Raw genomic sequence first — 126,310 nt, forward strand, 5'->3', positions numbered from 1 at the left:
CCGTGTCTGGCTCCCTGTAAAGGGATGAAGCGGTTCCGATAATGAATGAATGAATGAATGATTTAGAGCCCCCTTCAGTTCCTGTTTGGTAACAACAACAATGCTTGATCCTTAGTACCGTACTAAAGCTGGGGACCAGCTAGTCTCCAACTTTGTTCCACTTGTTTTTTCGATGCAATTGGTACTAACTTAGTACACAGCTGGGGATGATCCTGAGATAGCACCGTACTAGCTTGTACTGCTGGTGTACCCTTGAGCAAGGTATTTTACATAGATTCATTATAAACAACTGGATAAATGGGTAATTGTATGTAAACATAATGTGATATAATTGTAACAATTGTAACTTGCCCTGGATAAGGGTGTCTGCTAAAAAATAAATAATAATAATTTAAATGCAATCTGCTGAACTATTTGCATTTGACTTGGTATTAGTATATTCTGAAATATAAGAATTTGCATTTTTCAATAATAATGCTCATAATAAAGTAGAGAGACTGGTAAAGTTGCTGGTAAAGTTGATCAACCTGAAAGATGCAAACTAAGGGGGTATTCACACTGGGTTCATTTCAAACGTCCTCAGTTCGGTTTGTTTGCTTTGAAACAATGTATCACCGTGCTAGCTGTTCACACTTGCCTTGTATATAAACGTACCGAGTTCATTTGGGGCTCGTTTTCGTGGTTCACTTCCGTGTTTTCCCAGGACTCAGTTCACTTGTGTTCATATTGAAATAAAACGGTCTCTTCTAGTGGTCTCAGTTCGGTTTGGTTCAGTTTGTTTGCCAATCGAACTTTGATGTTCACACTGCTCTCCAAACGAACCGAACCGTACTGAGTATGAAAATAAACTCCAGTGTGAACAGGCCCTAAAGGACACTTTTGAGAACTTCATGTTTATTAAACATAACAATCAAAACAAGTAAAAAGAATAATTGTGCAATGCACACATATAGAAATATATACATAGATCTCATCATTTATGTCAGTTTTTCACAAACCTGCTCCTGTGGACCCACTGTGTCTGCTGTTTGTGTTCCAACTGAGTTCTCAATTATTAAATTGATCCCCCAGTTGAACTAACAATTAGTGACTTAATACAGTGTTAGAAATAACTTGAAATATCCAACTCTTTTGGCTGCTTTCACAAACCCTGATCACCACTAATCTTGGACTACCTTACCTGAGTTAACATTAGGTAGTCCTAGATTAGTGCTAATTGAGGCCTGTGCAGCCAACCATTTCTACAAATAATTCAAATGCTCTGATTAGACATTTTATTCATTCAATTGAGGGTTCAATTTGTAATATAAAGCTGAGTTGGAACACAAATCAGCAAACACTGGGTCCTCAGGACCAAGATTGGGAAACACTGTTTTATGTAACTTGCTTCCTATACTGGTACATACCTGTTAATTATTATGAACTACGTGATTACTGTGTTTATGTTGTTATTATATAAACTGCCTTCCTTGTATGTCACCTTGGATAAAGGCCTCTGCCAAATTCATGTTAATAAATTAACATTTGTTGTATGGGAAAGTATTAGAAGTCCATTTAGCATTTGTCACATATTTGCATTTGTATTTAGTTTGGTAGGAAATGTATCACATTTGCATTTGTATTAAGCAAATTCGCAAGAACATTGACATTGCCACTGGTCTCATCAATTTCCTACTATCTGGAAAACACAAGTATGCTCAAAACCATAACCATCAAACTTAACAATGGAGTCACCCATACCTTTCAACGTTTACGCTCAAAGTTTGAAATCATGGATAGAGTCTACATTGTTCGAGAGCAGTTCCCAGTCATTGGTGCTCATGCAATCACCATTCACAAATGCCAGGGGATGACTCTAAAAAGTTATGATGGATCTTGGTAACTCCATTTTCTCCTATGGACAAAGTTTCGTTGCACTTTCCACAGTTACTTCCTTAATCGGTATCCACATTATCAACTTTGACCCCACCTGCATCTACGCATGTCAAACTGCAGTTGAAGAGTACCATCGGCTCAGACGGATTTATTGTCCTAAGTTGATAAGCTTGAAGGAGACTAACACCCACAAGGGACACAAGGTAAAAGATCATGCGCATTTCATTCACCGAGCCATCAGTAATGTTCAGGAACAGCAAAAGCCCCAGTCTTCTAAGAGAACATTGCACTTACACATCCATTCAGAGGTTTGAGCAACGCCAATTTCACCTCATGCTATGCAAATGCAACATTGCAGTGCCTTCTTCACTTGCAGCCTCTGAAGGATTCATTAAAACACATAGAGGTGAGCAGCAAGATGTTGCAGAGTTTCTCACCAATTTGTCCTGAAGTATCTCGCATGGTTTCAGTCACAATAAGTCATGACATTCTATTTACTAGATGTAACTACTGCTCATCAAACCGAGAGGTGTTGCATATTTATCCTCTACATGTACCTGCTGGTACAGATTCCATGTGTTTGAAAGAATTCATTTATAGAAATGACAAATGGGCAATGATTCCTGGTAGCAAATGCAGGCAAAGCAAAACTTCTCCAATCATGAAATGTGAACTTATTCAGTCAGCAGGAAGAATGATTGCAGTCCAACTTATGCTTTGGGAAACCAAACCAGACAGGACTGTTACAAAGTGACACAATGCTAAGATTACTGCTGTGCAGAAGACCACAATTACTGTGGACAACAGGAATTATCACTTAGATTCCATTATCATACACCAAGGACAGGGTGTTACTTCAGGACACTATGTGTCTGTTCTTGCTGTGGGTGCTACTGGAAAATGGGTGCATGCAAATGATGCACTTATTGAAGTCAAACCATGGTCAAGAAATGCAAATGAAATGTATATGGGCTTTTATGAAGCTATCTAATACTTTACAAATGGCTTTGCCTAAGTTCATAACACCACTATATCAAGGAGAATAATGTTTTTTCCAGCATTAAAATGTGTTAGTATACTACCCTTTAGCACGGACATGCATATGTACCTTTTGAACCATTTATAACATTGAAGTTTTTTACCTACGTAAATATCAATATATCAATACCTACCAAAATAGACATGTTGTTTTCACCACTCATGCAACTATAAGAATACAATGTTTACACTTTCAATACTGTCCAAAAGTCCCTTCTACCATTATTTTACTTTCAAATCTTTTCTCATTTCTCTTATATTATTCTACTTATTACTCTCTTGTAATGTCTGTCTGTCTATTTACCATACACATTCTCGAATATCTTTCCCTTGCTTTATTCATTATTTGATGAAGTAAAAAAAGAAGTGATATCTATAACAAAAACATTGTCAATGTAAAAAAACAGCCATTTAAAGGGTCGATATCAAAAACAAAAGCCCAAGTTAGGAGAAGCAATTAGGCCAATCTTGTCAAGCATCAAGCAAATAGGCACAATTGGAAAGGTGCTGGGGCCCAAGATTCACACAATTGTTGCTTCTAACTTGGCTTCTTTTTTTAATCGCTCCACTTTACATTGAAATGCTCTTTGTACAACTTCAATGGCATTGTGACCATTCCCTGCTCAAAAGTCACATCTGCAACAAAAAACATTGACAATGCACAACCAAAAAAAGGCTCCAACACTCCAGCCCTGGATCTGCAATGCCTGCCTCATCAACTGTCACTTCCCACTTCCCAAGACTGCCATTATTGGTCTTGTTCATCATCTTCATTGTTGGAAATATACTGCTTTGTACTCTTTGAGGTATTCTTGTATGTATGGGCTAAATGTCTGTCCATGTGTGCCCTGATCTATCGGTGCCTTACCTGCATGTTGTCTGTGTGTCTTCTCAAAGCATACTTGTCTGCACCTGTGATGATGCCTCTCCCATTCCGTCTGTCTTTCTCTCTGTAGTAGTGCTTGTAAGGATAACCAAGAACACTTCAGTCTGTGTTGAGCACTTCCTTGGCACATGTGTCTCAGAATCTCTATTCTGGTTATACCCCAGCTGATAAGGGAATGAGCATTTCAATGTAAAGTGGAGCGATCAAAAAATAAGCCAAGTTAGAAGCAACAATTATGTGAATGTTGGGCCCCAGCACCTTTCCAATTGTGCCTATTTGCTTGATGCTTGACAAGGTTGCCCCAATTGCTTCTCCTAACTTGGGCTTTTGTGTTTGATATCACCACTTTAAAAGGCTGTTGCGTTTTTTTTTCTAAACTTGTTTTTTTACATTGACAATGTTTTTTGTTATACACACACACACACACCACAGCAAGCTGTGTGGGTAAAAAATATCAGTCAACACGGCAACACGGGTAACTGATTTTGTTTTGTTTTTCCAGCGCACCTAGTAGGCGGGCTGAAACAAGCCGGTATATGCAACTCAACAGCGGGGCGCAGCAGAGTTGGGTCCCGGTGGATATCATACTACATTTTATTTATAAACTGCAAGGCAGTAAAGAAAAAACACACACACACAGCGGGGCCAGCAGAGCTGGGTCCCGGTGGAAGTCACGCTTGTATTATTTTTTTATTTCTGAACTGCAAGGCAGTAAAGAAACGAATACATACACACCACAGCAAGCTGTGTGGGTAAAAATAAGAGTTACCACGGCAACGCAGGTAACTGAATTTTTAAGCGTACCGAGAGGGTGGGCTGAGGCAGTCCAGTAGAGTCAACTCCACAGCGTGGCACGACAGAGCCGGAGTCCGGTGGAGGATCACACGTCTCTTTTTCTTTTTAAACTGCAATAGCAGAGGAAAACACAAAACAGTGAGTGCTGTAAGGTTTTAAGCAGACTGCAATCACAAAGCGATGTAGGCTGTTACACAGAAAGAGTCACAGCGTAGTAACTGGACAGGGGTGTCTAGCCTGGACTACGTGCAGCCACACGACCAGGGCAGCGCGTAGCTTACCGCGGAGTGGAGCACCGTCTACAGGCAGAGGGCAAAGGCACCTCATGCACCGAGCACCCGAGGGTGCTATGCGCACTAACGTACTAGACACCTGCCTACCGAGCACTGTGCGCACAGAGTACCATAAGCACTACGTGCACCGTGTACTGTGCAGCACCGTGCATTCTTGCGCTAGCTCTGTAGCAGTGGGTAACACCGTGCCCACCAGTTACTGTGCACTGCGTGCACCGTGCGTGCTGAGCCCTGTGCGCACCGAGTACGTGACACTATGTGCAACGTGTACCGTGCAGCACTGTGCGTTCGCACTAGCGTTGTACCAAGCACCGCACGCAGAGGGTATGCTTGTCCTCCTGCGGGATGATGGTGTTGGCAGGCCGTATAGGGATGGGACCCCGACATGGGCCTGACTTTGTGCATTAGCACTGAGGCACTGCTCGCACTGTGTTGAACACTGGTAAGTGTTAACGTAGTGTGTCCACTCAGTAGCGTTACAGCAGAGGTATTAACACTGCGCACCGTGCGCCGAGTACCGTGGACACGTAGTGCACCGTGTACCATGCGGCCCTATTGTGCACTACCGCTGAGACGCTGGGCACCGTATGCTGCTTACACTAAGCACCTGTGCACCGAGATAATATATCACGGGCTATGCGTGCGCTGCGGTACCGCGGAAAAATAGTAAAATGGAGAGAGAGTACACCATTTTTTTACAAGGCCCGACTCACCGAGGTGGGCGAGCGCGGCCGGCAGGGTCTACTCGACAGCGGGCTTTCAGCTTGAATGCAGGGGAAATACAACCGACTTGAGAAGCTATTTCTTATCAACACGCTCAGCTCTACACAGAGGTCTTACCATACCGTCTTGAGAGGGAAAAAGAGGAAGATCTTCCTGCGAGTGACGGTTTTATCCCCTCGGTGTGCGGGACCGAGTGCATCATCCCAGGAAGGGGTCTTCAGCAGCTCTGGTATAGAGAGAGCTCAGCAATACCTACCCGAAGGGCAGGAATATCCCATACCTAATGTAGTGGTGGTTGTCTTCAAATTGAAAGGGAACCCGAGACAGCACTTCACTTGTATCATGTAAACTGTATTGTACCACAATCACTAATTCACGCACTAAACGGACTTGTGCATGCGTTTTGTGTTTAATGTGGGGATACAATAACGGAACTATTATTTTGGGACCAGCCCAGGGATTATAAATGTAAGTAATACACGCCGCTGGATTAATTACCAGCATTATTATTTACTGTTTGCTTCGCCGTCAGGCACTGGACTTAAGGAATAAAAATAAACAAACCTTTTTCACCTGGATTACAATTGTCTGTCTGCTCTTTGATCACCTGCACCTGCACACTATTAACCGGAACTTCTAATGAGCCCCCTTCTTCTGCAATAAGGATCTCACGCAATTCAGCCTCCATGTTTCCTGTCTGTTTAGCAAACGACGTCCCAAAGCCGTTCACGCTCGGTCTGCAAAACGGACATGACGTCAGCCGCAGACTGTTTAAAATAAAAATCATTCAAAAATAGGGAAATATAAACATACGGGGGAGGGAAAACAGGGAGGAAGAAACTAATATCAATAGAATAAGAACAGGACAAATAGCATTGAATTGTCATTTGTTTAGGACTGGCAGTCATGACGATGGGTTGAGTAATAGTTGTGGGGATGAAGAAGCAGCGGTATAGCATGTATCATGAAGTACAGGGCATATGACCAGCAAAGAAACAAGTTGTTTAGGAAGGTAAGAGATCTGGAAATTGAGATAACAGCAGTGTATGTTGTTTCGGGGGTAGAATAGAGAAAGATAAATAGATATGCAATTTTTTTTAAATGGGAGAGTATATGAGGAAAGGGGAAAACACTTTTTTTTAAAGGAACGTTATACATACTGTAAAAAGGTAGAGGCGCTCATCACCTCCGTTTAGATGACATGCGCCAACAACCTTTAAGAAAAGTGGCTGCGTTCACAATACGCAGACTTTGCTAAGTCTGCGCAGATTCTGCGGAAAACCTGTCCAAATTCATCGTCTGCGTGAACTCAGCTGGAAAAGACGTCATCAGGTCACACATCCACGGGTTTAAAAGTCTGCACAGCCACGCAGCTTCTCAAGAGTTACTGCGCTAGAGCAGCCACGGCGCAAAACAATAGACGAGCGCTGGCTGACAAAGAAGCGTGTAGCAACCAGATCCAATCCTCACTCTATATGCTACTGCCACCTAGTCAGGGGGTGTGAATCGCCTTTGAATCATGCCATTAATTATCTTAGTTATGAATGATTTATAATACAAAATAAAATGATTGGACTCTTTTTCCAGTGTTATTATACTTTTCAAATATTCGGATATTTATTCTAAAGGTTTAAACATGTAACAAAGGCAGCAGTGTAGAGTAGTGGTTAGGGCTCTGGACTCTTGACCGGAGGGTTGTGGGTTCAATCCCCAGTGGGGGACACTGCTGTTGTACTCTTGAGCAAGGTACTTTACCTAGATTGCTCCAGTAAAAACCCAACTGTATAAATGGGTAATTGTATGTAAAATAATGCGATATCTGTATAATGTGAAATAATGTATAATGTGATATCTTGTAACAATTGTAAGTCGCCCTGGATAAGGGTGTCTGCTAAGAAATAAATAATAATAATAACAAAATTAAATAATGCTAAACGTTTGAAATGAACCTAAAACCGCTCTGTTATTTTCAGCAGGTGTAATTGGTTATTGATGAAAGGCTATCAGGGACAGGGAATAACCTACTTTGAATTAAGGAGAATAAATCAGCTTTAATAATAGGTAGTTGAAGTGAGATATGTGGCCATATGTGCAAATATTTGAACTATTTTTGTCCCAGATCAAAATACAGTACTGTCTAACAACTTTCTAATATAAACATACGTTTATATTATCTCTTTATAGCAGGGACTGTTTCTGCTATACTTTTTCTGATCATGCTGTAAATTATGAAGCTGGTAGAGCACAAAGTGAACTTCGATTGCATCCACTTCTTCTGCGATTAGAATTTCTGTCGACACCACCTCCATTTCGGTTCTGCTCTGAACTGTTCATCTTCCAAAGCTGTCCACGCTGCGTCTGCACAGACCGTGACGTCACGCGCAGACTCCCGTCAGGACGCACCCAGTATTCCAACGTGGAAGCAGGACAGGAAGGAAAGTTAACAGCTCCACGGAACAGTTTGGAATTTTTATTTTGTGAATATAACTGGATCACTCTTGTGGATTTAACATTGCAAGGTAGGAATCGAGAGTTTTAAACAAACCTTTAAACAAATCAATTTGTTTCTTTTTGTTTTTGTGTTAGTACTGTTGGTATCAAAACTTGTCTGCTGAGGATTTCACTGAAACCTGCTTCCACAGTTCAAGACAAAGGCCCTGTCCACACTATGCCTTTAAACCGTATTAGTTGCATTTAAGCCGATTTAAAAGTGCTAAATAAGGTTTGCGTCCACACTACGCAGCATTTAATGCATTTAATACCAGACTCGAGACCCCCTCAGGAGGTAGTCTGGAGTCCGGTCCTAATTAGATCGCATCAGGTAGTGCGGTTTATCAGAAGTGTGGACGCTGTAATACCAAACTACATTTTATTGTGTGTCCTCCAATATCCCAAAATGCTTTGTGGTATGTTTGGCGAAATCCTCAGAGCAGGCGCCGGAAGGACTTGATATCAGTGTACACTCCGCAAATAACAAAAACATAACGTCAAATTAGACGACTGCAAAAATGAAATGCGAGTTAAAAGTATGATCGGCGATGAACAAATTACGTAATTTGTCAGCTCTGTTTGAAATAAAATTAAGGGGGCCAGAATTAGACTCAGGCAAGATATGAAGGTAAAAACAAAGATTGTTTTGTAATTAACAGCTTTTTCTGAGTTTAATTATAAAACAGAATCAACTCAATTTGTTTAAAAGGATTTAATTTGATTAAAAATAAAACTTGAAAACTTCAAGCCCTACTTGTGTGTGTTTGGATTTACTTTTTCCGCAATACTTGTTATATTTCATTTATGCAATATGTACCTCTGTGTTAATATGGGGCATGACACATTATTTTAAAATAAAATACAGTGCATGGTGGGATACTCTCGTATTCATTTCCACGGTTCGTTGCGCTGCTGGGAATTGTAACTGAACTGTTCTAATGGTGTGTGGACGCATTAAGCCTGATTAAACATGAAACGGTACTTCAGTGTGGACGCTTTGAGCTGGATTAATTAGAGCGGTTTCGAGTACGGTTCTCGAGATCGGTTATGTAGTGTGGACAGGGCCAAAATTAGCTACAAATCCGAGTTTCAATACAGATGTATGTTTTTATATTTTTCTGTCACAGTGGAGGAAGATCTTGGCTGGGTGCTCTTTATATTTCATACGGGAACAAAGTGAGCACCTGCCTGGCCTAAAGACAGCAGTCGCTTTGTGAGTGCGGGCTTTTATTGGAAGTAGTCTTTGAGTCTCAAAAGTACATTAATAACTTAAACATCGATCAATCTTTATTTTTGTAAAAAGCCTTTCTCAAATAGATTGCCTCAAATATAACACGCTTTAATAAAGTATTCATGTGATTAATGTACAGCCATTCTAACTGCAATAAATTAGAACTGCTTTTTTTGTAGCAGCGTCACTGTCAGACAATGAAACCTGTTACTCGCTGCTGAGCTTGTGAATTCGTAATTGATGTGATCTGTAAATAACTGCCACCAGTATTACAAAAAAACAAACTTAAAATTGACTATAATGTTTATTTCAATTTTTTCGTTTGTGTAGCTTCCTTTGAAATGGTCTCCCATGCTTTATTTGTCTGGATATGTATGTATGTATTTAATTGTGAAATGAGCTGCACTTTGAGGAAAGCCCAATTATTACAGATACTTTTTCAAAGGGTTCAGTTAGTAGAATCATTCAGCTAAATTATACATTGTGTAGAAAACTGGGTTGTTAATAAAGTCATTATTAAAATAAGGGGTTCCTAGTAGTGAGTGAGAATATAACAATATTCTACATTAAAATTAATATTCAAATTCTTTGATATAGGTTTGAATACTCCAAAAATGTTCATACAGTAATTGTTTTTAAATTAATCCATTATATTTTAAACAAATGGAAAAATGTGCCAACTACACCCGGAAAACAGTTTTTGTGATGAGGAAGTTATGAGTGATCAGCCAGTAAAACTCATCTCACTGGCCACTGCAGATATAATTGACAGGTGGGCGGGCACACTTCATTGTGTAGCTCTGCTATTGGCCAAGGGAGTACAGGCCAGTGAAGCAGTTGTTTCCGTCCTGCTTCCGCTACAATGGCAGCTTCGAAGAAGAGGAGCGCCTGGAATTATTTTGAGAAATTAAATGACACCACTAGTGGTGGGAAAAGTGAAGCCTCTTGAACTACTGAACCCCCCTGTGACAGGGTGACCGATGGTCTGATGTCAGGCAGAAGCAGGAAGGGAAAATAAAACTGACACCAGAGAGTACTGCAGGTAAAAGAAAGAATCGGCTGGCTGCCGTTTTTATTATTAACAAAAATAAAATAAATATTTAAACAAAAAGAACACTTGCGCTCACAGAGCAAAATAAAAGGGTTAACAAAAACAAATCTCGAACACAAAATAATACGATCCCAGGTCAGGCTGGGCAGTTGCTGTCACTGTTCTTGGAATCTTTCTTTAATTTTTAAGTTTCGTTTCTGTCCTCGCTCTCTCCACTCTCGCTCCTAATACACCCACCCCGAGTTGGAGAGCTGCAGGCTTTTTATAACAGGTGACCATCTCCCGATTAGCAACAAATTAAATCACCTAATTAATTCGGGAGATGACCGCCTTCTGCACGAGTTTAATTATTCCTGGCAGAGGACGAGCACCAATCTCGCCTCTGCCAGAACACATTTTAAAAAGTAAACTAAACAATAAGAAACCCGCGGCGCTTCGCCGTCATACATTTAAATACTAAATCATAATAAACAAAACACAAAACAATAATCTGCACAGGGGCGGAGGGGGAGACCCCGATCTAAAAATAAATAAACAAAACAATGTACAGGGCACCTCGCCCTGTTACACCCCCTCTGAACCATCTGCTTCATAAAAGATTCACTGAGCCGAATCACTTGAAGCGCTTCGTGCTCCATAGTGACATCTATTGGTAGAGTCGCGTCATTGAACATACCTGAACATACGAGTTACACACAGGCTGCTATTGCCTGGAACTTGGCATTTAGCAGGGACGTCGCTAGGCCTATTTTAGGGGGCTTTAGCCCCCCTAAAATATTCATTAGCCCCCCCTAAATAAATCAATATATCAGTATATATATTTTCTCTGTGATTTCTTTTTTTTTCGTCAGCCGTTCCATCGCATCTTAAACTTCTTACCGGGCGGGCACTAGGACCTGGGGGAGGCTGCTGCACGCGCTAGTGACTGTTAGGCCTACTTGTGTAGCTAACATTTTGGTTAACGTTAGCTACTTCTGTGGCTTGAGACTGCTAGCTAACAGTAAACGGACAGGAAAAGGCTCTGACAGGACGGATTCATGCAGATAGGCTACGATGTGAATTTGTGGTAAGTTAGAACAGAGGGAGAGAGAGTATTCACTACTATAGACTTTGGTCATAATCAAAGCTTTGTTAACCAATACGTTTTTATGTGAGGCTGCCTGTAAGTTACAGTGTAACAGACGTTGCGAGCTAGCTAACGGTAATGTTAACGGTGTCTTTTAAATCCGACATAAGTTACGTGGCGATGATATCTAATTAACGTTGTATTTAATGTAGTTTTGCTATTTGTGCCAGGCTATAAATGAGACAGATGACGTAACATCATGCACATATCTTTTCATACTCAATAGCTTTCATTCAGTAGGCCATTGCAAAACAATTATCAGTAGGTCATGTGTAGAAAAGGTGACATAGTGTTGATCACAATGTCATTGTATTATCCTCAATTTCTCAACTGTAGGCTAGCTAACGACTAACGTTAGATGGATATACGGAAATTCTTCAAGAGAGGCAGTGCCAGCAGCTCTGCCGAAGGCCAATCCGGTGAGAAATGAAGATTCTACCAGTTCAAACAAACAAATTAAAACTGATTAATCACCTATCAAGCCTTGAGTTATTGTAAATATGAGTTTAATAACAATACATGTCAAAACACAGCAGACAAGAATGAGGTAAAGAAGCTGGAGGCTGACAGGGCTGAGGGAGCATGTCATATTAAGTAAGTCATATTAGATCAGTGTCTAACACAAAGTATGAGACAGGTATACTTTTAGCCAACCTTGACCAAAAATAACCTTATTTTGATAGATTTTACGCCCGTTGTTACTCTAAAAATACATGATGAAAAGACATTTTGGGGGCTTTTAAAAAAATCCTGGGGGAGTATGCCCAGACCCCCCTAAAAGAGGCTTAGCCCCCCTATCCATGAATCTCTAGTGACGTCCCTGGCATTTAGAAATTATGATCTACAGCCTAATGTACACGAAAGACACCGTAAAGCACGTTTTTTACAGGCTCTGTCAGTGTCATTTGTGACTTACAAAATGAAGTTACATTTTATAATTTCTGTTATCTGGTTATATATCAACCACACATGTGATTACCCAACAAGAAAGCCAGTCACGCATACGCACTATCATACTTGAAATGTAAAATTGTTGTACAGTCAAACACGATAATGTTGCTTTAGAAAGGTAGGCATATGTGACCTCACATGTAGTCGGCTGGGAAATTAGTGATGAAACAAGTAAGATTTGATATTTCATTTGTTACCTAGTTTCCCAGTGGCTCAACCAGTTAGTAACTCATGTAATTAAAAACGTTTGTCAAGCCCAGGATCGAATCCCTGCTCTTGTGAGGAAGTGTGCGAGTAGAGAACTTGTTTTAGATTTTAAATAATAATAATAATTACATTTTCCAAAATGCAAAACTAAAAGAATCATATTTGCTGATATTTTTTTTTTAAATAAACGAATTGAAAAAAAGAGAGAGAGATAATAAATGCTTCCTTCCAGGAGTAATCTAGGCTGTATTTAAACGAAGCATTGTATTGATTCTGGTTCAGTCAGGTCACGTGATGCGTTGCTTCATGCGGAACACTGGGTGCGTCCACGACATACAGACTTTCATCATTCTTTGCAGAATCTGCACAGAATCGGAGCAAGTAGCCAATTAATTTTCAGAATCTGCACAGACTTAGCAAAGTCTGCCTCTCGTGAACGCACCCACTGTTTGCTTCAGATGGTTCGAGGCGGGTTACTTCATTTGTTTGCTTCACATGAAGCAGTGGTCATTTGAATCACCTGAAGTAGTGAATCACTGAATCATGTGACTGATCCGAAGCTACCACCCCCGCGTTGACTCGGGAGGGGCGAAGACAAACACACACTGTCCTCCGAAGTGTGTGCCGTCAGCCGCCTGCTTCTTACACACTGCAGAACCCACCATGCAGCCACCTCAGAGCTACAGCATCTGAGGACAGCGCAGCTCTGGGCAATTTACAGGCAAGCCCGCAGGTGCCCGGCCAGACTACAGGGGTCGCTGGTGCGCGGTGAGCCGAGGACACCCTGGGTGACCTAAACCCCCCCCCCCCCCCTTTTTTTCAGGTCGAAAAAGTCCCCTGGGTCGACATTGTCAATACCTTTTAGAATTTTGAATGCTTGAATCAGATCACTGAGTAGTCTTCATTGTTCAAGACTGAATAGATTCAATTCTTTGATCCTGTCTGCATATGACATGCCTTTTAAACCCGGGATAATTCTGGTTGCTCTTCTTTGCAATCTTTCTAGAGCAGCAATATCCTTTTTGTAGCGAGGTGACCAGAACTGAACACAATATTCTAGATGAGGTCTTACTAACGCATTGTAAAGTTTTAACATTACTTCCCTTGATTTAAATTCAACACTTTCACTATATCTCTGAGCATCTTGTTGGCCTTTTTTTATAACTTCCACACATTGCCTAGATCAGTGCTTCTTAACCTTTACTGCAGCCTGCACCCCTTTGATTCTCAAAATATGTTCTTGCACCTCATATCAAAAATCAGTTGAAGTAGGTCAGTTCTTTAAAGCTAAGATATATCATAACTATAGAATGAAACAGATAGAATTATATATTTATTTTAATTTCGCAGTAAAATTAAGAATACATGAAAAATGACACACTTTTTTTAAGTTTACCGGCTCAGTGACTCTTCTGCTGTTGGGGGGCCTATACACTTTTATATACACTTTTATAGGCAGCAGTGTGGAGTAGTGGTTAGGGCTCTGGACTCTTGACCGGAGGGTCGTGGGTTCAATCCCTGGTAGGGGACACTGTTGCTGTACCCTTGAGCAAGGTACTTTACCTAGATTGCTCCAGTAAAAACCCAACTGTATAAATGGGTAATTGTATGTAAAAAATAATGTGATATCTTGTAACAATTGTAAGTCACCCTGGATAAGGGCGTCTGCTAAGAAATAAATAATAATAATAATAATATTAAATATATGTTAAATAGATTTATGTTATTACCACAAATAATAGTACAATAGGCACAAAACAATACACAAGTACTACCCAGAGATGTTGCAGAGTTTTGCTGTGGAAGTAAACTGTAACTGACGCGCTAACAGTTAGCGGCTCACTGAATTCAAACAAAGCCGCGGCGCTGCCACATCATCATCTGCGTACGCGTCACGAAATGCCCCGCAACGTGACACTACACTGTATTTTGTAGCGAGATAATTTCACTACAATTAGCTTAAAAACTTGAAAATAATTTTTTTGTTTGTATATTACAGTAATTGTTAAAAAATGTATAATGTTAATAAATATGAAACAAACTAGTTGTACTTACATGCCTGTGCTTAATTTGTGTTTTCGATGATTTACCTTCTAAAAAAATCTGGCATGTCTCGTACCCCCAGAAAGGGCATCTCGCACCCCAGGTTAAGAACCACTGGTCTAGATGAAGACCTTTCTGAGTCAACATAAACTCCTAGGTCGTTTTCATAGATTCCTTCTTCAATTTCAGTATCTCCCATATGATATTTATAATGCACATTTTTATTGCCTGCGTGCAGTACCTTACACTTTTCTCTATTAAATGTCATTTGCCAATTATGCTCTTTCAGTTTTGTATTAATATATAATTTTTTCTCAATAAAAACTTTTTTCCCCTTAACAGTGTGGAGTATGGTGTGTAGATAAGTGGAAAAAAATCCTCATTTAAATGCATGAAACTCTGAGGCACTGACACAACAAAATGTGAAAAAAGTTCAAGGGGGTGTAGACTTTCTATAGGCACTGTATATTACTGGAAAAATCTTAAAGGCACAAAGCAGTCAGAATTATGTTGTCAGAGAGCTCAAGTTTAAAAAGTAGCAGTCGTCTAAGGCCCTGTCCACATCAGAGCAAAAAAATCAACAAATTAGTTCAAAACCAATTTACCTGAACCCCAGCCCAACAGTGTTAGAGCGTCCAGATTGCTGTAATGAAACGGAGTTAGTTTAAACCCGCTGTTTAAAAAGCACCACACTGGATGACTATATCCCAGAAACCACTTGTCATGTCTACACGCTCTTCTTTCATTTTCCCCCCTCGTACATGCTGTTGTTTATTTTCATTGAACACGGGAGCAGAACGCAGGAGCTACAAGACAGTGTCTAAGTAATCAAAAGGGGAATAATTCGTATGGGGGGAGAAATGCCCACGCCATAATAAATAAATTAGATGGCATTTGGACAATATGTGATGTGATTTAAGATCATTTAAAGTGTTTTGGACACTTTTTAAGTTTTGTGTACTACAGTAGATTAGCATGTCTGACTGTACCAATGGAATACGACAAGTATAAACCCTCCTGTATTTTAGTTTGGGCTTGTCTTTTCTTTATTCTCATCTCCTGTAACCAGGGGGATTATGGCAGCGTACTACCTGAAAGCAGGAGGAGATATCGGAGGATACTGTGTAACCAGACTGGAACACGCTTCACGTGCAGATTACACTTAAACCAGTTCATCTAACCCAGTCATGCCAACAACCGAGTTCGAGACTACCTCCCGAGTAGGTTTCAAACTCTGTTGTTGAACTCAGTTATGGCAACATAGAATTACTGTATTAAATAATTAAAATACAGACAGTTACATACTGTATAGTAATGTACAGTGCTAGTTACATGTTGCATTGTTTATATTGTTTTTCTGTAATAAACCTTACATTGTATATGCACATTAATCAATTAGTACTAGGTTTAGATTTTTGTGCTGATTTGGCAGGTATGTGCATGTATCTGGTTATTACATACTGTTTATACAGCCCCAAGGCAGTACGTTGTATCAGAGTTTCACTGTAATTGTTTTGCGCCTCTAGTACTACATATAAAAAAAAAAAAAAAAAAAGTTCCATCCTTTCCATGGATGTTTTCACTATTTTTTTCATCCAATTTATTTATTCCAATCTACTTCTTTTAGTCTCTGTTTCAAACCTTCATAGTTTGCCTTTCTAAATTTGTAAACCTTAGCTTCAGTCATTACTTTTTCAGTTTTAAAAAGCACTTCAAATGAGACCATGTTGTGGTCTGAGTTTGCCAATGGTTCTCTGACCTCTGTTTTAGTTATTCTGTCTTTGTTATTTGAAAAGACTAGTCGGTGCCTTGACAAATTGCGTTAGGAAGCAGTCATTTGTCATTTCCACCATTTCAATTTCGTCTGTTGTGCTCCCCATCGGGTTTTCCCATTTTATATGGGGGAAGATGAAATCCCCTCTTAATATGGCTTCTCCTTTGCTGCATGCATTTCTAATGTCATTGTGTAACAGATTATTTAGCTCGGTGTCTGAATTTGGCGGTCTATAGCATGCCCCTGTTATTATGGGTCTATAGCATGCCCCTGTTATTATGGGTCTATAGCATGCCCCTGTTATTATGCCCTTTGAATTTTTGTCCATTTATTTTGACCCATATTGATTCTGTGTTGTTTTTTTTTTCTTCCATATTTAACAACTTGACAGTTTATACCCACTAATATTATATTCGTCTCCATCACTCTCAGATAGCCAAGTTTCTGTAACACTTATCACATCGTAGTTACTTGTTAGTGCAGTAGCTTCAAGTTCTAACATTTTGTTTTTGAGACTTAGAGCATTTAAATAAATACATTTAATGGCTATCTCACCTGTTGTTGCCCTTGTTTTGATGTGGTCTCCCTTCTGTTTTTTTGTTTTTCTCCCCCCTTCCTTTCTAGTTTAAATGCTTCTGAACCTCCTCGCTGTCGCTGTGAAGACTGCCTGGCTTTTGTCTATATCTGTTGTGCTGTTAACTCTGCCCCTCCTTGTCTCAGAACGGTGCCGAATTGGAATCAGCTGCTCTGAGTTCAGCTTGTTAGCAGAAAAAGACACGCAGCTGTTAGAATTTAAGCTGCAGTGATTTCCCAATTTCCTGTGTTTTCTGACTAAAGCAATTAGATGTAATTTCTCCTTACTGCTTCTAACTGCTTTGTACTTTTCCACGACTACTTCTCCATGCTGTCGGTATTAAGAATATTGTGTAATATCCTGTATTTTGTTCAAATAAAAAGCAAATGCCTTTTTTTATGCAAACTAAAAGTTTAAATCAGTTTTTAGTTAAAGGTGTAATGCCCCATAAAGTGTTTAGCGTTTAAGCTCATGTTGAAATTAGTCCTGGGAAACTGGGTTAGGACGGGTATTTTAGTTGCCCCCGAGTTAAAGTAATATAACGTGTTTTGAGCGGAAATCCTTTGTTAAATTGATATTTTTGTTTTCGCGAAGCAGATTTACAATAGTATATTGCTATTGTAGAGGCCTGGATAATAACCTTACAATATGGACAGACATACTGTTAGAATAGCTGTATTTATTTTTTGTTAGTTCTATATGTGAACTAATGTAATTGTTCACAATAATATTCTACTCACAGTTCATCGTTCGATTTTATTGTAGCATCAAGTCTGTTCTGCACACAACTTGCTAACCTATTGCTGTCTTCAGAAAAAAAAAACGAAACACTGCTATTTTGAGACGTATTTACTGCATTTTGATTTTGGTTGCACATTACACAACTCTGGGAAAATAAGTGTCTCAGTGTTTTTTTTTTTTATTTTTGTTTTTTTATTGGTCGTTGCCAATTTATTTTTTATTATTTTCTCCCAATTTGGAATGGCCAATTTATTTTTATGCTCAGCTCACCGCTACCACCCCTGCGCTGACTCGGTAGGGTGAAGACGAACACACACACTGTCCTCCGAAGCGTGTGCCGTCAGCCGACCGCTTTTTTTCACACTGCGGACTCACCATGCAGCCACCCAAGAGCTACAGCGTCGGAGGACAACACAGCTGTCGTGCAGCTTACAGGCAAGCCTGCAGGCGCCTGGCCAGACTACAGGGGTCGCTGGTGCATGGTGAGCCGAGGACACCCTGGCCGACCTAACCCTCCCTCCCCCCGGGCGGCACTCGGCCAATTGCACGCCGCCCCCTGGAAGCTCCCGTCCTCGGTCGGCAAAGGAATAGCCTGGACTTGAACTCGCGACGTCCAGACTATAGGACATATCCTGCACTCCATGTGGAGCGCCTTTACTGGATGCGCCACTCGGGAGCCCCACAGTGTTCTTGTGTCATTAAAGTGTGCCTGACCAAACATGACATTCTGTGCTGGAAGAAATTCAAGCATGAGAATCGGTGTATATTATCGGCTAAAATAACACAAACTGCTGATGGCCGATGGCATATCGGTGCCATGCCGATAGGCGACCGATTACACCGTGTAACATTTTTTTTTTTTTTGGGTTCCTGGGTAGTAAGTGTTATTTTCTAATTGCTTATGCCTCAAAAGTATAGAAAATGGCTATTATTCCCCACAAACTTTGCTTTTGTGACCAGGACAGTGATATTTTGAAATTTACCTATTTTCCAGAACATTCCAGATAGATTCAGTGCTGGGTGAAATAAATGTATTTTTGTAGGATGGTACAGAGGGGAAAAGAGAGCCATGAAGTTCGCTATCCCAAGAATTTGGCGGGAACCGACTGACCACTCAAGCAACTGCTACTTCTGCATGGTGGACCCTTCCAAACGTCGGACTGGCAAGAATGCACCTGCTATCATGTATCCGGACCTTCATTCATCCATCGCCCCGGTGCCACACTGCCATGAGCTCCCCGTACCCACTCCTCCGGAGAGAGAGCATCCGTCTTTAGAAGAGAGCAGCAAGTCAGAGAGCGAGGAAGACGTTGTAGATCCAGATGACAATTTCAGAGGTGGAGCTGAGGAGAGAAACCCATACTACCCCAACCAAAAAGACCTCAACGACTTGATTAGAGATCTTGGTCTCACCAAGTCCAATGCCGAGCTTTTGACGTCTAGGCTCAAGCAGTGGAACTTGTTGGATGAAAGTATGCAAGTCGCAGATCAGAGGAAGCGTCACCAACCTTTTTCCAGCTTCTTCACCCGTCAAGATGGGCTCTGCTTCTGCCACAATGTGACCAGTCTGTTCGAGGCAATCGGAATCGCCTGTAACCAGAATGAGTGGCGCCTCTTCATTGACAGCTCATCCAGGAGCCTCAAAGCTGTGCTGCTCCATAATGGTAACAAGTACCCGTCTCTTCCCCTGGCTCACTCGGTGCACCTCAAAGAGGATTACAACAGCATCAAGACCTTGCTGGACGCCTTGAAGTATGATGAGTACGGCTGGGAGGTCATAGGAGACTTCAAAATGGTGGCATTCCTGATGGGTCTCCAAGGTGGTTTTACCAAGTTTCCCTGCTATCTGCCTTTGGGACAGCAGGGACACCAAGGCGCACTACCACAGGCGGGACTGGCCACAGCGGACCGAGTTCTCTGTGGGGAGGAACAACGTCAAGTGGGAGCCACTGGTGGACCCCCGGAAGGTGCTGATGCCACCACTGCACATCAAATTGGGCCTTATGAAACAATTTGTCAGAGCTCTAGATAAGGAGTCGGCAGCCTTCAAGTACCTTCAAGACTTCTTCCCTAAGCTGTCTGAGGCAAAGGCCAAAGCCGGTGTCTTCGTCGGACCACAGATAAAGAAGATCCTGGAGTGCAATGAATTCCCCAAGAAGCTCACTAGTAAGGAGAAAGCGGCTTGGAACAGCTTTGTCGCAGTGGTTCGGGGCTTCCTGGGCAATCACAAGGCCGAAAACTATGTGGAGCTGGTTGAGACTCTGGTGAAGAACTACGGCACAATGGGCTGTAGGATGTCCCTCAAAGTCCATATCCTTGATGCTCATCTTGATAAATTCAAGGAGAACATGGGAGCGTATTCGGAGGAGCAAGGCGAGCGCTTCCACCAGGATATACTGGACTTTGAACGCCGCTACCAAGGACAGTATAACGAGAACATGATGGGAGACTACATTTGGGGGCTGATTCGTGAAGGTGATTTACAGTATAATCGTAAATCTCGAAAAACTACTCACTTCTAAATCTTTTGTAGTCATTTTTGTATTACTTTAGTATAAATACATGTTAATTTGGATTCATATGTTGTTTTTTTCTGACTTTATGTGAACGAAAAGACACACATTCGCCCGTTTTCTCATTGGAAATAGGTAAATTTGTCCTGGTCACAAAAGCAAAGTTTGTGGGGAATAATAGCCATTTTCTATACTTTTGAGGCATAAGCAATTAGGAAATAACACTTACTACCCAGGAACAAAAATTGTGTTACATAGTGTTATCAGTGCACCCCTAATATATACATGCATACATACATACATACATACATACATACATACATACATACATACACACATACATACATACATACATACATACAGTGCTCACCCTTTATAACACTATAGTGGGGAGCCATAGTTACAAGACCATGCTGTTTGTGTTCCGCCTTATAACGAGTATAAAAGGGTTACTGTAATGGCATTATGGAGCAAATGGGAGCCACGACCCTACCGTGTTATAACCGATTCTGCACTATAACGAGGCGCATCATAAAGGGTGAGCTCTCTCTCTCTCTCTCTCTCTCTCTCTCTCTCTCTCTCTCTCTCTCGCTCGCTCGCTCGCTCTCTCTCTCATTTTCAACCAGCTGTGTTTAAGAACGAATGACTTATTCAGTTGGTCCAAAGCACATTGGGAGTTATAACATGATGCAATCTTACATTTTTTGTGCACTCCTTAAAAAGAATCCTAAAATCCGAGTCCCTCATTGCTGCTTCTTAATTTGGTTATTGTTCTTCCTTCCAGGGGGTTGATGCATCTAATGCTTCGTGGAAATGGAAGACAAAGAAGAGAACGAGGACATTAATGTGGCAAAAGATGCCTTTGATGGTATTGGGAAGAAAGATGCCGCTGAACGTCTTCTGGAGAAAGCTGAGCCAGGTATATTTGAGGTGGAAATATGCAAAATGGTAGAGAGTTTGAATCCGTGAACCCAGATGTGCAGATAGCACTTTTATCCTACAGTGTTTCTGTACGATGTCCATGTCGTGTGCTTTATATGTATGGCCCTATGAAATTCACGGGAGAATTAGAATGACGTGACTAACCTGCAATTCAGTCCTAAACCTCCAGACTCTAACTAAACTGATCTGAAGAATAATGAAGTAATCAACACATTAAATTCTGGATCATTAAAAAAGGGACAATTATCAATCAATCAATCAATCAATCAATCAAACAATCAATCTTTATTTTATATCGCTCCTTTCATAGTGGACCACCATCACAAAGCGCTTTACAAGTGAAAAACAGTGCATAATACATTAAATACAGAGTAAGGATGTGAAAATTCAAAACGCTGTGGATGCGTATGTCATAAAGAATCATAGGAATAAGATACAGTGAAAAATCTGAAGTAGCGGAAACACAACAGCTGATAACAGAGATCAGGCTAAATGAGCAGGGAAAGCAAGAGGAAACAAGTGAGTCTTGAGAGTTGATTTGAAGCGAGTGACGGTGGGAGCTTCACGCACCAAAGCTGGGAGAGAGTTCCAGAGAGTCGGAGCCATGAAGCTAAAAGAGCGCTCTCCAAGTGTGGTGCACTTTTGCTTGGGGATGACAGAACAGTGCAGTTGGGCAAGTCGGGGAGTGATGTGTTCACGTTTTTTACATCTGGTAAGGATCCTGGCGGCGGCATTCTGAACTAGCGGTTTATGGTGCGTGCCGGGATACCACCATAGAGAGAGTTGCAGGAGTCAAGAGGAGACAAATGCATGACAAAGTATCTCCACATCCAGGAGGGAAAGATAGGGACGGACTTCTGAGATGTTTCGAAGGTGATAGAAGGAAGATTTAACCACAGAGGTGATGTAGGCATCAAAGGAGAGGTTGCTGTCCAGTACACCAAGGCTTCGTACAGTGGGGGAAGGCAGCAGCAGACAGTTTCCGAGGTTCAGGGCAGCTATATCAAGATTCTTAAGTTGAGCTTTAGATCCTACTACAAGGAGTTTGGATTTGTTAATTATGGCCATTTTAGAAATGATGCGTTTAAAGAAAAAGCTTACCTCGAGACTTGCTGTTTTAGAACACATAGAGGCACCAACAAACTCAAAAAGCATTTCTCTGAGAGATCGCACACAGCAATATCCACCTGCTGTGCTGCACACTGATAGATAGAATGAGTACAACTTGCAATTTATCTTTGGGCCACCCTCGAAAGGCAACATTAGACCGACCATTTATTATCTCAAAAACACCGAAAACGAAAGGCTCGGCTTGATAGCGGTGCAATGGAGGGGACAGAAAATCATGAGCGTTGGAATACTGTCATTTTCTATTTGACAGAGGCATTTATCTGTGCTAATATTCCCCTGGAAAAGCTAGATAACCCCAAGCTCTGTGAATTGCTTAATAAATAGAGGAAGTGTCTGGTATGATAATGCCAGTTACGTGATCAAGGCATACAATGACATTCTTTGAAGTTTGCTGCCAAATTCAGTGCATTTGACTTGTTCAAAGAACAAAACAAAAACAATAAAAAATACAATTTGCACACATTCCAGAATCTATCAAATGCTAAGATTCCATTCAATTGTTATGTTAACTATATACTGTTCAGGGATCGGTGCCAGAAACGGGAAATCCTTTAAAAAAAATCAATAAAAGAAAATTCCCCTTCTGTTGATGAATTGCGTATGTGTGCCCAGCGAGATCCAGATATCAAGGAAATGTGACAAATGATTTGCGTAGAAGTGTACTCATAAATTAAAACCTTTGAATAATGTATTTAGACTTCTCTGAGTTCTCTGAAATAATATTGAAAACTCTTCTTTTTCCAATCCTGTTCTGTGTATTCACAGGGATGTAAGGGTTAAATAAATGTCAGGAGCGATCTACAGTGTTCTGTTTATTAATCTGCTAATACGTGCTTTCTAGAAATGGGATGATCAATTCAAATGGCTCAAGGAACGTAATGGGATAATTGTTTAATTGCTCATTACGTGGTTTACTGTGGAGGCTATAGCGACATCTTGTGGCGGGAGAACTAAATTACAGTTTAAACAAGTCCTGAAAAAGTCCCTATTTGTGTCACTGATCCTGTGTTGTCTGTATCGCATCGTTATATGTTTCAGCATTTTGATGACTTTTTATGAATTTTAAATCGCACATCGTGGGTCATAAATACAAATACAGGAGCACACGCCAGGAGAAAAACATGACTTCAAAGGATGGCAGTGTATCCAGATCACACTCCCTCCTGCAACAATGCTGGTTTTCTGTTCCCACAATAAACCATTGATTTCAATAGGAGCACCCGCAGAGTTGCAGGAGGAACCATGATCTGGACACAATGTTTAGCAGAAAAAATCTCAAGTCAAAGTTGATGTATTGATTTGTATCTGCGATGTGGACAACATGGCTACAGCAAAGGTAAAGTAATGTGTTTCTTATATTCCTGATTCTGCTGTAGACTAATTAAAATATTAAAAAGTGCCTTGCAAAAGTTTCCACACCCTTGAACGTTTTTCACATTCTACTGCCTAAAATATACAATTCAAAATGCATTAAAGTAGGAGTTTGTTTCACTGATCTACACAACATCATCTACACTTTCAACGTGAAAGAACAATTATAGAAATATTCAAAAAGTAATTAAAAAAACAAAAAGTCTTGATTGCATAAGTCTTCACACCCCTTGAGTCAATACTTGGTGCAAGCCCCGTTTGCAGCAATAACAGCCATGAGTCGTTTTGGATAAGTGTCTACCAACTTAGCACAGCAGGATGGAGCAGTTTTTGCCCATTCTTCTTGGCAGAATAGCTCAAGCTCTTTCAAGTTGGCTGGGGATCGTCTGTGGACTGCTGTCTTCAAGTCTTGCCACAGATCTTCTATAGGATTCAGGTCTGGGCTTTGACTAGGCCACTCGAGGACATTCACTTTCTTCTTGCTGAGCCACTCCATTGTTGCTTTTGCTTTGTGCTTAGGATCATTGTCCTGCTGAAAGGTGAATCTTCTCCCCAGTCCCAGGTCTCTGGCAGACTGGAACAGGTTTTCCTCCAGGATCTGCCTGTACTTTGCACCATCCGTCTTTCCCTCGATCTTCACAAGCCTCCCTGTCCCCGCTGCTGCAAAGCATCCCCAAAACATAATGCTGCCACCACCATGCTTTAATGTAGGGATGGTGTTAGCAGGGTGATGTGCCGTGTTTGGTTTACGCCACACATATCGCTTAGCATTGAGACCAAAAAGTTCCACTTTGGTCTCATCAGACCACAAAACCTTCTCCCACATGCGTGCAGTGTCTAAGTGTTTCTTTGCAAAAGCTATGCGGCACATTGTATGGCTTTTTTTCAGCAGTGGCTTCCTTCTTGCCACCCTCCCATACAGGCCATGTTTGTGGAGTACTCTTGAAATTGGGGAAAATGTTGACTGTTCAACAATCTCAGCCAGAGACCTCTAGTTCTTTTAAAGTAATCTTAGGCCTCACAGTGACCTCCCTCAGCAGTTTCCTTAAGCCACGGCGACTGACTTTGGAGGGACGGCCTGATCGAGGCAGTGTCTTGGTGGTGCCAAACTGTTTCCACTTTACAATGATGGACCTGACAGTGCCCCAAGGGATATTGAAAGACATTGAAAGTTTCTTATAGCCTTCCCCCAATCTGTACCTTTCAATAACTTTATCCCGGAGTTCTTTTGGCAGCTCCTTGTTCGGCATGTTTTGCCATTTGTTTCAAATTCACTTCATACAACAGAAACAGCTTGATTCTTCATCCAGGAGTATTCGAATCAGTTGAACTACTGTGATTGGACACAGGTGGGCTCTATTTAACTTATGTGCCTTGTTACAGCAATTTGTTGTACCTGAGCTAATTTGGGTTTGTTATGACAAAGGGTGTGAATGCTTATGCAATCAAGACTTTTTTTGTTTTTTTATTTTTAATTACTTTTTGAATATTTCTATAATTGTTCTTTCACGTTGAAAGTGTAGATGATGTTGTGTAGATCAGTGAAACAAACTTCTACTTTAATGCATTTTGAATTGTATTTTTTAGGCAGCAGAATGTGAAAAATGTTCAAGGGTGTGAAGACTTCTGCACACACACCAAGCGTACAAAACATTAGGAACACCTTCCTAATATTGAGTTGCACCCCCTTTTGCCCTCAGAACAGCCTCAATTCGTCGGGGCATGGACTCTACAAGGTGTCGAAAGCTTTCCACAGGGATGCTGGCCCATGTTGACTCCAATGCTTCCCACAGTTGTGTCAAGTTGGCTGGTAGTGGATCTCTACTCCGAATAGCTTGTTCCATCTCATCCCACAGATGCTCAATTGGATTGAGACCTGGTGACTGGGCAGGCCACTGCAGTAAGCTGAATTCACTGTCATGTTCGTGGAACCATTCCTGGACAATCCGAGCCTTGTGGCATGGGGCATTATCCTACTGCAAAAATCCATTAGCAGATGGATACACTGCTGCCATGAAGGGATGCACCTGATTGGCAATGATGTTCAGATATCCTGTGGCATTCAAACGTTGCTCCACTTTTATCAAGGGGCCCAATGTGTGCCATGAAAACACACCCCACACCATCACACCACCACCACCAGCCTGCAATGTTGACACGCGGCCTGATGGATGCATGTACTCGTGTGGTTTTCTCCATACCCTAGTCCTCCCATCAGCGTGAAACAGCAGGAACCGGGATTCATCAGACCAGGCCATGTTTTTCCAATCCTCCAGTGTTTTCGTTACTTAGCCCACTGCAACTGCAGTTTCTTGTGTTTTGCTGAAAGAAGTGGAACTCTGTTAGGTCGTCGGCTGCCATACCCCATTCGTGTCAAGGTACGACGAGTTGTGCATTCTTTTATGGGTCTTTCAGCACCAATGTTGTACTGGACTGTCAGTTGACTAACTGTAGCCCGTCTGTTGCTCTGCACAATTCGTGTCAGCCTCTTTTGGCCTCTTTCATCAATGAGCCGTTTTCGACCACTAGCCTGCCATTGGCTGGATGTCCCTTGATACACACGGGAAACTGTTGAGCATGAAAAACCCAGCAGCGTTGCAGTTCTTGACACACTCAAACCGGCACGCCTGGCACCTACTACCATACCCCGTTCAAAGGCACTTAAATCTTTTGTCTTGCCCATTTACTCTCTGAATGGCACACATACACAATCCATGTCTCAATTATGTCAAGGCTTAAAAATCCTTCTTTAACCTGTCTCCCCTTCATCTACACAGATTGAAGTGGATTTAACAGGTTACATCAATAAGGGGTCATAGCTTTCACCTGGATTCACCTCGTCAGTCTATTTCATGGAAAGAGCAGGTGTTCCTAATGATTTGTACACTCAGTGAGTACAAAACATTAGGAACATCGTATCTCAGCTTCTGGTCACATGTATAAATGTCTTGCCACCAGAAGCCTCGATTACAGGCTGATTAGGCACACTTTCGTGTAGTTTATTCCTTATATTATTATTCAACAAAGTGCTCTAATGTCTCGTTTGTATGAGAATCCGTTTTTCTCAGGGTTTTTAATGCTGCACCATGTAAGAAAAAAAGTTTAAAAAAAGCTAGTCCAGCCGTTTTGGTTTTAGAATTTTAGGATGTGTTGCGCAGGTGAAATTTATAAGGTAAGTTATAAATTTTAAATTTGAATTTATGATGTAATATTCTGTTCTAACCAGGGTAATACCAATTCAATAGCAGTTACAGTGGTTTGCAGAAGTATTCACCCCCCTGCAAAGTTTTCACATTTTGTTGGCACCTGAGCATACTCCACGACGCTTTCAAATTAGACTTTACATGTAGAATCTACACAAACTACTCCGCATTGGTAAAGTAAAAAATGCATATAGAATATAAATAAGTATGATTTACAGAGAAAAACAGATTAATCTAGTTGCATAAGTATTCAACTCCTTTGCTACTGCAGCCCTAGATCAGCTCAGGTGCAAATGTTTTGTTTGAAAGGTCACAAAATGAAATGGTTTCAGTCTGTGTGTACTCAAAGTGGTTTAACTTGAAGACAATTTCCCTCAGGTATATAAAGACTTTCAAGCTGCACCTCACATAGTGTTCCAACAAAGCAACCATGAAGACCAAGGAGCTTTCGAAACAAGTCAGGGATGAAGTGGTAGAGAGGCACCGAGCAGGAGAAGGGTACAAGAACATTTGAAAAGCAGGCATTAAGAAGTGGAAGATGCATCATACCACCCAGACACTACCCAGATCAGATCGCCCTCCCAAACTGAGCAGCCGGGGGAGGGGGAGGGGGAGAGGGAGAGGGGGGAATGGGAAACCACGTCCCCCAAGAGGACTGTGCACAGGGGGCTGCTTATTCAGGCTGTAGAGACAGACCGTTTACTGTCAAACAGTGGGGGGGTGTAAGCTTTTTATCTTGTTTCCAGTATGATTGTAGTAAAATGTTTGTTCACTCTCTCCTTCCAGCAAGAGACAAGAGAAAGAAAAGTGATCATGACGACGAACCAGGTAGGAGGGGAAGGGGAGAGGGAGGAGGATGGGGGAGAGAGGGAGGAGAAGGGAGGTGGGAACAGGGAACAGGAACCCGCTTCCTCCAAGGGGACTGTGCACAGGAGGCTGCTTATTCAAGATGAAAAAAAAGAGAGGAGGAGAGAGGAGGGGGAGGGGGAAGTGAGAGGGGGGAGGGGGAACAGGAACCCGCTTCCCCTCCGAGGGGACTGTGCACAGGGGGCTGCTTATTCAAGATGAAAAAAGCAGGTGACTGAAGATTCCAGGAGGCTGTAGAGACGGACAGTTTATTGTCAAACAGTAGGGGGAAAAAAACTTTTAATCTTGTTTCCAGTACGATTGTAGTAAAATGTTTGTTCACTCTCTCCTTCCAGCAAGAAACAAGAGAAAGAAAAGTGGTCATGAAGACGAACCAGGTGAGAGAGATAGGAGGGAGGGGAGGGATTTATTTGAACTGGTTTTTACCTTTTCATGGGCCTTCAAAGAAGTGCTGCTTTAAATACCTGCTGAATTTTGTAAAAAAAATAAATGCCAGAAGCCCTAATTATAATTGTATATGTCTCTATTGATACAGTAGGTGAGCAGCACACAGCTCTGCATTATAATTTTTCAACTACTCTGTAAATATGTCAGTTAAAAACCTATCAAGTGATTTATTCACAAGATAAAATATGAGTGAATGGGATCAGCCCTGGGGGTCAATTACAGCAGAATTGTTTGCTGAAATTACAATTCCAATGCTATTTGGTTCAATTAAAATGACACTTTCACTTAAGCTGCAGTAATTACACTAAAAAGTAACCCAAACCACATTAACATGTTTATTGTAAATAAGCAAGCAGTAAAGCACAGGTACAAATAGACAAACACACTAGAGAACTTTTAAAAAACAAAACGAATGGGGTCACCAGAAGAGGATGAAACACCAGAATAATGATAGAATGACAAATACATACATAATTGAACTGTATAATCAATCGATTATATGGTACAGTTACTATTGCAATTATCCAGGTGTGCCAAGGTTTAATTACAATTACAGTGATTTCAAAACAGTATTATTATTATTATTATTATTATTATTATTATTATTATTTTTATTTATTTCTTAGCAGACGCCCTTATCCAGGGCGACTTACAATCGTAAGCAAATACATTTCAAGTGTTACAATACAAGTAATACAATAAGAGCAAGAAATACAATAACTTTTGTTCAAGTGTGACAAACCACAATTCAATAATACAGCAGATAATAGTGATAGTTACATAAGGATATGATTAAATAGTGATAGTTACATAAGGATATGATTAAATACAAAATACTACAGATTAAACACTTGGCAGATTACAGTATCCTGTTCCCAGACACAAAACAATAACCTCACCAGGCCCGCGCACATATACACAGAAAAAAACAAGCAAATGTGGAAGCTTCACCAAACGAGTGGTGACCTGGGGCCTGTTGCACAAAAAAACTCTTACGTCTAAGACTTAGTTTAAGTCCAGTAAAATTGGTCTAATGTAAGACCTTGAAGTCTGTTGCACAAAGCAAAACTTCATAGGTCTAACGCAAGACTGGTCTTAAGCTACTGTTGCTAAGCAATGAAGACCGGTCTGTTTGGGTCTGTTTGGGGGAAAAAAATGGCTGAGTGCAAAGTGAAGAAAACAAATTTTAGCTAGAAAAATTGTACTAGAAGTAATTATTCAAAAAAGAAATAATACTGGGGAGGTTAGGGGTGTCATTACAAAATTCTGACAAAAATAAAGCCTGGCAAAGAAGAAATGACTGAACGGGTAAATGCCATCAACACAGCTGTAAATCGTACCGGAAATGACATTTAAAAAAAATGAAAAATCTGCTGGCTGAGGCCAAAAAAAATATACAAAAAAGAAACCAGAAACTGGAGGCGGCCCTTTTGAAAAACCTTCCCAGTTGTCTTCTTTAATACTTGATATTTATGGGATTTATTATGACAGTGATAGTACAGCAGGTACATTAAAAATAAGTATATATTTTCAAATGTCATTTAATACAAAATGTATTCAATCGGTAGTATTCTTATATTCAAAGATCCACTGTTCTGGTGGAGGTCTTATGGGGGGAAAAGAAAAAATTCTGGTAATCCACACAATTAAGAATATTAACATTGTTTAGGTAAATACATACAATAAATACATAAATAAACTTCAACTTTTTTTTTTTATTATGGAACCGTGCAGTGAAATTGTATACACGATCGTGTCTAAAGCCCGCTGCACACAGCCCGACTCAAGCCATCCCAACTCATCTCATCTGAGTTTGCACAGATTCTGCGATCAGTTGTGCTCAGTTTTGGTTTGACGTCACAGTTGAGTTTTTCCCAACTGGGTGTCACACACTGCTAAGACTGAATTAGACGGACCACAACTGGATCCTGGCGATTACTATGTATGCAGATTTAATTAATACTGCCCTGTACACATTTTTGTATTAACTTAGCCCAACATAGCGACCCTCATATTATGCATGGCATCATATGCTGATTAGATGGCGGAGACAGCGCTGCGAGGCAAGCAGAAGCGCTTAGCCTATTAATTAATTGACCATTTACACCGTGCAAATGTTTCAGGCAGTGTTTGACTTTTTGTATAGCTTGTCTACTACACTTTAGCCTGTGGTAAATAAAATCCAACCTGTTGATTTTTTTATTTGACTTTGGTGGGGGTTTTTTTTCTCAGCGTGTGGATCTAGGGGCTTGTGATTTGTGACCTATTGGAGATAGACACACCGGTTACTTCTGTTTTAGCGCAGTAAGAAAATATAGGCTGCCAGTAGATTGATAATAAAAAGGTAAATTGATCATTTACCTTTGATTAGTAAACGCCTAAAAAAACCTATTCAAATGTGCACATATCTGATATTTCTGAATTCAGGACACTCAGAGCAATTCAAGACTAATGTATTTTTACCTGTGGAACTAAAGCTGGCAATATTCCGCCATCTTGTGACAAGTTACATGACAAGCTACGTCACTTACACCTGCCTTACCATTGGTTGACACCCTTATGACTAATCAGTCTCAGTCAGTCTTGGTCGGCAACCGCTGCACACAGACAGACTGATCACATCCGAACAAAACTGCGTCTGAAAAAGATTCAACATGTTGAATCTTCAAATCTGAAGACATCCCGACTGAAATCTGCATAATCTTGGTTTTAAGGGCACGCACTGATACGATCATCCAGATTCTGTACGGCCAGTTGAGATGAGATGAGTCGGGGCGGCTTGAGTCGGGCTGTGTGCGACGGGCTTAACCTGCTTAATTTTTTTGGAGGATGCAACATCGACAATGGATAATTACAAAACATATGACATGGTTTATTTAGATTTCCACAAACCTTTTGACAAAGTCCCACATAAAAGATTAGTTCTCAAACTGAACGCAGTAGGGATTCAAGGAAATGCATGCACATGGATTAGGGAGTGGTTAACATGTAGAAAACAGAAAGTACTGATTAGAGGAGAAACCTCAAAATGGAGCGAGGTAACCAGTGGTGTACCACGGGGATCAGTTTTAGGTCCTCTGCTATTCCTAATCTACATTTAATGACTTAGATTCTGGTATAGTAAGCAAACTTGTTAAATTTGCAAACAACACAAAAATAGGGGGAGTGGCAAACACTGTTGCAGCAGCAAAGGTCATTCAAAATGATCTAGACAGCATTCAGAACTGGGCAGACACATGGCAAATGACATTTAATAGAGAAGTGTAAAGTACTGCACGCAGGCAATAAAAATGTGCATTATAAATATCATATGGGAGATACTGAAATTGAAGAAGGGAACTATGAAAAAGACCTAGAAGTTTATGTTGACTCGGAAATGTCTTCATCTAGACAATGTGGGGAAGCTATAAAAAAGGCCAACAAGATGCTCGGATATATTGTGAGAAGTGTTGAATTTAAATCAAGGGAAGTAATGTTAAAACTTTACAATGCATTAGTAAGACCTCACCTTGAATATTGTGTTCAGGTCACCTCACTACAAAAAGGATGTTGCTGCCCTAGAAAGAGTGCAAAGAACAGCGACCAGAATTATTCTGGGTTTAAAAGGCATGTCATATGCAGACAGGCTAAAAGAATTTAATCTATTCAGTCTTGAACAAAGAAGACTACGCGGTGATCTGATTCAAGCATTCAAAATCCTAAAAGGTATAGACAATGTCGACCCAGGGGACTTTTTTGACCTGAAAAAAGAAACAAGGACCAGGGGTCACAAATGGAGATTAGATAAAGGGTCATTCAGAACAGAAAATAGGAGGCACTTTTTTACACAGAGAATTGTGAGGGTCTGGAACCAACTCCCCAGTAATGTTGTTGAAGCTGACACCCTGGGATCCTTCAAGAAGCTGCTTGATGAGATTCTGGGATCAATAAGCTACTAACAACCAAACAAGCAAGATGGGCCGAATGGCCTCCTCTTGTTTGTAAACTTCCTTATGTTCTTAACTCTTTCAGTTCTTTCAAATAAGACAAGACCTCAAAATTACCACAATATAGCATACACTCTAATAGCATACACTCTAATAGCGTACACTCTAATAGCGTACACACTAATAGCGTACACTCTAATAGCGTACACTCTAATAGCCTACATACTAATAGCCTACACACTAATAGCATACACTCTAATAGCATACACACTAATAGCATACACACTAATAGCATACACTCTAATAGCCTACATACTAATAGCATACACACTAATAGCATACACACTAATAGCATACATCCAATTGAATAAATGTGATTGCTGCATGCTAACCGTAAAAAAAAAGAGCATGAAACTGCAGTGCGCAAATAAAAACAAAAGCATAGAAAACGTGTGCCCTTTTTACACACAATATAGTATCCCAAAGCTCTACAATAAAACATATAGAGACCATACAGACATCACAGATCACAGCAGTAAAAACAAGCAATACAATGCATACAATTAAAAAAGAAAGAAATCCATTAATCAGACAGAATAGCAGGTCACAAATAAAAAATGAACACAGCAAAATGAATGTATTTTGTCAGCCAATTGCCGCCCCCTTCAGGCCAGCACCCTGTGTGGCCGCACTGCTTGCACCCCCAGAACAAAATAGAACAGAATAGAATCAAACCATTTGAAATGGTCACAGTATGTCAATATAAATGTCACATCTTAATCTCTTTTGTCTTGTTTATATGAACAGACTCCCCTGGTCAGTCGTCCATTTCATACTCTGCTGAGAATAGGTCCATCATAGTGGCTCCACATTTGCAAGGACACAGCATTGACAATGTCCTTATTAACGTCAACGTCGGTAATGGTAAATGCATGTCAACATGGAGGAGGGGGGAAGGGGTGGGGGAAAAGGAAGGAGGTGGAGAAGGGGGAAGGGGGGAAAAAGGGGAAGGGGGGAGGAGGAGGAGGGAAGGGTGGAGGAGGAGGGAAGGGACAGGGAAAAGGGGGGGAGAAGGAGGGTGAATGGGGGAAGGGAAGGGGGAGAAGGAGGGTGAATGGGGAAGGGGAAGGGGGGAGAAGAGAACGGGGTGGGGAAGGGGAGGAGAGGGGAGGGGAGGAGAAGAAAGGAGAGGGGGGAGAAGGAAGGGGGGAGGAGGGAAGGGGTGGAGGAGAAGAAAGGGGAGGGGAGGAGAAGAAAGGGGAGGGGGGAGAAGGAACAGGGAGGAGGGAAGGGGGTGGAGGAGAAGAAAGGGGAGGGGGGAGAAGGAACGGGGGAGGAGGGTAGGGGGTGGAGGAGAAGAGGGGGAAAAAGGGGGGAAGGGGGAGAGGTGCTTATTCAAGATGAGAAAAAGCAGGCTTCTAAAAGCAGGCTGTAGAGACAGACAGTTTATTGTCAAACAGTGGGGGGGAAAAAATAAAAAAAGCTTTTTATCTTGTTTCCAGTACGATTGTAGTAAAATGTTTGTTCACTCTCTCCTTCCAGAAAGAGACGAGAGAAAGAAAAGTGATCATGACAACAAACCAGGTGAGAGAGAGGAGAGGGAGGAGGGGAGGGATTTATTTGAACCGCTTTTTACCTGTTTCATGGGCCTTCAAATAAGTACAGATAAATACCTGCCGAATTTTGTAAAAAAGTAAATGCCGGAAACCCTAATTATAATTGTATAAGTATCTCCATTGATACAGTAAGAGAGCAGCACACAGCTCTGCATTAGAACTCCATTGATACAGTAGGAGAGCAGCACACAGCCCTGCATTAGAACTCCATTGATACAGTAGGAGAGCAGCACACAGCTCTGCATTAGAACTCCATTGATACAGTAGGAGAGCAGCACACAGCTCTGCATTAGAACTCCATTGATACAGTAGGTGAGCAGCACACAGCTCTGTATTAGAACTCCATTGATACAGTAGGAGAGCAGCACACAGCTCTGCATTAGAACTCCATTGATACAGTAGGTGAGCAGCACACAGCCCTGCATTAGAACTCCATTGATACAGTAGGAGAGCAGCACACAGCTCTGCATTAGAACTCCATTGATACAGTAGGTGAGCAGCACACAGCTCTGCATTAGAGCTCCATTGATACAGTAGGAGAGCAGCACACAGCCCTGCATTAGAACTCCATTGATTACAGTAGGTGAGCAGCACACAGCTCTGCATTATAATTTCCCTATCAAGTGATTTATTTACATGATAAAATATGAGTGAATGGGATCAGACCTGGGGGTCAATTACAGCAGAATTGTTTGCTGAATTTACAATTCCAATGCTATTTGGTTCAGTTAAAATGACACTTTCACTTAAGCTGCAGTAATTACACTAATCAGTAACATAAACAACCACACACACGGTGAATAAACAAATACAATTAGTTTTTGCATGTTATTTTTCATTTTGTGCATGTTATGTAATAATGTGGTGTTTTATTATAAAGCTGAATCTCTACTTTATATAGTTGAATAGAACAATTAGAAATTTAGAAACTTTTTGCCCAAATACTTTCGTGTGCATGCGTGTGTGTCTGTGTGTCAGTGTGTGTGTCTGACAGTGTGTGCACGTGTGTGCGTGCGTGCGTGTGTATATCTATATAACATTGTTTTGCTGGAACGGTCTACACCACACAATTATTCATTCTGACATTTCTGTTTATCTTTCAGCACTGGAAGAGCCAGACTCGAACAAAAGAAAGATAAGTAGGTATTATACCATGTTATTGTTACATATATTTAAAAGCACTGTAATTCTGCAAAATCATTAGACTTGCATTCATGTAAGTGGATTGAATGTTTTTCATAATTATAATGAAAACTTCACATTTGAATGCAGACCGCAGAATTATATAGAAGAATATAAATGAAACTGGAGAAACTACAAAAAGAACTCCCCTGAATCAGTAACAATGTCACACTTGTATTATAGTCTAGAAATCCATCCCTCTCACACCTACCACACTCTTGTACTTTTTGGAAATGGTGGTATCCGGAATATAGTATCTGTACCTACTAATAAAATAATACCCTAATGCATATTGTAAAAACTCAAAACATAATTAACAATTCCATTTAATGAGCTGAGATGCCAATTCATTCCATTAAACATGCATTTACCATGGTTCTCCATATATTAAAATAATGCTTTACCATACCTCTCTGGAATTTACAATGCTTTAATGTCTTACCAGGCATTCACTAGGCTTTGATACTTTGCTACTCTTTTACTGTGGTAGAAATGTGATTCTTCAGATTAGTTGCAGTTAGATTTTGGGGTGGGAATACCCATTCATCAGTAAGTGGTATTGATGTTTTTTATGCTGAAAGAGTTTGTTTTGTAACAATATGAAAGATTTAATAAAACTTTTACAATTTTGCAGTTTGTCAACAAAATTACAAAAAAGAAGTAGAAAAAAAATATGGAAAAATGAAAGACTACAATTCCCTAACAGGGGAATGGGTGGATTTTAATAAAAGATACACAAAGCTGCTCATCCTCAGAAGACACCCGAAGTTAAAGGAAAGGGAAGATGAGCTGAAATCAAGAGGACATCTGGAGTGGAGAAAGAAATATAAAAGCGATGAAGCCATGTGCATTCAAGTGAAAGATGTATTTGCTCCAGATGAAAATGGAGAAATACCAACAACTGTTGTACTCCAAGGACCAGCAGGAATTGGAAAAACATTCACAGTTAACAAAATCATGTTTGACTGGGCATCAAAGAACATCTTCCAGGACACGTTTGATTATGTTTTTCATTTTGACTTTAGAAAGCTCAATACAAAAGGTGACGTTAGCTTGATCGAATTGCTCTCCGACCAGTACAGTGATTTAAATCTTAAGGAAATACTAGCTTGTCCAGAAAAACTCCTTTTCTTGATGGATGGTTTTGATGAATGGAAGTTTCCTTTGGATCAAGATGAGGGTGGAGATGAGCGTACAAAACAGCCAGTTGCAATCACAGTCAATCGGCTTCTTAAAAGGAAAATTCTTTCCAAATCTACCCTGTTAATCACAACAAGGCCTTCCTCTTTAGAAACTCTTGAAACAAGTGTGACTCTGCAACGCTTTGCAGATCTTCTTGGGTTTTCAGAGCATGAAATACAGGAATATGTGTCTAAGTATTTTCAAACCAAGGAGCAAGCTGAACAAGCCCTAAACTACATCAAAGAAAATGAATCTGTGTCGACTCTGTGTTTTGTTCCAGTTGTCTGTTGGATTGTTTGTGAAGTAATAAAACAGAGCATTGCTTGTGGAGAAGAACTTAACAGGAACTTGAAAACAGCCACCCAAGTTTTTGTTCACTTTGTAATTACCCTATGCAGACACCATGGTAACAATTCACCATCGGATATCATTCACAAGCTTGGCCCACTGGCTTTGGGAGGAGTCAGGAAACAGCAATTTTTATTTCAGAAAGAAGAACTGGAAAAGCTTATTTCCAGTCCAGTTCAAGGTGTATCTGCATTTCTCAGCAAAATACAGTTTAAGCAGGGCCTTAGCTGTGGATCTGCATACCATTTTCTGCATTTAAGTATCCAAGAGCTATTTGCTGCCATGTTTTGTGTTTCAGGCATGTCTGATGAAGAAATAAATACCTTGCTCAATGACTCCCTTCATAACAGATGTCTCTTAAATGTAGTTCAATTCATGTTTGGGCTTGCAAACAAGAACATACAAGCGTTGATCCCAGGCAGTAATCTACTACCTTTTTGTACATAAACAATAATAAGCACATTTGCACAACTGCATAAAATGTACACAGTTCTATCTCAGCCAGATTTCAGTGTTTTAAGATTCCAAGCACAAGCTTTTGTCAGACAGCAGCCACCTTGAGCTTACCAAGCATACACATTGGCTACGTTTACAAAGACTGTTGGCATCCAGAATGGATGTCATCTTACCATAATCATTCCGGAATGGATGTGCTGTGGGTCAGAATGCATCAAATTCATGGAACAAATTGAAGAAGCATCATCTTACTGACTCCCTTATCTCATGTAATCCCATTGCAAGTTCATCTATATACACTGTACATTTTGTACATATAAATTATAAATGCAATATACAAATTGATATACATACCTTCAGTGTGGCTGATACATCACTGATATCTCAGCAACAAACTGAGCTCTCTGTTTAGATCAATCCCCTGTTGAAAAATATTTAAAGAAAAATACTTCTTATAATAGTCATTTTATCTTTTCTTTAAAAAATAATTGATTGAAGTGAATTGAATCGTACATCTTTGAGCAGACACAATTTTATGAAGTTCATATTCCAACGATGGTGGAGATGTGTGATGGACCAAAGGAAAAGAATGTTAGAGAAAGCAAAGGCCAGTGGATTACAGCTGCTCAGTCATTATGGATTCAAACAAAACAAAAAACAATCTTAACCGATAAGAAATCTATAAGCTGCTTTTTTCAGTTACATTGATTGAAGAATGATAGCATGGTAACAGGCAAGTGTCACTGAATCCCTTTGTTGAAAATTTTAATGAAAATACTTTTCTTATAGTAATTCTAGTAGTATATCCTTTTATTCTTACTTTTAAAATGAATTGATTTGAAGTTAAGATTTGTACATCTTTTATCAAACACATTTTTCATGAAGTTCATATTAGTGTAGTAATGATGATGGTCACATTGCTGAATAACCAAATAAAAAAAAAAAAAAAAAACAAAGCACACCTTAACTTACATAGTTAAAAAAATATGCTATGAGGGAATCTTAATAGAAACATTTAACAAATAAATAAATGTAACCATCCTTGAAGATGTAAAATACAGAGATGATCAGTAGAGCTCTGCAGTTACTTCTGCTGCAAACCCAGATGCCCTCCGATTAGGTAATCAGAATTGGAAAGTGTCTGTAATATCATTCTAAAATCTTAAATTCCATTGTGAATACCCTTTTTAATGCAATGCACTTTTAATTATTGATACATGCTTAAGATGCGTGATATCAAATATTACCACAGCCCCTCCTAATTACCATGAAATGACACTCACTGGGATGACACTTAGAGGTTTCTTGTAAACCTGTGTCAAAATAAAAAAGGACAGGGTCAAGGAATCTTTTTTCATGAATTCTATAATCATAGCGTGCTCCCTTTTATTTTCATTGTAAATCTAGCCATTGTTAACCACACTCTATTTCATTATAGAATTAACTCCAGTCACCTCACCAAAGACACAGTAATGGACTTCTGTCAGATGCTTTCTACACACCCCTGCCGGGTATCCTTGGGTCTGGATATAAAGATGACAAAAGAAGGGCTGACATTGTCCTGTTTCACATGTGTTGAAATGGTTGGCGAGGAAGGGTAAGAACATTCATTGAAATTGTTATTATCTTTTAATCATTTAGCAGATGTTTTTATCCAAAGTGACTTACAGAAATTAAACAAATATGAAATACAAAAAAGTTAGTCAATAAAAAAATGCAAACACATGTATACAATATATACAAAATAACAAACAATAAAGGAAAATATAAAAAGATAAGTAAATAGGAGTTTACAAATAAAGGTTGAATAAGTGAGTTTTGAGAAGACGGTGGAAAGCAGTAAAAGATTGAACAGTCCTGAGGTTCACCGGGAGCTGGTTCCACCACTGGGGGATAAGGGAAGAGAAGGAGCGGCACAAGAGGAAGGAGAGCAAAGAGATACAGAGAGAAATAACAGATGAAAAGACATAGTAAACAAAAAAACAAATGAAGAATTATAAACATTAAACACACGACAAACTAACTAATAAAATAAAGAACACCTGAGAACAGCCAGGGTCCTTCTTCGAAGTCTTTACTCGAATGCCGCACTCGCTGCCTCTCACACCGGCAGGGGAGATGAAACAGTAACAATCCTTGATGGGAGGCTGCAGAAACAGGTGTGTGATGAACGCAGGTGAAAGCAACAGAGTCCAGCAATGCGCTGTGACGTGCAGAGAATGTTTACAAAGTTGTTATTGTTTGAAGGAGAGTTGAAAAAGAAACAAAACAATAATAAATAAACAAAAAAAAATAAAAGCACTCTTTTTATAAAGTTGTGTGTAAAATATCCTTATGTCTATTTTAAGCCAAGTAGGACACAGGATGTGCAGTAACAGTGATATTGATGCCAGTATCCAGTATTGTAATATTGATGCCGTTTCCACACTGGCACTTGAGAGAGGTGTTGAGTGCCTTCTGAACACAAGCTGATTTGTTCACACTAATCTTAATGCCCCTTTGAGTGCGACTGACTACTGGACTAACTAATCCACCTCCTGGGGTAGTTTTGAGTTCCCATTCATTACTACCAGAGTAATTTTACCCCACATTAGTGTGTGTAAACAAAGTAAGCCATAATTAAAAAAACAATGTGAGTTATGTTTTTGATTGCCCATGTGTCATGCACTTAACAATGTGCTTTACACATTCACAGATCAAGCACTGCCCTGGTCAGCTCCAGGTTGTGTTCATTAGTGTAAATGCAGTTGTTATGTAAGCAGTAAGGCAGGACAGGGTGTGTGATATGCTCTAATATCAGCACACATCGGGTGCGTTGCAACCGCCCGGGGTGTGGTGATGTTAGAGTGTATCACACACCCTAAAGTGCCTTATTGCGCTTATAAAATGGGTCAACTAACTAAATAGAAAAAAAAAAAGTCATTTTATTAAATATCCTTCTGCCTCTGCCTGACCTAAGAAAACATAGTCCCTTAAAAAAAAAAAGAAAGAACCCAAAAATGAATTAATTAAAAAATAAACATTTTACTGATTAAAAACAAGAAGCACTTTTTTTAGATGTTAAATTGAACATTGCGATTGAATTTGCAGTTTTGAAGATTCACAGATATCTGGTGTTTCTAATTATTTTTTTCAAATTTAGTACGGGCAGAGAGGATTGCCGGGGATGGAGTAAATGAAACCTCAGTTTTTCTTTATTTGATTCATTATAATTCTTGTGATTCTTGGTTTGTTCATTAAAATTTAAAGTGAAATATTCCTGGCCGTTTTCATCATAGTGAAGCACAAACGAGTCTGCTTTTAAATCACGCAGACTTTCTTTGCCACGTCTGGTCATATTTAGTTGCACATCAAACCAAACCTTTCTCACAAGACCTGCGTTTGTTTAAACCACCAAAAAAAATAATAATAGTACTTCCCCAGCAGTGTCAGGTGACAGTGCTGGTTTTTTTTTTAATCGTCCTTGTGATCCGGGGGTAGTGACAGGATGTATCCATGCCAGATTTGCAGTACCGCTTCACAGTGGCAACAAACATGTGTGTTTGCATTTTACTCGGTCGCTTCTCAAATTCACTTTACAGTTTATGACTGGACTGTTTGAAAAACGGTTAAGACCGGCTCGCAGGGTCACACAGCTTGAGATTGAATACTCCTGTCCATCTGAGCTACGGGCAGTGGCATAAAGCTCCCATAGCAAATTATTTAGATCAGACAGAGGAATTACTTTTGTAAGTCTCAATATTTCAGACTCCTCCAAAATCTCATCTAGAGTTCGGTTTCTCAAAACATCAAAATTGACACATCTCGTCAGTCATCTTTATTACGATTTTAAATATGGTTACAGTTTTTTTTAATTTCTTTTTTAATTCTAGTGGCGTATGGATATCTACCAGTGATTTGCCCCTTTTTGAAAATAAGTGCGGACCCATGGCGATATGCTGTAATCATCAGCACCCCCGTGTGACCTGTTTGACCAATCAGGATAGAGTATTTAATGACCCATTTTATAATTCGTAAACAGTTTACATACTTATATTCAACAGGTTTTTCTGCAGGTTTAGTTATTTTATTGGGTGAGGTTTTTTCACACTAATGAAGGGTAAACAGCTGTAATGTATTACAGTTAAATTGTCCATTGCGCAGTAGAATCAGCTTGAAGCAGGCAGTCTTATGCAGACGAATTCAGTTTTTAAAAATGAATAGTGGATTTATTAATGTGTTCCAGTGGTGGTTTGAGATTGTTTGTTATTAGAGTCAATTTCACACAGATCAAGACTTTCAGCCACTGTCTTCCAACAGCAATTTACCATATTTCATTTATAGTAAATGTTGGCGGCTGTATCAGACTACAAACGCAGTAACAATGTATCCATTTATCAAATGTGATTAGATCACAAATGGATGTACGGGGAAATTGTGTGATTATGTTGATTATCTCAATGAACAATGTGCAGTGAACAGAATGAGTTTATGAAATTTGACAACTTTTTCTTTCAGGTTATCAATTGACGGTGATCTCCCCGAAGATTTCATTTTGAACATCTGCACTTTGATTATTCCAAAATATATCTGTCCAAGTATTTCCGTCTGCAATTCTCATCTTACCAGCAACTTCATAGAAAAACTGTGTGGTGTTTTGAAAATGTCAACCATTGATCGCCAGTCTCCTAGGTAAATTGATTTTACTTAATTATTTTGAATCTAAATATACTGAATATGTGTCATGAATTTACAAACCAATTGGTGACAGAGACAACCAATATCATGCCTTTTGATGCCAGACTTAGGGGATACACTCTAGGTCAATTGCAATAAATTTGTGGATTTAGTACGCAGCTCCCTACTAAGTTGTGAAATGGCTAGTACGGTACAATCTCAGGATCATCCCCAGCTCTGTACTAAGTTAGTACCAATTGCAGTGAAAAAAGACGTGGAACAAAGTTCGGGCTCATCTGATTCCCAGCTTTATTATGGAGCACAGGACTAAGCTCTTTGTACAAAACATTAGGAACACCTTCCTAATATTGAGTTGCACCCCCTTTTGCCCTCAGAACAGCCTCAATTCGTCGGGGCATGGACTCTACAAGGTGTCGAAAGCATTCCACAGGGATGCTGGCCCATGTTGACTCCAATGCTTCCCACAGTTGTGTCAAGTTGGCTGGTAGTGGATCTCTACTCCGAATAGCTCGTTCCATCTCATCCCACAGATGCTCAATTGGATTGAGATCTGGTGACTGGGCAGGCCACTGCAGTAAGCTGAATTCACGGTCATGTTCGTGGAACCATTCCTGGACAATCCATTAGCAGATGGATACACTGCTGCCATGAAGGGATGCACCTGATTGGCAATGATGTTCAGATATCCTGTGGCATTCAAACATTGCTCCACTTTTATCAAGGGGCCCAGTGTGTGTCATGAAAACACACCCCACACCATCACACCACCACCACCAGCCTGCAATGTTGACACGCGGCATGATGGATCCATGTACTCATGTTGTTTTCTCCATACCCTAGTCCTCCCATCAGTGTGAAACAGCAGGAACCGAGATTCATCAGACCAGGCAATGTTTTTCCAATCCTCCAGTGTCCAGTGTTTTCGTTTTTTAGCCCACTGCAACCGCAGTTTCTTGTGTTTTGCTGAAAGAAGTGGAACTCTGTTAGGTCGTCGGCTGCCATACCCCATTCGTGTCAAGGTACGACAAGTTGTGCATTCTTTTGTGGTCTTTCGGCACCTATGTTGTACTGGACTGTCAGTTGACTAACTGTGTCCCGTCTGTTGCTCTGCACAATTCGTGTCAGCCTCCTTTGGCCTCTTTCATCTGGATGTTGGCTGGATGTCCTTTGGGTGGTGGACCATCCTTGATACACACGGGAAACTGGTGAGCGTGAAAAACCCAGCAGCGTTGCAGTTCTTGACATTCAAACCAGCACGCCTGGCACCTACTACCATACCCTGTTCAAAGGCACTTAAATCTTTTGTCTTGCCCATTTACCCTCTGAATGGCTGTGACAGGATGGCTGGGCTGTGACGTCAGGACAGATGCAGGAAGTAAAAATACTGACACCAAATACTGCAGTTTAAAATAAAGAGACACAGCAGCGCCGTTTTATTTAAATAATACAAACATAAAATAAAAGGTTTTAACAAAAAGACTTGCTCACAGAGCGAAAATAAAAGGTTTAAACAGAAACAAAATCACGAACACAAAATACACGATCAGGCTGGGCAATAGCCTTCACTGATCCTTTACGTTTTTTCTTTTAGTTTCGTTTTTCGCTCGCTCTCTCCGCTCTAACACCCACCCAGAGCGCAGAGAGCTGCAAGCTCATATGCAGGTGACCATCTCCCGATTTAGCAACACATTAATCACTTAATTCTGGAGATGGCCACCTTCTGCACGAGGTTTTTAATTTAATTATTCCTGGCAGAGGACGAGTACCCACTCTCGCCTCTGCCAGAACACACTTTAAATAAAACAATAAACAAACCCTTTGGCGCTTCGCTGACACAAATACATAATAAATAAATCATAACGATAATAATACTACAACAAAAATAATACCACACGGCTCCTCGCCGTCATAAATAATAAATACATAAATCACAAAAAAATACAAAGTAACACAGGGGCGGAGGGGGAAACCCCGTTCTAAAATAAACAAACCCTGTACAGGGCTGCTTGCCCTGTTACAGGCACACATACACAATCCATGTCTCAATTGTGTCAAGGCTTAAAAATTCTTCTTTTTGGGGCTCCCGAGTTGCGCATCCAGTAAAGGCGCTCCACGTGGAGTGCAGGATGCGCTCTATAGTCTGGACGTCACGAGTTTGAGTCCAGGCTATTCCACAGCCGACCATGGACGGGAGCTCCCAGGGGGCGGCGCACAATTGGCCGAGCGTCGCCCGGAGGGAGGGAGGGTTAGGTCAGCCAGGGTGTCCTCGGCTCACCGTGCACCAGCGACCCCTGTAGTCTGGCGGGGCGCCTGCGGGCTTGCCTGTAAGCTGCCCGAGAGCTGCGTTGTCCTCCAACGCTGTAGCTCTTGGGTGGCTGCATGGTGTGTCCGCAGTGTGCAGTGTTCGTCTTCGCCCTCCCGAGTCAGCGCAGTGGTGGTTGCGGTGAGCTGAGCTTAAAAAAATAATTGGCCATTTCAAATTGGGGAGAAAATAATAAAAAATAATTGGCAACGACTAAATTTATAAAAAAAAATAAAAAAAATAAAAAAATTCTTCTTTAACCTGTCTCCCCTTCATCTACACTGATTTTAGTGGATTTAACAGGTTACATCAATAAGGGATCATAGCTTTCACCTGGATTCACCTCGTCAGTCTATTTTCTTGAAAGAGCAGGTGTTCCTAATGTTTTGTACACTCAGTCTGTGTGTATATACACTACCAGTCAAAAGTTTTAGAACACCCCCATTTTTCCAGTTTTTATTGAAATTTAAGCAGTTCAAGTCCAGTGAATAACCTGAAATGGTACAAAGGTAAGCGGTAAACTGCCAGAGGTTAAAAAAAAAAAGTTTAGGTTACCAAAAACTGAAAAATAATGTACATTTCAGAGTTATACAAAAAGGCCTTTTTCAGGGAACAAGTAATGGGTTAACAACTTACAGCTGTTCTGCAGCAATGGAAGTAAATTAAGCCTTGAAAGTTGATGCTAACAATTCCTAGAGGTGTCCCAACTTTTGTTGATTACTTACAAACCCTCTGTCGGTATAAAAGCAGTGTTGGAACAGACTGTGTTACTACACCCTCTTAAGCATTATTTGGACAGTATTGTACTGCAGGAAGTAGTATATTGCTCTCATAATGGCGAGAAAAAGGCAATTAACAAAGGAAGACAGACAGACCATTATAACCCTTAAAAGTGTAGGTCTTTCCTTTAGAGAAATTGCAAAGAAAGCCAAGGTGTCAGTGAGTACGGTTTCCTACACCATCAAAAGGCACTTGGAAACTGGAGGAAACTCTGACAGGAAGAGGTCTGGCAGACCCAAAGCCACAACAGAATCAGAAGACAAGTTTCTGAGAGTCAACAGCTTGCTTGATAGGCGGCTGACAGGACAACAGCTTCAAGCACAGCTTAACACTGGTCGAAGTAAGCAAGTCTCAGTTTCAACTGTGAAGAGAAGACTTCGAGCTGCAGGTTTGACAGGTCGAGTGCCAGTAAGAAAGCCATTGCTAAGATGGCAAAATAAGAAAAAGAGGCTTGCCTGGGCCATGAAGCACCGCCAGTGGACTACTGAAGACTGGAAGAAGGTCTTATGGACTGATGAATCAAAATTTGAAATCTTCGGTTCATCACGCAGGGTTTTTGTATGCCGTCGAGTAGGCGAAAGGATGGTTCCTCGGTGTGTGACCAAACTGTCAAACATGGAGGAGAAAGCGTGATGGTCTGGGGCTCTTTTGCTGGATCCAGTGTCGGCGACTTGCACAGAGTGAGTGGCATCCTGAACCAGAACTGCTACCACAGCATTTTGCAGCGCCATGCAATACCCTCTAGTATACACCTAGTTGGTCAGGGGTTCATCCTACAGTAAGATAATGACCCAAAACATACCTCCAGGCTATGTCAGAACTACCTTAGAAGAAAAGAACAAGACGGTAGGCTTCAAATCATGGAATGGCCAGCACAGTCTCCAGACTTAAACCCCATCGAGCTGGTTTGGGATGAACTGGACAGAAGGGTGAAAGCAAAGCAACCTACAAGTGCAACACATTTGTGGGAACTTCTGCAACAGTGTTGGGAAGAACTTTCCGAACAATATTTGATGTCCATTGTAGAAAGAATGCCACGAGTGTGTTCGGCTGTTATATCTGCAAAAGGTGGCTACTTTGATGAGTCAAAAATTTAGATTAAATTTTGTTAAACAAAACGATTCCATGATTTCTTTTTTATCTCCAATTGTTTATTTGTTCTATGCTTTAATTTCAGAGTATATTGAGACATTAAACTGCGTAAATTTCAATAAAAACTGGAAAAATGGAGGTGTTCTAAAACTTTTGACCGGTAGTGTGTGTGTGTGTATGTGTATATATATATATATATATATATATATATATATATATATATATATATATATTCTCAGAAACCTAACAACCTAATAAAAAAAAAAGTAAGTTTGTGTATAAATACATTAACGTACGAAATTAAATGCCAAAACTGAACTGCATACAAATATTTTGACGTCTTCTTAAACCCAATTCATAGGTTTAATCCTAAAACACAACTAAAATAATTGAAGCGGTGTTAAGTCAAGACTTTTATTAGTGCTCATTATTTAATTCAGGTGTACAAACAGCGATAACGTCTGGATATTAATCGAGAAGACCGTACTCAGTGAGCGTACAAAACTCTCTCGTAGTCGGTAAACATCCTTACAAATGTCTACTGAGGATGTAGATGAAGGCAATGAACCTCTATAAAGAGGAGCAGCTTGTTAAAGGCCATTAAATACATGATAATTAATAATTACATGATACGGTGTTGTGATGAAGGCAGGCAGGCAGGTGTCAAGCAGGTAGGGAGATGGTAGGTAGGCAGCTAGCGAACATCGATCTCCAAGAAACACAGGTTCTTATTTATTTAAAAAGTGGGATTGTCTCACAGTTCCACCAATTTTTGAAGCCATATTCAAATGAGCTAATCATCTTGTTCGATAGGTCAATTCTCCACAATAGACTCACTCAAAATCACCTAGGTAAATGATTGGCAGGTTAGAAGTAGGGCGTTCCTACCTCCTTGAAGTCATAAATCTATCAATTAATACTTCCAAGTGAAGTTGAAACTTGACAAAATACATACAGTGCCTTGAAAAAGTCTTCACACCCTTGAACATTGTTCACATTCTGCTGCCTAAAAAATACAATTCAAAATGCATTAAAGTAGGAGTTTGTTTCACTGATCTGCACAACATCATCTACACTTTCAATGTGAAAGAACAATTATAGAAATATTCACAAAGTAATTAAAAATAAAAAAATAAAAAGTCTTGATTGCATAAGTCTTCACACCCCTTGAGTCAATACTTGGTGCAAGCCCCTTTTGCAGCAATAACAGCCATGAGTCGTTTTGGGTAAGTGTCTACCAACTTAGCACAGTGGGATAGAGCAGTTTTTGCCCATTCTTCTTGGCAGAATAACTCAAGCTCTTTCAAGTTAGCTGGGGATCGTCTGTGGACTGCAGTCTTCAAGTCTTGCCACAGACCTTCTATAGGATTCAGGTCTGGGCTTTGACTAGGCCACTCGAGGACATTCACTTTCTTCTTGCTGAGCCACTCCATTGTTGCTTTTGCTTTGTGCTTAGGATCATTGTCCAGCTGAAAGGTGAATCTTCTCCCCAGTCCCAGGTCTCTGGCAGACTGGAACAGGTTTTCCTCCAGGATCTGCCTGTACTTTGCACCATCCGTCTTTCCCTCGATCTTCACAAGCCTCCCTGTCCCCGCTGCTGCAAAGCATCCCCAAAACATAATGCTGCCACCACCATGCTTTACTGTAGGGATGGTGTTAGCAGGGTGATGTGCCGTGTTTGGTTTACGCCACACATATTGCTTAGCATTGAGACCAAAAAGTTCCACTTTGGTCTCATCAGACCACAAAACCTTCTCCCACATGCGTGCAGTGTCTTAAGTGTTTCTTTGCAAAAGCTATGCGGCACATTGTATGGCTTTTTTTCAGCAGTGGCTTCCTTCTTGCCACCCTCCCTTACAGACCATGTGGAGTACTCTTGAAATTGTTGAACAGTCAACATTTTCCCCAATCTCAGCCAGAGACCTCTGTAGTTCTTTTAAAGTAATCTTAGGCCTCACAGTGACCTCCCTCAGCAGTTTCCTTAAGCCACGGCTACTGACTTTGGAGGGACGGCCTGATCGAGGCAGTGTCTTGGTGGTGCCAAACTGTTTCCACTTTACAATGATGGACCTGACAGTGCCCCAAGGGATATTCAAAGACATTGAAAGTTTCTTATAGCCTTCCCACAATCTGTACCTTTCAATAACTTTATCCCGGAGTTCTTTTGGCAGCTCCTTGTTTGGCATGTTTTGCCATTTGCTTCAAATTCACTTCATACAACAGAAACAGCTTGATTCTTCATCCAGGAGTATTCAAATCAGTTGAACTACTGTGATCGGACACAGGTGGGCTGTATTTAACTTATGTGCCTTGTTACAACAATTTGTTGTACCTGAGCTAATTTGGGTTTGTTATGACAAAGGGTGTGAATGCTTATGCAATCAAGACTTTTTGGTTTTTTATTTAATTACTTTTTGAATATTTCTATAATTGTTCTTTCACATTGAAAGTGTAGATGATGTTGTGTAGATCAGTGAAACAAACTCCTATTTTAATGCATTTTGAATTGTATTTTTTAGGCAGCAGAATGTGAAAAATGTTCAAGGGTGTGAAGACTTTTTCAAGGCACTGTAACTCTGTTTGTGTTCGTCGTAGCTTCCTACAAGTTTCAATTTCAATTTCCCCATGAAATTCCCGTCTCACGCATGTGAAAATTGTTCATATTAGCTGGAGGAAAAGTAATCAAATACTTCCTATAAGTTTTATTGTTTTCAATATTGTGATTTCCGAGTTTAAACTAAATAATCCATCCATTTTTATACTTACAAACACTCGTGATAATTTTCAACTAGAACCATTCACGGATAATATCATTTTTAATGACATCATCTTTCACATAGTTAATCTCCATAGGAACAAATGGGTCGTGTGTCCTTACATCCAAGTCCACCAGGGGTCACGCTTCATTATTTTCAATATTCTAGTTCTGATCTGGCTCCTGGCCGTCTATCATAGTATTTGAACCACGATCAGAAGTGTGACCTAGCAGGCTTGTTAGTGGATAACAATCTAGTTTTTTTCACATAAAGTTTTTCCTGTTTACGTTAAATAGCTTGTCTGTTTTAGCAAGCCAGTTTAATTGTCCTTTTAGTGAAAAAAAACCTTTTGATGTAGAAATATCTGGACCAAAGTGTTACAAACCCCAATTATATCCCAAGGAATGTCTCTATACAATTGTCCTTACACAGAGAAGAGAGTCCATCTTTTAAACCTATTCATAAAATATATGGGATTTATATCACAATGTGCGAGACGTCTGCAGTTTAGAGTTTTCAGGAACTTGCGTGACTCCCTAGAAAAATCTATGGGAGTTTTTCAAAACAACAGAACGTTGTGACACAAGAAGAAAAAAAAATACTTCTGTGACAGGCAGAGTAACGGTAAAACTAGTTGTCCCTCACACAGATCTTGTTCCGGGCGTCGGGCAATATGAATTGCACACCCCTGATACAGTATCAATACACTTGCAATACGAAGTATGTATTGTTAGTGGAATTTTACATTTGTGCCAAAAATGTTTGTGTTTATTTTTTCATTTTCGAAAAATGTATAATAAAAGGCTTGCAAATATTTATGGATTTACAGTAAACCTGTTTTGTTTTCAAAGCTTAATCTCCACATTTACTCTCTCTCTGCTTAAATAAACCGTCCGTCCGTGTGTGTGTGTGTGTGTGTGTGTGTGTGTGTGTGTATCGGGGCTCGGGGCTCACATCACTGCTGCTTCTGCGTTCTCTCACTGTTTGTTTGCATCGCGGCTGCGTGAACAAGGCTTAAGCAGGCTCTACCGGTGACGAGGGGGGGTTTGATGAATCGATGATAAAAACTTTAATTGATGACTGCAAAATTCGCAATTAATCATTGAATTTGAATAATCGTTGCAGCACTGCTTAATAGAAACATTTAACAAATAATTAAATGTAACCGTTCTTGAATATGTAAAAAAACAGAGCTGACCAGTAGAACACTGCAGTTACTTCTGCTGCAAACCCAGATGGTCTCGATTTAGGTGGTTAAAAATTTGAATGTTTCTGTAATATCATTCTAAAATCTACAAAGCTGTTGTAAACACCCTTTTTAAGGCAATGCACATTTAATTATTGAGATGTTCTTATGATGTGTGATATCCCAAATATTACCACAGCCCCTCCTAATTACCATGAAATGACACTCACTGGGGTGACACTTAGAGGTTTCTTGTAAACCCTTGTCAAAATAAAAAAGACAGGGTCAAGGAATCTTTTTTCAGGAATATTAGCTCTACAGTCATAGTGTCTATTTTCATTGTAAATGTAGCCATTGTTAACCACACTCTGTTTCACTACAGATTGGAATTCAGTTACCTCACCGAAGACAGAGTAATGAACTTCTGTCAAATGCTTTCTACACAACCCAGCTGGAAATACTTGTCTCTGTTTATAACGATGACAAAAGATGGTCTGAGGTTAGATTGTATCACAGGTGATAGTCAGGATTGCGAGGAAGGGTAAGAACATTCATTTAAATTGTTATTATAATTTAATCATTTAGCAGACGTTTGTATCGAAAGTGACTTACAGAACTTAAACAAAAATATGAAATACAAGTGTCAATAAAAAAATGCAAAGCAAACATATGTATACAATATATACAAAATAACAAAATAAAGGAAAATCTAAAAAGATAAGTAAATAGGAGTTTACAAATAAAGGTTGAATCAGTGAGTTTTGAGAAGACGGTGGAAAGCAGTAAAAGATTGAACAGTCCTGAGGTTCACCGGGAGCTGGTTCCACCACTGGGGGATAAGGGAAGAGAAGGAGCGGCACAAGAGGAAGGAGAGCAAAGAGATACGGAGAGAAATAGCAGATGAAAAGACATAGTAAACAAAAGCAAATGAAGAATTATAAACATTAAATACACAACAAACTAACTAATAAAATAAAGAACACCTGAGAAAGCCAGGGTCCTTCTTCGAAGTCCTTACTCGAGTGCCGCACTCGCTGCCTCTCACACCGGCAGGGGAGATGAAACAGTAACAATCCTTGATGGGAGGCTGCAGAAACAGGTGTGTGATGAACGCAGGTGAAAGCAACAGAGTCCAGCAATGCGCTGAGACGCGCAGAGAATGTTTACAAAGTTATTTTTGAAGGAGAGTTGAAAAAGAAACCAAAACAATAATAAATAAACAAAAAATAAAAGCACTCTTTTTATAAAGTTGTGTGTAAAATATCCCTATATCTAATATTTTAAGCCAAGTAGGACACAGGATGTGCAGTAACAGTAATATTGATGCCAGTATCCAGTATTGTAATATTGATGCCGTTTCCACACTGGCACTTGAGAGTGGTGTTGAGTGCCTTCTGAACACAAGCTGATTTGTTCACACTAACCTTAATGCCCCTTCGAGTGCGACTGACTGCTGGACTAACTAATCCACCTCCTGGGGTAGTTTTGAGTTCCCATTCATTACTACCAGAGTAATTTTACCTCACATTAGTGTGTGTAAACAAAGTAAGCCATAATTAAAAAAACAATGTGAGTTATGTTTTTGATTGCCCATGTGTCATGCACTTAACAATGTGCTTTACACATTCACAGATCAAAGCACTGCCCTGGTCAGCTCCAGGTTGTGTTCATTAGTGTAAATGCAGTTTAATTAGAAAACAGTTTACATACTGTGATAGGATGGCCAAAGCGAGTGGGTTGTGTCAGGATAGTTAATGGAGACTCTGCCACGAAACTGCACTGAAACACACCAAGGCACAAATGTATTAACACAGACATAAATAAACGACACGTGGGCCAAAGCAAAGGTGCAAACAAACAAAGAAACAATAAATCAAACAGACATCAAAACAATGCAAGGTTTCAAAATAAATGTAAACAAACAACACTTTCACTTTCTCCCTCTCCCTCTCCTCTTCCATTCAGCACACAAACACACAGGCTTATATACACAAACAGCGTGGGACTAGTTGCACACAGCTGAACGGAATTTACAAATTGGTGGGCAAACTTTGCTCAAAATGGCAGCCCGCATTGCCTTCTGGGGGATGTAGTCCACTTTGCCTGCTGGGATATGTGGTCTGTTTCTCGGCACCCTGTCACAATATTTATATTCAACAGATTTTTCTGCAGGTTTAGTTATTTTATTGGGTGAGGTTTTTTAACACTAATGAAGGGTAAACAGCTGTAACGTATTACAGTTAAATTGTCCATTGCGCAGTAGAATCAGCTTAAAGCAGGCAGTCTTATGCAGATGAATTCAGTTTTTTAAAATGAATAGTGGATTTATTAATGTGTTCCAGTGGTGGTTTGAGATTGTTATTACGGGGAAATTGATTATGTTGATTATCTCAATGAACAATGTGCATTGAACAGAATGAGTTTATGAAATTGAACAACTGTCTTTTTCTTTCAGGTTATTATTTCACGGTGATCTCCCTGAAGATTTCATTTGGAACGTCTGCACTTTGATTATTCCAAAATATTACTGTGAAAGATTAACCGTCTGCAAGTCTCATCTTACCAGCAACTTCATAGAAAAACTGTGTGGTGTTTTGAAAATGTCAACCACTGATCTCCGGTTTCTTGTGTAAATTGATTTTACTTAATGCTTTTGAATCTAAATATATTGAATATGTGTCATGAATTTACAAACCAATTGGTATGAAAGTCCAATTAAATAACAATAAAAAAGCTATGCATTGATAATGAATATACAGTGTCCCACAGGTCAGGTATCATTGACAATATCATGTATTATGCTGATTAGGATGTCCTCTGTTAAATCGGGCGGACACACCCTGTTGACTATTGTTACCACACATCAAACTGAATTCTTCTTTGCATAAAGACATTTCATTCCTGACAGAGAGCGAGAGAGAGAACCAATATCATGCCTTTGATGCCAGACTTATGGGACAAACTGTATGTCTATAACAATGATCATTCATTTTTAGCACAGTGGCACAGTTAAGCACAATGTTATATTACTGGACAAGCATGCCAGTATTTATGCCTAAGACATGGGACTGTTTGTATGACAAATGGAGTGTTAAGAAATGTTGTGAATTGTGTTATAAATTACAAGTCAAAAGACATCAAAAGTGAAGCATTTGGAGGCATGCTTTAGTGATAACAATTTAAATGCTGGGTCTGTGGTCATACTTCCAGTCAGAAGAACAGCTTCTTATAGAGCCAGATATTCCACTTCAAGCAGCCATCTATTTGCATGTTTTTAATTAAGCAATGTCACAGGAAATGTTTGGCACAGCTGATTCTCTCTCTATCTTCTTCATAGGCTGACTGACACACACCTCACAGACAGCTGTGCTGAGTCTCTCTCCTCTGGTCTTGATGCTTTCAGCTCATTGCAATATCTAGACCTGAGCAAAAACTCCTTCACAGACAGCTCAGTCCCCAGCCTGATAAACATCATTCTGAAGTGTACCAGCCTGATGGATTTCAAGTGAGTATTTGTACTACTGTTTATCATTCAGAGCTTTACTTGTAGAACAAGGTGTGCCAGTAACACAGACAATGAAATATGAACCCCCTGTGATATCCTTTTAAAAGTTTAACCCGGTAATGTTGCAGTTTCCGCATTACCATAGTTATGCATTTCCCAGAGTTTGTTATAGTCTGACATGTTTTTCAGTATGATTTACCATACCTGGGATTTACATCACTTTCCTAAGCTCTACATTATTTTCACTATACCTTTATAACAACCAGCTTTAACAGAAACGCCAACCTCTTGGAAAGGTTACCTCCCTGAACCAAGTGCATCAAAACATTTCATAAAGGAGGAAAGGCAGGTCAATAGCACGAAAGCACGCAGGTTACCTCCCTGAACCAAGTGCATCAAAACATTTCATAAAGGAGGAAAGGCAGGTCAATAGCACGAAAGCACGCAGGTTACCTCCCTGAACCAAGTGCATCAAAACATTTCATAATGGAGGAAAGGCAGGCCAATAGCACGAAAGCACACAGGTTACCTCCCTGAACCAAGTGCATCAAAACATTTCATAAAGGAAGAAAGGCAGGTCAATAGCACGAAATGACGCGGGATCCGTTTCAGTTGTAATTACTGAAAAAATAATAAATGGAGATACATCAGTCATTTAAACCAGACAATACATTTACTGATTCTTCACATGCAAACAAACAAACACAAAAAGTCTGTCCAAACAGACAAGGAGCGCTTCAGTCCCGATCAAAATAAACAAAGAAATTCAGCCAGTAAGGCCAAGTCCTGAACAGATTGAAAACACAGAAAAACAAAACCTCTGCTTCAAAACAAAGTAACAAAAAAAAAAAAAAAAAAAAAAAAGGACAAATAAATTGCAACGATCTCAGCACTCCTGGCACCCGCTTGCTTGTAGATCCTTGATCCCGAGGCGAGTGAGAAAGTCCAGCGAGTCCAAACGATATCCGGAACTTTTGTCAGCAATGACCATTTATTCAACGGCATCCAAACATTAGCATTCACTCGAGTACATTGAGCTTGGTAGTAAAATGCTAACCAACAGCTTGGTGCTGGTGATAAACTTCCTGACTTTAGCAAAACAGAACAAAAAAGAATAAGTTTTACTAATTTCGAGTACGGTCTCCCTCTGTTACGCTCACAAAGACCATTGATTGCACCGGTGTGTAGCCCGTCAAAGAGCCTGCAGAAATGCCATAGAAAAAAGTATTGAGCTCCCCCTTCTGGTGGAACCTAGCAACTATTTATAGGAAGTAACAAACAATCTCCAATTGAAGAGACGCCTAATACTGAGAAGAGATGAATAGAAACAGACGAATAAGAAAATAGGAAATGGAAACCTGGCCAGGTTTTAGTGCTGTCCGATTAAGCAACAACACATGGTGCGCTTATTGCACCATATAGAAATATTTAATTTAATTTGTGCAGCAGGTGCCACACCTTATTACACTTTGCTATGTTTTTTTTTAATTGTTTTATGATTCATTCTTTATTTCCTTGTTGCTATTACAGTAACAACACCAACAAATCAAAACTCGCACAGGAGAAAAACAAGCAGAAAAAACCTTAACAAGAAGAAAGGAGCATCATCACAATAAAATAGCATACATATCCAATCCCCATTTGTGTCGGTACATCAACGAAGTTCAGTACAGATTTCACTGTAGGCCTTTCGGAAGAGCATAATAAATTAGAGTCATTATTTTTATTCTACTGCCTCCTTCCAGCAAAGTCATTTAGGGACCCCAGATCTGCAGGAATATATGATGTCTGTTGTTGATTTTGTAAATCACTTGTTCATATGCGGCTATTTTAGTTATTAAGTCGACCCATTCCCTAAACGGAGTGGGGGATGTTGATTTCCAGTGCCTCAGTACAACCTTACACCCTGTCGTTAGTGCGAGTCCACACCAGCTGATTTGTTGATGGGTTAATTCTATATCCTCAGGTATAATCCCTAGAATACAGAATGCTGGGTTCTAGGGAAACAGTCCCAAATACCTTGCTCAGAAAGGTCAGTATTTTTGACCACAGAGCCTGCGCCATTTTACATTCATATAGCATACTAACAATGTGCCCTTCTGTTTGCAGCATCGCCAGCACACGTCTGTGGTTTTTAGTTTTAGTTTGGCCATTCTACTGGGCGCCCAGTAACTCCTGTGAATTATTTTATAATTTATTAGACAGGGCTGTATTCCTCTGGAGGAGCCATGCCACGACCCAATCACCTTTCCAGCTCTTCTCTTAGATATATCTTTTCCAAGGTCCCTTTCCCATGTTATCTTAAGACTTTCTAACGTAGGAGTTTGAGCCTGTCTGTAATCTGGTGTCATTTTCCAAGTTTCTCTAGCAAAAGCCAATACCGGGTCTTTAAACGGGACTGGGCTGCCCGTTTGTATAATAAAGGCCTGGATTGGAAAAGGGTCTGTAAGCTCTTTTTCTATATTAACCCACGCAGGTGCTTGCTCAGTTGTGAGATGAGTTTTAGATAACTGAGAGAGTGAAAAGGCATAATGATACCAATCTACTTTTGGGAGTCCTAGACCACCGTCTATGGGGGAAGCAAACAATTTTGCTTTATTAAGAGATGTTTTTTTCCTGCCCAAAGGAACATACTAACAGCTCTGTTATATCTATGTAGAAGACGAGGAGGGAAATGGAGTGGGGGAAGGTAGGTGATGTCATTGATTTGGGGGGCAGTAATCATCTTTATAACATTAATTTAACCCAACAAAGAGAAGCCTAGTTTTGTCCAATTTTGTAATTTTACATTTTTTGGTTAAGAGGGAGGAGGTTTATTTGCATAATGTTTTCCAATCCTGAGCTTTATGCCCAGATTAGTCATTCTGGCTGGAAGCCATTTAAACTGCCAGTGTTCTCTTACACATGGGGGTGTCACAAAGACGGCCAGAGTGGGTTGCGTCAGACCAGAAAGGAATTCAAACACAGACAGTTGTTGTGATGATGAGCTGAGTGCAATGGCTGCACTCAGCGTTTATTAACAAATAAAAGGTTTGAAAACAGCACAAAACAGGACACGGCACTTGCGCCAAAATAAACAGACATACAAAACGACTAAACACTAAACAGACGGTGCAGGACAGACGAACAAACACGGTGAGTACAAACAAAACACTTATTATCTTTATAATTACGATTTTACTCCTCTCTCTCTCTCCCGTTCTCCACTCTCTGAACACCTCACCCCTACTGAGTGAAAATGTGCATCTATATATACTGTTGTGCTGGGATTCAATTACTAATTAATTATTCACTTGAATCCCAGCACGTGAATTAATTCTGTGCAACCCCGTGCTCACATATTACATTTAACCAGCACGTGAAGTGATTTGTGCCCTCCTCGTGCCTAAATACAAATCTACCTTTTTAAATCACACGTGAAACACAGACCCGTTTATATCCCGTGTACCAATGACTATACACCAACATTAACACACGCACGCAACATACAACACATAATAAGCACACAGGGGCGGGGCACATTGCCACATATACCCCCCCCTGTGCAAAGCACACATGGCCTCAACGGCCACCTCCCCCCTTAAAAATCCAGCAGTCCAGGACAAAGTCTCGGGCTGGGAAGGGAGGCTTCAGTGGGCCCATGGCTGGCCATGCTGTCAGCACCCCTGCCGACAGCTCCCAGACTGACTCCTTCAGCCGGGGCAGTCCTGGCAGCGGAAAGGCTGCTTGGGGGATGGTCTGATGACCTCCCCTCTTCTTCGTGGCCGGCAGCTCCCTCTTCCGGGGCTCCGGCCACAGTCTCTTCTGCAGCACAAGTGCTGCAGTGGGAGCAGGTGTCCGGACCTCCCCCACGATCTCCGGCAGCGAAACTGCTGCAGTGGGAGCAGGTCTCCGGACCTCCCCCACGATCTCCGGCAGCGAAACTGCTGCAGTGGGAGCAGGTCTCCGGACCTCCCCCACGATCTCCGGCAGCAAAACTGCTGCAGTGGGAGCAGGTCTCCAGACCTCCCCCACGATCTCCGGCAGCGAAACTGCTGCAGTGGGAGCAGGTCTCCTGACCTCCCCCACGATCTCCGGCAGCGAAACTGCTGCAGTGGGAGCAGGTCTCCTGACCTCCCCCACTTTCTTCGTGGCCGGCAGCTCCCCTTGGTGGGGTTCCGGCCACAGTACTTGGCCGGATGCGGCGCGGCTGGCAACCCCAGGCGATGCCAGACAGGCATCCTTGGGTGAAGCGTGGCAGGGAGTCAGGACCAGCCGGGGTGCGGATGTTGGCCCTCTTCTCGGCCTCTGCGGCCAGGCGGTTCTTCCCCATGTTTCCCTCAGCAGCCTATACAAGGGCTGCTGAGGGCCGCCAGCTTCAAGTCCTGGTCTTTCTGGTGAAGGGAGAGGCAGCTCCTGCTTCTCTCCCCCTGATGGTGATGGAGGCAGAGGCAGCTCCCGCTCCTCTCCTCGTGATGGTGGGGAAAGTGATACCAGCAGGCATTCATCCTCTGCTGGTGGGGGAAGTGATACCAGCAGGTATTCATCCTCTGCTGGTGGGGGAAGTGATACCAGCAGGCATTCATCCTCTGCTGGTGGGGGAAGTGATACCAGCAGGCATTCTCCCTCTGCTGGTGGAGGTGGAACCAGCAGGCATTTTCCCTCTGCTGGTGGCTTGGGTCCCAGGGCTGTGGAAGCCCCGACTTGCCTCCCTTTGGGCTGTGGACGTACCGACTCCTCCCTTTTGGGCTGTGGACGCACCGACTCCTCCCTTTTGGGCTGTGGACGCACCGACTCCTCCCTTTTGGGCTGTGGACGCACCGACTCCCCCCTCTTGGGCTGTGGACGTTCGGGCTCCCCCCTCTTGGGCTGTGGACGTTCGGGCTCCCCCCACTCAGGCGTAGGACGTTCGGGCTCCTCCCACTCAGGCGTAGGACGTTCGGGCTCCTCCCACTCAGGCGTAGGACGTTCGGGCTCCTCCCACTCAGGTGTAGGACGTTCGGGCTCCTCCCACTCAGGCGTAGGACGTTCGGGCTCCTCCCACTCAGGCGTAGGACGTTCGGGCTCCTTCCACTCAGGCGTAGGACGTTCGGGCTCCTCCCGTTTGGGCTGTGGACGCTCAGGCTCCTCCCATTTGGGCTGTGGACGCTCAGGCTCCTCCCATTTGGGCTGTGGACGCTCAGGCTCCTCCCGCTCGGGCTGTGGACGCTCAGGCTCCTCCCGCTTGGGCTGTGGACGCTCAGGCTCCTCCCGCTTGGGCTGTGGACGCTCAGGCTCCTCCCGCTTGGGCTGTGGACGCTCAGGCTCCTCCCGCTTGGGCTGTGGACGCTCAGGCTCCTCCCCATAACTGCGGAAGGGACAGTGGGCGAACAGGTGATCCTGGTCGCAGAGGAGGCACCCCGGCGATGGCTTGTTACATCGCCGTGGATGCCTGGCCCTTAGGCGGCACTCCTCCTCCCTGTCCTTCACCTCTTTATCTGTCTCTGCCTCCCGCTTGGGCTGTGGAGGCAAAACCAGCAGGCATTCACCCTCTGCTGGTGGAGATGGGGACAGCAGGTACTCCTCTGCTGGTGGTCCTGCTACCTGGGCTGCTGTTCCGTTTATCGTTGCCTCCAGGTAGCTGAGGAGAAACTCCACACCTTCCTCCAAGGTGTTTGGGGTGTGTTCCTGCTGATAGGCCTCCCATCTCTCACTGTCCATCATCCACAGGGCCCGGACGACTATGGGCAGAGACTGGGCCTCCAGCCCAGCATTCTCCAGGAACCAGTCCCGCCATTTTGTGGCGTCTTCTGCCATTATATATTTATTTATTTATTTTTTTATTTATTTTTTTTTTTTAAACAAAACCCCTCCTGGTCTGACGCTTGGAGGCGCGGCTATCCCACGATGACACCACGTGTCACAAAGACGGCCAGAGTGGGTTGCGTCAGACCAGAAAGGAATTCAAACACAGACAGTTGTTGTGATGATGAGCTGAGTGCAATGGCTGCACTCAGCGTTTATTAACAAATAAAAGGTTTGAAAACAGCACAAAACAGGACACGGCACTTGCGCCAAAATAAACAGACATACAAAACGACTAAACACTAAACAGACGGTGCAGGACAGACGAACAAACACGGTGAGTACAAACAAAACACTTATTATCTTTATAATTACGATTTTACTCCTCTCTCTCTCTCCCGTTCTCCACTCTCTGAACACCTCACCCCTACTGAGTGAAAATGTGCATCTATATATACTGTTGTGCTGGGATTCAATTACTAATTAATTATTCACTTGAATCCCAGCACGTGAATTAATTCTGTGCAACCCCGTGCTCACATATTACATTTAACCAGCACGTGAAGTGATTTGTGCCCTCCTCGTGCCTAAATACAAATCTACCTTTTTAAATCACACGTGAAACACAGACCCGTTTATATCCCGTGTACCAATGACTATACACCAACATTAACACACGCACGCAACATACAACACATAATAAGCACACAGGGGCGGGGCACATTGCCACAGGGGGACATATTCCAGATAGTGGCACAGCCTCTGATCTTGACCAGTTGATCATATATCCTGATATCTGTGAAAAGGAATCTGTTAATGAGAGCATGCGTGGGACAGCTGTCTGTGGATTAGATAACAGTAGTAATATTAAACACAAAAAACTATGTTTTAATTGACGGTAAGAGCTGACAATGCTGAAAGACGTGAAATTGTCAGGTAGGGCCACCACTGCGCACTTACTTGATCCGTGTTCTGACATGGCTTTCCAGCACACACTGCTGAACTGGTACAGGAGGTGGGGTCACTTCAGACAACATGTGTGGTCACCACTGGGCAGGGCACTGAGTTCCCCATGATTCAAAAGTTCTGTGAAACAGCCTAATAGATATCCTCTGAAACATATCAAATGCTGTCCCGGCAAAATTCCAACATTACGCTAAATATTCTCGGGGTAGCTCCAGATGTGTCAAACTATGCTACTTTGGAAATAAAATAAATAAATACCTATGCAGACCTATGCTTTCAAAGAAAATGATCAAACTATCTGATTTATTTATTCACTATTAGTAGTGTTGTTGTTGTGGATTATTATTATTATTATTATTATTATTATTATTATTATTATTATATGAAAATGAAGATGATCGTGTATGATTGATTGTTTTGGCCAGGTTACAATATTTCAATCAATCTATGTATTTTTATATAGCTCCTTTCATGGCTATGCCATCCCAAAGCGCTTTACAGGAAAAATCTAAATAAATAAATACAAAGTACAATGTTGTAACTAAAAAAAAAAAAAACTGAGAAACATGGATTACAAACATTACAAAACTATGGAACCATTGCTGCCACTTAAACAAAAAAAAATGAAGATTTTTTTTTTTCGGATTACAAAAAGTGCTGTAACAAAAAAAAAAAAAAAATCCTTAAAACAAGAATGTTGTCAACCAAAAAATAAATAAAATTTAGATCAAGAAACTTTGTGATTCCGGCCGGTAATTCCTCCCTACATCAGACCTCAATCTGACCAATAAAAAAATGTGAGTCTAATCCGTGCAGCAATCAGAGAAAGGGTGTGAATATTAATTAAACTTACACTATGTGTTCATGTTTTAAGATTGTCAGTATCAGGTGTGTGGTTCTGTATAGTCTTCTCTGCTGGAAGCGAGCTGTTCTGCATGATCTTCCTGTGTAAGAACAAACTCTTGCATTTTGATAATATGTATTCATCAAAACAGTACATTATGTGGGGCATCGAAGTGTGTCTTGGGTTACTAGAAAACCCTGTTGGATGCATTTGAGACGCATCCATTTATAACCATGTGGTTTCACATGGTTACCAGTTTCTGCCAACAAGAACAGTGCTACTTCAAGTACATCAGACTATTACTATTATTATCATTATTACATTTCCGACAGCACTAGTTATTTGATTTTAAGACCCCTTGTAAAGTTAAACTCCATTTAAATGACTCAAACATTGCAGTATTTCTCGATGACGTGGGTAAGGCCATGGTTGAAATCAAAGTGAACGGTTTCTGACTCAGCAAAAACAATGTGAGTTATCTTTTTGATTGCCCATGTGTCATGCACTTAACAATGTGCTTTACACATTCACAGATCAAAGAACTGCCCTGGTCGGCTCCAGGTTGTGTTCATTAGTGTAAATGCAGTTGTTACGTAAGCAGTAAGGCAGGACAGGGTGTGTGATATGCTCTAATATCAGCACACATCGGGTGCGTTGCAACCGCCCGGGGTGTGGTGATGTTAGAGTATATCACACACCCTAAAGTTAGGGTGGTTAGGGCTCTGGACTCTTGACCGGAGGGTCGTGGGTTCAATCCCTGGTAGGGGACACTGCTGCTGTACCCTTGAGCAAGGTACTTTACCTAGATTGCTCCAGTAAAAAAAAAAAAAACTGTATAAATGGGTAATTGTATGTAAAAAATAATGTGATATCTTGTAACAATTGTAAGTCGCCCTGGATAAGGGCGTCTGCTAAGAAATAAATAATAATAATAATAATAAAATGGGTCAACTAACTAAATAGAAAAAAAAACAAACAAAAAAAAACATTTTTAATGAACAAAAAAGTCATTTTTATTCAATATCCTTCCGACTCTGTCTGACCTAAGAAAACATAATTAAAAAATAAAGATTTTGGGGGCTCCCGAGTGGTGCATCCAGTAAAGGCGTCCTCGGTCATTATTGTTTAGAATTAGTTGTTCTAGAAATGGTAGAAGGAGCATGTGTACAAAAACCGACAGCACTCACCAATTCCCATTACTTATGCTTCTTAGGCTACTGATGTCCTTTCACACACCCATATATATTAGTCTTAGCGAACTGCGTAAATGTTAATGTACTAAACAAAAGTATTATGCGTTCAATAATCACAAATACGAGTTAATGTGGAACAAATATATTAAAAACAACTCATGATGTGTTGGTTTCAAACACAGGTACTTTGTTGAAATGTTAAAATTAATTATGCAGAAAATGTGGAAACTTACACAAACGCTGTTAATATAATAAATACATAATTTGTGTGCATTTGCTAATTAGTTATAAGGGTATATAAAATCATAGGCCTACTTACATCGTAATTGCGACAAAAATGGATAGATGGATAAGACGCAGACAAACACTGGCTAGATTAAGTCTTGTATGGGAAGAACTTCAGTCCCATCCAATGGGTTTGCAGGAAAGGAATCGTGCATCTATTGCTTTCTTTCCAGCAGAGACCCTCATCCACTTCGTCCCTATGTACAGACCTCTATTTGTGCATCGGCAGGAAAGACGAATGCGGGCGCATCATCGTCCCTCTGTTTGGTGGGAGGAGGTTGTGCTTCACGATTCTTTCTCTGACGAACAATGGATTGAAACATTTTGGGTCATCCGAGCTACGTTTGACCAACTGGTGGAACTTGTACGGGTGGACATGGAGCCATTACATGTCCGTACACCTGTGCGCTGCAGAAGCGAGTGGGTATTGCTCTGTACAAACTTCTCGGACCGCTGATTCGGCAGGACTGCGCACAGCAGAACGGGGGCCCATCTTAGCAAGAGTTGGGGTAGGCACCTGCAGTTCTCTTGTTATTGTGTCTTAGAAATTCGACGTGCAACGCAACCACCTCTTGGTGCTGTTGATCAGCGTGGTCCAGCCTTTCCAAGAGGTGGATGTTTTGCCGATCCTGCCTGGCAGCGGTGCGTGCAATCAGACGGTACATCCTTCTGTACTCCAGCCGCATCAGACGATGCTCCTGGATCAGCAGCTACAGTGTTCAAACCAACTTTAATTTAAAGAAGAACAGTTGTGAATTGCTTCACAGCTTTTGTTTTACATGTGAATCCTAAGAATAATATGTGAAAAACAAAACATATCGCATATTGTGACAAAGAGAGAGTGAACTCTTGTTTTAGATGTGTATTCTGACTGGTTCGGGCACTGGGGAGGAGGAGGAGGAGGAGGCAGAGACGCGGTGCGCACCGTCGCAGAGACGCGGTGCGCAACGTCACAGACCCGGTCGGGAAGCGCGTGGCAATCACGCATTGGCTGACGGCGGTTGCCGTCGCTGACCAATGGGGACGGGACGGGGCGTACAAAAGGGGCCGTGGCCCGGGGTTCTGTTCCTTCTGGAGAGAGAGAGAGACAGAGAGAGAGAGAGAGAGAGAGATTTTTGATTTTTAAATCCCTTTATTGAACAACACAAAAGAAAAACAACAAAACATTAAAATAACATAAATACAACTAGTAAATTCCAGCACTGGTCATAATAGAACAAGAATAAAACACAGATAAATAACTGAAACATTCTAAAAACAGCAAAAAAAAACTAAAAACACACCAACAATTTTAAAAATTAAAAATTAGCATGCCATCTTCACCCACTGCACACACCCCATCCTCAATACACCACCTCATCATAAAATTATCCATATCATTCATCATGCTGTAATAAGAAAAATCAGCTTTTACCCTGGTTACAACCAGAACTCTAAAAACACACAGGGCATCATCTATACCAGTGCTAGATAATCTGTTCTTACGGGATTTTAAAATCGCCAGCTTCGCTTGACCCAGGAGAAAATTAATCAGGGCACACCGATGACGATATTTAAAAGAATACTTAATACTTAAAATTAATAACTCTTTAGTAAAACGCACCCCGAGGTTCATCAGCAGGCCTTCTAGAAAAATAAAAAAAGGCCGGAGTCGTGGGCAGTCTGTAAAAAGGTGAAACACAGTTTCCACAGCGAGACAGAAGGGGCACTGCTCCCCCACACCTGGGTCAACTCGGCTCAGCCAGCGGTTCGTGGCGACAATGCCATGCAACACTCGCCACTGCAGGTCCCCGGAACGCTTGGGCAGAGGCAGCTTGTACAGCACCCTCCAGGACGGCCGCACAGACTCCTCTATCGCCAGGTGAGCCCTCCACTTGGTATCAGTCAGGTCTTTAAGTCTGTGATAATGCCGGGTCTTAACCACAGTGTCGTACAGCTGCCTCTTCTCTGCAGAGTGAAACTGTAAATTGGTCTCTTCATCCAGGGATAACAGCATCCCGGGTCGCTCCCCCCCCCCTCCTCCTCCTCCTCCGGCAGTGCAGGGGAGAGCAGCACTGATTGGAAATCAGGCTCATGCTCCGGGGCCTGCCTCTCTGAGAAGCACTGCGCCACGAACTCCAACACTGCTGGGCTCAGGGAGGCTCGGATCTCTCTCAGCACCCTCCCTATGAAACGCACCGAGCGCAGACCCAACACTGCAGTCAACTCGGCCCCAGTCTTCCATCGCCACTCAGTCCAGTCTACCAGGTGACACAGGGTGGTGACTCCGGCCTGTAAAAACACTAAAAAAAGCTGTTTTGAATTAAAAGCATCAATGTTAAAAATTCTATTAAAAAACAAAGGCTCCTCAAAAATAAAACATGTACAGAGGCTTTCATCTGTCCTTAAAATCTTAATTAACCCCCAGGCATTTAACATGTTACTGTAAAAGCTTTCCAGCTCAGTTCTAATAACTTTACTGGGGGTCATTAAAAACAGCTGTCTGTCTAAGCCAAGCCCCCCAACCCTCTTGAGGAGGGACAAAGCCATGCCTCTCCAGCTCAGCTCAGGGGTGTACAGCAGTCTCTGGGCTGCCTGCAATCTGAACGCAGCGACCCGGGAGGGGATGTCAATCAGTCCCTGCCCTCCTTCGTCTCGGGGCAGGTACAGTACTGCTGGTTTCAGCCAGTGGTTTCCATCCCCCCAAAAAATTAACTAGTTTTTTCTGGACCTGCTGCAGCAGCCCTGGGGGAGGGTCTAGACACATTAATCTGTGCCACAGCATGGACGCTACCAAGTTGTTAATCACAAGGACCCTCCCCCTGAAGGAGAGGCGGTTCTGCAGCCACTGCCAGCTCTGTAGCCTTCCTGCTACCTTCTCCAGCACCCCCTCCCAGTTTCGCTGCATGAATGCCTCAGTTCCTAAGTACACCCCCAGCACTTTTAATCCAGTTCTGTTCCACTCCAGCTTCTGTGGCAGGGACGGAGGAGGCTTTCTCAGCCAGCTCCCTGCAAGGAACGCTCCACGTTTTGGCCCAATTCACCCGTGCTGAGGAGGCTCTTTCAAAGCTCGTCATGCATGACTCCAGCACCGCCACGTCTTTATCGCTGGTTACAAACTAACTAACATTAGAGCCGTGACTTAAAATCGCCTTCCCCTTCCACTCTGACAGCCAGTGCGCTTCATTGCTGCTGTCAGAGTGGGTCTCCTGCAATAGAATAACATTGGCTTTTTTAAACTCAATAAAATTAAAAAATTGGGCTCTCTTAAAATCATCATGGCAACCGTTTATATTTAAAGAACTCACTAAAAACTTATCCATAAAGGAAGAAAAAAATAAAATAGCAATAAATAAATACAAAAAACAAGGGTAAAAGCTTTAAAATTGAATTGATCCATTACAAACCTTTTGATTGCTCAACCATTTTTCTAGCAGTGCTTACAAACTTTTTCAAACGAAACCTCTTTTTCCTGTCAAATTCCTCTAAACTCGCTTTTCTTAACAGTACATTAGCAGAGGCTAAAAACAATTTCAAATCAGGAAAGAAAAGTGGAATTTCAACTCCCCTTTTACCCTTTGTGCAATCCATAAAATTAATAAACTGATCAAGCGAATACAGTTTCTTTTTTTTGGGCTGACTGACCTGGATGTCGGAGAGCATCGAGGTGTCAGAGAGCTCTCCCTCCTCATCCTCGTCTTCTCCCGCGAACGCCTCCCATTCCTCGGCCGAATCCTCCTCTCTGGCTCCAGACTTCTCTTCCTCCGGCCGTGAGGACTCTGCTGAGGGCAGGGCTATGGCGTCACTGGATGCTAGTCCAGCGCTGCCACTAGCCTCCTTCCCTGTACGGGGGAGCTCCGCAGCCACGGCCTGATCACCGGCGTCGCCGCCGCTCTCCCCCGGCCCCGACTCTCCAACAGCGGCAGCGCTGGGCTGAGACCCCGCATCACCACCAACCAGCGAGCCGTGGCTCGGCTCCCCAGGAGCAGCGAGTTGAGGCTTGCCGCTACATTTGTGAGCCGCCACAGGGCCCCAGATAGACTCCCCCACGACCACTGCTTCAGATCTTTTCTGCATTTTCTTTTTTTTAATCACAGCAGTAAAGCTCCCCTCAGGATCGGCAGTGGGTTCCTGTACGGTTGACTCTGTAGGAGGATCCGCTACTGTAGACTGCTCCTCCGCAGCAATCCTCTTCTTAACTCGGGGCGCAGGCACGGGCGTCTCCGCCGACTCCTTCACCTGTGCTCCCCGAACACCCTCAGCCTGACCAGCCCCCTGCCTTTCAGCGCTGTCCTCCGCCGCAGCCGCTGATCTGAGCTTAGGGCAGGCTTGCTTCATATGCCTTTCTTCGCCACAATGAAAACATTTCATTGTGTCCGAAGTTGCAAAGATAACACACTCCTTCCCCTCTATAATAAACCTCCAGGCTACATTAAGATCCTGCCCTGGGTTATGCGGCAATACAAACACTTGTCTATGTTTCACCTCGGGGTTCTTACAGCCTAGCGGAATCATTCTAATCGGGGACATGATTTTACCGTATCTTGCCAATTCTCTTTCAATCACTGCATTTGGAATAAAAGGGGGGACATTTGATAAAACCACTTTCCTTAGAGGAGTTGAAAGAGGTAAAGCAGAAATAAAAGCACCATTGACAGAAAATCCTTCCTCTACAATCTTATTTACCAGTGTTTCTTGACTTAAAAACACAACAATGGCCTTATTCATACGTGAAGCAGATTTTATATTGTTAAAACCAATTGACTTACCGACCGATAACAGTACGTCCTCCACGGAAACTTCATTGTCGGGCACACACCTGAACCCATGTCTCCTTGTCAGTCCCTGTATACCTCCGGAGTGTGAGCCCATTTCGGGCTACACAAACTAACTTAGCCTCCCAAACGGCAAGGCCAACAGATAGATAAATAGAAAAATAAATAAACAAATAAATAAATAGATAAATAAATAAAAATGTAGATGATATAAATATATATATATTTAAAAGAAACTTATAAAATTCCTTTTAAATTAAGCGTGTAAAAATAGTAAAACCAAGACTGTAAGAACAGACCTGCACTATTCAAACACGCCGCTCTCAGCTCACAAGCCCCTCCCACAATCCCACAATCCTGAGAGAGAGAGAGAGAGAGACAGAGACAGAGACAGGAGTGCAGCCAATAGCGCTTGCAGGGCTGAATTGGGCCGGTTCCCCTTACTCCACTCCATACAGAAACGAGCGCTCAACTACTGGGTCCATCTACAGCAGGCCGATCCGCAGTCCTACCACCACACTGCACTGCGGAGCTGCTCACAAGCCCCCACAAGAGAATCCCCTCAGTAGAATGGTACTGAAGCTCAGCCAATTGAGCCAAATTAACACCAGTGAGCTTCAGAACACCACCAACAAAAAACTCCCAGCACAAAAAATGAAACAAATTAATCTAAATCTGGAAAACAATTATAATGCTATCTGGCCCTAAAAAAGAATTTACCCTGGCAGAATATCTGGTCAGGGTCAAAAACACAAAACATAGACAGATCCTGACCAAGTACAGACTCAGTGACCACAGCCTGGCCATCGAAATTGGCCGGCACAAAAAAACCTGGATTGCCAAAGAAAAAAGGCTGTGCTGTCACTGTGATCTGGGAGAGGTAGAGACAGAGCTGCACTTCCTGTTGTCCTGCCCAAAATACACAGAGATACGGGGGAGATATATCCCCCAATTCAAAAACCAAATGGCAGAGTTTAACCTCCTCTCCAATTCAAGTAAAATCCCCATCCTTCTAGGAGAGGAGGAGCGAACTGCAAATCTAGCAGCACAGTATGTGTTTGCCTGCCACAACCTGAGGGACAGTGTGTGACACCCTGCATACACGACCATGGGTTACTGGTGAGGAGGAGGGAGGTAGTTATATTGTTCAAAGGGAAGGGGACAATGGCTTTTGTGTTTGTTATGTTCTGTAATTTTATTTCTGTTTTATTATTTCTGTTTTGTATTATAAAAGCTTTGGCAATACCTGAGCGTTCTTGTCATGCCAATAAAGCATTTTTGAATTTGAATTTGAATTTGAGAGAGAGAGAGAGAGAAACTAACTAGCAGGGAGACAGAGGAAGGGAATTAAAAGACGGGTCGTTTTTGTGGTTTGTACTTTCCTGCTAACCCATCTACTCTTTGTATTTGTAGAGCACTAACGGGACGCTCCGGGAATACGCTGGAGGAGCGACCACCCGGAAGTGCTGAGTTTATTACCCCGTGTTTTTCCCGTTTCTGGATTACAAAAAAAAAGACGGACTATTTTTGTTGTTGGTTTATTTGGGACTGCAACCCCGTTTCTCTTTATTTTGTCGGGTTACACATTGTTGTGTACCCCGGCTTCCCCATTGTTTATTGAATTTATCATTATTATTTTTTGAGTGCGTTCTGGTTACCTGTGGAAAGGAAATAAAAACCAGGCGCTTGATTGAAAGACTGGACTGGGGTCTGTTATCTTACACCACACTACGTTCATCCTGTCACACATATGCACACACACTTAGCCTGACATGCATAAAATGGCTTGATATCCCCAACCATTTGTTTTTTCACAAATTATTATTAGGATTCACATATAAAACAGAAGCTGTGAAACAATTCACAACTGGTATTCTTTAAATTAAAGTTGTTTTGAAAACGCTAGCTGCTGTGGTTGGGGATATCAAGCACTTTTGATTGATGCTGGGACGGTGGTGTGTATATGCGATATGTTATTGTATTCACAAATTATTCTTAGGCTTCACAGGTAAAACACAGACTGTGAAACAATTCACATTTGGCATCCTTTAAATTAAAGTTGGTTTGAGCGCTGTAGCTGCTGTGGTTGAGGAGATAAATCAATTTTACGCGTGTCAGGTAGGCTGTGTGCGTATATGTAGTATGTTATTGTTTTTCACAATTTATTTGTTTGATTCACATGTAAAGGAGGGCTCGTGAAACAATTCACAATTAGTCTTCTTCAGATTAAAGTTGGTTTGAACGCTGTAGCTGCTGTGGTTGTGGAGATAAAGCTCTTTTACGCGTGGCTGAGGCTAAGTGTGCATATATGCGGTATGTTATTTTCCAGAAATTATTCTTAGTATTCACATGTAAAACAGAGACTGTGAAACAAATTCACAACTGGTCTCCTTTAAATTAAAGTTGGTTTGAGCACTCTAGCTTCTGTGGTTGGCGAGATACAGCCATTGTCATTCATGTTGGGTTAGCTTGAGTCGAATATCAAACGAATATCAAACGTCAAGCTAACTTTACCGCGGTAGCATATTTTAGTTTAGAAAAGTAAATGATGGCTGGCGCAGTTACTATATTGTATTGATGGGGCTGGTATTTCACAGGACGTCTGGGAGGATGAGGATTCCAGCAAATGGTCCGATGCCACTGCCACTGGCCGGTCACCCATTAACCGGTGCATTTCCTCCCAGAACCGAAATTGGGACCTCGAGCTTTGACCGCAGGACTGCAGGCGTTTTCTCTCCTGCAGGTACAGATATCTCAGTTTCTTGAATTTATCTCGTACCTGCAGGAGCGTTCTATTTATACCAAGTTCAGCCAGAGCACCGGTCGTACTGGTGAAAATAGTGGCATTTCTTTGGCGAGGTCAATCCAGTTCATCCATAACCCCCAGGTCCGTAATAATTTGGAGGAGGGAACGAGTTTCCTCATCCGTCCTGCGGACCTGGTGTTGCATGCTGTCAGGAGGGGTGGAAGCTTGAAACATCCTGCGGGAAAAAAAAAGCTACATTATTCGTAGTATTATTATTAAGATGATAATGCTGGTAATAATGATCTAGTAGTTCTCATACGTTCATAATACACTGAAATGAATAAATAATGTTATAAACTGCTAACATCATTGTATTGGTATAAATCAACATCTCTATATACAATTTATATATAATTTAGCCGCGACCCTCATCAGGAGAAGCGGATTGATAATAATGGATGGATGGATATTTAACTGATTTGTATTAGTAAGACTGGGATAAGGAAAATCTTACTGACGCTACAGAGGAGGACAACAGGGTGGAAAGACTGTTCCCAGAGAAGAGCGTTCTTTTACATAGGGGAAGTGGAGGAGGTATCGTGTTATTTCATGAAAGTTAAGTATTTTGCACGACTGTGGAGTTTGTTGCTATGGGACTAATTAGGCCAATTAGCGCGCACTTTACCAAAGTGTAATGACACTTGAGTCGCACACTTTTTTTGCCGTGCACTTTTGGAACGAGCACAATCATGCGTCATTTGCGCGTGACACGTCATGAATGCACTATAGTAGCGCGATTAAAACTTGCATGTAAACACCGCCAATGATCATGCAGTCAGAAGAATAGCTGCTTATAGAGCCGGATATTCCACTTCATACAGCCGTACATTTTCTTTAAAAATGAATTGATTTGAAGTTAAGAGTCGTACATCTTTTACCAGACACATTTCTTATGAAGTTCATATTGCAGTGTAGTGATGGTGATGATTGCAATGCTGAGTAACTGAAAGAATAAATAAAAATGAAATAAAATAAAGTGCATATTAACTTGCATAGTTAAAAGAAAAAAAATCTGTTTAATCAGTAGTAGTGATAGCATGTTGACACAATTTTAACACAGCACAGCACATCTCTTTTGTGCTAGGAGGGAATCTTAATAGTAGTGCTGCAAGAAACGATTATTAATGTAATCGATTAATCTATCGTTGATTGCTTCGATTATTCGGATAAATACCAACACATCACTCAATAGCAAATTAAACCATTTTGAATAGATTTTTATGTGCTTGTGGCAAAGTGGTTTGCAGTGCTCAGGTGTACAGGTGATGCAGGTGCTCCAGACAAAGGACAAACAAAGTTCACAGTTCAAGTCTTTAATTTCCTTGACCAAAGGTTTTAAATAATAAAGCTGGCTCTACCCAGCAATGGGTATTGCCAGCGCCAAAACAAGGGGTTGCAGTCCCGAAATAATAATGCGAACACGTAACACAGTCACAAACAACACGTCTCCAGACTGTGTGCTCTGGTGCAGGTGCGGTGCTCTGAGTGGTGCTGGTTTGTGCGTTCAGGTCCGGGCTGGCTTCTCACTGCAGCTCCCGGCTTCGTATCAGCCGTCTGGCAAAGACAAATACATGCTTTTTATCAATGGGACAACACTTCATTCCCGTTTCTCGTCCTTGTTTCCTCCCATTAACCACAACAAAGGAACCGATTAAGGCATCACGTCCCCCTAAAGTACCCTAAGCCCCGCCCCCTCTGATAGCTAGTTCAATCACGTCTCCTCCAGTTCATGTCTGAAACTTCACTCACAGTACTAGAGGGTGATGGCTTCAGGTAGCGTAACGCCGCCCTCTTCCTGAATGGCCGGCTTCCGACTGCCCCCGGAATGAACTGCCCAACCATTCATTACGAAGCCCGCAGTTCCTGTTGTACAGTGCTCTCACAGGTCGAGAGGGAGATTGCTGATTCGAATTCATTCGCTCTTCGTCACATGTACCCAGTACATACATGTCTCGAGATGATTGCTCTACAATTTGCTTTTCTATTTCAGCAGCAAAAATTACTGTACGATTTCGAAAGTATCTAAAATGCTAAATAATGAATACTCAGCATAGTATCCTTCTGGAAAAAAAAAAAAAAACTGCCAAGGTCAAATGATGGCTAATGCGTTGAGACCATTAAACATACCATAAATGAACTTTAGAATTTTACAAGCTGAAACTACTGAAGTTGACCACTTTATAAGACACAAAACAACTATGCATGTTAATTATTGCTTTTTGATTTTTTTTTTTCTAACAACAATGGAATGACATGGTGGGGGGGAGTCCTTTACATTCTTCACTTCTAAAACTATTCTATTACATTTCACAGCGGGATCTACTTTAAACAAATACTGTCAGTCCATAAATATTTGCGACCAAAATATTTGGCGAATCACACCCATAAAACCAATTTCGTTTTTATTTACATGATATTTTTAGTTTTTTGTGGCTGACTGCTGCTACTGGTAGTGGCAGCCTTATTGCTGGCAGCTGGTTTACAGGGCTCTTTTTTTCCCCTCTATCCTCGCTATTTTTGCTGAACACAAAGTTTAAAAGACTGAGACATTATTTAAAACAACAGTTGTTTATTTAACCCTTAGCTTTCGATCAAATTCGATCAAAGCGGAAACACTGGTGATTGACAGCTTATTTAACTAGTAATACAAACTTTTCTTAATTAGTCCTGCCCCCCAGACCTCCAACTACCTATCACAACCAAGTTTGTTGTGATGGAAGCATTTCAGTGAGTTACACCAATGAAATAAGTGCAAGAAGTAGCTGACGTAGTTTGACCACGTGTAGAGTGTGTTTCCATTGTCTGGAGGGCAGGACTAATTAAGAAAAGTTTGTATTATTGGTTAAATAAGCTGTCAATCACCTGTGTTGAAAAGTTAAAGGATTGGTTTCTAAACTACAGAAGAACGGCGATGACGCTTGTTTCCTATATGGCCATTGGATAAAAGAGAAATATTTTTGTTTTGTGGGCGTTGCGTTGTCGGTCTCACAGCAGCCTTTTTTTAAATTGTCATTTGTATGTTGTCGTAGGAATTTAAATGTTTATAGTCTAGAGCAGGGGTCTCCAATCCTGGTTGTGGATGGCCGATGTCCCTCCTGGTTTTTGTTCCAGCTGTACCCTAAATTACTTAATTAAGAAAGTTTATAAACGAGAGGAGGCCATTCAGCCCATCTTGCTTGTTTGGTTGTTAGTAGCTTATTGATCCCAGAATCTCATCAAGCAGCTTCTTGAAGGATCCCAGGGTGTTAGCTTCAACAACATTACTGGGGAGTTGGTTCCAGACCCTCACAATTCTCTGTGTAAAAAAAGTGCCTCCTATTTTCTGTTCTGAATGCCCCTTTATCTAATCTCCATTTGTGACCCCTGGTCCTTGTTTCTTTTTTCCGGTCGAAAAAGTCCCCTGGGTTGACATTGTCTATACCTTTTAGGATTTTGAATGCTTGAATCAGATTGCTGCGTAGTCTTCTTTGTTCAAGACTGAATAGATTCAATTCTTTTAGCCTGTCTGCATACGACATGCCTTTTAAACCCGGGATAATTCTGGTCGCTCTTTTTTGCACCAGAATTATCTCGGGTTTAAAAGGCAATTAAGCTTCTAATAAGTAATTTAGTGTACAGTTGGAACAAAAAGCAGGAGGGACACCGGCCCTCCAGGACCAGAATTTGAGACCCCTAGTATAGAGGATTTTAATAATATTTCCACATATATAGCTTTATCGGTCCAATACCAATTATTACCTAATAAGTGGAATCAAAGGTTCCATGGTATAGATAAATAGATGTTTCAATATTAAACCAATATAATCTTAGCTAAATTTAATCTAGTTTCATCGCTCTTTTTTGCACCAGAATTATCTCGGGTTTAAAAGGCAATTAAGCTTCTAATAAGTAATTTAGTGTACAGTTGGAACAAAAAGCAGGAGGGACACCGGCCCTCCAGGACCAGAATTTGAGACCCCTAGTATAGAGGATTTTAATAATATTTCCACATATATAGCTTTATCGGTCCAATACCAATTATTACCTAATAAGTGGAATCAAAGGTTCCATGGTATAGATAAATAGATGTTTCAATATTAAACCAATATAATCTTAGCTAAATTTAATCTAGTTTCATTACATATGCTTGAAATAGTGCTTGTTTACAGAATAAGGAAAGAGGAAACGATAGTTTAAATAAACTTGAAAGCATATTTTATTTTCAAAGATTATAAAGTTCTAGTTACAGAAATGAAACATTCTAAACACACACAAAGCAACAACGTATATAAGCTTATAACATCACAGTACATTAATACAAGCATTCCTAAAACATCAATCTAAAACATTCAAGATATTAATGCACCACTGAATGATAAGAAGTCATATATTTTAGGATATAGTTGAAAGTTTGTTGATTACACCGTGTAACAATATATATATATATTTTTTTTTGGTTCCTGGGTAGTAAGTGTTATTTCCTAATTGCTTATGCCTCAAAAGTATAGAAAATGGCTATTATTCCCCACAAACTTTGCTTTTGTGACCAGGTGTCACAAAGACGGCCGGAGTGGGTGGCGTCAGACCAGATGCAGGAAGTAACACACAGAGACTTTGAGTTTTGGTTAAGCTGAGCGCGTGATCGCGCTCAGCTTTTAATTAACAGAACAGAAAATAAACACAAGCACAAAACAGGACACGGCACTATCGCCAAAATAAATATATAAACAAAACGGACTAAACAGTGACAAACAAGGATGAACAAACACGGTGAGCACAAACAACTAATATTATTATTCTTTATCTTTCTTTCTCCTCTCTCTCTCACCCGTTCTCCACTCACCGAACACCAACCCCGAGTGACAGAAATGTGCATCTATATATACTGTTGTGCTGGGATTCAATTACTAATTAATTACTCACTTGAATCCCAGCACGTGAATTAGTTAAGTGTACTCCCGTGACCACACATTACATTTTACCAGCACGTGAAGTGATTTGTGCCCTCCTCGTGCCTAAATATAAATCTACATTTTTAAATACACGTGAAACACAGACCCGTTTATATCCCGTGTACCAATCTCTATACACCAACATTAACACACGCACGCAACATACAACATATAACACACAAATGCACACAGGGGCGGGGCACATTGCCACATATACCCCCCCTTGTGCGCAGCACACATGGCCTCAACGGCCACCTCCCCCCTTAAAAACCCAGCAGTCCAGGACAAAGTCTCGGGCTGGAAAGGGAGGCTTCAGTGGGCCCATGGCTGGTAATGCTGTCAGCACCCCTGCCGGTAGTGGCACGGCTGACAGCATGCTGGTCCCGTCCTACAGCGAAAAAGCTGCGGGGGCAGGTGGTCCCCCGACCTCCCCCTTCTTCGTAGCCGGCAGCTCCCCTTTCTGGGGCTCCGGCCACCGTACTCCCTGTGGAGGTACGGGCAGCAGAGGCAGCTCCTGCTCCTCTGCTCCGGGCGGTGGCGGAAGCAGAGGCAGCTCCAGCTCCTCTGCTCCTGGTGGTGGTGGAGGCAGAGGCAGCTCCAGCTCCTCTGCTCCTGGCGGTGGTGGAGGCAGAGGCAGCTCCAGCTCCTCTGCTCCTGGCGGTCGTGGAGGCAGAGGCAGCTCCAGCTCCTCTGCTCCTGGCGGTGGTGGAGGCAGAGGCAGCTCCAGCTCCTCTGCTCCTGGCGGTGGTGGAGGCAGAGGCAGCTCCAGCTCCTCTGCTCCCGGCGGTGGTGGTGGCGGAGGCAGAGGCAGCTCCTGCTCCTCTGCTCCTGGCGGTGGTGGTGGCGGAGGCAGAGGCAGCTCCTGCTCCTCTGCTCCTGGCGGTGGTGGAGGCAGAGGCAGCTCCTGCTCCTCTGCTCCTAGTGGAGGAAGCGGTGGTGGTGGCGGAGGCAGAGGCAGCTCCTGCTCCTCTGCTCCTAGTGGAGGAAGCGGTGGTGGTGGCGGAGGCAGAGGCAGCTCCTGCTGCTCTGCTCCTTGCGGTGGTGGTGGCGGAGGCCATGGGGCTGATGCTGGCCACTCAGAGGGAGGCTGTGGCAGTGCTGGCTCCCTCTGCTGTGGCGGCTGGGCTGGTGTGCGCCGTGCTGCCCTCATCAGCATGAATAGAGGCTGCTGGGGGACACCAGCCTCCTGCCCCTCTCCCCCCCAAAAATTTTCAGGGGGTTGAGCCTGTAACTCCTCCCCTTCCGGCTCTTGGGGCTGAACCAGCAGGCATTTTCCCTCTGCTGGTGGCTTGGGTCCCAGGGCTGTGGAAGCCCCGACTTGCCTCCCTTCGGGCTGTGGACGCACCGACTCCTCCCTTTTGGGCTGTGGACGCACCGACTCCTCCCTTTTGGGCTGTGGACGCACCGACTCCTCCCTTTTGGGCTGTGGACGCACCGACTCCTCCCTTTTGGGCTGTGGACGCACCGACTCCTCCCTTTTGGGCTGTGGACGCACCGACTCCCCCCTCTTGGGCTGTGGACGCACCGACTCCTCCCTTTTGGGCTGTAGACGCACCGACTCCTCCCTCTTGGGCTGTGGACGTTCGGGCTCCCCCCACTCAGGCGTAGGACGTTCGGGCTCCCCCCACTCAGGCGTAGGACGTTCGGGCTCCTCCCACTCAGGCGTAGGACGTTCGGGCTCCTCCCACTCAGGCGTAGGACGTTCGGGCTCCTCCCACTCAGGCGTAGGACGTTCGGGCTCCTCCCACTCAGGCGTAGGACGTTCGGGCTCCTCCCACTCAGGCGTAGGACGCTCGGGCTCCTCCCGCTCGGGCTGTGGACGCAAAACCAGCAGGCATTCACCCTCTGCTGGTGGAGATGGGGACAGCAGGTACTCACCCTCTGCTGGTGGTCCTGCTACCTGGGCTGCTGTTCCGTTTATAACTGCCTCCAGGTAGCTGAGGACCAACCCCACACCTTCCTCCCAGGTCTTACGGTCTGTTCCTTGGCATACGCCTCCCATCGCTCCTTATCCACAAACTGCAGGAACTGGACGACTATTGGAATAGACTGGGCCTCCAGCCCAGCATTTTCCAGCATCCAGGCCCGCACTTTGATGGCGTCTTCTGCCATTTTTTTATTTATTTCCTTTTTTTTTTTTTCCAATCCAAAACTGCGGTTCCTGCTCTGGCCTGAGTCCTGGAGGCGCTGTCGATCCCACGCAGGACACCACGTGTCACAAAGACGGCCGGAGTGGGTGGCGTCAGACCAGATGCAGGAAGTAACACACAGAGACTTTGAGTTTTGGTTAAGCTGAGCGCGTGATCGCGCTCAGCTTTTAATTAACAGAACAGAAAATAAACACAAGCACAAAACAGGACACGGCACTATCGCCAAAATAAATATATAAACAGAACGGACTAAACAGTGACAAACAAGGACGAACAAACACGGTGAGCACAAACAACTAATATTATTATTCTTTATCTTTCTTTCTCCTCTCTCTCTCACCCGTTCTCCACTCACCGAACACCAACCCCGAGTGACAGAAATGTGCATCTATATATACTGTTGTGCTGGGATTCAATTACTAATTAATTACTCACGTGAATCCCAGCACGTGAATTAGTTAAGTGTACTCCCGTGACCACACATTACATTTTACCAGCACGTGAAGTGATTTGTGCCCTCCTCGTGCCTAAATATAAATCTACATTTTTAAATACACGTGAAACACAGACCCGTTTATATCCCGTGTACCAATCTCTATACACCAACATTAACACACGCACGCAACATACAACATATAACACACAAATGCACACAGGGGCGGGGCACATTGCCACACCAGGACAGTGATATTTTGAAATGTACCTATTTTCCAGAACATTCCAGATAGATTCAGTGCTGAGTAAACTTGGAGTAACTTCTAGAACTTTCTAGAACTTTCCAGTAATATAAATAGTAGTATAAATACAGGGGCCTTAAGCCCACCAGTTCAGTTTAGTTCCAGCTGCCTAAGTGGATACATATCTGCATTTTTCTGAGATGGCATCAAGAGGCTGCAAGCATCCGGCAGACGCATTTTGCTATGTCTGCGGCCAATTTATCAAGACAAGAGCGAAAAAGTACTCCGTGGAAGCATCTGCTAAGATGTGTGAGGCCTACAAGGCATATTTCGGCATGCCTGTCAGGGATCAAGACAAACCCTGGGCACCTCATTTCACCTGCGAGCACTGCAAAAAAAACTCTGGAAGGTAAGATGGACAATTGTTGCTCGGAATTTATGTTATAAAATTTGTTAATTTTTAAAATTGTAAAAGTTTTTAATTTTAAAATGTTTTACAATTTTCAATGTTATTGAAAAAATATATCATATATGAAAAATGTTGCGAGAATCTCTTACACATTAGTCATGGGTGAAATAAATGTGTTTTTGTAGGATGGTACAGAGGGGAAAAGAGAGCCATGAAGTTCGCTATCCCAAGAATTTGGCGGGAACCCACTGACCACTCAAGCAACTGCTACTTCTGCATGGTGGACCCTTCCAAACGTCGGACTGGCAAGAATGCACCTGCTATCACGTATCCGGACCTTCCTTCATCCATCGCCCCGGTGTCACACTGCCATGAGCTCCCCGTACCCACTCCTCCGGAGAGAGAGCAGCCGTCTTTAGAAGAGAACAGCAAGTCAGAGAGCGAGGAAGACGTTGTAGATCCAGATGACAATTTCAGAGGTGGCGCTGGGGAGAGAAACCCATACTACCCCAACCAAAAAGACCTCAACGACTTGATTAGAGATCTTGGTCTCACAAAGTCCAATGCCGAGCTTTTGACGTCTAGGCTCAAGCAGTGGAACTTGTTGGATGAAAGTGTGCAAGTCGCAGATCAGAGGAAGCTTCACCAACCTTTTTCCAGCTTCTTCACCCATCAAGATGGGCTCTGCTTCTGCCACAATGTGACCAGTCTGTTCGAGGCAATCGGAATCGCCTGTAACCAGAATGAGTGGCGCCTCTTCATTGACAGCTCATCCAGGAGCCTCAAAGCCGTGCTGCTCCATAATGGTAACAAGTACCCGTCTCTTCCCCTGGCTCACTCGGTGCACCACAAAGAGGATTACAACAGCATCAAGACCTTGCTGGACGCCTTGAAGTATGATGAGTACGGCTGGGAGGTCATAGGAGGCTTCAAAATGGTGGCATTCCTGATGGGTCTCCAAGGCGGTTTTACCAAGTTTCCCTGCTATCTTTGCCTTTGGGACAGCAGGGACACCAAGGCGCACTACCACAGGCGGGACTGGCCACAGCGGACCGAGTTCTCTGTGGGGAGGAACAACATCAAGTGGGAGCCACTGGTGGACCCCCAGAAGGTGCTGATGCCACCACTGCACATCAAATTGGGCCTTATGAAACAATTTGTCAGAGCTCTAGATAAGGAGTCGGCAGCCTTCAAGTACCTTCAAGACTTCTTCCCTAAGCTGTCTGAGGCAAAGGTCAAAGCCGGTGTCTTCGTCGGACCACAGATAAAGAAGATCCTGGAGTGCAATGAATTCCCCAAGAAGCTCACAAGTAAGGAGAAAGCGGCTTGGAACAGCTTTGTCGCAGTGGTTCGGGGCTTCCTGGGCAATCACAAGGCCGAAAACTATGTGGAGCTGGTTGAGACTCTGGTGAAGAACTACGGCACAATGGGCTGTAGGATGTCCCTCAAAGTCCATATCCTTGATGCTCATCTGGATAAATTCAAGGAGGAGCAAGGCGAGCGCTTCCACCAGGATATACTGGACTTTGAACGCCGCTACCAAGGACAGTATAACGAGAACATGATGGGAGACCACATTTGGGGGCTGATTTGTGAAAATGATTTACAGTATAATCGTAAATCTCGAAAAACTACTCACTTCTAAATCTTTTGTAGTCATTTTTGTATTACTTTAGTATAAATACATCTTAATTTGGATTCATATGTTGTTTTTTTCTGACTTTATGTGAACGAAAAGACACAAATTCGCCCGTTTTCTCATTGGAAATAGGTAAATTTCAAAATATCACTGTCCTGGTCACAAAAGCAAAGTTTGTGGGGAATAATAGCCATTTTCTATACTTTTGAGGCATAAGCAATTAGGAAATAACACTTACTACCCAGGAACAAAAATTGTGTTACATAGTGTTACTGGACCTCTTAAAGAAAGCACGTTTCCTGGTATTTGAAGAAAAGATTTTGTGAATAAAAGAATTGGTGAGATGAGTTCTTCAGATTCCGATGAAAGGTGAAAGGTGAATTCCGTGTCCTCGCTGTGTGATCCTTTCCGGGACGGAGACGTGCCGATTCCTGATGCGTCGCAGTGAGTTGTCCTTTTCCGTGATGTCAGCAAAGCCGTGCTCGCTTGTTGACAGTGTTGGCGCGGAGTTTTAAACAGAGATCTGGAGCATTGTAGTATTTCTCAATAGTAGCTAATTATTGAAACAAACTCAATACCAGTAAAAGTTATTTTTTAAACACACCGAAGTATGACGGAGTCAAGCAGACATCGGGTTAAGGACTTTGTTTCTTTCAGAAGCATTCAGATGTTTCAAAGTGTGATGTCACCTCACTTCCCGATAGGGTGGTGATGAAGGCAGGCGTCAAGCAGGTAGGGAGATGGTAGGAAGGCAGCTAGCGAGCATCCATCTCCAAGAAACTTACTTAAAAAGTGTGATTACAGTTCCACCAATGAGCTAATCATCTTGTTCGATAAGTCAATTCTCCACAACAGACAGACTCAAAATCACCTAGGTAAATGACTGGCAGGTTAGAAGCAGGGCGTTCCTACCTCCTTGAAGTCATAAATCTATCAATTAATACTTCCAAGTTTAAACTTGACAAAATACATAACTCTGTTTTTGTTCGTCGTAGCTTCCTACAAGTTTCAATTTCAATTTCCCCATGAAATTTCTGTCTCATGCATGTGAAAACTGTTCATATTAGCTATACGTTTTATTGGTTTCAATATTGTGATTTCCGAGTTTCAACTAAATAATACATCCTTTTTTATACTTACGAACACTCGTGGTATTTTTCAGCTAGAACCATTCACGGATAATATCGTTTTTAATGACATCTTCGTTCACAGAGTTAATCTCCATAGGAACAAATGGGTCGTGTGTCATTACATCCAATTCCACCAGGGGTGACGCTTCATTATTTTCGATATTCTAGTTCTGATCTGGCTCCTGGCCGTCTATCATAGTATTTGAACCACGATAGAAAGAAGTGTGACTTAGCAGGCTTGTTAGTGGATAACAATCTAGTTTTTTCCACATAAAGTTTTTCCTGTTTACGTTAAATAGCTTGTCTGTTTTAGCAAGCCAGTTTAATTGTCCTGTTAGTGAAAAAAAACCTTTTGATGTAGAAATATCTGGACCAAAGTGTTACAAACCCCCATTATATCCCAAGGAATGTCTCTGTATAATTGTCCTTACACAGAGAATGATTTCAGTAAGAGAGTCCATCTTTTAAACCTATATATAAAATACATGGAATTTATATCACAATGTGCGAGACGTCTGCAGTTTAGAGTTTTCAGGAACTTGCGTGACTCCCTAGGAAAATCTATGGGAGTTTTTCAAGCAAAAGAACGTTGTGACACAAGAAGATTTAAAATACTTCTGTGGCAGGCAGAGTAACGGTAAAACTAGTTGTCCCTCACACAAATCTTGTTCCGGGCGTCGGGCGATATGAATTGCACCCCTGATACAGTATCAGTACACTTGCAATACGAAGTATGTATTGTTAGTGGAATTATACATTTGTGCCAAAAATGTTTGTGTTTATTTTTTCATATGCGAAAAATGTATAATAAAAGGCTTGCAAATATTTATGGATTTACAGTAACCTGTTTTGTTTTCAAAGCTTAATCTCCACATTTACTCTCTCTCTCTCTCTCTCTCTCTGCTTAAATAAACCGTCCGTCCGTGTGTGTGTGTGCGTGTGTGTGTGTGTGTATCGGGGCTTGGGGCTCACATCACTGCTGCTTCTGCGTTCTCTCACTGTTTGTTTGCATCGCGGCTGAGTGAACAAGGCTTAAGCAGGCTCTACCGGTGACGAGGGGGGGTTCGGTGAATCGATGATAAAAATATTAATCAATGACTGCAAAATTCACAATTAATCAATGAATTTGAATACTCGTTGCAGCACTACTTAATAGAAACATTTAACAAATAATTAAATGTAACCATTCTTGAATATGTAAAAACAGAGCTGACCAGTAGAACACTGCAGTTACTTCTGCTGCAAACCCAGATGGTCTCGATTTAGGTGGTTAAAAATTTGAATGTTTCTGTAATATCATTCTAAAATCTACAAAGCTGTTGTAAACACCCTTTTTAAGGCAATGCACATTTAATTATTGATATGTTGTTATGATGTGTGATATCCCAAATATTACCACAGCCCCTCCTAATTACCATGAAATGACACTCACTGGGGTGACACTTAGAGGTTTCTTGTAAACCCTTGTCAAAATAAAAAAGACAGGGTCAAGGAATCTTTTTTCATGAATATTAGCTCTACAGTCATAGTGTCTATTTTCATTGTAAATCTAGCCATTGTTAACCACAATCTTTCACTATAGAATGGAATTCAGTCACATCACCGAAGACGCAGTAATGAACTTCTGTCAGATGCTTTCTACAAACCCCAGCCCGAAACCCTTGTGTCTGAATATACAGATGTCAAAAGAAGGTCTGAGGTTGTCCTGTTACACAGATAATAGGTGGATTAAGGAGAAAGGGTAAGAACATACATTTAAATTGTTATTATTATTTAATCATTTAGCAGGCGTTTTTATCGAAAGCGACTTACAGAACCTAAACAAAAAATGTGAAATACAAAAGTTAGTCAATAAAGAAATGCAAAGCAAGCACATGTATACAATATATACAAAATAACAAAATAAAGGAAAATATAAAAAGATAAGTAAATAGGAGTTTACAAATAAAGGTTGAATAAGTGAGTTTTGAGAAGACGGTGGAAAGCAGTAAAAGATTGAACAGTCCTGAGGTTCACCGGGAGCTGGTTCCACCACTGGGGGATAGGGGAAGAGAAGGAACGGCACAAGAGGAAGGAGAGCCAAGAGATACGGAGAGAAATAGCAGATGAAAAGACATAGTAAACAAAAACAAATGAAGAATTATAAACATTAAATACACAACAAACTAACTAATAAAATAAAGAACACCTGAGAAAGCCAGGGTCCTTCTTCGAAGTCCTTACTCGAATGCCGCACTCGCTGCCTCTCACACCGGCAGGGGAGATGAAACAGTAACAATCCTTGATGGGAGGCTGCAGAAACAGGTGTGTGATGAACGCAGGTGAAAGCAACAGAGTCCAGCAATGCGCTGAGACGCGCAGAGAGTGTTTACAAAGTTATGTTTGAAGGAGAGTTGAAAAAGAAACTAAAACAATAATAAATAAACAAAAAATAAAAGCACTTTTTATAAAGTTGTGTGTAAAATATCCCTATATCTAATATTTTAAGCCGAGTAGGACACAGGATGTGCAGTAACAGTAATATTGATGCCAGTATCCAGTATTGTAATATTGATGCCGTTTCCACACTGGCACTTGAGAGTGGTGTTGAGTGCCTTCTGAACACAAGCTGATTTGTTCACACTAACCTTAATGCCCCTTCGAGTGCGACTGACTGCTGGACTAACTAATCCACCTCCTGGGGTAGTTTTGAGTTCCCATTCATTACTACCAGAGTAATTTTACCCCACATTAGTGTGTGTAAACAAAGTAAGACATAATTTAAAAAAGCAATGTGAGTTATGTTTTTGATTGCCCATGTGTCATGCACTTAACAATGTGCTTTACACATTCACAGATCAAAGAACTGCCCTGGTCAGCTCCAGGTTGTGTTCATTAGTGCAAATGCAGTTTTATTAGAAAACAGTTTACATACTGTGATAGGATGGCCAAAGCGAATGGGTTGTGTCAGGATAGTTAATGGAGACTCTGCCACGAAACTGCACTGAAACACACCAAGGCACAAATTTATTAACACAGACATAAATAAACATAAAATAAACGACACGTGGGCCAAAGCAAAGGTGTAAACAAACAAAGAAACAATAAATCAAACAGACATCAAAACAATGCAAGGTTTCAAAATAAATGTAAACAAACAACACTTTCATTTTCCCTTTCCCTCTCCCTCTCCCTCTCCCTCTCCCTCTCCCTCTCCCTCTCCCTCTCCCTCTCCCTCTCCCTCTCCCTCTCCCTCTCCCTCTCCCTCTCCCTCTCCTCTCCCATTCAGCACACAAACACACAGGCTTATATACACAAACAGGGTGGGGCTAGTTACACACAGCTGAATGTAATTTACAAACCGGTTTGGCAGGCTTGGCTCAAAATGGCAGCCCGCATTGCCTTCTGGGGGATGTAGTCCACTTTGCCTGCTGGGATATGTGGTCTGTTTCCCGGCACCCTGTCACAATATTTATATTCAAGAGGTTTTTCTGCAGGTTTAGTTATTTTATTGGATGAGGTTTTTTAACACTAATGAAGGGTAAACAGCTGTAACGTATTACAGTTAAATTGTCCATTGCGCAGTAGAATCAGCTTAAAGCAGGCAGTCTTATGCAGACGAATTCAGTTTTTTAAAATGAATAGTGGATTTATTAATGTGTTCCAGTGGTGGTTTGAGATTGTTATTACGGGGAAATTGATTATGTTGATTATCTCAATGAACAATGTGCATTGAACAGAATGAGTTTATGAAATTGGACAACTGTCTTTTTCTTTCAGGTTACTATTTCACGGTGATCTCCCTGAAGATTTCATTTGGAACGTCTGCACTTTGATTATTCCAAAATATAAGTGTAAAAAAATATCCGTCTGCAATTCACATCTTACCAGTAACTTCATGGAAAAACTCTGTGGTGTTTTGAAAATGTCAACCTCTGATCTCCAGTCTCTTGAGTAAATTGATTTTACTTAATGCTTTTGAATCTAAATATATTGATATGTGTCATGAATTTACAAACCAATTGGTATTAAAGTCCAATTAAATAACAATAAAAAAGCTATACATTGATAATGAATATACAGTGTCCCACAAGTCAGGTATCATTGGCAATATCATGTACTATGCTGATTAGGATGTCCTCTGTTAAATCGGACGGACACATCCTGTTGACTATTGTTACCACACATCAAACTGAATTCTTCTTTGCATAAAGACATTTCATTCCTGACAGAGAGCGAGAGAGAGAACCAATATCATGCCTTTGATGCCAAACTTATGGGACAAACTGTATGTCTATAACAATGATCATTCATTTTAGCTTTTAGCACAGTGGCACAGTTAAGCACAATGTTATATTACTGGACAAGCATGCCAGTATTTATGCCTAAGACATGGGACCGTTTGTATGACAAATGGAGTGTTAAGAAATGTTGTGAATTGTGTTATAAATTACAAGTCAAAAGACATCAATAGTGAAGCATTTGGAGGCATGCTTTAGTGATAACAATTTAAATGCTGGGTCTGTGGTCATACTTCCAGTCAGAAGAATAGCTTCTTATAGAGCCAGATATTCCACTTCAAACAGCCATGTATTTGCATGTTTTGAATTTCAAGTAATGTCACAGGAAATGTTTGGCACAGCTGATTCTCTCTCTATCTTCTTCATAGGTTGACTGACGCACACCTCACAGACAGCTGTGTTGAGTCTCTCGCCTCTGGTCTTGATGCTTTCAGCCCATTGGAAAGTCTAGACCTGAGCAAAAACTCCTTCACAGACAGCTCTGTCCCCAGCTTCATCCACATCATGCTGATGTGTAGCAACCTGAGGTCTTTCAAGTGAGTATTTGTACTACTGTTTATCATTCAGAGTTTTGCTTGTAGAACAAGGTGTGCCAGTAACACAGACAATGAAATATGAAACCCCTGTGATATCCTTTCAAAAGTTTAACCCGGTAATGTTGCATTTTTCCCATTACCATAGTTATGCATTTACCAGAGTTTGTTATAGTCTGACATGTTTTTCAGTATGATTTACCATACCTGGGATTTACATCACTTTCCTAAGCTTTACATTATTTTCACTATACCTTTATAACAACCAGCTTTAGCAGAAACGACAACCTCTTGGAAAGGTTACCTCCCTGAACCAAGTGCATCAAAACATTTCATAAAGGAGGAAAGGCATTTCAATAGCATGAAAGCACGCGGGATCCGTTTCAGTTGTAATTACTGAAAAAATACTAAATGGAGATCCATCAATCATTTAAACCAGACAATACATTTACTGATTCTTCACATGCAAACAAACAAACACAAAAAGTATGTCCAATCCTACAAGGAGCGCTTCAGTCCCGATCAAAATAAACATAGAAATTCAGCCAGTAAGGCCAAGTCCCGAACAGATTGAAAACACAGAAGAAACAAAACCTCTGCTTCAAAACAAAGCAAACAAAAAAACAATCCAGCAAAAAAGGAAAAATAAATTGAAACGATCTCAGCACTCCTGGCACCCGCTTGCTTGTAGATCCTTGATCCCGAGGCGAGTGAGAAACGATCTCAGCACTCCTGGGCACCCGCTTGGTTGTAGATCCTTGATCCCGAGGCGAGTGAGAAACGATCTCAGCACTCCTGGGCACCCGCTTGCTTGTAGATCCTTGATCCCGAGGCGAGTGAGAAACGATCTCAGCACTCCTGGCACCCGCTTGGTTGTAGATCCTTGATCCCGAGGCGAGTGAGAAAGTCCAGCAATTCCAAACGATATCCAGAACTTTTGTCAGCAATGACCATTTATTCAACGGCATCCAAACATTAGCATTCACTCGAGTACATTGAGCTTGGTAGTAAAATGCTAACCAACAGTTTGGTGCTGGTGATAAACTTCATGACTTCAGCAAAACAGAACAAAAAAGAATAAGTTTTACTAAATTCGAGTACGGCCTCCCTCTGTTACGCTCACAGCATAACAAATGCTCACAAAGACCATTGATTGCACCGGTGTGTAGCCCGTCAAAGAGCCTGCAGAAATGCCATAGAAAAAAGTAATGAGCTCCCTCTTCTGGCGCAACCTAGCAACTATTTATAGGAGGTATGACACAGGCCTGGTTTTTGGGATGGAACTGCATAACAGTCTCGCGTTTTGACTGGTCCATGTCTGTCACATGAATATGTCGTCACACGAGTGGAAAAGCTTGCAGGCATTTTAACATTGTAATCAGAGAGCGAGAGAGTGATCTGCTTTCCACAACCTTACCATTAAAATATAATGTGGTATTACGCTGTACTGATATAACAAACTATGGGTGATTACTTTATATGAATTATCATGTTATGCACGAATGTAAGAATTGGCTTTCTGTGATGGTGTACTTTTTTCTTTCAAGTAGCATATATCTATAATCGTTTTTGCGATATATTTTAATATAAAATGTATACACTATTGCAGTTTTGTTAGAGGATACATTAGTTTATCTCTAATGTAATCACAGTTTTACATATATAGACTGCCCCTGTTTTCATTTACGTCCCAAATTCTGGGCCGCTTTGCATTTTCGAATTCAGCCCAGTTTTGGGGACTCAGCTGACAGCGAGTTTCTAAGTCATCCATGCAACAGTTTACCATAAACTGGATTGTGAATTCATTTGAGAGTAACCCTTAGTACATGAATCAAAGTTAATGTATTTTTTACTCTCCCCAGAAATCTCTTTTTTTTTTTTAATGAAAAAAACAAATAAAATGTAAATGTTAAAAAAAAAACGTATTTCTTATTACGTGAAGAAACTACATTGCACTGAAATAGATACATGAAAATGAATTAAAGCAGTCGTTTTCCTTTATTAAAGGCTAATATTAAAACACATTTTTAGGAAGGAACATGGTATTCCGAAAAAAGGACATCTCATTTTCTTATGTAACGTCCATCAATATATTGTAGTGTTTTTTTATTATTATTATTATTATTTATTTCTTAGCAGACGCCCTTATCCAGGGTGACTTACAATTGTTACAAGATATCACATTATATACATTGTTTCACATTATACAGATATCACATTATTTTATATACAATTACCCATTTATACAGTTGGGTTTTTACTGGAGCAATCTCCGATCAATCTCCGATTCATAAATATCTTTCAAAAAAATGATTCCTGCTTTTACCCAGGCCCCCCAGCAGAACAGCTTTTTATCAATAAATAGCAATTTGTTATGCCAGATAGAATTTTTTTTTTTGTAAAGAAAGGGTCTGATTTGGTAATCTGGTGTCATTTTCCAAGTTTCTCTAGCAAAAGCCAGTACTGGGTCTTTAAACGGGACTGGCCTGCCCGTTTGTATAATAAAGGCCTGGATTGGAAAAGGGTCTGTAAGCTCTTTTTCTATATTAACCCACGCAGGTGCTTGCTCAGCTGCGAGATGAGTTTTAGGTAACTGAGAGAGTGAAAAGGCATAATGATACCAATCTACTTTTGGGAGTCCTAGACCACCATCTATGGGGGAAGCAAACAATTTTGCTTTATTAAGAGTTGTTTTTTTCCTGCCCAAAGGAACGTACTAACAGCTCTGTTATATCTATGTAGAAGACGAGGAGGGAAATGGAGTGGGGGAAGGTAGGTGATGTCATTGATTTGGGGGGCGGTAATCATCTTTATAACATTAATTTTACCCAACAAAGAGAGGCCTAGTTTTGTCCAATTTTGTAATTTTACATTTTTTGGTTAAGAGGGAGGAGGTTTATTTGCATAATGTTTTCCAACCCTGAGCTTTATGCCCAGATAAGTCATTCCGGCTGGAAGCCATTTAAACTGCCAGTGCTCTCTTACACATGGGGGACATATTCCAGATAGTGGCACAGCCTCTGATCTTGACCAGTTGATCATATATCCTGATATCTGTGAAAAGGAACCTGTTAATGAGAGCAGGGCAGCAGTGTGAAGTAGTGGTTAGGGCTCTCGACTCTTGACTGGAGGGTCGTGGGTTCAATCCCAGGTGGGGGACACTGCTGCTGTACCCTTGAGCAAGGTACTTTACCTAAATTGCTCCAGTAAAAATCCAATAAATAATGTGATATCTGTATACTGTGAAATAATGTATAATGTGAAATAATGTGATATCTTGTAACAATTGTAAGTCACCCTGGATAAGGGCGTCTGCTAAGAAATAAATAATAATAATAATGATAATACATGGGACAGCTGTTTGTGGATTAGATAACACTAGTAATATTAAACACACAAAACTATGTTTTAATTGACGGTAAGAGCTGACAATGCTGAAAGACGTGAAATTGTCAGGTAGGGCCACCACTGCGCACTTACTTGACCCTTCTTCTGACAAGGCTTTCCAGCACACACTGCTGAACTGGTACAGGAGGTGGGGTCACTTCAGACAACATGTGTGGTCACCACTGGGCAGGGCACTAAGTTCCCCATGATTCAAAAGTTCTGTGAAACAGCCTAATAGATATCCTCTGAAACATATCAAATGCTGTCCCGGCAAAATTCCAACATTACGCTAAATATTCTCGGGGTAGCTCCAGATGTGTCAAACTATGCTACTTTGGAAATAAAATAAATAAATACATTTTGCAGACCTATGCTTTCAAAGAAAATGATCAAACTATCTGATTTATTTATTTCTTCTTCTTCTTCTTCTTCTTCTTCTTCTTCTTCTTCTTCTTCTTCTTCTTCTTCTTCTTCTTCTTCTTCTTCTTCTTCTTCTTCTTCTTCTTCTTCTTCTTCTTCTTCTTCTTCTTCTTCTTCTTCTTCTTCTTCTTCTTCTTCTTCTTCTTCTTCTTCTTCTTCTTCTTCTTCTTCTTCTTCTTCTTCTTCTTCTTCTTCTTCTTCTTCTTCTTCTTCTTCTTCTTCTTCTTCTTCTTCTTCTTCTTCTTCTTCTTCTTCTTCTTCTTCTTCTTCTTCTTCTTCTTCTTCTTCTTCTTATTATTATTATTATATGAAAATGAAGATGATTGTGTATGATTGATTGTTTTGGCCAGGTTAGAATATTTCAATCAATCTATGTATTTTTATATAGTTTCTTTCATGGTTATGCCATCCCAAAGTGCTTTACAGGAAAAATAAATATAAATAAATAAATAAATAAATAAATAAATAAATAAATAAATACAAAGTATAATGTTGTAACTAAACAAAAAAAAAACATAAAAACATGGATTACAAACATTACAAAACTATGGAAGTGAATTGCTGCCACTTAAACAAAAAAAATTGAAGTTTTTTTTTTTTCGGATTACAAAAAGTGCTGTCACAAAAAAAAAAAAAAAAAAATCCTTAAAACAAGAATGTTGTCAACCAAAAAATAAATAAAATTTAGATCAAGAAACTTTGTGATTCCGGCCGGTAATTCCTCCCTACATCAGACCTCAATCTGACCAATAAAAAAATGTGAGTCTGATCCGTGCAGAAATCAGAGAAAGGGTGTGAATATTAATTAAACTTACACTATGTGTTCATGTTTTAAGATTGTCAGTATCAGGTGTGTGGTTCTGTATAGTCTTCTCTGCTGGAAGCGAGCTGTTCTGCATGATCTTCCTGTGTAAGAACAAACTCTTGCATTTTGATAATATGTATTCATCAAAACAGTACATTATGTGGGGCATCGAAGTGTGTCTTGGGTTACTAGAAAACCCTGTTGGATGCATTTGAGACGCATCCATTTATAACCATGTGGTTTCCCATGGTTACCAATTTCTGCCAACAAGAACAGTGCTACTTCAAGTACATCAGACTATTACTATTATTATCATTATTACATTTCCGACAGCACTAGTTATTTGATTTTAAGAGCCTTTGTGAAGTTAAACTCCATTTAAATGACTCAAACATTGCAGTATTTCTAAGTCCATGACTAAGTCCATGGTTGAAATCAAAGTGAACGGTTTCTGACACAGCTGCCATTCCTGTTTAGCTGACTGTCAAGCTTTAATATATTTGTGAATTTTATTTCGTGAGAAGCTCTTTGTGACGGCCCCCTTTAAAGACGCTATACAAAAATGAAGATTGATTGATTGATTGATTGAAGCTATAACCGGTATTGAAGTAGTTTTTTTAAATTAGTGAGTAGTTGTTTCTTGATGAAAGAAATGCACAGTCCTTTTCTTCAGATATTAGTTTGGTTTATTCAATATATACAGGTTTAATTCTGGAAACAAAAAGAACGCTCAAAGCAAAACAGTACAGATCACACTTTCATATGCAAACTGCACGGTGCAAAACTGAAGTTCAAAACAGAACAAAATAATACAATGAAATACTGCAGGTTTGATCCTCCAGGACTTCTTGATTGACAAGTCTCCAATACTAGTCTTAATGAAAGAGAGAAGTGAGCTGAGCTGAGTGCACCTTGATTAAGTGGCCACTGACCTCAGCCCCACCCGCCGCCTTTTTGTGGGTTCAATCACCCCGGGCAACCCCCTGTGGAGAGTCTCATGTATGTGTTGTAAAGAAAACTGGTTCTGGCTCACATTGCCTAAGATGGTGTTATCTTGGTGTGGCCCTTTGATCCTTTATGCTGCCTGTGTTATATCTTGAGTGCATCTGTTCCTCCAGCAATGTGCGATTGTGTTTATTCCTGCAGTCAGAAAGTCGCTGTCAATGCAATTAAATGCAATCTTGCAGTCTCGCATTTACCAGTTACTATACCTCCTCTGATAATCTCCTTTTGAAACTAACAGAGTGTACAAACGAGGAGGCTGTGTGGTCCAGTGGTTAAAGAAAAGGGCTTGTAACCAGGAGGTTCCCGGTTCAAATCCCACCTCAGCCACTAACTCATTGTGTGACCCTGAGCAAGTCACTTAACCTCCTTGTGCTCCGTCTTTCGGGTGAGACGTAATTGTAAGTGACTCTGCAGCTGATGCATAGCTCACACACCCTAGTCTCTGTAAGTCGCCTTGGATAAAGGCGTCTGCTAAATAAACAAATAATAATAATAACCTGCAAACACGTGTATCTTATATTGCATTCAAACTTCTTTCCATGTTATCCAACAAACGGCACTTTTAGAAATAAAGATGGGGGGGCCGTACCGCGACAGGGTCTCCCACGAGTTACCCCGAGCCGCCTGCTGTCCTCTTCACTGGGTATGAACTCTGCATATGCCCAAGTCTAAGCTATCATGCTGTGGTCATTACAGCATGTGTAAGTATTTATCATGCGTTGTAGTTATGTGTCTCTTGTGTTTCAAGCTACAAAAATAATCTTAAGACATGCATGTTTCTCCAACAGGTATGCAATGGAATAGCCTACTAAATGATTTCACTGGGTAATTAAGTAAAGGTTGTTTTTTTTTTTTTGTAATAACGAGAAAAAAATAATCTTTAGTTTTTTGTTTTTTTTGTATTTATTTCTTTTAGGTGGCAGCAGTACGCTTCCGTACAAAAAACGATTTACATTAAAAATAAATAATTGAAATAAACCTCCCTATTTGTTTTGTACTAGTCAGTATTCTTACAGCAGCAGCATTCTGCACCAGCTGCACTATTCAGATTATTTTATTATTGTTGTTTGTTAGAATTAAACAAATGAGAGAATAAAAAATGAATGCTGAATTTCAAAGAATCTAAGAAGACACAAACACGGGACCTAAACCATGGAGTTGAACACACCTCGGTTCTGAAATAAATGGCCTCTTAATTTTCCACAAGACTGAGCTGGTTAGAATATGGATACACTGGGTAGAGGATTTGATGTGTAACAGAGGGTCTTTTTTATATATACAGTCACCTCCAAAATTATTGGCACCCTTTATGAAGATGAGCAAAAAAGACTATAAAATAAATAATACCAGTACTGAGCTATATTGTAATTTTCCAACATGTGGAATATATTTGACTTTATTAATGATTCAATGGAATCAATCAAAATTACACATTTCTCAAATTATGAATTTATTTTTAAAAAAAAAAGTGTCACAATTATTGGCACCCTTGTTTTCAGTACTTTGTGCACCCTCCCCTTGCAAGGATAACGGCACTGAGTCTTTTTCTATAATGTTTAATGAGATTTGAGAACACATTGGGAGGGATCTTAGACCATTCCTCCATACAGAATCTTTCCAGATCCTTGATATCCTTCGGTCTGCGCTTATGGACTGCCCTCTTCAATTGAAACCACAGGTTTTCAATGGCGTTCAAGTCCAGAGACTGAGTTGGCCATTGCAAAATGTTGATTTTGTGGTCAATTAACCATTTCTTTGTGGATTTTGATGTGTGCTTGGGGTCATTGTCTTGCTGGAAGATCCACTTGCAGCCAAGTTTCAGCCTCCTGGCAGAGGCAACCAGGTTTTTGGCTAAAATGTCCTGGTACTGGGTAGAGTTCATGATGCCGTTGACCTTAACAAGGGCCCCAGGACCAGTGGAAGCAAAACAGCCCCATAACATCAAAGATCCACCACCATATTTTACAGTAGGTATGAGGTTCTTTTCTGCACACTCATCCTTTCGACGCCAAACCCGCCTTATAAGAATCTTTAGGGGTGCCAATAATTCTGACACCTATCTTTTTGAGAAAAAATTTTATTACTTGTTAATGAAAAACTTATTCTCTGAGCAATTCTCAGTGCCTATAGAAAGTCTACACCCTCTTGAACTTTTTTCACATTTTGTTGTCAGTGCCTCAGAGTTTCATACACCACATTGTTAAGGGGAAAAAGGTTCTTATTGAGAAAAAAATTATATATATTAAAAATACAAAACTGAAAGATCATAATAGGATAATTATGATTTGATTAGAGGAGAAACCTCAAAATGGAGCGAGGTAACCAGTGGTGTACCACAGGGATCAGTATTAGGTCCTCTGCTATTCCTAATCTACATCAATGATTTAGATTCTGGTATAGTAAGCAAACTTGTTAAATTTGAAAACAACACAAAAAATAGGAGGAGTGGCAAACACTGTTGTAGCAGCAAAGGTCATTCAAAATGATCTAGACAGCATTCAGAACTGAGCAGACACATGGCAAATGACATTTAATAGAGAAAAGTGTAAAGTACTGCACGCAGGCAATAAAAATGTGCATTATAAATATCATATGGGAGATACTGAAATTGAAGAAGGAATCTATGAAAAAGACCTAGGAGTTTATGTTGACTCGGAAATGTCTTCATCTAGACGATGTGGGGAAGCTATAAAAAAAGGCCAACAAGATGCTTGGATATATTGTGAGAACTGCTGAATTTAAATCAAGGGAAGTAATGTTCCCAGCAGTGTGGAGTAGTGGTTAGGGCTCTGGACTCTTGACCGGAGGGTTGTGGGTTCAATCCCTGGTGGGGGACACTGCTGCTGTACCCTTGAGCAAGGTACTTTACCTAGATTGCTCCAGTAAAAACCCAACTATATAAATGGGTAATTGTATGTAAAAATAATGTGTAAAAAAGAATGTAATTGTATGAAAAATAATGTGATATCTTGTAACAATTGTAAGTCGCCCTGGATAAGGGCGTCTGCTAAGAAATAAATAATAATGTTAAAACTTTACAATGCATTAGTAAGACTTCACCTAGAATATTGTGTTCAGTTCTGGTCACCTTGTTACAAAAAGAATATTGCTGCTCTAGAAAGAGTGCAAAGAAGAGCGACCAGAATTATCCCGGGTTTAAAAGGCATGTCGTATGCAGACAGGCTAAAAGAATTGAATCTATTCAGTCTTGAACAAAGAAGACTACACAGTGATCTGATTCAAGCATTCAAAATACTAAAAGGTATAGACAATGTTGACCCAGGGGACTTTTTTGACCTGAAAAAAGAAACAAGGACCAGGGGTCACAAATGAAGATTAGATAAAGGGGCATTCAGAACAGAAAATAGGAGGCACTTTTTTACACAGAGAATTGTGAGGGTCTGGAACCAACTCCCCAGTAATGTTGTTGAAGCTGACACCCTGGGATCCTTCAAGAAGCTGCTTGATGAGATTCTGGGATCAATAAGCTACTAACAAGCAAACGAACAAGATGGGCTGAATGATCTCCTCTTGTTTGTAAACTTTCTTACGTTCTTATATAAGTCTCCACCCCCCTGAGTTAATACTTGGTGGAAGCACCTTTGGCAGCAGTTACAGCTGTGAGTCTGTTGGGATAGGTCTCTACCAACTTTGCACACCTAGATTTGGCAATATTTGATCATTCTTCTTTACAAAACTTTTCAAGCTCTGTCAAGTTCCTTGGGGAGCGTTGATGGACAGCAATCTTCAAATCATGCCTCAAATTTTTGATTGGATTTAGGTCAGGGCTCTGACTCGGCCACTCAAGGGCATTTACCTTTTTGCTCCTTAGCCACTCCAGTGTAGCTTTGGCTGTGTGCTTTGGGTCGTTGTCATGCTGAAAGGTGAACTTCCGTCCCAGTTTCAGCTTTCTTGCAGAGGGCAGCAGGTTTTCCTCAAGGACTTCTCTGTACTTTGCTCCATTCATTTTCCCTTCTATCCTGACAAGTGCCCCAGTCCCTGCCGATGAGAAGCATCCCCATAACATGATGCTGCCACCACCATGCTTCACAGTAGGGATGCTGTTCTTTGGGTGATGCGCTGTGTTAGGTTTGCGCCAAACATAACACTTTGCATTTAGGCCAAAAAGTTCAATTTTAGTTTCGTCAGACCACAAAACTTTTTACCACATGGCTACAGAATCTCCTGAGTGTTTTTTTGCATACTTCAAACGGGATTCAAGGTGGGCTTTCTTGAGTAATGGCTTCCTTCTTGCCACCCTACCATACAGGCCAGATTTATGGAGTGCTTCGGATATTGTTGTCACATGCACACTTTGACCAGTCTTGGACATAAAATCCTGTAGCTCTTGCAAAGTTGCCATTGGCCTCTTGGTAGCCTGTCTGATCAGTCTCCTTCTTGCTCGGTCATCCAGTTTGGAGGGACGGCCTGATCTAGGCAGGGTCTTGGTGGTGCCATACGCCTTCCACTTCTTAATAATCGTCTTGACCGTGCTCCAAGGGATATTCCAGGCCTTTGATATTTTTTTATACCCATCCCATGATCTGTACCTTTCAACAACTTTGTCCCGGAGTTCTTTTGAAAGCTCCTTGGTGCTCATGGTTGAGTCTTTGCTTTGAAATGCACGACCAACCTACAGGAACTGCTGAATTTATCCTGAAATCATGTGAATCACTACAATTTAACACAGGTGGTGGCCACTTAACTTGGTGTGTGATTTTGAAGACGATTGGTTACACCTGAGCTAATTTAGGATTGCTATTACAAGGGGGTTGGACACTTACCCAACCAAGCTATTTCAGTTTTTATTTAATTAATTTTCTGCAAATTTATTGTGAGGTAGGATGCGTAGATAAAAAAAAAACTATTTTAATGCATTTTAATTCCAGTCTGTAAGGCAACAAAAAAGTGAACATTTTGAAAGGGGGTGTAGACTTTCTATAGGCACTGTGTGTGTATATATATATATATATATATATATATATATATATATATATATATATATATATATATATACAGTGCCGTGAAAAAGTATTTGCCCCGTCTGATTTTCTGCATTTTTGCATATTTTTGACACTGAATGTTATCAGCTCGTCAACCAAAACCTAATATTAGATCAATGGGACCCTGAGTGAACAAATAACGCAAAAATTTGATACATATTTAATTTATTATTTATTTATTTACTTCTTAGCAGACGCCCTTATCCAGGGCGACTTACAATTGTTACAAGATATCACATTATTTTTACATACAATACCCATTTATACAGTTGGGTTTTTACTGGAGCAATCTAGGTAAAGTACCTTGCTCAAGGGTACAGCAGCAGTGTCCTCCACCGGGGATTGAACCCACGACCCTCCGGTCAAGAGTCCAGAGCCCTAACCACTACGCCACACTACTGCCATGGGTGTTGCATAACTTTCTTTAATAAATTTATTTATTAAAGAAAGTTATGCAACACCCAATGCCCCCTTAGACTCAATAACTGGTTACGCCACCTTTAGCAGCAATAACTGCAACCAAACGCTTCCTGTAGTTATTGATTAGTCTCTCACAGCACCGTGGAGGAATTTTGGCCCACTCCTCCATGCAGAACTGCTTCAACTCAGTGACATTTGTGGGTTTTTGAGCATGAACTGCTCGTTTCAGGTCCTGCCACAACATCTTAATGGGGTTTAGGTCTGGACTTTGACTAGGCCATTCCAAAACTTTAAATGTCTTGTTCTTCAACCATTCTGATGTAGACTTGCTTGTGTGTTTCGGATCATTGTCTTGCTGCATAACCCAGCTGCGCTTCAGCTTCAGCTCATGGACGGATGGCCTGACATTCTCCTGTAGAATTCTCTGATACAGAGCAGAATTCATGGTTCCTTCAATGATGGCAAGGCGTCCAGGTCCTGATGCAGCAAAGCATCCCCAAACCATGACACTACCACCATTGGTATGAGGTTCTTACTGTGGAATGCAGTGTTTGGTTTTCGCCAGACATAACAGGGCCCATGTTGGCGAAAAAGTTCCACTTTTGACTCATCTGTCCATAGAACATTGTTCCAGAACTCTTGAGGATCATCCAGGTGCTTTTTGGCAAACTTGTGATGAGCATTCATGTTCTTCTTAGTGAATCCCATTTTTGCCCTGTGTATTTCTGATGGTGGAGTCATGAACACTGACCTTAGCCGAGGCGAGAGAGGCCTGCGGATCCCTGGATGTTGTTCTGGGGTTCTTTGTGACTTCCTGGACGATTTTACGCCTTGCTCTTGGAGAGATTTTGGCAGGACGGCCACTCCTGGGAAGATTCAATACTGTCCCAAACTTTCTCCATTTGTACAATATGGCTCTGACTGTGGTTCAGTGGAGCCCCAGAGCCTTAGAAATGGCTTTGTAACGCTTTCCAGACTGATAAGCATCAACAACTTTTTTCCGGAGGTCTTCAGGAATTTCTTTTGTTCGTGGCATGATGTGCCTCTAGAACCTGTGTTCTGACAACTTCACTCTGATGGTAAGGGCCAAAGTTAGTCAGATTTATATTGGGCAGGGCTGGCCCAAATCAGGCCTGGTTGTTAACCAAAGTACTCAAACAGCTGACCCTAATTATCCCTTTAATTAGGTTGAGTTAACTAGGGGGGCAATAACTTTTTCAGACCTGAAGATTGCATGTTTGATTACCTTGCACACCAAACAAATGAAAGAAGCACCAAACTTTGGTGTCATTTTTTCTCTCAGACTCCCTCTATATACTACTACAACCCACAAAAAAATCTGACCAAATACAATGTGAAAAATGTGCAAAAATGCAGAAAATCAGACAGGGGGCAAATACTTTTTCACTGCACTGTGTGTGTGTGTGTGTATATATATATATATATATATATATATATATATATATATATATATATATATATATATATATATATATATAATAGCTGTACTAAATACTTGTGAACAGGCTAATTTGGTTTGTAGGGTTATGTATGGAGGTAGATAAGGGTTATGTTTGGAGGTAGATAAGGGTTATGTATGGAGGTAGATAAGGGTTATGTACGGAGGTAGATAAGGGTTATGTATGGAGGTAGATAAGGGTTATATGTGGAGGTAGATAAGGGTTATGTGTGGAGGTAGATAAGGGTTATGTATGGAGGTTGATAAGGGTTATGTACGGAGGTAGATAAGGGTTATGTACGGAGGTTGATAAGGGTTATGTACGGAGGTAGATAAGGGTTATGTATGGAGGTAGATAAGGGTTATGTACGGAGGTAGATAAGGGTTATGTACGGAGGTAGATAAGGGTTATGTATGGAGGAGATAAGGGTTATGTATGGAGGTAGATAAGGGTTATGTATGGAGGTAGATAAGGGTTATGTTTTTAGGTAGATAAGGGTTATGTGTGGAGGTAGATAAGGGTTATGTATGGAGGAGATAAGGGTTATGTATGGAGGTAGATAAGGGTTATGTACGGAGGTAGATAAGGGTTATGTACGGAGGTAGATAAGGGTTATGTTTTTAGGTAGATAAGGGTTATGTGTGGAGGTAGATAAGGGTTATGTATGGAGGAGATAAGGGTTATGTATGGAGGTGGATAAGGGTTATGTATGGAGGTAGATAAGGGTTATGTACGGAGGTAGATAAGGGTTATGTTTGGAGGTAGATAAGGATTATGTATGGAGGTAGATAAGGGTTATGTACGGAGGTAGATAAGGGTTATGTATGGGGTAGATAAGGGTTATGTATGGAGGTAGATAAGGGTTATGTATGAAGTTAGATAAAGCTTTAGTTCCATGCCGCTCTAAAGAAACAATCAGTCCGCAGTGATAAAAGTTAATTCCATTCTAGTTGAACTCGACTGCGAATTTACAAATCAATTGGTATGAAAGTCCAATTAAATAACAATAAAAAAGCTATGCATTGATAATCAATATACAGTGTCCCACAAGTCAGGTATCATTGGCAATATCATGTATTATACTGATTAGGATGTCCTCTGTTAAATCAGGCAGACACACCCTGTTGACTATTGTTACCACACATCAAATTGAATTCTTCTTTGCATAAAGACATTTCATTCCTGACAGAGAGCGAGAGAGAGAACCAATATCATGCCTTTGATGCCAGACTTATGGGACAAACTGTATGTCTATAACAATGATCATTCATTTTAGGTTTTAGCACAGTGGCACAGTTAAGCACAATGTTATATTACTGGACAAGCATGCCAGTATTTATGCCTAAGACATGGGACCGTTTGTATGACAAATGGAGTGTTAAGAAATGTTGTGAATTGTGTTATAAATTAGAAGTCAAAAGACATCAATAGTGAAGCATTTGGAGGCATGCTTTAGTGATAACAATTTAAATGCTGGGTCTGTGGTCATACTTCCAGTCAGAAGAATAGCTTCTTATAGAGCCAGATATTCCACTTCAAACAGCCATGTATTTGCATGTTTTGAATTTTAAGTAATGTCACAGGAAATGTTTGTCACAGCTGATTCTCTCTCTGTCTTCTTCATAGGTTGACTGACGCACACCTCACAGACAGATGTGTTGAGTCTCTCTCCTCTGGTCTTGATGCTTTAATCAGCTCATTGAAATATCTAGACCTGAGCAATAACTCCTTCACAGACAGCTCTGTCCCCAGCTTCATCCACATCATGCTGAAGTGTGCCAACCTGACGGATTTCAAGTGAGTATTTGTACTACTGTTTATCATTCAGAGCTTTGCTTGTAGAACAAGGTGTGCCAGTAACACAGACAATGAAATATGAAACCCCTGTGATATCCTTTCAAAAGTTTAACCCGGTAATGTTGCAGTTTCCGCATTACCATAGTTATGCATATACCAGAGTTTGTTATAGTCTGACATGTTTTTCAGTATGATTTACCATACCTGGGATTTACATCACTTTCCTGTGCTTTACATTATTTTCACTATACCTTTATAACAACCAGCTTTAGCAGAAACGCCAACCTGCTGGAATGGTTACCTCACTGAACCAAGTGCATCAAAACATTTCATAAAGGAGGAAAGGCAGGTCAATAGCACGAAAGCACGCAGGTTACCTCCCTGAACCAAGTGCATCAAAACATTTCATAAAGGAGGAAAGGCAGGTCAATAGCACGAAAGCACGCGGGATCCGTTTCAGTTGTAATTACTGAAAAAATTATAAAGGGAGATACATCAATCATTTAAACCAGACAATACATTTACTGATTCTTCACATGCAAACAAACACACAAAAGGTATGTCCAAACAGACAAGGAGCGCTTCAGTCCCGATCAAAATAAACATAGAAATTCAGCCAGTAACGCCAAGTCCCGAACAGATTGAAAACACAGAAGAAACAAAACCTCTGCTTCAAAACAAAGTAACAAATAAAAAAAATTAAAATAAATTGCAATCTCAGCACTCCTGGGCACCCGCTTGCTTGTAGATCCTTGATCACAAGGCGAGTGAGAAACGATCTCAGCACTCCTGGCCACCTGCTTGTTTGTAGATCCTTGATCCCGAGGCAAGTGAGAAATGATCTCACCACTCCTGGGCACCCGCTTGCTTGTAGATCCTTGATCCCGAGGCCAGTGAGAAACGATCTCACCACTCCTGGGCACCCGCTTGCTTGTAGATCCTTGATCCTGAGGCGAGTGAGAAACGATCTGTGTATGGGGGTAGTTAAGGGTTATGTATGGAGATAGATAAGGGTTATGTATGGAGGTAGATAAGGGTTACAGTGACTATAGAAAGTCTACACCCCCTTGAACTTTTTTCACATTTTGTTGCAGATTTTTTTCCACTTATCTACACACCATACTCCACACTGTTAAGGGGAAAAAAGTTTTATTGAGAAAAAGATGATATATTAAAAATACAAAACAGAAAAATCATAATTGGATAAGTCTCCACCCCCCTGAGTTAATACTTTTTGGAAGCACCTTTGGCAGCAATTACAGCTGTGAGTCTGTTGGGATAGGTCTCTACCAACTTTGCACACCTAGATTTGGCAATATTTGGCCATTCTTTACAAAACTGTTCAAGCTCTGTCAAGTTCCTTGGGGAGCATTGGTGGACAGCTCCATTCATTTTCCCTTCTTTCCTGACAAGTGCCCCAGTCCCTGCCGATGAGAAACATCCTGTGGAAGGGTGAGGGTATTCACTGACACGGGAGACAGAAGATTTTATTTGGAAACACCGCACAGGTGCCCAGATTTATTTATTTTTCTTATTAATTGTTTTATTTACTTTATCCCGCAGAGGGCACTGTTGTCCGTGGTCTGGATACTGCCGACAGTAAACCAGGACCACGGGGTTACCAACACAGGTATCCAACTCCGTGCACCTTCAAGTGCTCAAAAGTAATAATGAAAACAGAAGGCGAAAGAAAAAGGGAAAATAAAACACAGTAATAAAACTACAAACAAAAGTGCTGCTTATGCAGTGCCCCTACTGCCGCTAAGCCGGTCAGCACGGGTCTCCGTCCTACACTCCGCTGTGCTTATACACTGGGGTTGGCCAGGGTTCCCCATATATCTATACACGTCCCCTCGGGTAGGTAATTATTTCTTTTATTTTGTAAATTATTTTTCCAGAAGGCTGTCCCCTCAGTCGGGCTCGCCTGCTCCTTATTTCACGCCGGCCTCTTCTGCCAGCGACACTGTACTTCCCCCAACACGGCCACCCGAGCGCATAAGCAAGCCAGTTCTTATGGGCCGAGCAGTCTCCCAAGGCCCGCCCCTCAGCCACTCAGAGAGAGGGAAAGCACACACACACTCTTCCCCACCTCTCCGTGTCATCGCCATGGCCGACAGGCGGATCCCACGAGACTGCTGCCCTCTACCTGCAGTAATACGGATGTGCCAGACAGTCAGTCCAGATCTCCCCTGTTACACATCCTCCCCCACAGAATGGCACCACCGGTCCATTCGAAAATCCTACAACCCAATGCCTTCCTGAGAGAAAAAGTCTGCGTTTTGATGCAGTTTCCCTGCTCGGTGGACTACCCTGAAGGCATAGGGCTGCAGGGCCAAGTACCACCGCGTGATTCTGGCATTGTTATCCTTCATCCGGTGAAGCCATGCTAAGGGGGCATGATCCGTAATCAGGGTGAAGTGTCGCCCCAGGAGGTAGTACCGGAGTGACTCGACTGCCCATTTTACTGCGAGACACTCCTTCTCGATGGTACTATAGTTCTTTTCACGGGGAAGGAGCTTCCTGCTGATGTACAGTACCGGGTGCTCGCTTCCCCGCACCTCCTGAGACAACACTGCCCCGAGACCTGTCTCTGACGCATCCGTCTGCAGGGTGAACCTCCTACTAAAATCAGGACTGCATAGCACTGGCTTGCTACACAGCCTTCGCTTCAAAGCGAGAAAGGCTCTCTGGCACGGCTCCGTCCACTGAACCGTATTTGGGGCAGCCTTCCTGGTGAGGTCTGTCAAAGGAGCAGCGAGCGTGGCGAAGCTCGGGATGAACTTCCTGTAATAGCCCGCTAGTCCCAAGAAAGAGCGCACCTGGGTTTTGGTTGTAGGGACCGGCCAGTCAGCCAAGGCTTTCACCTTAGCAATCAGCGGTCTGATCTGGCCGCTCCCTACTCGATACCCCAAATACTCCGACTCACTCTTCCCAATGGCACATTTCTTTGGGTTAGCAGTGAGCCCAGCCTCCCGCAAGGATTGCAATACCACCGCTACCTTACAGAGATGACTCGGCCAATCCTCACTGTGGATAACCACGTCATCTATGTAAGCAGCGGCGTACTGCTGATGGGGCCGCAAAATGCGATCCATCATCCGCTGGAAAGTGGCTGGTGCTCCGTGCAACCCAAAGGGCATGGTCCTAAATTGGTACAACCCGAAGGGAGTCGAAAACGCCGTCCTCTCTCTGGACTCTGGGGTCAGGGGTATCTGCCAGTACCCCTTCGTTAAATCCAGTGTCGTCATAAAATGAGCCGTGCCCAGACGCTCCAGCAACTCATCTACCCGGGGCATGGGATAAGCGTCAAACTTCGATTTTTCATTAACTCGCCTGAAGTCAATGCAAAATCGAGTTGACCCGTCCGGCTTATCCACTAAAACAATTGGACTATTCCTGTCACTTTGGGACTCCTCTATTACACCCAGTCTGAGCATCTCGTCAATCTCCGTCTTTACTACCTGCCTTTTGCGCTCAGGTATGCGGTACGGCCTCTGGCGAACTAGCGCCCCCGGCTCAGTCTCAATGTGATGGTGGGCTACTCGAGTCTGCCCTGGGACGGGAGAAAACACATCAGGAAATTCCGCCACCAGCGCCCACGCCTGACATTTCTGTGTTGGTGTCAGATTTTCTGCAATCTGTACCGACCCTGTTTTCGCCAACACAGAAAGATCAGGTCCCAGGTCGGTGACGTCATCTGCTTGCGCCGCTAACAAAGCCTCCTGCTGTAACCAAGGCTTCAGCAGGTTTACATGGTAAATGTGCTTTTCTCTCCGTCGCTCCGGCTGGCAGATCTCATAGTCCACCGTCCCAACCCGGCGTGTAACCTCAAACGGTCCTTGCCACTTCGCCAGAAGTTTGGACTCAGAGCTGGGTAACAACAGAAGCACCTTATCCCCCGGCTGAAACGTGCGCAACCGGGCCCCCCTGTTATATTGGGTCTCCTGTCTGTGCTGAGCCTGCTGCAAATTGTCATAGGCCCATTTTCCCACAGACTCAAGACGTTTGCGCAGATCCAACACATACCGGACAGTATTGGTCGAATTGTCCTGCTGCTCCTCCCACATCTCTCTGACCAGATCAAGCACACCCCGGGGTCTCCGACCATACAGCAACTCGAATGGCGAAAAACCCGTGGAAGCCTGGGGTACCTCTCTGATAGCAAAGAGAAGGGGCGGAATCAGCTGGTCCCAGTAGCGCACGTCACTGTTTACAAATCTGCGCAACATGTTTTTGAGGGTCTTATTAAAACGCTCCACAAGACCATCGGTCTGAGGGTGAAAAACCGAGGTCCTAATGGTCTTAATCCCCAAAAGTTTACATGTTCCGCGGACTAGCCGGGACATAAAGTTGGTGCCTTGGTCGGTCAGTATTTCCTTGGGGATCCCCACCCGGGAGAAAACCTTCACGAGCTTGTTGGCAACAGATTTAGCAGACGCAGATCGGAGGGGAATGGCCTCTGGATAACGCGTAGCATAATCCAAAATGACCAATAGGTGTGTGTATCCCGCCACACTCCTTTCTAACGGTCCCACTATATCTACTCCAATACGCTCAAACTGAGCTTCCACTAGGGGCAATGGCACCAGTGGAGCTCGCGGGACGGCTCTAGGGCTAGCTTTCTGACACTCCCCACAGCGTTCGCAAAAACGTCTGACGTCACCATCCAGCCCCAGCCAATAGAACCGTGTCACGAGCTTCGCTTTAGTCTTGTCCCGTCCCAAATGACCAGACGGGAATAGCGTGAGCAAGCTGCAACAAATCCTCCTTAAAGGGCTGAGGAATGAGCAACTGGTGATGCATTTCCCCCGTCTGGGGTAATTTTTCAACACGGTACAAAAGGTCTCGATCAATTTCAAAGTGAGGGTACGTGGCGGTGCGTCTGGGCTCGACCACACGACCATTAACCACCGCTGCTTGATCAAAGAGCCTGCTCAGCATGTCGTCACGCCCTTGGCTTCCAACTCGGGATCAGGTCGGTCCTGAGTGGAGGCAGCAGAGCCAGACCCCTGCGCTGACTCCGTGGCCTCCCTCCCAGTCTCTTCACCAATCGCCCCCACCTGATACTTCTCGGACTCCCTCCATTGCCAGCCCTCATTCTTAGCGGCCCGGCGTTCCCGTTTAGTTTTGCGGGGTCTAAATCTGTGGCAATAGCAATCCGGGTCACGAAAGGGAAAGATCTCGCCAATTACTTCCTCTTTCTTAGCCAATAAGGAGGACGGGGCCGTCACAGCAGCCAACCAATTTTTAAACTGCTCGCAGTCCCGTCCCAGAACTACCGGTACCGGCAATCGAGGACACAAACCCAATTGCACTCGCGTCACCTGCTGGCCAATTTTCAGATTGACATACATTTTGGGATAAGTGCGCACATCCCCATGAATACATTTTATATGCACCTGTCCCGTTATTTGCTTATGCCCCGGTGAGATTAAGCTCTCTTGTATCAGGGACTGACTACACGCTGAATCTAAGAGAGCCTGGGTTTGTATATCATCCACTGACACAGGAATCACAAAACCCGTCTGCTGGAGTGACTGATGGAAAGGAACAGTCTTACCTGGTCGAATGACGTCACATCCCATAGCGGGGCAATCCCGGTCGATGTGGCTCACCTCCCAGCTTGTTCCACACATCAGTGAACTGGTTTCTCGACAGGAAGCTTCAGCAGGAGGTCGAAACACAGGACCCATCAAAGGGGATCGACGGTAGGGTGGCCGCGCGAGACCCCGGTCCAACACCGCAGCAGCCCGTGGGTGACCCCACTCTGCCCCAGTTCTCGGGCCGGGATCTCCCACCGCCACACTCTGTCCAAAGACCTTGCTACCCCTCCCCCCCAGTCCCTTCGCCCTCCCTGGGGCCAGTAGAGGGGGTGATGCCGGTGTAGCGCGGTTTCCAGGCAGCTTAGCGGGCGTTGGTTCCGCTGCCTGGTACTGCTCTGCCAGTTGGATCGCCAACTCTAGGGTGGCGGGTGCCTGCCGTTGCACCCACACCCGCTGTTCCGGGGGCAAGCACTGCAGGAACCGCTCGACCACTACCTCCACCAGCCTGGCAGTGGTGGTGACTCCCGGGTTCAACCATCCCCGGGCGTAATCCTGCAACCGGTGCGCAATGACCCTGGGGTGTTCCCCCGCAGAAAAGCTCTCCTCCCGGAATCTGCGGCGGTAGCCCTCTGGAGTAGCACCCACGCGGTTGAGGATGGCAGTTTTTAACGTGGGGTACTCCATCCTTGCCACCGGATCCAGGGTGCTCGCCGCCGCCTGTGCCTCCCCTGTCAACTGGGGCAGGAGGTAGCTAGCCTAATGCTCTCGGGCCCATCCGGCAGAAATCGCCATCCCCTCGAACACCTCCAGGTAAGCGTCCGGCCGATCCTCTGCCGTCATTTTTGTTGGCCGCTGTAGCATTGGGTCGGGCGCAGCAGCTCGTACACTCCCCTGCCCTATGTCCGTCAGGGTTTGGCGCAGGAGGTCCATTATTGCGGCGAATTGCTGCGGGTCCATTCTGACTCCCTTGGCTATTGCACTGCTTGAATTGGGCATTGCCAGTGAATCCCACTTCTAAAACCACGTGTGGAAGGGTGAGGGTATTCACTGACACGGGAGACAGAAGATTTTATTTGGAAACACCGCACAGGTGCCCAGATTTATTTATTTTTCTTATTAATAGTTTTATTTACTTTAGTCCGCAGAGGGCGCTGTTGTCCGTGGTCTGGATACTGCCGACAGTAAACCAGGACCACGGGGTTACCAACACAGGTATCCAACTCCGTGCACCTTCAAGTGCTCAAAAGTAATAATGAAAACAGAAGGCGAAAGAAAAAGGGAAAATAAAACACAGTAATAAAACTACAAACAAAAGTGCTGCTTATGCAGTGCCCCCACTGCCGCTAAGCCGGTCAGCACGGGTCTCCGTCCTACACTCCGCTGTGCTTATACACTGGGGTTGGCCAGGGTTCCCCGTATATCTATACACGTCCCCTCGGGTAGGTAATTATTTCTTTTATTTTGTAAATTATTTTTACAGAAGGCTGTCCCCTCAGTCGGGCTCGCCTGCTCCTTATTTCACGCCGGCCTCTTCTGCCAGCGACACTGTACTTCCCCCAACACGGCCACCTGAGCGCATAACCAAGCCAGTTCTTATGGGCCGAGCAGTCTCCCAAGGCCCGCCCCTCAGCCACTCAGAGAGAGGGAAAGCACACACACACTCTTCCCCACCTCTCCGTGTCATCGCCATGGCCGACAGGCGGATCCCACGAGACTGCTGCCCTCTACCTGCAGTAATACGGATGTGTCAGACAGTCAGTCCAGATCTCCCCTGTTACACATCCCCATAACATGATGCTGCCACCATCATGCTTCACAGTAGGGATGGTGTTCTTTGGGTGATGTGCTGCATTGGGTTTGCGCCAAACATAACGCTTTGCATTTAGGCCAAAAAGTTCAATTTTAGTTTTGTCAGACCACATAACTTTTTGCCACATGGCTACCAAATCTCCTGAGTGTTTTTTTGCATACTTCAAATGGGATTCAAGGTGGGTTTTCTTGAGTAAAATACAGGCCAGATTTGTGGACTGCTTGGGATATTGTTGTCACATGCACACTTTGACCAGTCTTGGCCATAAAAGTTTGTAGCTCTTGCAAAGTTGTCATTGGCCTTTTGGTAGCCTCCCATATCAGTCTCCTTCTTGCTCGGTCATCCAGTTTGGAGGGACGGCCTGATCTAGGCAGGGTCTTGGTGGTGCCATACACCTTCCACTTCTTAATAATTGTCTTGACCGTGCTCCAAGGGATATTCAAGGCCTTTGATATTTTTTTCTACCCATCCCGTGGTCTGTGCCTTTCAAAACTTTGTCCCGGAGTTCTTTTGAAAGCTACTTAGTGCTCATGGTTGAGTCTTTGCCTTGAAATGCACTACCAAGCAGAACCTAAAGGAACTACTGAATTTATCCTGAAATCATGTGAATCACTGCAATTTAAAATCGGTGGAGGCCACTTAACTTGGTGTGTGATTTTGAAGGTGATTGGTTACACCTGAGCTAATTTAGGATTGCTATTACAAGGAGGGTGGACACTTATCCAACCAAGCTATTTCAGTTTTTGTTTTTAATTCATTTTCTACAAATTTCTAGAATATTTTTTCACTTGGAAGTTGTGGGGTAGGATGTGTAAATAAATGAAAAATATATATATTTTAATGCATTTTAGTTCCAGGCTATATGATCCTCCCAATAGTACTCAAAGAAATGAAAGAAGTTATTTACAAACCGCTAACCAAGATCATGCAACAGTCTCTTGACACAGGGGTTGTACCGACAGACTGGAAAATTGCAAACGTAATACTGATCCACAAAAAGGGAGACAAAACCGAACCAGGTAACTACAGACCAATAAGCCTGACTTCTATTATATGTAAACTTATGGAAACTATAATAAGATCCAAAATGGAAAATTACCTATATGGTAACAATATCATGGGAGACAGTCAGCATGGTTTTAGGAAAGGGAGATCGTGTCTAACTAACCTGCCTGATTTTTTTGAGGATGCAACATCGACAATGGATAATTGCAAAGCATACGACAGGGTTTATTTAGATTTCCAGAAAGCTTTTGACAAAGTCCTGCATAAAAGATTCATTCTCAAACTGAACGCAGTAGGGATTCGTGGAAATGCATGCACATGGATTAGGGAGTGGTTAACATGTAGAAAACAGAAAGTACAGATTAGAGGAGAAACCTCAAAATGGAGCGAGGTAATCAGTGGTGTACCACAGGCATCAGTATTAGGCCCTCTGCTATTCCTAATCTACATTAATGATTTAGATTCTGGTATAGTAAGCAAACTTGTTAAATTTGCAGACGACACAAAAATAGGAGGAGTGGCAAACACTGTTGCAGCAAAGGTCATTCAAAATGATCTAGACAGCATTCAGAACTGGGCAGACACATGGCAAATGACATTTAATAGAGAAGTGAAAGGTACTGCAAGCAGGCAATAAAAATGTGCATTATAAATACCATATGGGAGATACTGAAATTTAAGAAGGAATCTATGAAAAAGACCTAGGAGTTTATGTTGACTCAGAAATATCTTCATCTAGACAATGTGGGGAAGCTATAAAAAAGGCCAACAAGATGCTCGGATATATTGTGAGAAGTGTTGAATTTAAATCAAGGAAAGTAATGTTAAAACTTTGCAATGCATTAGTAAGACCTCACCTAGAATATTGTGTTCAGTTCTGGTCACCTCGTTACAAAAAGGATATTGCTGCTCTAGAAAGAGTGTAAAGAAGAGCGACCAGAATTATCCCGGGTTTAAAAGGCATGTCGTATGCAGACAGGCTAAAAGAATTGAATCTATTCAGTCTTGAACAAAGAAGACTACACAGTGATCTGATTCAAGCATTCAAAATACTAAAAGGTATAGACAATGTTGACCCAGGGGACTTTTTTGACCTGAAAAAAGAAACAAGGACCAGGGGTCACAAATGGAGATTAGATAAAGGGGCATTCAGAACAGAAAATAGGAGGCACTTTTTTACACAGAGAATTGTGAGGGTCTGGAACCAACTCCCCAGTAATGTTGTTGAAGCTGACACCCTGGGATCCTTCAAGAAGCTGCTTGATGAGATTCTGGGATCAATAAGCTACTAACAAGCAAATGAGCAAGATGGGCTGAATGGCGTCCTCTTGTTTGTAAACTTTCTTATGTTCTTATGTTCTTAAAAGGTGAAAAATTTGAAAGGGGGTGTAGACTTTCTATAGGCACTGTATGTATGGAGGTAGATAAGGGTTATGTATGGAGGTAGATAAGGGTTATGTATGGAGGTAGATAAGGGTTATGTTTGGAGGTAGATAAGGGTTATGTATGGAGGTAGATAAGGGTTATGTATGGAGTTAGATAAAGCATTAGTTCCACACCGCTCTAAAGAAACAATCAGTCCGCACTGATCAAAGTTAATTCCATTCTAGTTGAACTCGACTGCGCATGCGCAACTTATGGGTTAGCAAAAATAAACAGCACATGTGCAACTAAAAATGAAAAGAACTCGCTAAATACTTTATCGATTTGTTTGGTTCCAATTAAAGGCACAAGTAGTCAACGAGTTCTATCCACCTGCCAGATATGCTGTTTAAACACACAGCCATTTTTTTGTTATTTTATCGCAAAAAAACTTTGAATAATTTGTCAAAACTATGATTCTGTAACTTAAAAACTACCAAACGGATTTTCACGAAACTTTCACAAAGAAATTCTCTATCTCACAGAAACGAAACATATCAAATGCCGTCCCGATCCGTTTTGAAACGGCTGAGAAAACATACCCCTCAACATCAAGTTTAAACAAGGCTCTGCCAGCCGCTTTTCCTACAACGGCATCTTGTTTTGTATTTGAGTTTTCATTAAGGCAAGTCAAAATAAGAAAGCACGTGGCGGATTCATTTTAAATGTGATTCACTGTTGGTGCTGCAGCGTTCCAGCAGGCATCTACCATTTGATAGAAGCCTGCTAGAGCTGGAAGCTGATTGGCTGATGTTACTGAATCGGTTTCTAATGTGTAATTACATGGAAATGGCCTTGTGATCAATAGCTTGTTACCTGACTATAAGGTAACACCAGGGCACAGGCACTTTTCATGTTATTATATACTATTTCCAACCAGTAGTTATCTTATTAAACCAGAAAACCTTTGTAGTTACCCAGTGCTACGTAAAATGGTATTTACCATTAAGTTCTCATGCGAGTACCAGTAGAAACTAAGGTGCAATCACATAGGTAAGAAATAACCCACGACAGGGTGTGTGGTAAGACAATTCTTAAATCACGGCCTGGGTGTGTTGTGAGGCACGAGCCCGCAGGCTGAGTCCCTTCCACCACCCAGGAAGTGCGGTAAGAATTGTCTTACTGCACACCCTGTCGTGGGTTATTTCGCTTATAAAATGGCTACTTTTTTTTTTTATAATAATTACACAAACTAGCTTTTTTAAGGAAAAAAAATAACAAATATATTATTTACAGTGAACATTGGCATTTATAGTAAAACGTTCGCGATGAAACAGCGTTTGGGTATTGAAAACAGACTGATTTCCCACATCTGAGGCAGGATTCATGGAACAACACTGCACTCCACTGCACTGTACTGCACTGGCACTCGAGGGAGGGGCTTCCGAGTGTTTTATTATTATTATTATTATTTTTGTAGGAAATGATCCCATTCAGGCTTTGCGGTCTTCAAGAGAAGCTGACCAGTAATTTCTGAGGCTGTGTAGCAGGGCGGTAGAGAGCCCTGCTGTGTAAATGTGTGTGTTTATTTTAGAACAGGGTTTCCCCCTCCGCCCCTGTTATTTTGTATTTGTTTTGTATTATTATTATTATTATTATTATTATTATTATTATTATTATTATTATTATTATTATTGTCGGTATGTATTTGTGTATAAATATGACGGCGAAACGCTGCGGGTTTGGTTATCGTTTTGTTATTTATGTATTTAGGATGGCGTAGACGATTTGTTTGTTTGTTTTGTTTAGTAGTGTGGATGGGTAGCCCCATCCACAGCAGTTTAATTTAGAAAACTCGTGCAGATTGTGGCCGAGGGGTAACAGAATAATTGCCAGCTAGTTAAACCCCTCGGCCACGGTATAAAAAGCCTGCAGCTCTCTGCACTCAGGGTGGGTGTATGAGGAGCGAGAGTGGAGACAGAAACGAGACAGGATCAGTGAAGGCGACAGCGCAGCCTGACCTGTGTTGTTTTACTTATTTTGTGTTCGTGATTTGTTTTATTTAAATATTTATTTTTGCCCTGTGAGCAAGTTTCTTTTTGTTAAAATATTTTATTTCTTTTTGTTTAATAATAAAACGTCGCGAGCGCCTTTAACTGCAGTCCCTGGTGTCCGTTTTCCTTCCTGCTTCTGGCCTGACATCAGACTACCCGTCCAGCCTGCCACACGCTGTTTTCACAGTCCTTCCCGATGCGGGTAACCGGCATCGTTTCCCAGATTGTAAACCAGCATTAGATGACATGTGGATTAAACGAGTTCCGTGTCAGTCTGCGCAGTGCCGCAGTCCTTCCCGTCCGAGGCGAGCACAATACAATTCAATACCGAACCCGACCTTGTTTAAAAGCCCAACGGGTGTGTCAGCAGAGAGCAGGAGAGATTTTAATTTTGTTTTAAATATGTTTCTGAAATCGGAGGGTAGTGGTGAGATGTATCTGTTGTGTCGAGTTTAAACATTACATACTCGCTAGTCAGTTTTATAAGGCGCTATTTAGTTTAATAAGCAGATGTCGCTGCTGCATATACAGTATAGTACATGCTGAGTGAGATTGCGTGGTGATTTCTCAGATGGCTTTTGAATAGTGTTACTGCTACTGCTTGCCTCTGAGTTTTCTTTGTTGTTCTCTGACTAAATAAATACCACAGTATATTTGCCAATTTTTCTGTAATTCTTAGTGACTGAGACGAAGAAAAAAAAAAACAGATTGTTGAGTGATTTAAATGCTGTTTCAGTTGTATGTTGACATTTTTACCTACATAAACACTGTTTAGATAATTGTAACTATTAAGGTGTAGTAATATTAATAGATCAGGTAAGTAAGTTGCTCTATGATGTCATAGCCGTGCGGTAAGACAATTATTACCGCACGGTCATGTGATCTTGTTCAGCCAATCACAGCACTTAATGTATCCAAGCCGTTTTATAATTACAAATACACTCCTCCATTACAAACAGAACACATTTATTGAAACGGATACATTAAAACATACACCAGTGATTCTTTCTCTTATTTTTAAAAGAACCTCAGCTTATTCTTTGTACAGTGGTAGGTAAGAAAATGAAAATCTACAGTCGATTGTATAAAACAAAGTCTGTGTAGAAAAACCACAATCATTCATTGAAAACAGGAACTGATTTACTTTTGTTTTCTGTGTGTGACATTTAAGACATGCTTTCTTCCTATATAACACACCAAGTTCAGAATTGGCTTTTGTAAGTGTAGGCAATATGAATTTAAAATCAAGGCAGGTGTCAAAATACATTTTGAATCTCCACCCCATTTAATAAGTGAATGATTAAAGCTTTGCATTACCTGTGAGCATTGTGTTGTATTTTATTTATTTGTTTTGATTTAAGAAGCAGTTTAGGTAAAGAGGTCGTTTAGCAGCAGACAGACATTTGCAGTCATTGGGGGAGTAAATATTAAGTCACCCCATTCATAGATACTTACCAGCAATGGTAGTTTGTTGAAATAATGTTAGTATCATAACATCTAAACTTTCTCAATTGTTTTTAAGCTGTCCTTTTTAGTTCCACTTATGGTTTGTATATATTTTGAATACAAAACAGTGTGTTTATTGTTTTTTTAAATAGAGATAGTACCTGAAGGGCAGAGCCGTAGCGATCCTTGATGGCGCCCCGTGTGAGATATAAATCCAGCGCCCCACTACCCTACCCCCGGAACTTGCAGTCAGCAAATCAAAAAATAAATAAAAGAAAGGGTTCCAAATCTTTGTAAATGTCCAGTGGAATGCACCAATAGAAACGAAGCCTAGAGCCTACAAATATACTGTTCTTGTCTTTAGTGATGCAAAGTCATTGATGACATGGTCACAGTTCAGAGAGTTGGCCAATGCAAATTCAATGGATATAATGGCTAGATTGGACAAGCGTGCTTGGACCATGGAGGCTCAGAGATCATTTTCAATCAATTCCAGCTTTCTGAAACTACGTTGGATTGTTAGGGAACTTGCAAATAAATGACCTACCTGCTTGAAAAATCATACTGTTAGATGGATGGGAAAATGTTTATTTGCATGTAAAGAATTATATTATGTGAAGACTGGAACTAAGTTTTAGGTTAGGAATAATCAGTATAATAATTATAATTAACAGTAGAAGTTGCTGAACTGGAAAATGCTGCCATTCTCTCTGTTGGGTAGATTTTCTGTGGAAGGTTCCCAGCCCAGAATAAAGAAAAGGAGACTCTCACTCTCTAAACTAGGAGGGCTATCCTTGCCTGTTCTTGAGAAATATTATTTGGCTGCAAGGCTATATTCGGTGCAATACTGGATTTTCAAACATGTTAATGCCGGATGTACCCACATGAAACCATTTGGAAAACAATCTGACTATTCACTCCTAACAGCTCCCCAAAAAACTGTTTAAGCATTTCAAATAAAAAAAAAAACAACAAATCTGCTATTTTACATACACTAAATTTGTGATGTAATGTTTAGGATTAGACAGTGATTATTTAAAACTGGAGGATATTCCATCCACAAAATAGAAAAAGCTTGGTATGAACCCTGCAGCACATCTCTCAGAATGACACACTGTCCCTTGACAGCACAGTCAGTCACAGTACAATATAGCAAAGGAACTCTTTCACTTCTTTCAAGTAAGACAAGTCCTCAAAATGACCACAATATAGCCTACATACTAATAGCCTACACACTAATAGCCTACACTCTAATAGCCTACACACTAATAGCCTACACACTAATAGCCTACACACTAATAGCATACACTCTAATAGCATACATCCAATTGAATAAATGTGATTGCTGCATGCTAACCGTAAAAAAAAAAGAGCCTGAAACTGCAGGGCGCAAATAAAAACAAAAGCATAGAAAACGTGTGCCCTTTTTACACACAATATAGTATCCCAAAGCTCTACAATAAAACATATAGAGACCATACAGACATCACAGATCACAGCACTAAAAACAAGCAATACAATGCATACAATTAAAAAAGTAAGAAATCCATTAATCAGACAGAATAGCAGGTCACAAATAAAAAATGAACACCACAAAATGAATGCAATAAAATAAAGAACGGAAGACTTTATATTATACACTAGTGAAAACAGGTGTGTTGTGTATTTGTAAACACTATGATATTAAACAACTTTCACTGTTATAAGCTTTCACAATTATTTTCAGCAAATCGAGAGATCTTGCTGGGAGCGCAGGATCGATGAGGATGGCAGTCCCTGTTATGCTGTTTTTCATTGTTGTCGGATAGTGTTTAGTTTGTCAGTTTTGAAGGGAAAAAAGGTCAGCTGTTGTATCCGTTTTTACTTAGTTTATTTTATAAATCATTTAACTGAATGAACACATGTTACGTGATAACATTCTTTTAAAAAAAACTAAAATGCAGTCGCCCTTTAAAAACCAGTTGCCCTGTCAATTTCAGTAGGCTTCTGTTTAGCCAGAGAGCACACGTAGACACAGAACAAGGAAAGAATGCGTCTGGAACATTAAACATTAAAAGTACTGGCGAGAAATAAAATAGGCTACTGTTCAAGATAAATAACAATGAAGGTGGCGTGTGAAAAATGGCGTTTCACCTCTGAGTCTAACGTTTCATATGAACTGAAGATCTTTGTTTACTGTGCGGCTTCCGGAAAATCAGATGAGTGAAAACGTGGACGCGCACAGTGGTCCGTTCTTCACAGATTGATAGCAAAGTTTACCCCATTATCAGCAAAACAATGTTTATAGTCGTATGGGAAAAATCCGGTCAGTCGGGTAACTCGAACCACACTTTTTTTTTTTATTTGGCCTTATTATTCATCAGCCAATCAGCGCCCCCTAAAGGCAGCAGCCGACCTGAGGGGGGCTCCGACTGGCTGACCAATAATAAAGTGGTTTCATTTCTTTTGTCGTGTTATTTTTGTTTTGAATTGTTATTGCACACATTTGTTTTACTTCTTATTCATCAGCCAATCGATCGGCGCCCCCCTCAGGTCAGCGCCCTGTGCAGCCGCACTGCTCGCACCCCCCTTGGTACGGCCCTGATGAAGGGTACTTGACCTAATAAGTGAATTGATTCGGTCACAGTAGCATTTCATATTTAAGCCACCTGTTTGATGGGTTATAGAATTATGCTTATAATGGTTCATTTGGGCTGAAGCATGTTTGTGTGTAATCTACTCCACCTCTGCCTTTTATAAAATAAAACAATATATAATTAATTACAGAAAGTTAGGGTATTGGATACTACAGTTTGCTGAAATAAGCCATGTGTATTTCTAATCCTGTCTCTTACAGGCTTAAAGGGAATCAGTTCAGTCCAGATGGGAAGAAAAAACTGAATGTGAAGGAGGAGCTCCAAAGATGTGGCTGTCTCCTGACCGTGTGGGTATCAGTAAAAGAAGGAAAAGGGGCTTCTGTACAACTTATTCACCAATATTGTGCAGGCCTTGTTTCCCAGTCTTTAGGAGTGTTCCTCTTCATATTAAATTGCATGTTCTCTTTGTGCACGTTGGATTTGAATGCCTGTTTACCAGCATGGGCTGTCTTTTCACCTAATTCAATAAGGTTTCACTTTCTTATAATAGCTGTAATATTTAAGTGATAACTTTAGGGCTGGTTAAATGTATGAGGGAATAAACCAAGTGGATAAACGGCCGATACCTTGTCTACCACTGTTTGTAATAGGGAGGGGTTCGTTTTTCAAAGAACATTGAACCAGCCCTCAAGTTCTATACATGTGGCAATTACGCGACAGTTTGTTGGCCTAGGATGTGATTCGCATCAGTTTCACAGTCGTGTAAAAAAATAAAAAATAAAACAATCATTTAAACTGTTTGGGGAAGAAAGAATGTTGTGCAGATTTGTAAATAAAAGGGAAGCAAGTAAAAATGAAATCTAGAAATGATTCTATATTAACAAAGAGGAATGTGGCTCTCTGATATACTGTGAGCACTAGAGCAGCTACAGGTAGGCACAATCATTTTATTTTGGTTCATTATGATGTGGTAAAGATGTGTGTACTGGGTAGAGTGACATTTCTTTGCAAATCAATCTATGATCAGCAGATTCAGAAAAACTTTCCAAAAGCATTATTCATCCTGTTCTGATGAAGTTAAAACCCCTGCAGTCGAGAATGTAGACGAGTCCAGCTGTTTTGCACAGTGGTTAAGGTGCTCACTGTGCAGGGTTGCTGGGTGTGCCAAGCCTCCACTCTGTTACATTTGGCAAGTGTGATTGCTCAGTATTGAAGGACTGAGGTCACAGTCGAATGCAGCTCTTTCTCACCTCTGACTTTCTGACCACCCTGTATTTGTAATCCATTCTGTCTTGCAGGTATGACTGTAGTCATATTTTTTCAGACTGGAGCAGGAACCAGCAGGAATACAAACGTCAGCTGACTCTGTGGATATGAAGAAAAAAAATACATCTCATAACACCCCTAGACTCTGCATGTAATACACAGTTGAAGGCTTAGAACTTTAAAAATATTATTTAAGGATAAATGACTTCATTTGGAAATGTGCCCATGTGTTGCTTATAGACAGATGTCAGAAGTTCAACTTGCCTTCATCAGAATTCATGAGCTGGAATGTTTTCCTACCTGGCTTAACCACTTCAGTTCCAGGACCTACACATGTATGTCAAAAGACAGAGCACTTCCAGTACCATGCTGTAGAGTATGTCAAGGTTTGCCGTCTAGTCTGTGGGGTTTCGTTCAGCCTGGTCTGTCAGTGTGCATGCTGTATAGGCTGTGTGGATGCTGTGGAATGGGTGTTTTGCAGTCGGGGGGTGGGGGGTGGAATGCCTGACATTTTTATCCAATCGCATTTCAGCAAACATCCCTGGCATCTGTGAGTGCATTGAGAATGGAAGATACAGCAGCAAACCACCAGCGATCTCAACCTGTATATATAGTATTGACTTTCATTTTGCTACAGTTTATTTGCAGTATTACTTGTTTAGTTTTATTTGATATTGACTTGCTTTTATATTGACTTGATATTTACTTGCTTGCTATTATTGCAAATGAAATACGTCAGTATAAGATTGATTCAGTCACCAGAAGTAAAGAGAAATGTGATGCGTGATCGGGGGATTTTGAAAACATTTATTTTATTTTGTGTTAAAGATGAAGACATGGTGCTGAAGTATTTGAGTATACAGCAGTAGAGCAGTACACCCCACTGCTCATCTTCGCATGCTTTCAAGGTGTTCACATTCCTCTGTGAGCAAACAACACAAGTGTGTGGATAGTAATAATGGACATGGTGTTTACAGAGCTGATCTTATTCATCATAAATCTTGCATATCTATGTTTTCCTCTTTATAAAAACTGCATTTTTATTCTTGTTTTGCATGTATTAAACTGTTTACAAATAAAATATTTATTGTATTGTTCATTGCATGTGTTGCTATTTACAAACTTTTATTGTGTATGATGTTTGTATTTTCAAAAAGAAATATTTTTTATTGTTAACATAAAAAGTATACTGTACTGTGTGTGAGGGATTGCTTTGTGAGGATTCTTGTACTGTGTGTGTGGGATTGCTTTGTGAGGATTCTTGTACTGTGTGTGAGGGATTGCTTTGTGAGGATTCTTGTACTGTGTGTGTGAGGGATTGCTTTGTGAGGATTCTTGTACTGTGTGTGTGAGGGATTGCTTTGTGAGGATTCTTGTACTGTGTGTGAGGGATTGCTCTGTGAGGATTCTTGTACTGTGTGTGAGGGATTGCTTTGTGAGGATTCTTGTACTGTGTGTGTGAGGGATTGCTTTGTGAGGATTCTTGTACTGTGTGTGTGGGATTGCTTTGTGAGGATTCTTGTACTGTGTGTGAGGGATTGCTTTGTGAGGATTCTTGTACTGTGTGTGAGGGATTGCTTTGTGAGGATTCTTGTACTGTGTGTGAGGGATTGCTTTGTGAGGATTCTTGTACTGTGTGTGAGGGATTGCTTTGTGAGGATTCTTGTACTGTGTGTGAGGGATTGCTTTGTGAGGATTCTTGTACTGTGTGTGAGGGATTGCTTTGTGAGGATTCTTGTACTGTGTGTGTGGGATTGCTTTGTGAGGATTCTTGTACTGCGTGTGAGGGATTGCTTTGTGAGGATTCTTGTACTGTGTGTGAGGGATTGCTTTGTGAGGATTCTTGTACTGTGCGTGTGAGGGATTGCTTTGTGAGGATTCTTGTACTGTGTGTGAGGGATTGCTTTGTGAGGATTCTTGTACTGTGTGTGTGAGGGATTGCTTTGTGAGGATTCTTGTACTGTGTGTGTGAGGGATTGCTTTGTGAGGATTCTTGTACTGTGTGTGAGGGATTGCTCTGTGAGGATTCTTGTACTGTGTGTGAGGGATTGCTTTGTGAGGATTCTTGTACTGTGTGTGTGAGGGATTGCTTTGTGAGGATTCTTGTACTGTATGTGTGGGATTGCTTTGTGAGGATTCTTGTACTGTGTGTGAGGGATTGCTTTGTGAGGATTCTTGTACTGTGTGTGAGGGATTGCTTTGTGAGGATTCTTGTACTGTGTGTGAGGGATTGCTTTGTGAGGATTCTTGTACTGTGTGTGAGGGATTGCTTTGTGAGGATTCTTGTACTGTGTGTGAGGGATTGCTTTGTGAGGATTCTTGTACTGTGTGTGTGGGATTGCTTTGTGAGGATTCTTGTACTGCGTGTGAGGGATTGCTTTGTGAGGATTCTTGTACTGTGTGTGAGGGATTGCTTTGTGAGGATTCTTGTACTGTGCGTGTGAGGGATTGCTTTGTGAGGATTCTTGTACTGTGTGTGAGGGATTGCTTTGTGAGGATTCTTGTACTGTGTGTGAGGGATTAGTTTTGGCCACATTTCTTGTTTATTAGGTGTAAAGATAGAAGCAAGTAAAATGTGAAATATATCATCCATAACTAATAAACACTGACAGCTGGTTTCACAGACCCCAACCTGGGCCTACCCAGTGTAAGGTAGGTAAGGTGGTCCTAGATTCATGCTAATCAGGATATATGAAACCAGCCATCAATAGTGCTGAATTTAGAAATAATAAAATATTGGGCAGCAGTGTGGAGTAGTGGTTAGGGGCTCTGGACTTTTGACCGGAGTGTTGTGGGTTCAGTCCCCGGTGGGGGACACTGCTGCTGTACCCTTAACCTAGATTGCTCCAGTAAACACCCAACTGTATAAATGGGGTAATTGTATGTAAAAATAATGTGATATCTTGTAACAATTGTAAGTCGCCCTGGATAAGGGTGTCTGCTAATAAATAAATAATAAAACAAACAGTGAAAAATAAATTCAATGAAAAATATTTTGATTAGAAGTCTTTTTCATTTTTGAAAACACTGAGAAAGACTTCTAGTCGAATCATTTGCCTTTGAATTTATTAAGTTACTTTTTGTATTTCTGTGAAATGTAGAAGTTTCTGCTATTATTAGACTTCACCCACAATACACTGTTCCAGTTACACTACAAAAAAGCTGTTTCACTTGAGAAGGCCGTACCTCATGGTTAAAAGCTAAGACCACTCGCCAGATCATTGAACCCAGTGTTTGCTCCAGGACTTACACACTGAGGTTCAATGTGGCCCCCTCTCAAAGTTTTAGGGGGACATTTTGATGACTCAGAACCAACCACCATTTCTTATTGTTGTTTGTTTTAAATATGCCAACAGAGTTTTCTGACCTTTTGTTTCTGAAGAACAAAAAATAAAACTAGATACAACCAAGGTGTCTCTACAATACTCTCTGTCACTTTTGGGGAAAATATTAGGAAATGTGTGAGAGTAATGCTGGTGTATCACTGAGTAGAGGACATTCATTGTACCAAATCAGCCCACCACGTACCCCCATCTGAGATAATCATAATAAAATGAAAAGAGAAAAAACGGTCTATACAATAACATGATACAACAAAACACACAAGAGCCTTGGAGTGTGTGATGGATACAATTATAAAAGTTATAGTGTTATAACAGAAAAAATATATTTACTTTTGGGTAAAAATAGTCCTACAGCAGGTTTCTAGTTGTTGGAAAGATCAACATCATTTTATTGTAATTACTAATGAATTAAAATCAAGGAAGCCTGTGCTGGAAGTGAATCTGACGTGCCAGTAACAGTGATGAATGAATTTGAAGTGCCAGTAACAGCGATGAATGAATCTGAAGTGCCAGTAACAGTGATGATGCTGCAGAACAAACATGCTCTGTGGTCACGTGCAGCTCTGAACGTGTCACTCATTCAGCTCACATGATTGGAGGGGCAGACGGGTTATGTGGTATAACCAGATCAAGACAAAAATACCTATTAATCAAGAATAAAAAGCAACTATTGAGATTGGATTATTCATATTATTTTGTATTTATGGAAGCTTTACAATCACATTCAGTCCTAAAGTAACAGAAAACACACAAACTTCGCTACCAGAGTGTGTTATAAAAGAGAAGGAAGTACTGAGAGGTCAGTTGGAACTAAAGCCAGCAGACACAGGGGGTCCCCAGGACCAGGATTGAGCATCACTGGCATATAGGATGGGAGTGTACAAGGCTCATCTTCAATGGGACGCTAGTCCATCACAGGATACCCCCCAGCCAGTTTCAGTGATTTATACAGGTGGATTGAGTGGAGCACTTAGGGTACAGAACCTTGCTCAAGGATACAACTGTCTGTATTGGGGACTTGACCCTGTGATAATGGGTCCAGAGCCTGAACCACTACTCCTCACTTGCCTGTGGTTTGGTGTCAGTCTCTATACACAATAAGTGTCCAGATTGGGTTTAGTCTGAGCCTTCAGTTACTGAAGTAGCTTAATGAACCCTTTAATCATTAATATTACAGACCTTTAGATATTGATGATTTAGATATAGGTATAAACCTCCTGGACTGCAGTGATGTAGCATTGATAAAGAGTACTCTAGAGGCGAACGTCTCTGAAAGGTGTTAGTGAGGGCTGTGCATCATCATTATACAGTGTCATACAATTGTGTGCTGGTGCTCATACTGTAGGACTGAATCAGCTCCTGTTACAGTAACTGCTCTATTGATGAGATCTGGACAAACACACTACTGTTGGCATGTTCTTTAGGGAAGTTATACAGGAATTTCTGAATCATTGTTTTACATTTCATATTAATACCACTTCACAATTCATGGCATGTCGTTTCTTTCTTTTTTTAAGAACATGTTCATTTTAAAGACAAGGAAAAAAACAAGGTTATTGGGTGCAAAATTGGTAGTAATTATTACTCTTTCATTTAAATAAAGCAATACATACTAGAACACTAAAATTAATAATATGACCAGCAGGGGTGTAGCTGTAAACTCATTTGTACCCAGCTTGGAAGGGTTAAAAAAAATCACCTGATCTGACAGATCGCCTCCTGGTCGATCACGTGAAGGATTCACAGATTGGTCAGTGAATCCATTGTTCATTATGTTTAGTTAAAGAGGAAGAAATTACTAAAAGAAAAAAAAAACTCCTGACGTTTTCTAGACACATACTGCAAAGGACTTTGTGAAGGACACATGAAGGACTTTATGATTTTAATATTAATGTTATTATTATTTGTTTATTTAGCAGACGTCTTTATCCAAGGCGACTTACAGAGACTAGGGTGTGTGAACTATGCATCAGCTGCAGAGTCACTTACAATTACGTCTCACCCGAAAGACGAAGTACAAGGAGGTTAAATGACTTGCTCAGGGTCACACAATGAGTCAATGACTGAGGTGGGATTTGAACTGGGGACCTCCTGGTTACAAGCCCTTTTCTTTAACCACTGGACCACACAGCCTACTTGTATGTGCATGCAAATAAAAAACAATCAATTCCATGAAACAATCAAACACATTGCAGGATGGAAGCAGTATATCTCTAACCATGTTGATTGGATAGCAATGGGTTCCAACACATTGAGCCATCAGTGAACCCTCTGTTTAGACCTGATCTCAGCTGAGTGACTCTGTGCCATTCCCAGGTGCTGTCAGTTTGTGCACTGTGTTGATATGAGATTCCTGTCACTGTGGGACTCAGGGCGCAGTAGTACAGTGTCTGTCATTTTAGTGGAGGAGAGCTTCAGCTCCACAGGTTTATTCTCTTTATCAGCTTCAGCACAGAACCAAAGGTCTGAAGAGTCAGCTTTGGTTGTTATTCCAGAGTCATAAATCAGGAGGATGTATTCCAAACCTTTTCCTGGATTCTGTCGATGCCATTGTAAGCTGTTCACTACAGCAGTGTAATTGAATGAGAGGCGAACACTCTCTCCCTCTCTCACTTGTTCATCATCTTCACATGATGGAGTAATTGAGTTTGCAAAGCTTCGGCCTGTCAATGTAAAAGACAAGGTATTTTAATTTCAAAACAAGCATTCAAATTGATGGATTTTCTCCACTGAAATGTCTGGGTCTTCAATCAGCTCATGTGTGTTTGATATTTGATTCTGCAGTACAATATGGAATGTGATCAATCACAGTATAAACCACTGGAAAGCCAGGCTTTACATGCCAATATGGGATATGCAAAAATGATGTAAAAAAATCTATATTGTATTAGCTACGTTTTTCTCAATATATCTGGTGCTCTGGCAAACTAAATATAACAGGCTGGTTTAATTGTATCCTTCGAATAATCTTAAATAAGTAAATACAAAGTTTCCAGCTTTCTAAAGTGGTATATATGACTCTTCAGGACTTACCTGACAGAAGTGCAATGATAAGGAATGTGATGAGCAACAACATGACTCTGTGAAGGATAGCAACTCCAGCTTGAGTTAAACTAACGACTGCATGCAGATTGATTCCTTCTGTGACTTTCTCTGTTAGCTGCTGTTCTTCACATGATCAATGTGTTCTGCTAACAGTGTTGGCGCTCAAGTACTATACTTGTGCAAAGTTTGTGGTATCAGAGTTGTGTGTATGAGTGTATGACATTTTTTGCTTTTAAAGTAAGCAAATGTAAACAAGATTAATTCGGCTACAATACACAGTGTTGCTATGTGGTTTGCTATAAGCCATCTCCATGCAAAGCTTTTAAAAAAAAAATACAAAAAAAAAAGGTAAATGTACAGTAACCTGCAACTGATGGCTTCTTTCTTAACTCTAGAAGTCCCTGCCTCCCTGGTACTGCTTTCTTAATATCTCTGTCACGGTACTTTGCGCTCTTGAAATTGCCAACAGCTGATAAGCAGCTCGGTTTGAATATTGTTTCGGCTATTTTAAACAAACGGCCGGTAAGCATTGCGTTTATGAAGCTTGCTTTGTTTAATCAAATGCATTTAAAAGCTACAACAGCACTCTGCCAGTATCTGCAAGCATGTGCTCCATCATATAAACACATTGCACAAAAAATGCTTTCTCGACTGGTGTATTGAAACGTCACTGCTACACGCAGCTGACTGACACACGCACACAGCCCACCTCTCTTAAAGGGGAACGCACCAAAAGAATGATTGCTGTAACACTTTCTTTCTGTTTCCATCGCGGAAGCTGCATTTGCTGCCAATGCCATTACTCTTGTAGTCTACTTTTAATATTTATTTATTTAGCGAGGCGGTTAATTGATCAGGATGGTTATGTGACGGTCGGATATGCAACGTTCCACTGTATTGTTGTACACACTTTGGGTCATTGAAGGCAATACACTGCCCTTGTAACACACTGTGAGTGGATTTGATTCTGTCTCCCCCAATCCTGTCACTGTGTCTGAGGTTATGAAATGGTCCAGTAGGGGGCAGTGTTCATATTACTATAATGAATCCATTATGGCACCAATGTAATCCCAATAATGGTGTTTCTTAACACTAGAACTGCCAAGAGCATCAATTTGACGTGTTTTGGGTTTAAAATTTAAATGACTCAGCAGGGGCGGACTGGGATTAAAAATCGGCCCGGGAAGTTCGGCTCCACCTGCCCACATTTATGTCAAAATCAACATACCGAAATAATAAAAATGTAATAGTAACGCAGCGCACCGTCATGATGAAGTATCTATCAAAAAAAAAAAGAGTTTTAAATTGTTAGGGTAAAACTTCTCTCTAAATTGTAGGCTATAGCTACTACCAGGTTTTCAGACATATTAGGGGCGATTTAGGTATGGCAAAGTATAGGCTATGACAGTTGCCATACCATGACTTCATGATCTAGAAGTCACAAATAATAGGCTATCCTATTGAAAATATCAGATTTTTCCGTCTACGAAATATTTTTCTATTCATTATTCTTTGTCTCCGCACGTCTCTGTCTTTCTACTGCTTTGCGGTCAGTGAATGCAACATTGTATCAGCGCTAGATTATTTCGCCAGTTGTCCAGTTTACGCACCACGGATTGATGGCTCTGCTCTATGCAATTACAATTTTCTGTTTACAGTAATCTCTGGTCTAAGATCTAATTGCATATCAGATTATTTTAAACACAAGATTGCCGACAGTTGGTAGGCTGTTATTTAGTATTTGTATTTACTGTAAGCAAATAAACATGAGTAGCCCATTTTATCAAGTAGAAAGAAACCATTCTCCGCACACCAATACCAACCTCAGTAGGCCTAATAATAAACTGTAAAGTATAAACACATATCTTATTTATCAATTCTAGAAACCATCACTGACCTCACACAGATTGCGGTCTCTCAATAGGCCTAATCAAAAAAAAAACTGTAAATTCTAAACACATCAGCTCATATTTAGCAATTCTAGAAACCATTAGCAGCACTCAGCACCAATACCAACCCAAAATTACAATAGGGTTTCATAACCCCAAATTATATCTCAAAATACAGTCAAATACTTCACCCAAATCCACAGTAAACGAGACTGTCCTACCTTACATCGCCAGCAGAGGTCGCAGCAAGCAGTGCACTCTTCTGAGCAATCCTGTCCATAACTCCATCACTGTCTAGGGCCATCAGTATCTCTTTCTCTGTAGACATTAGCATGAACCCTTCCAAGTGGTCTTGGGACATAGTGCTTCTCAGTCTATTCTTGACAAACTTCAGAGTAGAGAAACACCTTTCACATGCAACTTGCGTTACTGACAAAGTCAGGAGGAATTTGTAGCCCAAACCAATTACATGATAGGCATCAGTCAATAAATTATATCGGGATAGAATCAGATAGCAACACATGGCACAGTTTTTGCATGAAGTGCACGTTTTGTTCTCTAGCTCCAGCTCTTCTTCACATGCTCCACTGTTTCCATCCTCCTCAGGCATCTCACTTGTTGTTCTGACCCTGTATCTATCCCAAGCTGACATCTTCAGTCTGTCCCACTGTGTTTGGGTGATAACAAAAAAATGTGTCCAGCTCTTTGGACTGAGGGTGTGTGAAGTAATCAAAGCTACCAGCTGACCCCCCCCCCCTGCATTCACTTCAAATGCCTGCATCTTGTCTCTCTCTCCTCTTTCCTCAGCTGTTGTTCTCTCTACACTGGACCCTGCAACAGCATCCATTCTGTCCCTCTCTCGCCCCTCTGCATTCACGTCATATATCTGCATCTTGTCTCTCTCTCCTTCTCTTTCCTCAGCTGTTGTTCTCTCTGCACTGGACCCTGCTACAGCATCCATTCTGTCCCTTTCTCGCTCCTCAAGCTCAGCTGCATCTGCTTTAAAATGCATAAAAGAACAGCAGCAATCAAT

At 41.6% G+C, this 126,310-nt stretch overlaps 1 protein-coding gene across 7 annotated transcripts; it reads left to right on the forward strand.

The window, feature by feature from the left end:
* Positions 1-7,901: 7,901 nt before the first annotated feature.
* LOC131739428 (NACHT, LRR and PYD domains-containing protein 3-like) lies at positions 7,902-118,096 on the forward strand. Of its 7 annotated transcripts, none has more exons than XM_059033394.1 (18): positions 7,902-8,129; positions 21,096-21,230; positions 27,745-27,786; positions 28,161-28,202; positions 33,006-33,116; positions 33,741-33,782; positions 34,918-34,957; positions 38,421-38,579; positions 41,480-41,653; positions 50,158-50,316; positions 52,231-52,404; positions 53,113-53,280; positions 82,410-82,568; positions 84,587-84,760; positions 85,476-85,643; positions 99,767-99,937; positions 115,994-116,080; positions 117,032-118,096. In XM_059033394.1, exons 2-18 carry the CDS (start codon positions 21,125-21,127, stop codon positions 117,108-117,110), a joined length of 2,055 nt encoding a protein of 684 aa, XP_058889377.1. In that variant the 5' UTR covers positions 7,902-8,129; positions 21,096-21,124; the 3' UTR covers positions 117,111-118,096. The 7 variants fall into 7 exon arrangements, with proteins under 7 accessions (XP_058889377.1, XP_058889378.1, XP_058889380.1 ...); XM_059033393.1 differs by having other exon boundaries at positions 7,903-8,129; positions 33,006-33,122; XM_059033395.1 differs by lacking the exon at positions 50,158-50,316 and having other exon boundaries at positions 33,006-33,122.
* The last annotated feature ends 8,214 nt before the right edge of the window (positions 118,097-126,310 follow it).

Source organism: Acipenser ruthenus, chromosome 11 (genome assembly GCF_902713425.1).
Source record: "Acipenser ruthenus chromosome 11, fAciRut3.2 maternal haplotype, whole genome shotgun sequence".
Lineage (NCBI taxonomy): Eukaryota > Metazoa > Chordata > Actinopteri > Acipenseriformes > Acipenseridae > Acipenser > Acipenser ruthenus.

Coding starts and splice junctions, on each gene's coding strand:
- LOC131739428 (XM_059033393.1), top strand. CDS start 21,125: ATGGAAGACAAAGAAGAGAACGAGGACATTAATGTGGCAAAAGATGCC. Junction 34,958..38,420: donor AACAAAAGAAAGATAAGTAG/GTATTATACCAT, acceptor ATTTCATTATAG/AATTAACTCCAGTCACCTCA. Junction 116,081..117,031: donor TGTGGCTGTCTCCTGACCGT/GTGGGTATCAGT, acceptor TCTGTCTTGCAG/GTATGACTGTAGTCATATTT.